The sequence below is a fragment of the Orbicella faveolata genome, unplaced genomic scaffold (genome assembly GCF_042242905.1).
Source record: "Orbicella faveolata isolate gen_17 unplaced genomic scaffold, um_ofav_v1 contig_26, whole genome shotgun sequence".
NCBI lineage: Eukaryota > Metazoa > Cnidaria > Anthozoa > Scleractinia > Merulinidae > Orbicella > Orbicella faveolata.
The window spans coordinates 21,023,863-21,144,144 of NW_028301554.1; the positions used below are offsets into that span (position 1 = coordinate 21,023,863).

The window sequence follows — 120,282 nt, forward strand, 5'->3', positions numbered from 1 at the left end:
CCAGTCGAAGTTGCTACGAGCAATGAAGTAATTTTCTCAGTCATACAATAATATAGAACGATTATACATTTCTTAGTTAAATATATTTGTTGAATTCAGTCACAGCTGATTCCTTCATAATAATATTTCCTTGTTTTATAGGTGATGTAGTATACATTAGAAATCTTGATTGTGCAAAATAAATGACCTCAATTTTAGTGAATGTTATTGAATGCGCTGTACTTCTTTCGTGGCGTAGGGTGATTTGCATGTCAAAGTGGCGAAAGAAGTTATTATCTCCGCAAAGATGACAGTGATAATTGTTTATTATTAGTAGGAAGATTCCGCAAAGTCATTCTGACAAAAAGTTTAAACTATAAAATAAATTTTAATAAATTTTGCGAATCTGTTGTCAAAAAAAGAGAAAAGTTTCAATCTGAAAAATTTATAGCTTTTCGTAATTTTGTAAATTCCGCAGCCCCGCTGGCGATAGGAAGTATAAGCATATCAAAGGGCAAAAATAAATGTCTTATTTTTCACAAAGATAGACACGAGATAAAATCACTAATTCTACAGGTATTATTTGTAATTTCAGCAAGATTGCCGCTAAATGTGTCAACGTTACATCTGCGTTGGGCATTTGGGACGCTTGTGAATATTCGAAATAATTGTTAACGAAATCTGCAGCTGCGAAGAGTTAAACATGGCTTTGTTTGTGAACTGAAGTTGCTTGAATTATATTAGCAACCTGCTAGCTGGTAGTTGACCTCAGCGGTAGAATACGCCCTCAAGACGAACGCGGTGGAACTTGTTTCAATCGTCGCACAGGTAATTTAGAATGAGAGCTTTTTCAGTTGTGCTTTTAACCTTAAGTATTCGAGTCCTCCTGCCATCATATATTGTCTAGGTGTAACAGCAAAATGTAGAACTGGAAAATTTGCCAAAATCGAATGAGAGCTTGTACGCTCTTAACAATGAACATTGTGACTTGGTTGTAAGTCTTAAGATAAAAATGTAATTGTAAGTATATCACGCGACAGAGCTATAGTTAACACTTGACATGCACGGTATATAGGAAAATTGAAGTAGGATGTAACTGATATTTCAGACATTTTCGTTCTTTCAGTCTTTATGTTAGGGCACAACCAAAGGTAAAAATTTTTGGCCCGGGATCATCGCCAAAAAGACAGTGTTATATAAATGTTCCTATGAATTAAGTGGCAGATTGTGCATGCCCTTTTTATTGACATAATTTACATGTGGTATCTTTTAAAAATACTCTTTACAGAGGAACTTAAGTCGAACGACAACAGCGTGTTATGGCGAGGTAAGGCGTTCGAATACGGTTGTCGTTGTAAATCGTCACGCCATCGGAATAACTCTGCTGTTTACTGTATCACATTTAAGAAGAACAACGCAAAAATAGCAGGTTTTTGAATTTTTTTACCATTGGAAAGTTGATGCTCCGAAACATTTTGAAACATTTGGGTCATCAGTTTTAAGGAAGCCTTAAAATAAATAACTTAGCAAGGAAGGAATTGCTCAGCGGAGAGCGGTAATTACTCTTAAAGACGCATGGATGGTTGGAAGTGGCGAGGTTTAAAACTGGTGAAAAGGTCGATGTTGAGTTCTTGGTCTGTTGTGTTTATTGATCATGAAGGTTCAAGATGGTATTTCGTGTCTGAGTGGAAAGAAAAATCACAAAGCCGGCAATAACAAACGCATGGCCTTATAAATTACTGTCATGACATTTTGAGGTTGGTTCAAGAGGAACATGAATCTCACTCCTTATACCAGCTTATACCGCTTATGAAGGCTTACGAGAGATGCAAACGGTTACTTCTATGACACAAGACTTCAATAAGTGCATTTATTTCTAAACAAAACGATGTCTACCAGGATAGCAAAAATGTTACTGTTTTGTAATAATGTTGATATCAAATTTGGCTCCCACACTTAGTTGATACACTAAATTTAAATATATTTCCAATTTCGTTAAACGTTCCAATCTAAAGAAGAAGGATAAGATACGTACGTAATGAGAAAGCTAAAGAGATTTATTTGCTTAGTGAAAAAGGGAAGAGTCCAAGAACAAGCAAAATCACAGCTACTTTGCGGATCACTCAGGTAGAAATTTATTTTGTGACATGCAGCACATCAGATATTAAGTAGAAGAGCGCACATCAGGTGTTCTTGTGTAAATTATAAATTGCGTCCTGTCATTGTTCGGTCGTCACTTTTGTAACTTTAACAAGCACTGATGGAGGTTTTAAGGCCTTCAGTCGCTTGTCAAATCTTAGTGAGGGCATCTTGTGTTTTTTTTCTACAATGCACTTGGCATTGTGAAAATCAAAAACATATCACTGCAACGTAAATTGATGTGAGTTCTAGTAAACTTAACAGGCATTGGACATCAGGAAACATTAAATTGCCATTATCTTGTGCTCTTGTCTTTTTAGATCGTGTATTGTGCAGGAGTAGGATGATGATTCTCCTACAGAAAACACATTTGTTGTTGATTTTAACTTTTAAATTTTTTGGAATAAGAGATGGCTCTTCGCAAGACCTTACTGGTAAGTTTTCCCCTGTAGAATAGATCCGTAAGTTAATTTAAAATTTGGTTTAAAACTAATTTCGTTTTCGTTTTGGCACACGGGAAACGTAGCAATCACAAAACACGTCGAAGTTTGAATTACAAAAGCATCAATTTCGTAATATTGTTCATCATTTATTTTCCTTCAAGACTTGGTTTTCAACGTTTTTTAAAGTTCTATATGAAACATTAACGAGAGAACCAATCATTTCACCCTTTAAAATTTGATGTTCATTTAAATCTAGCTAAAACGTACAAGTTTTGTAAACAGTTTTCGCTTTCACAAATGCAACAAAACAATTACTGTCACTGTGTGTTTAAATTTGTGATCAATTGTGATACACCAATAGAGGTAGAATTTTTAGATTAACAAAAACATCTGGTTTTTCCAACAATTCTTTCTGACTCTTTGCGTTCATTGACTGTTAATTATAACCTTTGTCATCTGAGGCATAAAAAATGGTCTAAATTTACAAGTGCATTTGAGGAGCAGACAACGTTTCTGGTTTTAGTTCGCAGGTGGCAAACAGAAAAAAAAAGATAAATCTCATTTGATGTATACTTTATGCAGTTGCTTTATAGATATTGATAAATGGCTTGTAGGTCACCTTTTTACAATTAACCGATTTGCAAATATTTAAACAGACAGAAACATCCTGTATAGGCAGTTTTTCACAACTATTTGAGTTCGAGACAAAATGCAATGGCTGTTGTATACCATTCGCCCTCACTATAAAGTCACGTAAAAACTGAAGGAACATCAACTTTGAGGCATAGTAGTTGGGTAGTTAGGACAGGCCACCTCGCATTTCTTTCTCACCACCGGGAATGTTTTAAAATTCCCCATCGCCCTGGTGTGTATTGTTTCACCGCGGAAAATGAACATGATATTTTAAACTTAAACCTCAGTTTTCGTAGTAAATACACAAAAAGCAAACAAAGTGTTCACATTTTATAATCAGCTTGAATATAGCCATTCAGTACTATACCTGTTACTGAATCGAAGAATATCAATTTTTATTCATTAAGATTTTTAATCCACCGTTTTTGTCCGCATTTTAGGAAACTGTACTTTTGACCAACAGTCACTCTGCAGTTGGTCTAACGATAAACACTCGGACCACTTTGATTGGCTGCTTTGGCAAGGAAGTACTCCTGGCAATAATACAGGACCGGCCAGCGATCATTCAGGTAATTAATCATAACTTAATGAAGAAATTTGTATTAAACTAGAGCTAATTAATAGATTAGCATATCCAAGTTGATATAATTAGGTGTTTGTTTTTGTGACTTAAACGCCAAACAAACAAGAAGCACTTCCACGCCACCTATCTGCTATGAGGTGGGACTGGTAAGAGAGAAGAAGAATGACAGGAAAGAGGCTTTGAATGATATTTATGGCATTTATCCAGAAAGACGAACGATACGTGGCAAATTAAACGTATAATGCGTGTGGTATTGTTAACGAGCATTGCAGCAATTGAACTGCATTAACCACAGCACCGTCCTGCATAATTAGCCATGAAAGGGCATTTTACTTGGCAGTAAAGAATGTTTTCACATGACTTCACGGCAGCCATATTGGTATCCCAAAACAATAACTCTGCTGCCATGTTTGTACCCTTATCCAATCCTGTGGAAGTTAAACACTTTCTTTTGTTCTAATAAATTTGCATGGCTGCTGGTCACGTGTGTGAAAACGCCTTATAAGATAAGCGATTTGTACCTCAGAATATATCAGAACGAAGAAACAATTTTCTACAGGTAATGGCTCATATATCTACATCGAGACGTCACATCCTCGTAAATATAACGGGGAGGCCAGGCTCAACAGCCCTTGGATGAGAGGCGTGCAGCGGATGACGTTTTTCTACTCCATGTACGGCAGCACTGTTGAGTCCCTGTCTGTGTATCTTAGAATCAATGGCAGCGAAGAAAAGATATGGAGTCGTCATGGCAACCTGTTATCAAAGACCTGGACCGAGGGCTGCGTGTCTATAAACGTTCCTGGGACCTACCAGGTAGAAAAGGATTTCTTGTTGAAAATTAAATTCCTACTGTTTAGATTCCCCATAGTATATTGTGAAGTACATACATACATATACATACACTCTATTTAAACACGGCAAAAACATCAGTTACAAGATTGAGATAGAAAAAACCAACTGATTGTCATATTTGCCGTGTGGGGGTACGAGGAGGATATCATTTTTAAGCCGGAGATTGCGTTAGCAATCTATAGGGTTTTAGTGGTGGTGCAGATTATGCAAATGATATGCGAATGATCTCCTTCCATCATCTGTAAACTTTTTGGAGTAATTCCGCTAAGCAGTAGCTAAAGCTCCTGAAATCACTGTGTAAGTCAATATTGCAGGCACGTATATCGTTTTACATTACTAGGTCTAGCTGCGATTGTTGCACTATAAATGGAAACTTGTTTTGTTTGCTTTCTGGGTATAGTTCAGTTCAGTAAATAAGACCAAATGTTGGCTTTTGTAATACGAATTGGAACGTTTTTGATGACAGAGCTGAAGTTGTAATTGCTGGAAGCCGCTATTGTAAATTTCCGCTCCGAAGTTTGAAGTTTAGTGAAGTTTGACAAGAGACAATCCTCTCTACATATCGATGGTACTACTACTGAAGGTAGAGCTCCTGAAATTAAATTTAGGAAATGAAAACGAACAGTTTCGTTGAGGGCACCGTAGCGTTTGTCGAAAAAGTCCTGAATAAAGAACACCGCGGTCTTGCGAGCCTCTAAAGGGCTCATGATTACGCCAAATTACTGATAAGTTTCAATTGTGAGCGTGGAATCCACCGCGGTAAAATCCTGCTCAGTCTTGAGGACAAACTCACATAAGTCGCATTGGAAGACGAATCCCGCATAGCGGGAGTGAGGAGAACTATCGACGAGTTTACTTATAGAGTATTTTGATTAAAGTATAAAGTAAAAGGTAAAGTAAAGCGTAAATCGTGACATCGGGCTCCCTTTTGTGCTATAAACGCACCTGTGGGTTTCCTGCGGTTAAACGCAGTTAGCCAGAGGGGTTACTAAGAACATAATCCATAAATTGTAGATAGGTTATCAATTGAGTGTTGGAAAATACTGAACGTTGTTTCTGTTTAGTTTTACTAAGCTCCATGATTGGTTAAAATTTAAAAAAGATCTCGCGCTTGGCTTGGTGTATCCCTTTGTGCTTTATTTTGCTCTTTACGTCAGTTTGGTTTGAATTTCATGGCGCGAGATTTAGAACTGTCCTTATCAAAATGTTTCGTCCGTAATAACCCCAGTCGCGCTTCGGTTGAACGAAATTCTGCGAGCAGTCTACTAAGTTGGCTCTTTATGTCCCATTTTACCCTGTATATGGATTTTTATTCCACAGAGTACACTATAAACAAAGTACAATATTTCAATTTATTTACCTCAGGTTATAATGGAGGCTGTGGCAGGCGTGACATATGCATCAAATATCGCCGTTGATGACCTTAATTTCAGCACCAACCTGACCTGTTTTTCTGTTGGCAAACCCACACCACCTGAAGTATTTGAAGGTAATGTTTTCCGAGGTTGAGGTAACTCTTGCAACTTTCTTTAGTATCCAGATAGATATTCATATGACGACGGCGACTTGGGCAGCCGTGGTTCGGTGGATTTAGTGGGAAAACCAAATGTAAAAGAAAGGTGTGGGGTAATATAGGCTTGTGTTCGTTGGGAAATTTTCCTGTAATTAATCAAGCGATCGCTAAATTTGCTCAAAGTATTTTGTTTTGAAATAAATATCACAGAAATCGTGAATGACGCTTATACATATAGGAAATCGTGCGAAGACGAGTTCATTTTGTGATTTATAGTCATGATTGATGTTTTGAAAGCAAAACGAAAGGACAAATAAGATGGAGAAAAGGCCCGGTCAGATCAAGATCTTATGCAAATGCATGCATGGCATTTTCCTCTCGTTCAGTGTGGTCTAAGCCGTAAAAATCACACTGGCTTTACCACTTTATCTGACATCGTTGTAGGGTGATTACTAGCAAAGTTGTCAAATCAGGATTCACTTAGAACTTGTCTGACTTACATGTATCGAATATTAAATCTTTAATTCTTGGTTTTCGTGTTTAATAGTCGCCGCCGTAATGTCGGTCGGTAATAAAAGATTTCCAACCAGCTTCTTTTGAACTACCAATATGACCACCACGCCTTTACATTTTGCCATTCCATTTCTCGGGGCTGGGGCCTGTTTCTCGAAGGTCCCGAAGAATTACAGAGCTGTTTTATTTACATATCCTTGATATGAAGAGAGGTTCACTTGATACAGGAAGTTTCAGGCGTATACAGCTCTGCTTGTAGACACAGATTAACTAAAATTGGCTTTGTGGGCCCGAAAAGTTTCCGGGGCTTTCAAGAAACGGGCCCGCCCTGGTCGCAAACAACTCATCAGAATAACGCCTCTTGTTTCCGTCAAACCCCGGTAATCACACTTTGGAAAAGAATGAAATGGTGTTATGCTTGAATGTATCAGTTTTAAATGAAACTCCTCACAAAGGTACCCAAAAAAAGCGATCAGTGCTTGAGAGTCGAGGACTATAAGTTCATAAGGTCAACGTTTCAGTGGTGGTTATTGACGTCACATTTTGTAATTTTGTATATAATTTTAGTAAACTGTACCTTTGATGAGAACTACTGTGGATGGCGTGACATGTTAACACCGTCGAATGAACAAGTCAGTTGGCACCGAAAGAGATCTGGAAACCACAGCCAAGGAACTGGACCGAGTCAAGATCACACAGGTAAGACGGAGTGATTGAGGGCATGATATGTTGACAGACGTTCAATGAAGGTTGCATGTAGGAAGATTGTTGGGACACTCTGCGTTCAGCGCCCTAGCCACTAAGAATTGTGACTGGGGCAATGCCAATGGTCAGTTTATGGTGTTTTAAATGACTACATTTAAACACAACCTGAGATCACGAAAAACAAAACAAATGACTGAGGCAAGTGCCTTGGTTTGCCTCATACTGGCTGCGGCCCTGGTATTATCTGTTTCCTCGTTCTCCTATCTGTTAACAAAATGACTTCTGACGCTAAACATTGATTTAGATGTACAGGAGAAAGAGACACGTATTCCTGGCTGAGTTGTTGGTTCTGACCTGCAGCAAAGTGTCCTAACTTGTCGTGATGTGAATTTAAGTTTTCTTTCTATATGGATGTAAAGTTCTTGGCTAGTGAAATAGAAAATCGTCACAATACATCCTCATAAACGCTTCTTTATCCTAGGCCTACTCACAAGGTCTTATTTTGTCCTTGCTCAAAAAGGCTTTGGGGGATTTTCGTAGTCTAAGTTAAGTCCAATTTCTGTGTTGTCTACTAAATAAACGTGCGTCGCTTAGCGCGATGTTAGTTTTGGTCTCTATTTTACTTTTTTTTTTGTCATAAAGGAGGTGGATTTTACATTTTCATCGAGAAACAAAAACTTGCCCAGGGGAATCAGTTTGCACAGCTGTTGAGTCCCCTCATCCGGGGCCCGAAATGTCTCCGTTTCTATTACTACATGTATGGAAGCGATACTGGAAATCTTGATGTGTTACTCTGGCCTCGGGAGCAGCAAGACAATTACTTGATGTGGCGAAGGTCCGGTAAACAGGGTAATCAATGGATGAAGGCTAGTGTCGATGTTGGCTACACTGGCGAGTCTCAGGTAGGCAGAGAAAACTATTAAACTATTAAACTAGTGAACTAGTAAAGTAGTTTGCGATAATTCCAGTTTCTCGTATGAGAAATGCCAGATCTGTAGATGATTTACTGTTAGCAAACTGATAGATTAATTATCTGTAATTTTTTTCTCATGGTGGATGTTTAATACATTTGGGTTTTATTGATGGGTCGTTTTCTTTAATTCGTTCGTTGTCTGTTCGTTGTTTCGTTTATTGATTTTCAGTACGATCCATAGACCACTTTCGATATATTAAGATTAAGTTTGGCAGCGAGGCCCAGAGGACGCAAACAAAGGAAATTGAATGACCATGTTTATTCATTTCTTTTGTTTGTGTCCTCTAGGCCTCACTATCAAGCTGAATTTTACTATATCATTAACATTGTATTTCAGACTGATAGTTGAACAGCTTTTTTTCTCATAGTTATTGTTATTTAATCATTATCATCGTTGTTTATAGAATATCTCACAAACGTGAACCGGACTTAATGCGGTTACTATTGTCGATTTTGCTATAATTTAAGGTTCTACTGCAAGCAACAATTGGCAAAAACTATACAGAGGGTATAGCTATAGATGATGTCACATTAACTGATGGACTCTGTGATGAAGAAATTGACCCTCAAAGCAATGTAAAAGGTTTGCCGTTCGCATCTAACTTTAACTACGTGTGATGCTGTATTTTAAATACTCTCCTGGTGTCACGTTCGTCCGCAAACAATGAAAAAGCTGAAGAAAGTTATTGAATTGCTTAATCATAATGCTGCAAGGCACAATAAGTTTTCTAGCATGCGCAGCTTTCTTAGGAAAGAAAGCACCATGAAATACACATTCATCTTAAGCCACCGCCATATTGGATTTCCACTTAGGATCAGTGCCTTTCTACAAACAACAACAAAAGGCTAGATAATTGCTTATTCGCCTAAACATTATTACCAATTTGTAGAAAAGGGGCTACTTTATCCGACTTCAGCATTTAAACGTGGCATGAAACAAAATTTAAGTCAATAAAGCTTGAGGTAAACGAGTTCCGTGAAAACCTACCCCATTTCACGTTCAAAACGCGAGTCGAAAAGCTCAATCGTGACGTCTGATATTGGTCACGTGACCCATGGAGGTTCCCCGTTAGCGGGAAACTTGGATCTAAAAGTCTATTATGTTTATAATTTGAAACTTACGTTAAAAATATTTACTGATTGTCATTATGGTATAGTGAAAGGTACACTTGCAGTGTTCAGTTTTAGCATTCATATATATTTTTTTTCAAGGAAATTGTGACTTTGACAGCTATATGTGCTTTTGGAGGAATAACGCCAGTTTCAATTTCGAATGGACACTTAGAAGATACAGTACTCCTAACTGGCTCACAGGGCCAAACGGGGATCACACCTCAGGTACCGTTCAGAAAAAAAAGGATTAACTATTTCTTGAATAGTTGCTGCCGCAGTGAGCGAGCCTGGGCGTAAACTGCGGTAATGTAATTAAAATTTTCTCAGCAACAAAGACAAAATAATACTTAAAATCGCTTGACATTTTTAAACAAAGATCCACTATTCTGAGAAGAATTGAATGAGAGTTTTCTTGGAAATTCTAACAGAGTTTAAGACTGCAAGTTATCTGGTTCTTTGAAAACACTTCCCGGCTGCAGAGTATATTACGTATCTCGACCCAATGTATTGGACATACGTGAGAACGGCAGTATACAACATCTTTACGTTTCGCTGATAATTTGTGTTGTGCAAACTCGTTTCTTGATCTTGAGATAGTTTCATATAAATTTTTATAAGAATTTTGACAAAACGCGGGGAGATTATTTCCTTAATTGTATACCTAATAAGTAGTGAATGCTACCCTTTTCATTTGTGAGGTGCGTGTAATACGCAATTTAGACAAAAAATGATAACAGTTCTTTCCTCCAGGTGAACAGTTCATGAAAGGCTTTTCTGTCGCATAAGGAAAGAAATTGATTCTACTGACACACTAAGCGGTTGCATGTGCAGTTTGAACATTAGCAAGTACATTGAACTCATGGTGTCGCAGTGACCTAAACGAAATAATTAGTATGGGTAGTCAAATGGTGACGAGTGAAATTATTGCTTCTTCTCGTAGTGATACAGATAGTATCTCTCGCACGTTTTCTGCCCTTGATCGTGCGAGATACTTATATAAGAAGTATCTTTTTTCGAAAATGCGTGCTTCCATGCTTGACTCTGTATTTCTTCCAAATTTAGGTTATGGTATGTACATTTATATCGAGGCTTCTGTTCCACGAATACCGGGAGACACTGCACGACTCGAGAGTCCTTGGATGCGGGGACCGCAATGCATGACGTTCTACTACCACATGCGTGGCTCCACCATGAGCTGTGTTGTTATATACATAAAAAGACTGGTCACAAACAGGTTAAAACCTGTTTGGTTGAGGTCTCAGGATCGCGGAAACCGCTGGATAAGAGGGCAAATAAGCATCAACGAGACTGCAAGTTATCAAGTGAGTTGTGAGATGTCTGAGGAGCTCAGTCACGGTATTTTGAGTTATTTTGGCCACGTACGAAATTACCTTCAAATCAAAGGAAACCAGAAAATAGTTAACTATGATAGAAAACTCCAAAGAGATAATAATAAACCATAAAGGAACAATGATGATTAAAAAGTAAAAGATTAACAAGGATTACAATCGATGAACTTGAAAAATTTTGGGTTAAACTTTTCAAGATGCCCAAACCGTGACAAAGCTCCTTCAAAGCGAGTTGATTAATCATGTCACGTACAGCAAGCGCTCATCGTATGTATCCAGTCAGAAGATATAGTAGTACTTAAGCCGACTCGTTCAGTACACGTGAGCGTTCACGTTTGGTAAAGTCTTTTTTTTTTTTCCTTTACCTAGATAATTATCGATGGTATCAGAGGCAATAGTTATCTCGGAGATGCAGCATTGGACGACTTCTCGTTTCAAAGAGGAACTTGTCAACAAACAGGTACTAGAAAGTGTTTACTTCACGGCAGCGAATCGTCAGTGAACACATGTATCTACATAGGCCGCTCTATTTATACAGGCTGGTCTATTCAGACACTACTAGACTACTATTACGTGTATTAGTTACGTATGGAAACCAGTTTGTCAGCGGTTTGTGTACGTGAGAAATGTCCTTTGATATGGGCGTGTACCATCAAGCGCTCTTGGTTGTCAGTCTAGTTTTCACTAAGATCAGCGACATAAATCATTCGGATGGTGCAGCCATTAAGATTAAGTTTTAAGTCAAAACATAGCTAAATCAGTGCCTGTTTACAGTGAAGTTAAGAAATTAGAACACCCTTCAAATTCGGGATTGAAGACCCTCGCTGCTTTATACATACAAATTAGACATCTACCATCTAATCTCCTTTAGAGTTCCTAGCTTGGGCTGAGAAGGTTTACGGAAGCTGTAATTTTATTTTATAGTCATGTTTGACTCTTGAATACTTTTTTGCAGAAGAAACAACCTACTACGTGTCCTCTTACAAGGGAAAAGACTTCCAAATATCCACTCAACCCGCCGAGCACAGTCTCTACTCCGAAGAGTTCCGATTTACTCTCGAACATCCGCGAGGAAATCCGAAAGAAACACCATACTTTATCTACTCACACGCTACCGACGAACAAAGTTTCATTCAGCCGAAGTTGGATGTTCTGGCGGACTATACAAACTTTCCCTTAGGTGTTGTTGTCCTAAGTAATCAGGGGCTGCAACGAAATTCCAGACGGATTCATCTGATTGAACGAATTCAATATGGGCCAATGATAAGCCTTGATGAGCACGAGATAGCGAATTGTTGCAAGACAAAACTAAATTTCTGTTTTTATGCGTACAATGTTACGGAATCTGGTAAGAGATCAAGAAAAAATTTCCTTAGTTTTGTGAATGCTGTCCCAGTTTTGATAAAAGACGTCAAGCAATTGAACGTGGCAAAGTTTAACTAAACATGCTAATTTGTTCACAGGTAATCGTTCAATTTCTGGATGTGAGCCAGGCTGGTTTAAAACCAGCAACTCGTGTTATTTGTTCCATTTCCAATCAACTCGGATATGGCGCAACGCGCGAAATGCATGCCACAGATTGGGTGCTGATCTTACGGTGATCAACAACGAGGCTACAATGGAATTTCTAGCCAAGCAAAGAAGAGAAATAAAGCTCGATGACCACGATTTGTACATTGGGTTAAGCAGCAAGTTACGGTGGATCTGGTCAGATGGAGAAAACATGTCTGATGGATATAATTTGTGGGGTCCAGGCCAACCGAACGGAGATAGCAGATGTGGGTCGTTATTGAACTACATTTTATGGGATTCAAAATGGCTGGGGTATGGATGGCGTTGGAGTGATATGCGCTGTACCAGGAGAAACTTCGTCTACGGATACATCTGCGAACAGCCTCTAGGTATGCTATGTGACAAATTTCTTTGTTAAAACCGGTTCCATTTTCTATATCACTAATGAAGCCTTGCATTGAACGTGTTTATTATTAGTTTTTCCAGAGGTAAAAACAACAACCACAACAAAGTTATGGGTAGAGGTAAAGACCTCCTTGTGTGGTCGTGTTTCCAACTAAAGACAAATTGATAACAAAAATAATAAATGAATAACTTCTTTTAGTATAGACCACACAAGTGAATAGTGCTTTTCACGCGCTCTGATTGGTTAACTCGGAGGTGATTAGCAAGTACTATTCACCTCCGAGCAGTCGGGGCGAGAGATTTTAAAATTTCCGACCGCTTGTCACACATAAAATAACGTTTTAGTCCGCTAATTATTCAGCTTGTGTGGTGTCGGTGAAAGTGATGGATATTTACCTCCACTTCGGTGAATAATTGTTAACTAATGTAAGTAGATAGTTTGAGCTAAATAACAGAGCTTCGATCTTGGTACCTCTTAAGTAATGTTTTGTATTCTTGTATTTGACCATATCTGGAGTGGAGCCAGAGTTCGTCCACTGATTATTTAACAAACAAAGCCTTTTGAGGTTAAGTTTATATATATCAAAAATTGAACAACTGAGCAAGATGTGCCTTTGCGACAGACTCGTACCCAGTCGCTATTTACGTGTTTTTTTGGGGGAAGAGAAGATTGGATATTAGGGTGGATTAAAGCGCGCGGGGTATCATGGGAAGGGTCGAAGGAAAAATAGCCAATTTTCCTTCGACCCTTCCCATGACACTCTATTATCCAATCAACACGTAAATAGCGACTGGGTACAAGTCTGCCTTTGCGATAAGGTTAGAAAGGGGAATAATATGGTTCAATATAAGAAGCTCAAATCGTTAAGAAATAAGAAAGTGGGAAGTCCATTTACCTCACAAATAACTGGAAACGAATGGAATATAGAGGAAGAAAAAGGAACGGATTTAAACGTTGAACCTGTAAACTTAAAAAAAGGAACAGTTCTGGCTTTTATTAAGGTTTTTATGTTTTTATTTCAAGCTGTTCCTTTGCCGGTGGCTCTCTTTTCACTAAGTGGAACCAATGGAACTGAGGACATGAGTCCAAATAGAGCAACTAAGGCAGTGTCTAAAAACATCAAATTTGCACCAGGTCCTTATGGAAATCCAAATGGCTCCGTCTTCTTCGATGGCGATGAAAGCAGCTATGTGGAACTGAAAAACACCGGAGAACTAGATGCTAGGTTCTCGATCAGTGTTTTTGCATGGGTACACCTTGACAACGGTAATGGCACGATATTCGAGTATGGTTGCTCCGTGTCGGTTTCTCACTTAACCTTAGGAATTGAAGTCCGATATATGGGCAGGAAAACGTCCAAGATTTACCTGCTACATAAGGAGAACATTCTCCTAGCAAACGCTTGGAATTTCATTGGAACCACATACGACTACCACACGGGTATTGCAACCGTGTGGGTCAACAACAACACTGTCATGGTGAGATATATCGGAGAAGAGATGGAACTAGCAACTCAGTCTGATGTTAGAGTTGGAGCTTCCAGCAAACAGGAGAAGCTTTTCCGCGGCAGAATCTCGTGCTTACAATTCTATGATCAGGCACTTTCGGTGGACCAAATTATTGAAGTTAAAGCAAGGTGTAACAATACCAGTAAGTATGTCTGGACAGTAAAGACAAGCAATGGATTGTTCTGATAAACCTATATTCTTAAGCAAGAGTAATACTTCAGCACCTTCTCGTTACTCTTCTGCTTTCGATCTTGCGTTCTTGTCCGTACGTAACTCCATGAATAAACGTACATAGGTCAGTAAAAGACGTTAGATATTTCGAGAAAGAAACCAAGTTTATCGTCACAATAGAATACGTAAGGGCCAGGTGAACAAAGGTTAAGTTAGTTCTCCTTGCTGAATAGCGCAAACATTATTTTCATGATTGATTGGAATGTTACAGTAAAGCCCACACTTTAAGTTCGTGCTAAATAGTCACCTCACTGAGTAGCGCACATGTTCGTTTTGACTATTTAGTACGAAATGCAAGTGTGTAGTGTTCTTTAACTATCAAATCAGTAACAGTGACGTGTGCAGTTTTAAGCAAGGTGACTAAGTTACCACATGACCGGTCACTGGTTGCAAAGTATTGCAATTTTAATGTCGATCACTCTGTTTTTTTTTGCAGCACCTTTGGCCTGCAATTCCAACTTTTTCCCCTTCCATGGTGGCTGTTTCTCAATAAATAAAAAGTACTCAATAACGTGGAAGTATGCTCTTTCACAGTGCAATCGTGTTGGTGGTACCTTGGCCAAGATATCGCGGGAAGGTTTGAGATATGCATTTTCCAAACTGTTAGAACAACAGAAACCAGTACTCTACAACTTGCACATTGGTCTTACCTCTAGGGATGATTGGGTTTGGATAGATGGCAGCCCGTTGAATGCCTCTTTTTGGATGCCAGGATATCCTACCGTTTTTAGTGCGATCCAGGACTGTGCTGTTTTATCGGCCGGCTCATCGACCTTACAAAACATTGATTGTCGGTATGCAATGTACCCTTTGTGTCAGAAGGAATCTGGTAGGTTACAATGAGCTGCTTCCTTTCATAAAAGGGGTGTTTGATTGCGTTTTTGTGAAATGGGATGAAAGTTAAAGAGAAATTGCGTTAATGGCTGCGAGAATATTTCAGGTTGGAGATTTTGGTGTCCATTTATCAACTATAATCTCAAGATTTTATTTTAAATCTACATTAAGTCCTTATTCACCTCAAATCCATCAATCCTCCCTTTCCTCTTCCTCATAGACTCTTTAAAATCATCAAAAAATTCCTAAAATTGCGTGGAACCTTCCACTGTTAACCTATTTAGATTGGCTGAAACTTCAAGGAGAAGGATGTGCAGCAGCTGTCGTAAACTTGTAATTCTATTTGTCGTCATAGTGTAGCAGCTGTTATTGTTTTAGGGCTAGGTGCATTGTTTCTGTTGTTTGTTGTATTGTTCTCTTAATCGAGCCATTCATTTGGGACCGTATAATTATGAGAGTTGCTACCTGACCCCAAAAAGATGATGAGATAACAGTGTCAACTTGGTATGAAAAATGTAGCAATCAACCGTACTCAGTCCAGCCTTAGCCAAATTTTTATAGACCTTAAAAGCGTTTTCTTAGCTGTGAAAAATGACGGAAGTATTCATCAATTGGTTCCCATCATTTCCAAGCTTCTGTGGCTTAAAATGTTCCCAACGCAGCAAAACAGTCTCCAATAAACACTTTTCTAGCTCTTCCCGATCACATTTTTACTTTTTCTACGTAATCAGGTTAACATTAAATAAGTTAGATCAATTTTACCTTGTTTTTCTTTTTGTTAGTTAATTCACTGTCACAAAGGAGTTTGACGCAAAGCTCAAGTGTGCTGCTGGATTATAATCCATCTCTGGCCACTGATAGATCTTACACCACTTGTTTTCGTTCTCAGAAGGTAAGCCGCCACACAGGTGGTTGGAATAGATTCAAGTTGGAGTAGAATCACTGATTTCAGCTTCTATTTATATTTTGTTTGGCTTTATTTCAAATCATGTTCAGTCTTGGTTGAAAGTATATCAATAGAATGATATTACAAGCTATTTGACCCTTATATGTTCCTTCTGTACTCTCCCTTTTCACAGCATCATGTCTACCCAAACAGAACAATCAGAGTCTTTTCTTTGTTCACGTTCTCTTTCATAATCTCCTCTGCTGCTTCTTCTGGCCTCTACTGTATTACAGGTGTATTTGAAAATAGTTCCCTTGTTATCTTCCCCTTTATTTGACTCGTTCACCAAAAAACCGTGACAATTCAAATCGAGCTTTTGTACGGCATGTCAATCACTCATTTATGCCGCTTAGATTTTCACAACTAACCAAGAGGCCTTCGTGTACATGTGATACGTCCAGGGGCGTTACCTTGAAAGACGCATTACAATCCATTTCGAACAGCCATCCATTTGAACAGCCACCAATGAAACTACCCTCAACTCCGGCTTCGAACACAGTCTCGAGATACTACAGGTCGCTATTACTGCAAGTGCTAATAAAAACTGTTGATCACAGTAGGCTTGATTTCTGTTCGGTTTTATTCATTCTTTTCAATGTTCTTTATCCAGGAGTCCAATCCATGGTGGCGAGTAACCCTTGAAAAACCACTGTACGTTGAATCTGTTGAAATCACCGATAAAATCGATTGCTGTCCACGTGACATTGGAATGATCAAAGTTGCTGTCTCCACCAATCAGACCGGTGATCCGTCTTGTACAAAATCGTTGAAATATGGGAATACACAGAAGTACAAAGTACACTGTTCTCCACCTGCGCTCGGACGTTACGTGACAGTAACGCTCACAGGGGATAATGCCACGCTTGTTCTCTGCTATGTTCTTGTGAGAACATTTGGTAAGTTACACTGCACGTACCTCCTGCGTGTAGCCTGCAAGACGAAGTTTTAATAACTTATGTGTTGGCAAGTCGAGATCAAATAATGCTAACAGATTTACCACTGTTTTCCATGCTACGCGACCTTCGAAATCACGACGTCTTTTGTAATAGACTTTCGCTTTTGCAGACCAGTATTCCATATAAGGTACAGCTGTTCGATTGACGGAAAACTATTGGAAAGAACGTTTTGATTTCGGAGGTCGCGTAGCAGTGAAAACAGTGGTAATAAATGTATATTTTTGTTCTTTGAGCAGTACGAGTTTCATTTTCTGTGCCTTGGCATGAGGAATTGTCCCGGGCCCTCTTTCTTCTCTCTTAGTCCCCACTATTCTTTCTTGCATATATTTGGTCTCCTTCGGTGACTTCTCAAGGGAAAGAGTGCCAATTTTGAAGTCCACCTGACGTTTTTCTTTTCAATTGCGTATACCAAGTGTACAAGCAGGGCGAATAAATAATATTTTAAGGACCACATCTACGAGCCTGTCTCTAGAAGTTGATATGCGTTTACAATCAAACCGAAACTAAGAAGATCAGTTAAGATCAGTTAAGATCAGTTAAGATCAGTTGAGATCAGTTAAGATCAGATATCGATGATCTCCTTTGCTTAAACTTCTTGATTTATTAGTGAGCTTGAGAAGGGTATGTGGAGGAAAAAGAACAGAATATCACTAGTTAAGTCGAGTTACATGGTTGTTCATTTTACCATTATTTCTCATGCTATCTTTTCTAGAGTTTGTTAAAGATGCTCATGGTGTTTTACGTGAAGGGTGGTATGGCGTAAATTACAACTCCAAAATGTCGCCAACTATGCATGACAATCCCTCGTTTAAGAATGCAGTAGAAAGCGAGATCGTCCTGAGGGATTTCGACGCACCAGTCAACATGGTAGAGAACTACATTCAACGATTGACAAGTTACTTACAGGTAGACCTTTTATTATCAAGGCATAAATTACCAACCGAGCTGCAGTTCAATGTAAATTGCTAACGTGATGGTGATACACCTCTCTGGTGCGTGTCAGTCTTGCACCTAGATTGCGTTGAGGTTAAGCAAAAGCTTATTGGACAATTCTATAGGAATATTGAATGAAAAGAAGACCGTTTAGAGCTGATCAAGTACGTGCATCAGGAAACCTTGCCAATCATAATCACAATATGTGTTCAACTGGAAGTTTTTGAAACAAGCTCTTGTCGAGATGATAGAAATTACAACAGGTGAAAGTAACTGGTCTCAAGGATTTGCCATTCGGCAAAACGATGGCTTAAGAATTCAAAACACGAATCACAACCGACTCACAACATTTCTGCCGATAAAACGCAATTGTTTCTTTATAGATAATACTGTGGACCCATTCCGCATTGATTTCCTGTGCTGATTTCTACTTACTGGATAGTAAGAATGGAAATCTCTTTGGTTTACTTATCCGAACAATCTGTGTTTCCTTTTCTTTATTATCTCAAACAATTCCTACTGTATATTAATATACTTGTATTTGAATTTTCCGATTGATTCCGTAGAATTCCGCAGTTTTCATGCACTACACGTTGTTTCTTGCACGTAATTACGATGTCACTTTATAGGTTCCCGAAAGCGGCTATTATACATTTTACGTGTCGTGTGATGATTTTTGTGAGTTGTGGAAACATGATGTCAGTGTCTTTGAAGAAGATGACAAGAAAGCTGAGGAGAATCTAAGCAAGCAACTGGTCGTTACCTTGACAAGATCTACTCTGCATCGTCAGTGGAACAAGTAAGCAACTTGAGAGCATAACAAGGAAAGAGTGATTTTGTGATGGAAACTTATTAGTATATCTCTCTTTTGCTTTGATTGCTGATGTTAATCGTTTGTCGTGTATTGCTGTTGAAGGTACCCAGAGCAAATGTCGCAATCAATCTTTCTCGACAAATGTCGACTGTATCGAATGGAGGCCTTTATGAGGGACGAATCGGGCAACGACCACATATCTGTGGGCATGCGCAAACCGAATGGGGAATACGAGCGACCTATTCCAGGGACAAGACTGTTTTGGACTAAACCAGGTAACTTTAACTCAACTAGCAGGCTAGGTAAATTTACTTGGATCTAATGTTGACGATGACAACATCGATTGGGGACGAAAATGGACAACGAAAGGCTTGACTTGCGAGCAAGCTCTTGGACCCCCTACTCTAAGAGAGCTTGCTACTTTACAAAGGAGGCTTTCTCACAGACTAAGAAAGACAATTTTAGTAAGATGAATGTATCTTTTAGGGGACTGAATGAAATTAAATTTTATTTTGTAGGTTTTTTGTATATTACATTTTTTTATATAAATATTACCAATGAGCGTGTGTTGGATACGAGGTTATAAACAACCGAAGAAGCGCCAACTTGGTCATTGGTTACAATCATTTTCCATCTAACAAGAACGAATGAAATAAACTGTTAAATTAAATACTCACTAACCTGACTGAATTTATTTGCTATAAATCGAGTGGATGACGTGAACATCGTGCCTTACTTCCAACAGGAGCACGGAGATTAGAGGTAACACTGCAGGATCACAAAACGTTGTTGTCCGGCTTTGTTGGTTCAGATTTACGTATTTCAGGTTAGTTTTTCCAGTTCTTTCTTTTAATAACATGACTCATAAACAGTAGTCATGATAAAAGATAAGCGACTTCAAATGTAAAAATTTAAAGAGGCCATTAAAAATCGAATCGTGATCAAAGAACCTTCTTTTAGTGGAAAGTATTACAGTTTATTGTTATGCACTCAAAGTTGCATGGTGAGGTATTTTTTCATAGCTGTCAGAAAGAGCAGGCAACTTGCAAATGTCGTTACCTGGATACAAAGAGGTTAACCTTTGCTATTCTTGAATCGAAAAACAGGTTATTACCAGTTTTGCTGTGAAGGTGTATATTGCCCGGATTGCCCGCTGGAACTGAACATGTCAACCCTTGGACAAAACGTAACGGTGAATTCGGTGCTTAACTTCTCCTGTGTAAACACATCATTCACGGCTACTTTTAACACGAACAGGCAACCTGGAAATTCTGCAATCAAGGTCAGTTGAGCACTTGAACTTCTCTTTCCTGTGGTAATAAATTTACCCGGTATGATAATGAGAATTTTTACCTTGATTATTTGGATTAACATCTTGATTTTAGCCAACATATTCCCAGAAAAATTATAGATAATGTGCCACGGCCACACCTTTCTGCAACAGGTCAGTTACATCTTTCTAAGCAGTTCAAATATATGATCTTTCATATATTCACTTGCATTTTTTACCATCTACGGGCATATTACGAGCTCACAATGTGGCCAGCTCCCAGTTGGTAGAGTACAGTAGGTCAGTAGGTCAGTTGGTAGAGCACTGCACTGGTATTGCAGAGGTCATGGGTTCGAATCCCGTTCAAGCCTGAATTTTTTTTAGGCTTTAATTTTAGAGCTGCTTAAAGTTGTGTATGTAACTGCGATGAGCAATCATGTCTTCATATCTTTCTCCGCAATTCAAATTTAAGAACTTTCATATCTTCAATTGCAGGTCAGTTATTCGTTTGTCGAGAACACAGAGCAAATTGTCTACCAGGGAATATTGGGAAATGTTCATCTTCAAGGTAAATCCCTATTTTTTCTGTTTTACTTTTTCCGTCAGACACCACCGAATACAACTTCCTAAAAAGTCAATGGCAACCTCTCTGGTTCCGTCCTCTTCCATTTTCAACTTCCAAATCACGTTTAAACTTTATGGAATGTATATTTTTTCTATAAGTATCGTGTCTTTGTCACTAGTCAGAAAACCAATGACACAAATTAGAAAGTGTTCAAAGTCTCTGGAAGAATTTATTCCATAGCACCATAGCGATTTAGGACCTTATACATATATTGTAGGGAGCAACCTCACTAAAAAAGCAAAATGGTTCATTCTGAAAATGGAGTATCATGTCATTGTTAATTTTTATTGTAGATGTATTTCTCTTATTTTTTATGAACGCTCAGTTTGTTTTCTTGCCAGCTGTGATACTAAATGAATGCAATTTTGAATCTGGATTTTGTGGTTGGACCAGCATTGGCGAAAATGACAAGTGGAAGCTGTCTTCTAATAAAACGTTCACTAAGTATCCAGGTAGGTTTGTGATGAACGTTTCAATTTATTAACTATTTTAATTTTTTTAGAAGAGTGTTACGGAACACAAATTTTCTTCCCTCAGCTCGTTTTGCTTACATCGATGGCCTCTTCAAAGCACAGATAGAAAGTCCCGCGTTACCATGGAAACCATTTCATCAATCCGTTGACTTGTGTTTGCGGTTTAATTACGTCATGCCTGTTAAATCAAGGTCATATTTAAAGGTTTTGCTCAGAGAACCAAAACAAGGAAATCTGTTATTAATATGGCAGTTGGCTGGAGACCACGGTGAACAATGGTCAGCGGCTCAAGTGGCTTTGCCAGGCGTCAAGAATGTTCAGGTAAGAGCGAACTAAAAATGGCCCTTTCTGAGTTGTCTTTTGCCACTTTGTCAAAACGAGTCTTCGTGCGAAACCATTCATATGAAAATGTGTTCCGCCTAAAGGTTCATTTTCAAGCAAATCAAACTCATTTTCATGTGAAAGGTTTTGCACAAGGACTCGGTTTGAAACAGAGGCACAAGGTAAGTCGGAAATGGGCTGTTATTTTGATGTTGTATTATGGTGGTTATTAAAGCTAAGGATGTCAACTTTGTTATACCGTACGATCCGGTACTTCTTCTTTTAACTTGTAGGTAATCTTTGAAGGAGAAGGTTTTCTTGATAGCGAGATGAATGTAGCAGTGGATGACGTCATGGTGTTAACCGAGAACTGCTCCATAAGGCCTTACTATGCTGAGCCAGGTAATTTGGTGATTGCTTGTTTTATGTCGTCAGTATTCTCCCTTGAACTATGACGGGAGAAAGGATTCACCTAGAAAAGAAAATGAGATGATCACACTAAACGAGAGATTTTATAGATTCTCAGGTATCAGTGTAAATAATTCCTTAGGGTCTTTAAAGCAGATTTTTATTGTTGCCATCTTATTTTTATTGTTGTACTTATTTAAATTTACGTTATTGTCTTTGAAAGGTCTCTTAGGGGAAAATCAATAAAGTATGAATGTATACGTATGTATAAGACACTATAGGCCGCACCAAAATTTGTTAAAAAATTAATTTTAATCATGGAAAATGGTTGACACAAACGATTTCTGTGTATAAATGGCTGATTAGTTTTGTGGTGTTTTTAGGTTTCAGCTGCGCCGACACTCAGTTTACATGTAAAAATGGCGAATGTGTTAAGAGGAATTTGCAGTGTGATGGCAACAAGGCGTGCAAAGATGGTTCAGACGAAGACAATTGTGAATGTCCTTCAAACATGTTTCAGTGTCAGGGGGGAGGATGCCATCTTGCAACAACTGTGTGCGACGGAACAAATAACTGTGCCAATGGAGACGACGAAAAAAACTGCCGTAAGTTGACTAATTGTTTGTTAAATTAAATGAAAGAACTAAAAAGCTCTTGAAACTCTTCAAATACTAGCGGTAGCTAGACGTTTCATGCTTAGCCCTAATTCAGTATTTGGTCAAGGGATAGAAAGCATGTGCCATGTTTCTATCGAGTTTTAGTATAAATCTACTATTTTCTCTTTTGAATGCCGTTCTCTGATTAGCTACGCTACTCACTATCTTTTCTGTGATAGATAGTGAGTAGCGTAGCAGTGTATCCTTGTTAACAAAATGACGGCGGCTTCTTGACGTTTTCGAAGTGTCTGTGAAGAGGATTTAGATACAGTTTTGAACGACTAGTAGATTTATACTAAAACAATTAGATTATTCGCTCTCGATTTCTATGCGTGATCGCCCTCGTCAACTATCACGCGATAGAAATCTCGAGCTCATAATCTAATTGTTTAATAGAAACACGCTTTCAAACCAATCACCGCGCGTATTTACAGTCACAGGGCTATTTTCTAAAGTAATATATCACACACGAAAGATCGTGTTTGACCACATTTCCAAACGCCGAGAAGAGTACGTAACGGAGTATTTTTGACGAATTTTGAGATGTTTAAAAATGCGGTCTAACACTGTCTTGAGTGTTTGATATGCCTCGTCAATCGAAGCTAGAACTAAGAAGAAAACGGAGAAATTAGATTGCAAAAAATCTATGCTAATTAAGATCAGATATCCAAACACCGTTACGGTCATGATTTCCTTTGTTTAAACTTGAGGAACTGTTAATGAGTTTGAGAATGTGTTTTTCACACACTGAAGAAGTGTTTTCAAGAGCTTTTTCAGCCTTACACTTTGTTTTTCGTCATAGTGTCACGCATCATATGAGTGTTTAGCTCATTTCTACTAATCGTTTGTTACTCGTATAGTCTTTTGGGGTTTCTAACATTTTTATATACATGCATGAATATATATGCACTGTTGATATCTTCTTTCGTCCATATTACCTTTCAGAAAATCCATGCCCCTCTAGTTACCAATGCCTCGATGGAAGTTGCATTTCTTGGTCAAATACCTGTAGTAAAACACCTTTCTGTGTGGATGGAACCAATACACCTTCTGTGTGTGGTAAGTCAGACTTACAACATTGGACGGATCATCTCCGGCTGATGTCGTACGTTTTGCACTCCATTATGCGTCCCACGCCGGGGAATTCGGAGAGGAATTCCTCCCTTACTTTAGAGTCTTTTCGGTGGCCTTTTCATGTCTTGGTTAGCCTTAAAGGATTGGGTTTGTTAGAGGTCTTGGCGTGGAGTTTATTTAGCCTGATCCAATAAGGTCATATATAGGAGCGTATGTGTTTTTTACTTTGCTTTGCAGAATTTGGGAATTGCCATCTGAACGATTTGGGGTGCACCTCGAAAAATTCCAGTGCACATCACAGATGTAAATCTTTCAGAGGTAATAACCACTATAATCTTGTCTATTTGGTATATTTGCGCATTTATTCATTTCATAATTACCTTTTTCTTCCATTGTAACTGAATTCACATAGTGCATGCAAATCACTTACAATATGTAGTAGCTAGAAAATTGAAATGCGTTTAACACGGTTAAAGTCAATAACAATAAATAGGAAATATTGTTAAAATGACACAATCTCATTTGAACGTCGGGGTGACCAGGACGAAGGGAAATAATTCGTCTTCATTTGCTCGTATGTTGTTCACTCATGCATATATCTTTAACTGTTTCGGAACAGGTCACTGCAGTTTTGAAAACGAAAACTGTGGACTGAAAACTGACAAGAATGCAACGCTCCACTGGACCGTGGGCTCAGCTCAGACGAGGAGAGAAAGTACTGGACCGAGTTACGATCACACGTTTAATAAAGATGGTAAGAAAAGGCGTCACTGAAATGAAATGCTGGCATCTGGACATTAGTAAAGTTAACTGATTTTGATGACTATCCAAGTAGTAAAGTGTTTATATGGCGGCAAAATCGGGATCCCCATTCAGTGGCACTTTTCCAGTAAAAAAGAATGTAGTATGAAAATAATTTTCAGAGTAAGCAGCACCAATAACAGGATTTTTGGGAGATTGAAGAGATTAATTGCCATTTCCTCTACTGTTCGAATTAAGGGAAGATTTGCCTGTTTTCATTACCTACAGCAGATCACAAATTTACCTGCTGTTTTGGCGTCTAGTTCTAAATGGATTAAATCTGGCCTTTGCGATCTTTTCCACTCGCTTTAAAAGCTATTATTCATTTCAAAGGAGTAACGGTAGCATCCTGATTTTCCGAACGACCCAAGGGTTGTTGGACACGTGAAATTAAGATTCAAGTGCACGTGGCTCAAATGGTGCAACTTGTACTGGTCATGGAGTGGAGTCGGTTTATCATTTGTGCGATTGGTTCAAGTGGCGACCTGTTACTTTTCAATGAAATAACATGAAGCAGTACTTGGAAATGCTGCTTCTCAGTTGCATTAGCTGCACTCACTTCAACCTATTTCAGCAAGTAGTTTTAGCATAAACAAATTTGTCACGTAAAACGCGCCTTAGAGGACAAGCGACTAAACGTTGTCACAATTACTGAATTGAACTAATTCTAGAGATACAAACGGTGAAACCTATTTTAATACTCGTGCGAGTTGTACCACTTGAATCACTTGAACAAGTGGTGAATTTTAATAAGTCTTTGATGACGTACTCCGTTCCTATTTTGCAGGATCATATATGTTTGTTGATGCTTCCGACAAAAGCCCCGGACACGAGGCGAGGCTGCTAAGTGGCTGGATGGAAGCGAATGAAACAGTTTGTCTTCAGTTTTGGTATCACATGTACGGCTCAAATATCGGCAACCTTAGTATTTTTATGAAGACTAACCAATCAGAGGCTCCCTGTCCCGTCTGGAAGCTGTCAGGAGATCAAGGAAACCGCTGGAGATTTGGACAGACGGCTCTGAATAGTCCAAATTTTTATAGAGTAAGTTGTAAACCGTCACTTAAGGTCTGTTAAAAGTCAAACTTAAGCCTTAAATTTTTTCCTTAAAGTTATATTCTATTTACCGATCTCGTAAACCGTGTTCCTTTAATATATAAATACGGCTTTGTCATCAACCGATCCAATGGTACGAAGTCCTCCATGCTGTATGGCAAAACATTGCGACAAAGATCTTCCAAAACAAATCCAGATCAGCCAGTTCAGCATAGCTTTGCTTTGCTTCTGGTGTCTTAGGGTTTGACTTCCAGCCTTGCCGGTCTGGCTCGATCAGACCGGCTGGGGGAGTTTGTAAAGGAATATGTGGTTAGTGTTTTTATAAATTTGTATGTCCGTAAGAAAAAAGGTCGTTCGCATTTTGGAAATACTGCAAGACTGAGATTTAATCTTCGTATTCTTTCGTTAGTTTGTAATCGAAGGAACTGTTGATGCTGGAAATGCAGGTGATATTGCTTTGGATGATTTGACGGTTTTCGGTGGAATCTGTGAAACTATTACAAGACAGGGTAAGTGACCCGAAATATAGATAGATAGATAGAAACTTTATTAAGAATGTCATCAACCACCTACTAATACGGGGTCATAACAAAAACGAGTTAAATTAGAAGAAAATACTGGGAAAAAAAAAACCTATAGCTATTTACAATAGTAAAATTTAAATCCAAGTTAAAATATGTTATGAGACTATGTACAGTGGATTTCTATTTCGGGTAAGTGACCCGAAATAGAACCTCGCTTTTTGATAGATAGCCTATATTTTAAAACGATAAGAGTTAAAGCTAAGGAGCTTGTGCGGTTGTTTGTACTTAAACTAAATATTTATAAACTATAACTAGAAAATCTATAATAAAAGTTTAAAAATCTAAAGTCAAGGATATCCAAACTGATGCTCAGTTATTCGCAGAAGGTTAAGTCTGTATACGAGCCAAGTGGCCCATCAGGCCGGAGCTTATCCCGGTTTCTGTAGCATGAAGTGACTAGGAGTATTTCTACTCCCCCCCCCCCCCCCCTGGATGGGATGCTGGTCCATTGCAGGGTTGCCCCCAGCATTAAGTTCGCCGACATCTATTTATACACCTGGGTGGGGAGAGGCACTGTAGGATTAAAGTGTTTTGCCCAAGTACACAACGCAATGTCCCCGACCAGGGCTCGAACCTGGACCGCTCGATCCGGAGACGAGCGCACTAGCCATGAGGCCACCGCTCTTCCCATTTGGAGAAGCCGTATCATTATAAGAAGCTATAAGAAGGCGTACGTGACGTGCGCGATGACGACTTGCAATTTAAAAGCTAGGACTTTGTCGCACGTGGGAAGGTTACGACAAGTGTTTGACACTAATCGTTTTATGTAAATTAAACTTGCAACGTGCTTACTGTTGTCGTGTGCGACACGAAAACTGTCGTACGATCATCCATTCTGAGGAGCATTTGCGTGTGTTGGGTAATCTCTGTACCTCAATAAAGAGCTACTGTTTTTTATGGTCCAAAAAGCAGTCCTTGTTGTTCAAATGCTGCCACGTCAGGTTGTTGACTATCAGTGTTACTTCATGTTGCTGAGAGACATCCCTTCTGTACGTACTCCGCGGTTTTAACAGATTCCGATACAAAAAAATAATATTGGTCTCGTGCTGTCTCTTTTTCCAGCACTGTAGGAATAAGGATTTTGTTTCATTCTTTGTTGTTATCTGCAGCAAGTCCAGACTGTGATTTTGACGAGGGTATGTGTGATTGGAATGCTCAAGGAAAATGGATACTTGACAAACGACTTGTCAATCGGTTTGAGAAGCGAGGTAAGATGATATTCCTGTGTGGTATGTTCCGAAAAATCATTCTATGTAGAACCACATATCACGAGACAAGTTAGTTTAAGTTAGTTAAGTTGTTATGGAATAAAAATACAGTAGAACCCCGTTAATCCGGTCACCAACGGGCCACAAAAAATTTTGGCCGTAGTAACGAGGTGGCCGTATGTATTCACGGGGTGACCGTAAGGCGGGGTTCCAATGTATTTCAATTTCGTTTATTTTGAATTTAAGTAGACAATGTTGGTACAACATGCTTTTCCGTAGAAAAGAAAGCAGAAAAGTTGAATCCCGGTTTTCCAACCTCCAAGAGGAACGAAAATTGGTTTGAAAAATCGGGTTTTCAAGAAATCGGGGTAAAATTACAGTGTTCGACTGAGGGGAGGAAAACAACTTTTGGTTCAAGTTATCGGGAGATTAAACAAATCGAGGGTTCAAGTCGAGAAATCGGGATTCCATTGTAACATGAAAATGGCATTGAGCTTGACGAAAGACCGAGTCACGGGATAATCAATCACTTAGTCATTCTAGTGCTCTCATGTCCTGCTTATCTGTTTTCCTTTTTATTAGTTAATTGGTCACAGCATTTGGTCAATCTGTCGATTGGTCAGTCAACCTGTCACTGAGGCAGACAGGTGGAATTTCATCGCAGAGCTAATGGAGAAACATTGTTAACTGAGATAAATTTTAATTGCTTAATAAGCTCTAGAAACTGTTACATTCTGTTCTCAGGTGGATTCGTTGTTTCTCTTCCCGCTGGAAAATCTGTGTTTCCTTCCTCCCTTTCATCTCCGGTCATCAACAGTCATGCGTACCAATGGAAGTGTTTACGTTTCTGGTATTTTATTGGCAGTGACGTTGTCCATGACTGGTATACGGCCTCGTTAATGGTTAATGTAAGGACAGTAACATCAAACCAAACTATGCTGCTTTTCTTTACGGAGGAAGTGACAGATAAGGCGCAGTATACACAGATACCCTTGCCAAGCAATTACACAAATGCACAGGTATTTACCCTGTTCCTTGTAAGCCTGCAAGGCTTACTCCACGTCACAGACGAATGGCGTCTAGTTATTGTGTTCCCCACTTTCCAATGTCCCATATTTACTGAGACCGGCCAATATCATACTTTGCAATTCCCAATTAATGGGTTTTACGGTTCTTTAAAGGGGCGCAAGGTCTATTTAATCTGTCACCCAACCTTCGAGGAGACCTTCCGCTCGAGAATGACGTAAGACCAAGTGCCTTGCCCCTAATTTCTATCCGTTTCTAAAGATGAAAGCGTAATTTAACTTAATATTCTTTTCAACACTAGCCTGCTATTAAATGCATTTGTCTTCTTTGACATGATGCAGGTTGATTTTGTTGGCTGGAGCAAATTCTCATTTGGACCATCTTTAGCAATTGACGATGTTTCCTTCACCAAAGAACTTTGTCAGCAAATTCCATGGAATCCAGTTGAAGGTGAAATTAGAAATGAGAATTGTAATAAACAGAATTGTAAGAAATACTAAAAGGTAGTGTATGGCATTTCAATCCCACAATATTAATCTTCCTTATTAAATGGTAGACAGTATAATTCTTTTCTTCTCCCTTGTTCCAGTATTGCTTATTCGTCCTGTAATTGTAATTGGCTATGGTGTAACGAAGTTGAAACAAAGTTATAAATAAATCAAGGAATCGTGGAAAGTGGCCAATTTTCTCCATGAGACATGCCTGCAGGGAATCATGGTAGTTGTATTCGTTATCTTGGACTGGTTATTTCTTTCGATGAATACAACTACCATGATTCCCAGCAGACGCGTCTCATAGAAGGAATAGGCCATAAGTATTTCTTAATTATTTCTGTATCTAAAATTTGTTAATCAATTTTATAGAACATAACTGGTGGAATAAGTATATGATGCACGCAATTGACGTTGTATTTGTATAGCATTAAAATGTCAAGAGGCTCTCGGCATGGAGAATGGTGCAATTTCTGATGGGCAAATTAGTGCTTCCTCGCAACTAGATGCCAATCTTGCCGCCAAGCAGGGCAGACTGCACTGTAAAGCAGGATCTTGGTCAGCTGACAAAAACGATCTCCATCAATGGCTGCAAGTTGATCTGGGTAGTCAGTACACGAAAGTGACACGTGTAGCAACACAAGGAAGAAATGATGTCGCTCAGTGGGTAACCAAGTACAAACTGCAGTACAGTAATGATGGAGTGTACTTCCAATACTACAGAGAACAAAGACAAACTGCAGACAAGGTAAACTAGACCTTTATTGAATCACTCAGTTCTGGCTGCGAGTAGTGTACAGTTGGGTGCGACTTTCATTGGACATATTTTTTAAGCGCCACTAGTTTGTTTTTGGAAGCCTCTCCCGATAAAAAGAGAAACAAACTTATCGAGAATTGCGAGTATAAGCCACGGACTTATATTGTTCACATCGTTTTTTTCTTAAAAAAAAAGTAAAAAAGTTAGTATTCTAACTAAATCATGTCAATTCATATGCCATATACGCAAATATGAATTCAACTTCCGAAGCAATTCATTTTAATTTAATTAGCTACCCCTGCCGCTAGTTTGGGCATAATTATCATCAGCCCAAACATGTATTATCAGGAAGACGGTAGTTTTTTGATATACCTATCAGGGAGATTTGAAAAGATATACACCTTGACATTTTGCTGTCTTATGACTTAGGATTACACTGGAAACACAGACCAGGACACTGTTGTTTATCATGAATTAAATCCGCCAATCAGGGCACGTTTTATTCGTTTTCGACCAGAGGCTTGGCAGGGGCACATATCAATGAGAGTGGAGCTGTATGGTTGTCTGGAAGGTGCTGTATGGCGCTTTGTGTTTGTAAAGTCATTCTAGACTTTTTGTCATCTGAATTATATGGTTTTCTCTTATGTATTAATATTTCAAGAAAGGTTTCCATTCTTAAGAAGTAATCGACATTAATTTTAATAAATTGTAATAAATAATAAATACAATAATTTTGATAAATACAACGGGGGGGTTGAAATGTAAGAAAGAAAAATCTGCAGCACATGCATGTTCTTCAATGTAAGGTTCGTTTTGCAAGGTACTGGACACTGAATCGATCTTAGCTGAATTCTGCCAGGGAAATTGACAAAGCTTTGTATGCACAAAACTCCAAAAACTTCGTACTTCACTTTCTTGTTAGCATTTGCCATAATCCACAATGAAGACTGTTGTCCAGGCTGACTGACATCAGCAAACAGTGGTAAATTATAAACTGATTTAGTTCAAGAGCAATTCGTTGGTGCATTTTGATTTTCTTCGACTTTCCGGTTCCGCTTTGTTTTTCCGTTCATATGTAATCCGGAAATGTATTTTTCACCATAGATTATACATACAGAAATCGTTATTTGTCGCAAATAGAGTGTAAACGGTGGCCATTTGTTGGGTCAGAGACTGCGAGAGACTGTAACCTTTCCGATCCCTAGCCTTTAAACTTATATATTGAGAAATAGAAAACATGTACCGTGTTTCTATCGAGTTTTAGTATAAATCTACTAGCGTTCTATCACGAATGCCGTTCTTTGATTGGCTACGCTACTCACTATCTATTCTGTGATAGGTAGTGAGTAGCGTAGCAGTGTGCCCTTGTTAAAAAAATGACGGCCGCTTCATGGCGTTTTCAAAGTGTCTGTGAAGAGGATTTAGATTAAGTTTAGAGCGACTAGTAGATTTATACTAAAACAATTAGATTATTCGCTCTCGATTTCTATCGCGCAATAGTTGACTCGGGCTGCGCCCTCGTCAACTATCACGCGAAAGCAATCTCGAGCACATAATCTAATTGTTTAATAGAAACACGAGAGGAAGTTTGGGAGAACAAGAAATGCTGTGGGAACACGAGCTGCAGGCGAGTGTTTCCACAGCTTGTTTGAATTCTCCCAAACTTTCACGAGTGTTTCTATAACTCGATGGAAACACGGAGAACATGCTTTCCATTTCTTTTAGAAAAAACCGCGACGAAAAAAAGGAAAACAACTTGTTAACGTTGATTATCAAAATGTAAATTCTCTTTGCTCGCGCCATCATTACGTGAACAGCTCGTGCTAGTTCTGTGTTTCTATCGAGTTATAGAAACACGCCTTTTAACCAATCAGCGCGCGTATTTTCTCAGGATTAGTTTCTAATTACAAGTAGGTCAGCCAATCAAATTGTAGTATCTGCATCATTAGACTACATGTTAACATTGGTTTCAATCTATCAAATTTTCAGAATGCCAACAACCTTTGGGCATGGAAAATGGTGCAATTTCAAACGGACAAATAACTGCCTCGTCAGAATGGGATGTCAACCATGCCGCCATTCAGGGCAGACTTAACTTCCAAGGAAATCAAAATAAAAAAGGATCTTGGTCAGCTCGCAGCAATAATAATGATCAATGGCTGCAGGTTGATCTGGGTAGTGAACACACTAAAGTGACTCGTGTAGCAACGCAAGGGAGACATGATTATCCCCAGTGGGTGACCAAGTACAAACTGACCTACAGTAACGATGGAGTGAACTTCCAGTACTACAGGGAACAGAGACAAACTGTAGACAAGGTGAAATGGAAAAAAAAAAAAAAAAGTAATAAAACTCAACTGAAACGTTGATCAACTTTCATTCATTCATTATTTCCTCCTTAAAATGTTCCGAGATTCAATTTCGCTTCTCTAACGTATGGTGAAGATTGAAAACAAATCATACCCCACCTAAAAAGGTTTTCACTTTTAAGCCTTTCTACTTTTGTAGCTTACATAATTCGGCCTGCAATTTCTTAGTATAACGCTTTAGGGTTTGTAAACAAGAAGACTACGAAGATGAGATACGTAACGGGAGTTTCATCAATAATGGTTTGTACATGAAATGATATATATCAATTTTTTTTTTTTTTTTTTTCACTGATTTAGGATTTTGCTGGAAACACAGACCAGGACACTGTTGTTTTTCATGAACTCAAACCGGCAATCAAAGCACGTTACATTCGCTTTCGACCACAGGCTTGGCTTGCACACGTATCGATGAGGGTGGAGCTGTATGGCTGCCACGAAGGTACTAGCAGGAAGTTCCTTTTTAACTGATCTCGACAATCATTTTGTGACTCTCCGCTTCTTAAGTGTATGATAATCTCGTCTCAGGCTTATTAGTAGCTGATTCATCAATCTTAAACGATGGAAATCGTGAGCGTGACCGTGGTTAGGATAAGATATTGCCATTCGTTTTACTATTTCCTTACTTTTAGTGTCGATTGAGAAGATATATCTAGAACTCGACCCAGAGTTTTGTAAAAATTTCCATGCAAACATCTCGCAGCTCGTAAAAATGTTCCTCTAAGCGTCGTGTATTTAACTCTGTTCTCGTGTTTTGGAAATGTACTGAAACCGTTCCTCGGTACAAACAGCCTCAGCCTTGCCTTAAGAAACCGATGGATCCAGTTATTCACGCTATTTATAATGCCCAGTTCCCTCTATGAGATGCGCCTGCGGGGAATTGTGGTGTTTGTATTCATCATCTTGGACTGGATATTTGTTTTGATGAATACAACTACCATGATTCCCTACAAGCCTGTCTCATAGCGGGATTTGGCCAATCAGATCATTTTCCTTTGGGTATACGTTTTCAGTCATTTACTATGGACCATCTCGAAACACTGTATCGTGATCCTGTTTTTGTTTCTCTCCGTTGAAAATTCGAGCGGGACTCAACTGATATCAAGGACAACGGCTCTTTAATTATGAGATGAATATTCCTTATAGATATTCCTAAATGATTTCAGTGCAGTATTACACAGAAGTAGGAAAGATCACGTTTCGTACGAGAGAAATATTAACGTACCTTTTGTTCCTTTCAATTTGTAAAATAATCAGTTTGTCAAGAAGCTATGGGAATGAAAAATGGTGCAATCTCTGACCGGCAAATCACTGCCTCCTCGCAGTACGATCCCAATCATGCTCCATTTCACGGCAGATTAGACTTTACAAAGTGGAAAGCGGGATCTTGGTCAACAAACAGAAATGATCTTCATCAGTGGCTCCAAGTTGATCTGGGTAGTCAGTACACTAAAGTGACACGAGTAGCAACACAAGGAAGACAGGACGCTGCTCAGTGGGTAACCAAGTACAAACTGCTGTACAGTAACGATGGAGTGAACTTCCAGTACTACAGAGAACAAGGACAAACGGTAGACAAGGTGAAATAGACTTAATTTTCAAGGACATTGATTGCTCTTTGTTCCAATCTTGGAATTTTTATGTGGTAGTGACTTTTGTTACTAATTACATTTGTAAGCCTAACTTGAAGATGTTTTCTCCAACTAAGTTTATATTCAACTTATTGCCCATTTTAACACGAGGACAGACAAAACATAACAAATCATCTGGAAGGACAAGTTTTCTCACGATTTGTTCTTCTAATGTGAATTCTAGAGGGACAACTCACAACTCACGCAGGCTTAGTTACCGTGCCCTCCACCCGCTATTTTGATTTTCTCATAAGCCATCACTCCATTTGCTGGTTCCATTCTCCCTAGAGAGTACAGCGACCGAGATGCAACCTCTTGTTCGTCTGTTGTGAATTTAAGTTGGACTTTCGACGACTTATCCGTGAACAATCGTCTTAGATGAACAAATCGATGAATAAATGTAGACGACTTTTACGTCCATAATTCTGTTCGTCCTCGTCTTCGCACTAAGGTGACTTGTCCCTCTGACGCGACTTGTCCTTCCAGACGATTTGTCCGTTTCTAGTGTGAAAGCGACAATTGAATGATAGCATGGATGATATCTTTAGTTTGGAACGTAAAGTAAAATTCGGAAGTTTAAAATTATTATTTCTTAGTTATAAATTGCAAGCAATTTGTCCTCTGTATGATTTAGGACTTTGCTGGAAACAATGACCAAGACGCTGTTGTTTATCATGACCTAAATCCATCAATCCAAGCACGTTACATTCGTTTTAGACCTATTGCTTGGCATGCACACATATCAATGAGGGTGGAGCTGTATGGCTGCCAAGAAGGTACTCTAGGAGGTGAGTTTTTGTTGTTGTTGGTCTCGTTTTGTTTGAGTAAAACAAGAAAAGTGTACCGTGTGGCTAATTTCAATGTGGCTCTCTCTCTTCTCACCTGACATAATTCTCTCTCCATTAGATTGTCAAGAAGCTCTTGGCATGGAAAACGGTACAATTTCTGACAGACAAATAAGTGCCTCTTCGCAGTGGACTGCTGATTATGCAGCCATCCAGGGCAGACTACACTTTAAAGCTATTCCTAAAAATGCGGGTTCTTGGTCAGCTGGCAAAAATGATCTCCATCAATGGCTGCAGGTTGATCTGGGTAGTCAGTACACTAAAGTGACACGTGTAGCAATACAAGGAAGAAATGATCACAATCAGTGGGTAACCAAGTACAAACTGCAGTACAGTAACGATGGAGTGAACTTCCAGTACTACAGAGAACAAAGACAAATTGTAGACAAGGTGAAATAGACTTAAATACCCGCGAAAAGTTGGTTAATCTCTTTCCCTGGTTCCCTCAAATTAAAGAAAGTGAAAAATCGCTCACTTTTCTTGGTCACCTATCCAAATAGTAACATATAACAATAGGGCTTATTCCCGTTCAAGAGACGACAACCGATGTTTCTTTATCGTAGTAATTTGATTCTCTTCTAGGCTTCCCACACAACTACTGGTTTTTGGGGAGTGGGGGTTATTCATTGCGTATCTTATTGGGATCATGTTGGTTACCCTAACAACTGTTTGTTCTTTCTTTTTAGGATTTTATTGGAAACACAGACCGGGTCACTGTTGTTTTCCATGCTTTAAATCCACCAATCAATGCACGGTACATCCGTTTCCGACCAGAGGCTTGGCGTGGCTGGATTTCAATGAGAGTGGAGCTCTATGGTTGTGTAGGTTAGTGGGAAGTCTTCTCTTTGTGAAATCACTTGGAAGTCTTTTGCATCTCTTGATGTTGCCAAAAAAGAAAATTTATTTACCGAACTCTTCGATAAAAAGCTCCTTTCAGCAACTTAATGGTGTTGCTAGTTACATGCACCATATCATTAACTTTTGAAAAATTACAAATGTCGGAAAACGTTGCGAACCAATAAAGTCATGTCATGTCACGTCATGCCATGTCACGACATGTCATGTCATGCCATGTCACGACATGTCATGTCATGTCATTTCATGTCATGTCAAATCAAATTACATTCTTTTAAAGTAGGCAGCCTACTCTAAAAGGAAAGACGATATCAGGTAAACTATAGCGCCAAATCTTGTAGGAAAATTGAAATAAAATGCTTAAAGTATGAGATATAGACATTTTAATACATCAACCTGATCAAACCGTTAGAATGTCAAGAAACTCTAGGCATGGAAAGCGGTGCAATCTCTGACGTACAAATTACTGCGTCTTCGCAAATGGATGCCGATCACCTTGCTATTCGTGGCAGACTGCAATGCGAGACAGCTTCAGGTACAGCAGGATCTTGGTCAGCTGGAAACAGTGATGTGAATCAATGGCTTCAGGTTGATCTGGGTAGTCGGTACACTAAAGTGACACGTGTAGCAACGCAAGGAAAAAAAGATGTCGCTCAGTGGGTAACCAAGTACAAACTGCAGTACAGTTATGATGGAGTGACCTTCCAGTACTACAGAGAAGAAGGCAAAACCGTAGACAAGGTAAAATAGGTCCGACTAATTCCATTTGAAACCATTCATCTTAGCCTTTAAGAACCATTTGTGCAGCCTGGTAGAGAGTATTTTAATCAGTGAACTACGTCCTCCTGATGTTTAATACCATCCCTTTTATTTTCCAATCCGTTTTAGTTTTAAAATTGAAACAATTGTTGCGGACGCTTTCTGAAGTCATTATTTTCTCTATACTGGGGACGAGATCAAGGCTACTTCGGCGAATGTAACGATCGAGAGTTAAAGTACAAAGCTCATGCAAGGTTATTAATTCCCTAACATTTTGATATCTTTCTTAGCAATTTGTTGGAAACACAGACCAGGAAAGTGTTGTCAGTCATCATCTAAATCCAGCAATCAAAGCACGTTATGTCCGTTTTAGACCAGAGGCTTGGCATAACCACATATCAATTAGGGTGGAGCTGTATGGCTGCCAAGGTGCTATGACAGTTTCCATTTCGACTGTCTTTCAAGAAACTCACGGGATGCAAGATTAGTAATTAGTGAAATGTTCCGCTCCTTGACGGTAGTATTACCGAATATTGGACAATTAATGTTTGTCAAATGGCCTATAAACCCACACTTTCTTTGAATTTGGCTTTTCAAGCACGCAGTCCCCTCTCCTCCCTTCCCCTAATCCTTCCCCTTTTACGCCTCCCCCACTACTCTTCCTTTCTTCCACTCCGTCCCCGTTTATGCCTCTCCTACTTCTTAAGAGGCCCTGCGCCTAAGAAACGACCGATGATTTCCGGCTAAAAAATAAAATCGGCCGATTTTTATCTCCCAAGTAGAGGTTACCGAATACTATTTAAAAATGAATTTCTTTTGTTTCAGTTTCGCTTTAAACCAAAAATATCGAGCCGCAAACTTTTTCCGTCTGATAGCAGCAAGATCAGGCCGAAAATAAGCCCCCGCAAAAGACTGTTCAGAAATTACTATCGCAACGCAAAATAATGAGGAAACTACACAGTGTTGAAGAAAAAAGCCTTTCAATGCAATAGCATTCGATAAACATCAAAAAACTGCCGAAGTGATCAAAAAATAAAGTTTCAAATGTTGCATACTAAATTAGATGGAGCGTTGGAGCTGGTTTTAAAATAATTATTTCTCAAAAGTCCAACGCTGTTGAAAGCAATCACAGTGATGAATTAGACATTGGAGGGATACACATCACGTTTCTGGAAAAACATTTTTCGGCCAAAGTATATTGACCTTGTACAAAGCGTTCAAAGTTACCGTGTTTACCGTTATCCTGCTACTTCGGCGAAACTCTTCTCTTTTGCCAATACGGCCGTGGATAGCGTGTTAAACGCCACTTCAGTTAAACCTTTCTAGGCATTCAAAGACCATCCTGAGTAGAAGGATGTAGAATTGAAAGAGAAAGGAAGATGAAAAATACGCAGAAAAAGAAAATAACTCGAAATTACCATCTGCTAACGAAAGTTGAATCTGGAAAATGTCTACCTTACTCCTTCCCCCTTTTCACCTCCCCTACTACTCCTCCTCTCCCCTACTAGCTTCTTCCCTACTCCTCTACTTCCCTACCTCCCCCCGCTCCTCCCGTTCTACGCCTGCAACGCAGACTACCATTATTTAAACAAGTGTGTTCTTAATATCAATTAGATGACAGTCCTTGTGACATATCAGTTGACTGGTGTGGATGGAAAAGCCTGCATGGCTGGAAAAGAATCAAATACCAAGAGCTTGACAAGATGTATCAGGATGATAGTGAAAATAATGATGACAGCGACGATGATAAGGGTTCTGATGGGGATAGTTCTGATAGTGATGACTCTGATGATGAAAGTAAGTTGAAACAATTTTCTGACAAATTGGAATTAAACAGCTACTACGTTATTGAGGGGTAGGGATATTTAGGGGAAAACCTTTACTTACCTCGTCGGAATACCCTGTACGTTTTAATTCTTTTCCTAAACGCAGCTACTGTGGTGGCGTCGCCATCGATTACGCAATCTCCCTATTTGATTTTTATTTGATAATTAACAAATGGTAAACGCCATAGCGTGCACTATTGAGTTATGGATGCACGCGGGACGCTGCTAAGCACGAAAGAAGCGTAAGAGTCGCACGAGGCGATAGCCGAGTGCGACTCTAGCTTCTTGAGTACTTAGCAAACCTCCCAAGTGCATCCATAACTCAATAGTGCACGCTATGGCGTTTACCATTTGTTTTATAACATAACATTCAGACACTGGAACAACAGAAGTCCTTTTATTGAGCCACATCACAAAAAAATGTTCATGTAGTCTTACATGACAAGAGAAAACAAGCGCGCGAAAATTCATTCATGACAACCAACTGTTCACCAGTAACTCGATAAAGTTTCATCTTCAGACAACTGTGAAGACAGTTTCGCATTTCTGGCCGAAGAACGTCAGCCATTACTTTGGAAACAATGTCTGTCAAAAGATTTGCTTTGTAAACATTAGCACACACGTCAGCAGCGTACACCCATGGGCAAATAGTAGACGCTAAATTAACCAATCAGAGCGCGCGCTTTGCTTTAGTTATGGGTATAATCAGAGTTCTGATCAAGTCAAACTAAGACGGTAAAAAGTAGCCTCCAATCAAGCTTACCCTTGGGTCACAGATACCAGCAGCAAAGCGTCGACTAAGAGTCTCCGAGTATGAGCATAACGACATGGCGGAGTTTTGCCACTCATACGAATGGTTTCAGGACTCTGCGATTGTGCAAACAGTAACGTTAGCCTATTTAATTCCATATGTTGTTTCTGGAAACAATCGAAAAGCCAGCTATTGACTTTTGCGAGAAATTTTGCTTTGAAAATTTCGCGGTGAGTTGAGCAAACGCTGCCATAGAGGTAGTGTTTCTCTCAAGGATACCTTTTGCAATAATTTCCTTTTTTATGAACCAGTCGGATGCGAATAAAAAAAACTTGTGCGTATGTACTGAACAAAACCTTTGGCTCGAATAAAAAAAATCAATGTTTAATAATAAATGCGACATTTTTGGTGTATGTAATTCGTGATATCTCCCGCAATATGTGGGATTGCTAAACTGCATGTGGTTCAGTAAGGCTCCGTCCAAACTACGCCGGAGGAATTTGAAAACGCAGCTTTATTTCTACGGTTAGGCCTTCCGTCCACAATAATCCGTCACGAAAACGGAGCCTTTCGAAAACGCTCTTCAAACTGGAGGAATTTGAAAACACCGGCTTTGCGTTTTGGTGTGGACACAAACCATTTTTAAACTGACGAACCTCTTCGTAAAGGATGACGTCACGATTGTCATGACATTTCCCTGCCCGACTCTTAAGCCTGGTTCACACTAGCGACATAAAGACATCGACATAACGACATAAGGAAAAGATCAGTTTTATCTTTATGTCGTTATGTTCATGCTGTTATGTTGCTAATATGTCATTATGTCGACATGTTCACACTGCAAACATAACGTCCGTTTTTTCGTCGAGATAACGTCATTTTTATGTCGTTCGTGACGATGTCGTTATGTCGTTATGTCGCTGGTGTGAACCAGGCTTTACTCAAACACAAATCCATGCAGATAAGGCCTAGATCACACTAGCGACATAACGACACAAGGACATAAACGTAATAACATTAAGAAGGACGTTATGTCGTTGTGTTGGCAGTGTGAACATCCTGACATAACGATATAATAGCAACATAACGACATAATAGCAACATGATGACATAAGAAGGACGTTATGCCGCTATGTTAGCAGTGTGAACATCCTGGCATGACATAACAGCAACATAACGACATGAACATAAGGAAAACCTGACCTTTTCCTTATGTAGTCATGTCTATGTCGTTATGTTGCTATTGTGTCGTTATGTCAGGATGTTCGCATTACCGAGATAAGGTGATTATGTCGATATGTCGAAATGTCGTTATGTCATTTTGTGGTTATGTAGGTTTAATCGGTAATTGTTGCGTATTCCTTCGGCGTAGTGCGGACGGAGAACATTTGACGCATTTTCAGAGTGAAACCTCTATTTTCAAATTCCTTCGGCTTAGTTTGGACGAGGCCTAAGGAGGCGAAAAAGGTTCATTATTGGCGTTTGTTTTGTTGAAGTAGTCTTTGCTTTTTATTTTCAGTCATATTCCCATTAGTTAAACTCCCGGCCGAGCAGTCAAGAATGATTTAGCAATTTTCATGCCACTTCTGGCAAAAGTAGTAATCTGCCAAGTCACTTCACCTCAAAAACCGTCTTTTCAGTAAAGCTGGAATATGTTTTCATGCATTGAACAGGCTGAAGCTATTATTTCTTTGTTTATTATATCGTAGTTCAAAATGTAACTTACAAAAATAATGCAAATAAAATTCAAACAGGTTTTGTCAGTCGAGGACATGCCACCTTGCTATACAATTGAGATATTAAGTCCTTGACAACAAACAAAAGAGTCTATTTTATAAGAATATCAAGGCTGAAATGTGCGAACTTTTAAGAATATTTTAAGAATAAACCCGAGGCTGAGATTTTGACAAGAATATAATTTTGTGTTGAAAATTTGTAAAGCAATACAGTTATATGTTTTAAACTAAACCGTATAATATTCATCCTTTCTCTGAACGGCAAAACAGCCCAAAAACAACAAAGACAGTACTAGACTTATGTTGGATTCTAATAACATTGGTAATGCAAGATGTTATGCGTCACATCAGGCTTTTTTGCCTGCAGTCTAGTTCCAAAATTGCTTCAAGGCCATCAAAGTCAAGTTATAAGAATATTTACGAGAATATTTGCAGCCTGAATCGGCAGGAAAATAAGAACATTCAGCCTGGGTCGGAAAAACAATATTCTTGTGAATAAAAAGGAATGTAATACAAACTGAACAAAACGTTGTACCTTAATGCGCACTTCCCGGTTCCAAATCCACTTGGTTTTGTACGTGTTAAGCTCTCTGCTCATCATTCTTTATTACAATTTTTATCAGTTCTTCGTATTTTTAAACTGCATTCAAGTGGTTCCGGCTACGTGTGCTGAATATTAGATATTACAAAGCACTTTATTAGTAATGTTTTGCTAATGATACAAATGCAAATTTTTAATCATGAAATTGTCATCTTGTGATCAAAGTATTATGCTAGTCAAGAGAACACGAAACTACCTTGATGTAGTCATACAAAAAGCGTCAATGAAATCACGATTGGCAGAGTGCAAAACTTGAGAAAATCTTAACATCACAAGGTCTGGACTGAGAATCCATCAGTTATTAGGCGACTCGAGATGAATCACACCACAAGCAACACCACATTACTTTCTTGTGGTTTCACATTTTTTCCTTTGAATCCCGCAAAGATTTCTCCCGATCTTCATGCTGTATTTATCTTCATAATCGCCGTCAACGCTCTCACCTGTCCTTTCATCATTTTACTGAACATCCTGGTGATTGTAACAGTGAAAGCGAAACGACATCTTCGCAGCAAATCTAATATAGCTCTCGCCTGTTTAGCTACAACTGACCTCGTGGTGGGACTAGTCGTTCAACCTTTGCTTATCGCCAGCGCAAGTTTACTTGTGAAAGGTGAAGCTAACATGTTTTGCACTGCATTCAAGGTATCCCAACGTGTTACTCAAAAATGTTGTGTGGCATCGTTTCATCATTTGCTTTTGATCAATGCAGAACGCTACATCGCGATTAAACATTCCATGCAATACGACAACCTGATTACCGAAATTCGTATCATAATAGCCTCTAGTCTGGTGTGGGTCACAACCATCTTCCTTCCTTTGGAAGACATGTTAACGACAGAGAAACGTTCCGTGGCGAAGCTAACAGTTCTTTTAACGGTGCCACTGGTTATCCTTGTCGCAATGATCTACTTCAATGGAGCTGTTTACCAGGAAGTCCGTCGCAACGAGAAACGAATTGCTGCTAACCAAGTTTCCTTGGAAGCGAAAGCAAAGTTGCTCAAGAACAACAAAGCGTTTTACTTGACAATCATCGTACTTCTCGCAGTTTTTCTGTGCTATATCCCAGCAAATATTTGTTTCGCCATTTTTCGCTCAGCTAAGGACAGTATTCCTGCTAAAATCGGACATGTCGTTGTTCATCTTTTGTCTTTAATGCCGATACTGAATTCGTTAATCAATCCCTTGATTTACGTTGTTAGAATAAGATACTTTCGCGTCGCTTTCATTCAGTTGTTGTCTCGAAAAACCATTGCCCAAGCTGAGGACCTTGAAAGAAAAGTCTTTGGGCCAAGACAAATTGGAGTCATGGCTACTGCTGAACAAAGACAAGAGAGTGCTAGCCGACAAGAAGATCAACAACGAGAAAATGGGACATTTAACAATGAGCCTGATTCTACAGTACGAACGCAGCGACGAGAGGAAAATGAAGAAAGAGCTTTGTAGGAGATTCATTCCCTACCATTTTTTGAACTATGTATAGCCCAGAACGTCTTAAAAGTTTTAGTTTCAGTCCATTGAAAATCGTTTTCGATCACAGGGAAATCGAAAAGCAGTGTTGATTAGAAGTAGAGAAGAAACACCCATTTGTAAAATCCACATATGGCAAAACAGTCTAAGTAACGGTAGTAATTATATCTAATTTGGGTAAACGTGTAAAGGCTTCTTGAATGTAGGATCTGAATGTTGAGGCATTAAATTGTAATTGTGTGAATTTTGCTGACCGTCATTTCTTTTTTCGAGAGAATAATAACAACACAGAATGATAATCAAACTGAACGACGAGACAATTTGCAAGAAGCAAATTATATATTAAAAAAAGAAATGAGGGGGGGGGGGGGGGGGGGGAGAGAAGTATCACCTGGATGCTGTTTTGAGATAAGTAACTCATTCAATCTAAAAATGAACATTTTAAATTCTATGCTGTTTTTTATATTTGTACTGCTTTAAATCGAGTGGCTCTCAAAAAACTTTAAAACAATTTAACTGAAAGCTTTTCACGCTTTTCACAGCTTCACGTTTATTTTCGAGTTCAAAAACCCTACTCGTTTTATTTTTTGATACCGATAAACCCGACGGAAATTTGTGTTAGCTATACTTCCTCTCTGTAGCGAGTGGCCCGGTGCTCTAGTGGTTAGCACGCGGGGGTTCGGATCAAGTGGCCCTTGCCAGGGTCATACTACTGTGTTCTTGCAAGACACTGTACTCTCACAGTACCTCTCTCCACCCACCTGTATGAAAAGGCAACGGGAAATTTGATGCTGGGAGGCAACCCTGTGATGGACTAGCTTCCCATCCAGGGGGTTGGGGGATGGGGTGTAGAAAAACTCTTAGTCGCGTTATACTTCAGAAACTGGGACATGCTCCGGCTCTATGGGCCACTGGCCTGACGCATACTTTTCCTTGACTTATACTTCCCTTCTAAGGATATCTTGAAAATTTTGTTTGCCGAGTATGAGTCACAGTGATGAAACTTAAAAAGGCCTGACAAAAAAACAAAACAACAAAAAACAGTCGCTGGAAAGGATTTGTACACATCTATTTGCATTTTGTGTTTGCCATATAATTTGCTTCTTTGTTTGTTGTAGGAATCTACGAGATTGACCTTCCTGGCGTTGATTTTGGCTTCCTGTCATTCTCTGATATCGGGCATCTTGAAGTGGGTTTCACTCTCTGTTTCTGGTTGAAAACACATCACAGCGGCTTCTTCATTGAATACAAAGTCACCAAAAAACAGAATGAATCATTGGTGCTGGGAGTCTATTGTCTAAAGCACACTATTACAACTCAATTGGCCAACAAAAGAAGGTAGATAGTATTTCCCCGTTTTTTACAATGACTTCAACAATTATCGCAGCTGTTTTTGTGGATAATTTGTCGTTAGGGACGGACCATTATTTTTCGAGTTTGGGTTGGGCAATATGCTATTACTTGACCTTTAAGGTTGTGCATGAAATTTTTAGCTGGCAATAGCTGGTGCAAGATTTTCTTTTTTAAGTCAAACACAGGACCTGGATAGTAAAAAGCACTTGCTCGATTTTTGTCCCCATGGACTCCTTGAAGGATTTTTGCTGTGCAGGATTTTTTTTTGGAAATTGCCCACCCCCCGCCCTCTCGAAATATAATGGTCCATCCCTTACTGCCTCACAGATGACAATGGAGAGGAGAGAAGAGTACAGGGAAAGGCAATGATCTCAAAATAAGCTTTCGACATTAAGCCATGATATATTCTTCATTTGATTCACCCAAATGTGTATGTCATTTTAATTGGAACTGAAATATTAGCATAATAACCGGATAATAATAATAGGATATTAAATGTTGTGTCATGCATGTATAATAATGATTTTTCAACTGCCAACTTCAGAATTCAATAAGCAATGTCTGTCGTTAGTGCTATTGCTGCCATAAACTAAACTCGCTCACACGAACAACATTTGCTTTCATCTGCAGCGAGGTAATATTAGGTGTGGCAGACGACACGTGGCACCACGTGTGCTTATCCTGGTTAGCTGACAGGGGATCGCTGGCGATATTCAAAGATGGTGAAAGAAAGTATCAGTCAGATGGATTCTGGTCAAGTTCAGAATTTTGGGGGATAGAAGGTAACAGCAAGACCAAGTAAAATTAGAACACTTTACTTTACTTTACTTTATAGTAGGGACATTTGATTAATTTAAATAAAGAAACCTAAAATAGTCTACAATGGATTTTTTATTCCAGATGGAGGCTTGCTTTTTATTTTAGGGTCTAAGGGCAAACTCCTTAGCAGTACATAATGCCACGATTACTAGTTCACTGTTTAATAGCCACCTTACTGCGAAGCGAAGTCGTTGTTTTTATGGCGTCACGGAGTCGTGGTGTTTACGAGCAGACGTTGCCTCTGTTCCCACTCTTTTTATGTCTGATTAGTACATTACTAAGAAGTGCGCGGTTTGATTTGGTATTGTAATAGTCACCTTACAGAGTGGCTTACTCTGCCTTTCTGTGTCCTTTTTCTTCGTTAGAGAGTAGTGCATACTTAATAGTCACCTTGCTGAGTATCGCACTCTCTGTTTTTATGTCTAATAGGTGTCTTACAGAGTAGGGCATAATTTGATTCTATGTTTAACAGACACGTTACTGAGTAGTGTCTAACCTTTTTTATTCTCTAATTTGTCTCTTCAGGAGGAGGGACCATGACGATTGGTTTTAAAGGTGGAAACAACAATATCTCAGATGTCCTTGGCAAACTGAGTGGATTCAATGTGTGGAGTTATGCGGTTTCAGCGGAGGAGATACTGCGCATGTCACATGGATGTGGAGATGAAGCAGGTGACGTGAAGGCCTGGAAAACTGTAAGAAGAGGGTTGAAAAAAGAAGTGGCCGTGAAATGGTTTAGAACTTGTAACGATAGAAAAGGTAAAGTTTTAAACCTTACGAACTGATGAGACATGTTGAAGACTTTTAACAGGGGTCTGTTCTTTTAAATAGCGAAAATGTTCTGAATAGTGGAATTAGTTTATAAAGCGATGTTTTACTGCATCTGATGACCAAGGAGACAAATCTGTCTACTCTCTTGCAAGTTGGTAGCCTTACATGCCGAACTGCATGGCATACGAATTGCATTATACACAAAACGATACTTCTAAACTTTCCAACTAAACTGAAGTAAACAGTGTCAGGATCTACTTAATGTGGCCATGGAAGATGTAAATAGACGCAATTAGATGAGAACCGTTTCTAAAAACGTTCTCGTTGGGTGAGTTGGCGGCCAGGCAATGGTGGATTGCAGCACCCGCCTATTTTGTTCCCGGGCCAGCAAAAACAGTGTAAACATAGATTAATATTATATCTGCCCAAAAAAGTCACGCGTACGCTTACCATATTTGTAGAGCATGGTATAATGGCTCATTACCCTTGATGGCTAAGCCAAAGAAAACTCTCGAATTGCATTATCTGGGCAAGTAAGAATGAAAAGGTACTTGCCCAGAAGGAGAATTTACTTGTCCCGGACGACCGGATAGCACTTTTTTCAAGCCATGGTCACTCGATTATTTCTTACTTATGTATTTCTTAATTTGCTTACATGTTCAAGCCGATCGGCTCGTGGTAGACACCAACACTGTCGGTTCTGTCCAATCTGCCGTTCTTCTGAGTCCACCATATGACAGATCACGTGACTGGCACAGTAAATGCTTAAAGTTTCGTTACATGTTGAGGGGGTCTGGAAAGAAAACAATGACAATTTACCAGACAACAAAGAGCTATAGAGAAATACCCATCTGGATTTCAAGAACCAACCACGCTCAAGACTGGAGTTACGGACAAGTTCCATTGAGTGCCGTTTCGGAATTTCAAGTAATCATTTGTTTGTGAATAGTATGTTTACTCCATACCACTTCCCTAATACATGGTCCATCCAGGTACAGAGTACTCTCCCATGGGGATACCTGAAACCTCTTCAACATAGTCTGTCAGTCCACCTTGTTCAGAGATTAAAAGAAACGTTAAAAGTCCTCACGAACTTAAAGCTCTTCGCAATTGAGGTCTTAACATTTTGATACCTCAATAGCAAACGACTTTGCGTAGAAAAGGCATCATGTTACATACAACCGACTCCAAACATTAAGGGGGCTTGTGAAACTTAGTGAAATTGTTACCTTTTTGGAGTGTAATATTAAAGGAGGTTTTGGCTTTCAAACACTGCAAAATTTCTGGGTAGCAAAGAATGCACTAGAGTTAGTCACTGCAGGTGGAATCTTTTATATTGCGATGGTTTCAAAGGCGTTTGATTTCCGCAATAGGTATTGATAAAAGGTGAGACGGAGAAGAAGGAAGATTTAATAGCATTGACTGGATTGTACATTGCCGAAGGGACGCATTGCACTCACCAGCCGCTGTCGGCCAAACAAGGTGATTTTGTAACAATTTTAACAGCCAACCAAAGGCCTTAGACAATGAGAAGGCCACAGAAATCCGTGCTAGTTCTCATCATTTTAAATGATAAAATTAGACTGCTCTTCCTACGTGTCGTCATTTTCATGTGCTGTTCTCTAACTAATTGAAAACAAGATATACCAATGCAAACGTAATCAATATTAACAACTAGATAGAGCGTTCTTCAATTGAGTGAAACCAAATCCAAACCATTTACCTACCAATTAGACTACTCAACCAATCTCAAACCGTAGTAAAATCAAAACCACACCCAAAGTAATTGCCTGATGTCAGCCAGTATCTGGCATACCAGTTACAAGAATTAAAGAATTGATCACAAGGGAGATAGCCACGATGTGTAAACAAACTTCTCCTAGCTATTACTGTAACGAATATATATGGAAACCAATTTGGATGTAAAGGTTTGCTGCGTTAACCATATGCATGACTAAGTTTCTTTGCTTTCATTTCCAGCTTGCAGTGAGAAGTTATTCAACATGTCAGGATATTTCTTCTCTCCATCATTTCCTGGATATTATCCTGATCACATATCCTGCAGGTGGTACATCACCGTCCCATCTGGTTACGTCATTCACCTGGAATTGCAAGAATTCCGACTCAAAGATGATGCCATGTGTGAGAAATGTTTTCTTGAGATTTTTGATGGGCGCGACAAGACAGCACCCATAAAAGGCAGATTCTGTGGCTATATGTATCCTCCTATCTTAGTCTCGTCGTCAAATCATTTCACGATTGTCCTTCTTTGTCGTGAAAATTTCCCTAAAGCGAGATTCAAAGCTTTTTATCATTCTGTCGCAGGTATGTGTTGTTTTTTGTCAAGGTGGTATTAATGCAAACGTTATTGTGTGGTAATCACGATGGCTAAGGAAACAGATTTGGATTGGACACCAAATACTTAGAATTAGCATAATCAGCAGTAATCAGCAATATCTACGGTGTACCCCTCGCACCCCGAACCCCCTCCCCTTCTAGGCCAAAGAATGAAAAACAGAGTATAACAAAGAATCCCAAAGGGTTTTGAGACAGAGGATAGTGATTATACCAGGAATGATGTTCAAAGAGTTGTTCAGAAGTAACACTACAACACTTCAATGTAACACGAAGACGTCCGCAAGGATTCAACTACTTCTTACATTTAATTTAACTCATAATTGGCTTCATCTGAGTTTCCTTTCGACTTTGTTTGAATTTAAGGCGTGGAGCAAAGTGAGATAGATGTAGTTTTAATGAAAAGAAAATATCTAGGGTTTTGTACCAAAGTTCTTTCTTTAAAGTGAAGCAGAGGCAACCTCAACTCTGGAATGGCGAGGGAATGGCATGCTAATGTGACCTAATCTACATGCCGGCCCATCTTTCGATGCCTTTAAATCAAAGGATCTGTATAACTGCTGATCTATAACATGTTTTACCACAATTGCTACTAATCTCGCAATCTGATTGGTTAATTTGCCGTTGTCGATAAGAGTCCAGACAACGCAGCTCGCGTTAATGTGTCACGCAATGCCTTTTTCAGCTTGCGCTCTAAAAGAAAATTTTCTTTGACGTTGATATTGTGATAAAAAACAAATCAAACTGTGGTTTAACGTGGTCTGTACTCTTATTGACAACGATACGCGTCATCAAAGTGGTCAAAATGGTGTGGACTCACTCGGCTGCGCATCGTGAGTCCACAACATGCCACGCTAAACCACGCTAAACCACGCTAAACCGCATTCAGTTTGTTAATTTTATCTTATTTGGTCAGGTGATGACAATACAGAGTCGTCATGTTCACGGCAGGAAGGTAATCAATTTCTACTTGTACTGGCATTTTTTGTCAATATATACTTAAAGGAGCTACATTGCACTTACGTACTTAGCTATTAAAGTGCACCTAACCCCAAATTTTTTTTCGCTAAAACGAATCTACATGTTATTTGAAATACTTCTGCGAAAAAATTTTTCGATTCGGTTAAATCCTCGATTTTCTGTGCCCCGACGAAATCTCGAAAATAGCCCTAAAACACCACCATTTTGTTTCACGACCGAGTTTGAGGAGAATGGGTCCAGCGGCTGTTGTGACGTCTACCCAGGAAGATCGAATATCTCACGTCCTCTCATTTCCTTCAGGATGGTGCAATACACATTCGAAAAGTGCGCAGAAATGCCTATCAGAAGTGCTATCGGCTGTTACAACAATATCCCAGATCTAAAAAAAGATATACTGTACAATTTACTAGCGATGATCGGTCAATAGTACAATAAAGACATAACGATGGTTGATTTTGGCGAACCGAAACAAGCGAACTGAGTCTGTGAGAACCATTGAAGAACTCTCACTGGAATTTGTTCCGCAGACTTTCAAACGCTATTTTCAAAATTTTCTGCTCAAAGCCAACCAGCAATTTGTCGAAATACTACCGACAACCTATATCTTCCAGTCCCGCAATATTTATAACATAGCCGGCAAAGTTGTGTGATCAATCAAGAGGCGTTACGACCAAATATACTGATGTGTAAATAGGTCGCAACTGTACACCGCCAACCAGCACTTATTTCTCTTTCGATTTAGATTAAAGTCGAAGATTAATCTTTTAGAATTACATGATAACAAAATTGTTACACTCACAGAGTTTTTCGAAGGTTTGGAGATCAGTAGTGCGACAAACATTCTATACATCAGTGTTGAAAATGTGACCGTGTAACATTATCTGCGGACCGCTTAGGGAACACATCCTTTTCGCTTATCCGACGAATTTCACTGCAAACTTTGAAAAAAATTTACACTGGTTATTTGGAGTTACGACTTAAAACGTGTGGCAATGTGAAATCAGTAATTGTATGAGATGTTTCCTTCCGCCTTGCTTCTCGTAGCTTCAAAAATACAGGTCCAAACAATTCTATTATTTTCAATCATCGAAGCCAGTGTTTTGGAGATCATCAAGTCTCGAAAACTGTAACACTTACGTCGCTCTTATCAACATGAAGCATTCCAGAAAGTAAAACACAAACTGGATTTAATAGAACCACCATACCTTGACAAAATACATTCTCGCTACGGACAAATGTAAACAGGTTATAAACACGCGTGGGAGTCTTGTGTTTAGGTGACGAAATTACCATCCAAAGCAGTCCTTGAGTTTTCTTTCCTGCTTTTCGCTTGCCTGCTCCTTCGTATCTAGCTTTCCATTCCTAATATACAAGCAGCTCGTCCGCGAAGAAGTCTTCCCCGTCGTCGCTTGAAATATTGCAAATTGTTCTCAAAGCCCTAAGCAGTGAGTTCACAGTTGCCGAACGTGCTCGATCGAAGTTTATTTCGGTGTCTTCCGAATCAAAACCGAACTCTGACTCCAGTGACGAAAAACAAATGATTCTGAAACAAAACTTGGATGTTTTAATCCCAAAATATATTGGAACGATTAGTTTTGTTCCATTTTCTCGAGCAAATACAGAGAATTGACTGAGGCGCCATTGTGTTTGGTTCCCGGGTAGACGTCATCAGCAACCGCCGCCCCAGACTCCCTGAAACTCGGTCGTGCAACACTTCAGGCGCGACTTTGAAAGGGCATAGCAAATCGAGGATTCAACCAAATCCAAAAATTTTTCCGCCCAAATGCTTCAAATAACAAGTGGATTCGTTTTAGCGAAAAAAATTTTTGGGGTTAGGTGCACTTTAATAATGGACACATTATTGCACTGGGTGTTTGGGGTTAGATGAAGGGATCTGTAACGTCTAAGCCTTCCTTGTTAGTCTTAATACTTATTTTGTTCTTTTTTGTCTAAAATGGTCGGCTAAACAACAACAGCAACACCACCTTAATTTCTCAATACAAATATCATTACAGTTTTAGCATATTTATAGTACACTTCGACTGAAATTCTAATAGCGCGTAGTTTCTCTTTTTCAACAATATGTAATGTGGCTAAAAGTATCGGAGCAAATTTACACATGAGTGTGACTTGTTAAACAAGGAAGTTTATCTTCTAGGTTGTCCATCAAGCTGCAAATGTGAGGAGTTCGGTAAAGATTCAAACAAGGAGATTCTGGTGACGGGGGAAGACTTACTAACTGTGCCACGCAAGCTTCCCTTCAACACTGGAGCAGTGTATGTCACGAGAAATTATGTAGAAATAGAGACTAGAAACCTGCTGCTTCTAGCTTTGTTTGTGTTTCTCCCTGCCCGCTCCTAGCGCGATCACAGTTTAATATTTAACGTGAAAAAAAGAAAAAAGAATAATGTATTGGTGTATTCAGTTTAAAACGCACAACCGGTAAAATGACAAAGCTAATCATGGGTTAGTGTGAGCTTTCATACATTTGATCAAGTAATTTAAAAGAGAAATCTCCTTTTCTCTGACGAAAATTGAGTTGGTTGATCGATATGTTCAACGCTAGGGATAACATTTTTAACCTCTCGGTTTTGCGTCTTGAAACTGACATAATCCCTGGGAACCCAAGCGATAAATGATTGTTAGAATGACTGTGCCTATATTTTCAAAATATTTATATACTTTATTTAATTTAAGTAAGGTTGACTTCGTTCCCAGGTTTTTCCAACAAAACCGGATATCTCGGTTACGAGAGAAGGACTTTGCGAATCTCACAAAACTGGAATATATGTGAGTAAGATTTTAGTTTAAAATTCTGTCAGCTTTCTGAACGCAGAATTACAAGGTGAAAACGAGCGCACGTGTAACGTACCTTCAAACTATCAAACGATTTACAGGATTTTTTCAGTTGAAGGATCTGTTCCTTTGCTTGAATTCTATAGTCCAATGTATATGCAACAAGGCTTCGAAAAAAACGTAATCTGATTTTTAGTTTTAGATGTTGTTATCAAGGTTAATTAACTGATTGTATTTTCCTTCCTCCACCTCTCTAGCGACTTGAGTTTCAATATTCTCCTTCATCTTGAGGAAGACTGTTTCCAAAATGTATCGTCTGTCAAGACACTGTAAGTAGTGAAAGTTTATTTATAACATGATTGAACTGTAAAATGTCTTGAAGCATAAATAGCTCTATCAGTTTAGTTTTCTACTCTTTTTTCCAATTCCTCAATTTTCTCTTCTATGAATCTCCAAACGAGAACTTAGCAGGAGAAACAATGTAATGTTTATAGAGGCTAACGAGGAAGAGAAGAACTAAGGTCGACACTAAATAAGTAAGATTAAAACGTTTGAAAACAACAGTAAAAGTAACTGAACTCAAGTATAGAAATGGTGTGAATTCCTGTGAGGACATAGAGAGCCCGACCTAACCAAGTTAGGTCCTTGTTGCATAATCTCTATTGGTCTCGGTGAATAACGTAAAATTGACACTTGATGAAATTTCCCCTTTTTGTTTCAGGAGACTTAATTCAAACTTCTTTCGTTCTCTCCCTGCTGGAGCGTTCGCCGGACTTCCTAATTTACGCGTCCTGTGAGTATCAATGTAATGTAATGCCATGTAGTGCAATGTAATGCAATGCAATGAAATGCAATGCAACACAATGTTATGTATGCCAACAAAGGTTATTTTCGTGTTTTTACTTTTTGTCTTAGTGCTAGGGGTGGGGTGCAGCTGCGAATTCTAATCTCGCTAAATGGAAAACATTTATTACTTTCTTGTCAGTGATTTGGGAAGGAATTTTCTTCATAAAGCATTCAGTGGAATGTTCGATGGACTGGCAAATTTAGAAGTTTTGTAAGTGTTAATTCAATTTTTATTCCAAGTGGTATCGCTATTTAATTACTTATTTTGATGATGTTTACGACTAGAAATAAACTTTAACGTAAGTTTTGTGGTTCGTTTTTAGAAGCATGCGTTCAAACCAATTGAAAGAGTTGGAGTACGGTATTTTTGATAACAAAGGCAACATGACACATTTGTGAGTACAAGGAATACATCCTATTTTTCTCCAACCATTTAATTTAGTTTAGAGCAACGTCAATCTCATTCTACAAAAGAGAAACAATTGCTACGTAAAGTGTGTGATAGCAGCACAGGCATGAAGAGGCATCAAATTAGGTGAAAACTCAAACGAATATATCCTGAAGCTATAGCAATCATACAATGTATTTGACAGTGAATAAGTAGGGAGTAAGTTGCGACAATATATCTTGTATAAATCTATTACAAGTACACGTTTTCTCAGACAATGCTTTCCGCAAATTTTCATCTTCGTTACGGAAAAGTGTCAGTTCCCTCCCACAGATCATATTACCTTATATGCGTTTTCCCCTTTGGGCGTGTCATTACTATGACCTATTTTCACGTCACTTAGGTACCTTCAGGACAACACGCTTTCCACATTACCAGATGGCCTGTTTGGAGATCTTTCAAAACTAAAAGTATTGTGAGTACATGTAGACAAACCTTTACAAAACTGCGCCGTTTGCTCAAAAAACTTTTGAGAAAGAAATTTTGCCATAGTTGGTTACAAAATACTTTCTCTTTTTGTTTTCACTGTTTGCTAGGAATTTAAGCGGCAACGATTTGAGAACAGTTACAAAAGAGACTTTTCAAGGATTGAAATCAATAGAATACATGTAAGTACAAAGGTATATTATTCACTAGTCCAAAACGGTGCGATTTTGTTGTAACGTGATACGCAGATTGATTAACCAACCAGTAAATGTGTCAACTTATGTCTGAGGCTGCTCCATGACTGGGGAAATGAAAATTCATCGAGAAGTTTGCTTATATTATTGTCAAGTTTTCCGCGAAAGACGAACAGATAGGGGTCACGTGACTATTACCAGACGTCACATTGGAGGTTTTCGACTCGCGTTTTGACTGACTTCAATAGGTAGATTTTCGCGTAAGTCGTTTACCTCAAAGTGGACTTAAGAGGCTGTACTTTTTCTCTGTAATTTGGTAGCACGCCGGATGAACGTCAAAGGTAACATTTTGAAGTAAGCTTCCTTGGAAATTAAAGAAAATTTACATTTCGTTGCTTTTCAACGCAGGTACCTGGACAATAATAAACTCTCTGAAGTACCTTCAGATGCATTTAGTGAACTAACCAACCTGCAATATCTGTGAGTGGTTTTCATTTCCATTCCAGTTCATGCTTAGTAATTTTAAGTTCAAGCTTGAGCTTGAAATCTTAATCAAGTGGTACAAGTTTGGTGTGTTCTTGCGATGGAGTGATGGCTCTTACTGCCTGCGATCCCGGATTCAAAGGTCTGCGATGGCTTCCTGGCGGGAGTCTTTGTCTGGTTGTTGTTTTTTGTTGTTGTTTTCAGGACATTTAACTCTTTCAGTTTTATACTAGAATAAAGTTGTAAATTGAATTACTTATCTTCTTTGCTCAGGAAACTTGACCGTTTCATTCTCTGCTGCTATGCCAAGAAATCAATCGAAGGAGTTGACTGTGAGTCACCAGTCGATGAATTCTCAAGCTGCGAGGACCTCATGAAGAACAGCACGGTTCAGATCTGTATTTGGATTCTTGGAATCCTCGCCTTCCTCGGAAACCTCCTTGTCATAATATGGCGGATCATTGATAAGGAAGAGAACAGGGTGAATTCTTTCTTGCTGACAAACCTGGCAGTCGCTGATATGTTAATGGGAGTCTATATGTTAACGATTGCGATCATGGACTTGAGATGGCGAGGGGAATATTTTATGCATGACATCAAATGGAGATCTGGTATTGGTTGTCAAATTGCTGGAGCTCTTTCGATGCTCTCCAGTGAAGTATCCGTGCTGATTCTAACAATCATCACGCTAGACAGACTAATATCCATTGTCTTTCCTTTCAAGTTCAATCGCCTTACTTACAAGACCGCCGTTTTCTCGTGCATTGGGGTATGGGTATTTGGCGTAGTCATATCAGTGATTCCAATCACCGGCTTAAGCTACTTTTATGATGAAAGCGGTCATTTTGGTTTCTACAGCCGCTCTGCCGTTTGCCTTCCGCTTCAGCTGTCTGGAGGAATTCGAAAACCGGCTGGCTGGGAATATTCTGTCGCCTTTTTCATTGGTTTGAACTTTATTTCTTTCACCTTCATCCTCATAGCGTACATATCGATGTTCTGGACGGTAAAGCGAGTTTCTCGCGCCGCGCGATCAACAAATTTAAACAAAGAATCCGCCATGGCCAAGCGACTTGTGTTCATTGTGATGACAGACTTTTGCTGTTGGATGCCAATAATTATAATCAACATTTTATCTCTGACTGGAAATTTTGACGATCCAGACAAAATTGCCTATGTGTGGATAGCAGTGTTTGTTCTTCCACTGAACTCTTCCCTCAATCCAATCTTGTACACGTTTTCCACCGACAGAACTAAACGAAGCTTGGTCCGGAAGCGGAAAAATGTCGTTGGTCTGGTTATGCAGACGCTAAACAGCCGTGGGTTAGGTGGGTAGAACTTGTTCTGTATGTTTTAATACACTTAATCTAAGTGTTATCCCTGGAAAGGACATGAAAAACAGACAAGTTAGATATCAAGTTAAACCGAGAATGAAACATTGCACCTTATATTCAGGAGTAGCGTGTTTTTCTTTTTTTTTTAACGGAACGTAAGCTGCACTTACTGTAGTTCGTTTAAACGTTCAAACACTCAAACAACCCACGTTAACATTTTGGGTGGTCTAAGCATGAAGAACTTTTATGTAATATATCAAACACGAAAGGCCGTGTTTGACCACATTTCCAAACACCGAGAAGAGAGTTGAAAATACGACGCGCAGCGGAGTATTTTTGACGAACATCGAGGTGTTTGGAAATGTGGTCAAACACTGTCTTGAGTGTTTGATATATCTTCTCAATCGAAACTAAAGCTAAGGAGAAAACGGAGAAATAAAATCGTAAAAATCTATGCTAATTAAGATCAGATATCCAAACACCGCCACGGTCATGATTTCCGTTGTTTAAACCTGATGAATTATTAATTAGTTTGAGAAATAGTAAAGAATGTTAGCTCAATTTTTAGAGGGAGGTGCTTTCCTGACTTGCTAAAACGTATTCTATTGAGATGTATGACCTTAGACAGTTTCCTTTTCTTGATCAATTTTTAGTTCCAAACCAGCGACAGCTTAATTGGCAGAAACTACCTGGCGACAACACTTTGCTTTCGAACGTCGTCGGTGATTTTAGTCCGGTTTCATCAATTGCCGAACCTCGCGTTGGAGAGAGAAAACAAAAACATGCAAAACTGAGGCTGATTGAAGACGTTAACATTCTGCAAGACGACGCCACAGGAAAGCATTCAACAGTAAGTGCGTAAATAGAAAACATCTTAGAAATGAGCACATGATTTGTAGAATTTAATTTTGTCGGAAGAAGAGACTTGAAACGGTGGAAATGAATGATAGCGATGGTCTGTTGACGTTGGCGGAATGTCTTAGTAATTTCACGAGCGTACATGTGTATGCGTGAGTGTACGTTATGTTACGTGTGTGCGTGGTTTTGTGTTTTTAGCGCCTATAGCTAATTGCCGGTAGAAGGCGCTGTGGCGTTGCCTGATGTTTAGCACTGACTTTGGATTGAACAGGGACATTGCGTTGTATTCTTTGTCAAGGCACTCTGATACCATCACATCCGGTTGGGAGTAATCGCTTTATGCTGCGGCAACATGGACCACTTAGATTCTCAAAATTCAAAGCCACGGATGCCATGTCATTTGTGTGACTGAAAACTCCAATTAAGCAGTAAGGTTATTACTGTTACCCTTGTTTCCAGTTCACGTATAGGAAAGTTATCTACTAGGCTATCAGCCGCCTGAATGCTTATCATAACGTCTGTGCTCACTGATGTTTCAGGGTTATGTTACAGCTTGGTGGGAGGAAGGAAATATTCTAAGCATGGTGTTACTGAAATACTTTGGAAAAGGACTGAAAGAAGACTGGATCAGAGAGGTGGAAATAGTAAAGGGCCTTTCCCGTGGGGAAGAACCACATACCTGTTTACTTCCTTATCGCTGGCACTCCAAAGGTGTGGAGACGCTCATTTAATTTCTGTATACAGTGGAACCCCGTTAATACGGACACCAAAGGGACATGTGTGGACATTACAAGTGTCCGCATTATCTGGGTGTCCGTATTAAGCGGGCTAATTTAAGAGAAAATATACGAGCTTTTTAGTTTTCAGGACAGAAAAAACTGTCCGTATTAAGCGGGTGTCCGTAGAGCGGGGTTTCACTGTATTACCCTATGCTGTCACTGCGTGATTTTGGCGCGAAATACTTGCGCTAGTTTGTGATTTCACACGACTTTCCAATCTCAACAAAATAACTATCAATGTACTTTCACGGAAGATAAATGTGTGAACATCAACTAGTGAGACGTTACCTGTGCTTAGCGCGGAAAACGTGCTTCGTCAAATTGTGATTGGTTTAGGTTTGTCGTCTGATTGGTTGAATAGATGAAGCGATTTTTTTTAACAAATCACAGAAAGTACCAAAGGAAGACAAAATCAATTCTTGATTACGTTAGACACTCACTTGCCTTTTGGCGATTTTCTAGTTAATTTTTCCGTCGAACAATATGCTTTTCGCCGCAAAATGTCTTTGTGTTCTCCAGAAGACCGTGAAAACTGGCTACCGATAGTACAACTATTCTCAGTAGTACACGGTATCATCCAACTATTTTTCACTAAGTCTGTATGTATAATTAGTCTTTGTGTGTGTGTGCTTTGTGTGCTCTTGCATGTCTTTTTCTTATTTTCTCTTCTTATTTGACCCAAATAAATAATTGCTTTAAATCAGTAAGGATGGCTGCCCAGTCTTATTAGCCCATTAAGGTTATTTCGGGCAGCCATGTTTTTTTTATTTATTTTAAACTTAATTTCTAGCTGAGTGAATGAGCACAAACAAGAAGATCTGTTAGATCTTATAACCGCGCTTTTAAAATTTAACTGTTTTCTTAGTACTACAGTCGCAACGCAGTGCATATTCCAAAGCAATCTTTGATGATTCATTGATTACTGTAGACATCACAGCACTTAATCAACACAAACTCTATTATCGCACCATCAGTCGTAGCCGTTGTGACATCTCCGATGACGTAATAGTCTTAATCTGGAACTTTCTTCGGGATATGTATGGGCATGAAGATACGAACACTATTACAAACCGCTTTCTTTCTTTAAAGTCACGATTAAATTTAATTGTTTTTTTCCCTTGAGTTAAGGGTTAGCAAAGAAGTCACACGAGTCACATAATTCAAGAATTGCGTTATCTACGGCTATCTTTACTACGGTGGTTATTTCCCTATCAATGACGTAATCTTTGCACGTTCTGACACGTTCTTTGCTTGGCTTGCAAATATTCAATTTTCTTTCCGATCTATGAACTCGCGGCGATGTAACAGTCAAAGGATTTACTTCATTTGCCTAAAACCACAAGAAATACTCGCAAAATTACAAATAAATTAATGACCGTCGCTTCTGCCGAAATAAACTTGTAAAGTAAACACGATCTTATTTGTCACGTAGCAAAAGTGAAAGCTGCAACGTCAGCGCATTCCATGGCTGACGTAATACCTTTTTTCAGCGTATTTATTATTCCCTTTAAATCCAACGCTTTGATAAAACGAAAAGAAAATATATTTTACCCACAAAAAGAAAACAATATCCGTAAAATTGTCCGTGTATTTATGTTTTAACAGCTTCTGGCGGAAAAACATCACACGTTGCGTGACTCAAAGTTTGGCCGAGCGGAGGTCTGCGTCTGGTCACCGACAAAAAAAAAAAAAATAATAAACCACGGGTAAACCTAGAACCGCGCTCGGCCCATGGCCGCGCGGTTAATGAAGTTGTTGTTGTCTCGAATGTGAAGGGTGGGGTTATGCAATGCATAACCTTGTAAACTTACTTGCAGCTATGTTTTGCTAAATCTGCTGTGGTGTATTCATACATTCATTGCTATTTTTGGTTTTATTTTACAGCTCGGGACCAAAGCATTGAACATGGAAACGTGAGGATTCATGGGTTTTACTCAAACAGTTTGTAAGTCGGCCCATTATCAACGTTCCTATGGTAACAAACGTAGCAACTTAAAATATCCTCTTCAGTCAATGTGGGAGAACAATCTTTTTTCGTGATTTTGAAGTGAATTCTTTACCATCTAATCAGTTGATCTTTTTTTTTCCCTAATTTCAAAAAACTGGTCACCACACACTTCTTCATCCTCTGGTGTCCTTTTTTTTTAATATTAGTTCTGGGCCCAACAGTAAAATTACGTATTAATTATTGTTTTTCTCCTCAAGACTGATTTGCTATGATTTTGTGTCGAGTTCAACATTGGAAGATTTCCTTTCCAATAAAGCAACAGTTCTTAACTTCAATGGAGTGTGTGCCATAGCCTGTGACGTCATCAGTGCTATAGAACGACTACAGGATCTTGGGATACTCCATAACAAAATTACAACTAGAAACATTCTGATCGAAGAAATCCCAAGGGTAAGTTAAACACGACTTACCACCGATTAATTTGTAATGATATATTTGTGTGCCTTTTGTTTACGGAGGGCGAAAAAGTATTCTTAGCTTTCTATAGAGAAGCCCTTAAAATTAAGAGTAAATTTAAACAATTTTTTTTGTTTATAATTTATTTTTTTTAGCCAACGCCCCATAAACGCAGTTTCTGGAACGTGTTTTTATTCTCCTGTGAAACAGGCATTTTTAAGAAACGTAATTAATATCCAGAATGATCTCTCGATCATTTGTAAAACAAACAATACAATTTCACTTAATTGTTTTAATCTCAATTCCTGGCTATAGTTTCCCCCTATAAGAGCTGTCTTGGGTGGATTTTCTCAAGCGTCCAAGTTGAATGAGGCTGGTGCATTTACAAACTTGGTAGCTGATGAACAGAGTGACAATGGGAAAGATATTCAGCAGTTTGGACAATTGCTTGCTACCTTATTAGGATATTGTCATGGCTCTAGTGAATATACCAAGGTAGATGTAGATGTATGGTTGTATGTATCATTTAGAAAAGTACAAAGGATTGCATGTCAGTGCATTTGACCAGACATGGAGTTTACATCATAACAATATTTATTGTATTTCACTTCGGAGTACTATTTCAAAGACGCCGATTTCATTTGATTGATTGGCTGATAACCTGAACACTGTTTGCCACTATAACAATCCTCGAAACATTACTGACTTGGTTCCATTCAGCTAAAAACAAAGAACATCACTATTTAACGCTTATTTTGCTCGTGGAAGAGCATTATTTTGAAAACCTCTAACCCAGAGAGACTGACCACTTGTTAAAGACTAATGAAAATTCATAACCAGCCCTGTTCCTTCGATTATCTGAATATAGGTGTACTGATATAGCATGGACTTGTTTAATCATATGCGAGAATTCAAGTCTACCAGACGAATAGCTGTACCGGTCTTGAAAACAGGAACACCTTTAACCAAGTTGCGAATGGCATTTATGTTTCTCCCCTTCGTCCCATCTACACACAAATCAGTGCTACATATCCTGAGGCTTGTTTGCTGGGCCCCAACGCAATATCAGAACAAACCATTGTTGGAATTAAATGGCTTTGAACAAAGGCCCATAGCCGCTCTAATAAAATCATGTTTTGAGATCATGATCAATTTACAAGGAACAAAATCAAATATTTTTCTGGCCCAGTCAAGGTGAGGGCACTCAAAAACGAAACTGCAAAACAACAACCCAGAGCTCTGCTGAGAGGACAAAATAGGGCCGGGTTGAGAGGGGAAAAACACTCCTTCCCCAGCGAGTCAAAGAATTGAATGACGCGACAGCAATTGACTGTGCAATAGTAACGCATGCCCCTAGAAGGAACATCCTTTGATTTAGCCCCATGACCTCTCGACACATGCCCGCATGTTGTCAGGCACCCCGGAACGCAACGAGATAATTTAACATTAGATTGTCATGGAAAACATAAAAATCCGATTCGCAAGCAAATATTTCAAATCTTATAGTATTAAACGGACACAAAGAGGAGTTTCATCCCTTTTAAGAGTTACTCATTTTAAATTGGTTTTTTCTTTAGTTGCATGAAATTATGAACCTGTGTTTCGAGGAGCTTGAAGAGAAGAGATACAAAGCGTCTTACATCCGGGAACTACTAGAAGGAGCCTGGTCTGCCGAGGGAGTCTGGGATACATATCTTTGAATGAAACCTGTAGAAACTACCAGCCAATCTTTGAATTAGAAGATGCTAGTGTTACTTGAAGAGGTTTATTTATTTCGCGTATCAAGAGGGATCCGCCCTCTTTTGTGTGTGCAATGCCGACAAACAATGTTAACAGACCTTTATATTGTGTTATGGCAGCATGCTATTCATTTCCTTCAGTGTGTTAAAATTCAGACTTAATTATTTAAGAAGTCATTTTTGCATTTCTATTGGCCCTTTCTTACTTATGATATAATGGAGGACAGAGACATATCTGGGCAGGCGTCAACAACAATGACAATCCATTTATTAAACACGATTTTGTTTAAAGCGACAGGTTTGCTTGTAGGGTCGTGTATCGAGCGAAAAGTTCAAGAAAAACTGAATATGTACAGTAATAATTATGATTATATACGTGTTCATTCAAATTAAAAAAAAAAACTTAAAATCCGTCACTTTCCTGTTTTGCGTTTGAATCGAGGTAGCATGCATTGAAGTCTAGCATACCTTTTTGTTTCTTTATTATATAAATCATAGATTCCATGTTGCCTTGCGTCTGTTGAGTAATAGATCACAGAAGACGTCAGAATGTGGTAAGAACAACACACTCGATTATCGCCTCGTGCGCGTCTTCTTTGTTCTTATCACATTTTGACGTCATCTGTGATCTATTCCTGAATAAATTAAATAAATACTTAATAAGGCGCAGTGTTAGCTTCAAAGTAAGCGAACTGGAAGTCGATACACGCTTGCAGATGTTGTAAAACTTCCCATCCTTTGCCAAGGGAGATATAACATGAGAGTAAGTTAAATTCTCGTAGAGAATTATATCATCTTTTTCGTTTTCTTTTGTTCTTGCGCTTTATTTGTCTTTTCTTCATGAAATCGGACACTTTTTTGATGTTTTGTCTCGAAAAATTGTTATTCATACATGTACACCAAACGGTAAATGGGTAAAGCACCCTGCTATTACGGACAGAAGTTATATCCCCAGCCGAAACTACAAAGAAGTGTACGGTGGCCACTCCTGCAATAACGGACCTCAGTTACTATGTAATTGCTTCCATTTCAAGTGGTCCCAAACTGATATTTTTTATTGTTCTTCTCTCGCTACAACAGACAACTTGAGGGTATTCAATGACCTAATTATTCTGCAGTATTTGTATACTCTTCTGATCAATTTCATATGACTCATACGACTGTGTCAAAGTAAATGCGTACTACAAATTAAGAGAAACTGGCAATCTTAAAACATTTATAGAGGGTATTACACGGTGGCAAGAAGATATGATATTTAACAATTATTCCACGAGCGCTCGTTGGATATGAAATGGCAGATAGCGAACGAGGCGCGTAGCGCCGAGTTGGCTACAATCATCTCATATCCGTGGAATAACTGTTTTATTAAAAACACCTCCAAAATGTAGAAAACTAGAGTAAAATAAAAAATAAAAATGCCCCAAAAAATCACGCGTACGCTTAACATATTTGTAGAGCATGGTGTAATGGCTCATAACCCACGATGGCTATTAAGCCAATGAGAACTCTCGAATTGCATTATTCAATGTTCCAGTTTTTGACAAGTTTTAATATTAGCTAATATTATGTTCGAGTGGCAAGAACAATATCTCACGAGTGAGCACAGCGGCCCGATAGCCCCAGGGGGTTATCGCTATGAGTGAAGCGAAGGTGAGCGCGATGAGCGCGTGAGATTTTGGTTTTGCTACCAGAACATAAAATTCATATCTGAGCCAATGTGTAATGTTCTTTTTGCACGTTATATGTGACACTCCGCAAGCAGAAGTTGGACACATTCATAACACCCAGCTATTTTAGCGGAGCTCCTCCGCGCCGAAGGCGCGTGAGCGGAGCCCCATACCTTAGAAAATTTGTTAACTCATCGATCTCAAATATTTTGGTTGTCACGTGACTGTCCATATGTCAAGCCCCATTCCTTGAAAAATAAGAGAGTAGCACCATTACCATAGGTACAGATTTGATATTGGACATCCATGTTATGATTTATTGACCGCTGCCAAAACAAGGTATCGGCTGACCAGTATCACGTGACCATATAGTGAGCTGAGGTCAACAGCTTATCGAGGTCGCGTGTTTTTCGCTGACTAGGTACTGGGTTTTCGATAGGGATCGCGGGCTCAGGCCATGTCATTAATCTGGGGGAGAGGGACAGTACATGCAAAGGCAAAAGTTTGGCGCAAATTAAACCCTGACGCGTTGTTGAATCATTTTTTCTCCGTTTAAACAAAAGTTAGGAGTGAAATGACCTTTTAAGAAAGGACATCACCCTGCCTGACCGTAAAATACCCATCCAGCCATGCATGCCTTTATTATTCACTGAGCTCTTTTATCAGCTTGTATCCGATAGGCAAAGACTTTTAAAAGTACGGATCTCAGAGAATTGAACGTTTTTTCTCTTTTGTTTTGAAAAGATTAAATAATGGACTTAAAAAAAAATCTATAACTGATGCAAGGTCTGGCATTTTTTTCATAGCACATTTCTCAAAGCAAGATTAGCCTGTCAATAAAAACTACATTTCATGTGCATATAGGTAGCGTTAAATTTGCTCATCAATTCAAGGAGTCCCCTTGTAGTCCATTGGTTACAATTTCGAGCTTCGGTTCGGAAGGGCATGGCGTTCAGCCCCCGCAGGGGGACTGAGAAATTTTTTTTTCGTTTTTTTTTTTTTTTTTTCTTGAACGTTATTTTTGTTTTGTTTTGAAAAGATTAAATAATAGACTTAAAAAAACTATGTAATTTATGCAAGGTCTGTCATTTGTTTCATAGCACGTTTCCCAAAGCAAGATTAGCCTGTTAATAAAAACTACATTTCATGTATATCAGTAGGTATCGTTGAATTTGCTACCCAATTTAAGGAGTCTCACTGCAGCCTTGTGGTTACATTTCCGAGCTTCGGTTTGGAAGGGCATGGCGTTCAGCCCCCGCAGGTGGTCTCCTTTCTTCGGGGTACTATGAGGCAAGGAGCAGGTGATTCCACATCCAAGGGGAAGGTCTGCACGGTCTGGATTCTAGTCCGCGGTAGTAGATTCTATTGAATGCCGTTTCAAACTGTTTTGAAATTATTTTTTGGGAACATTTCGTTAGAGCGGATTTATCGGTGAGGGTATACCTGTAGATTTGAGGCCAGCTTGGTCTGAATTTGAACATTTTGGTCCGAAAAATGTTTGCATATTCCGCTCAGCATAAGACTATATTTGTACTCTCGGTATTGGACTGGAACTAGCTTGCAACCGAGGGAAGTCTTTTGAAATGCAAATGACATTAATCTCTTTTTAATGATATTCCGCCGCATGAACGTCCATTGTAAGCTAGTTCCAGTCCAATACCGGGAATACGAGAGTGTGGAACTTATTTCTAGCTTTAGCTAACTTTTTTATTTTTTCTAGTTCACGTGTCTCTAATCTGAACCGAGGCACTTGTTGGGTAAGGCCTTGTCTGAATATAGTGTACATCGATTTACATGTAAGGATCAGGTTTGAAAAAGAGTAGGGAAAATAGCGTTGTTTGGTTTTAAAGTGTCGACAAGCCGCACAACCCCCACCCAGGTTCGTGGAACACCCACTTCCGGAAGATAGTAATAATAATAATAATAATAATAATAATAATAATAATAATAATAATCACTTTATTTAAGTGTCCATGTATTTAGCACTAAATAAATGTGCTAATTGGGGACACTTTAAATAAATAAACAAATATTTCAAATATAACATAAACTATTAAGAATCCCAACTGGTGGGTGGCTGACCAGTTGGCTATTTACACAACGCGGCCGAGGAGTTGAACTCGGGGCTAGTCGACTTTGTTAGCGTGAGATGGCAAACGCCATTACAACGAGGTTGGAGAGATTTAGCAGTGCGATAGAATTCTTCGTTCTTGTAGCTTTCTTCAATTCAGGGTAAGCCACGAGAGGAATTATCGCGCGTTTTGCCCTCGCGTGCTAACAAATTCAAGTTGTTATTATTTGTAAAAATGCCTAATGGCTGACTATCTAAAGATCATCTAACTACCTATAAATTTGCTGCCAAGAGGTACGAAGAGGGAGGTTCGGTCTGGTCACGACAGACTTCAACTAAAATATCAATCGTGAAGGCATGAATGAAAGTAGATGAAAACAACCCTGGGGAGAGGTTCTCCCTCAAGCCTACCTGGGACAACGTTACGGAATATGTGAGCATCTATCGTCGAATCATAATCTGTCTCAGGCATTGACCGCCGGCTTGCCTGCGAAGTTGAGCTGAGTTCAACTTCGTACGCAAGCCGGTGATTGTCGGCGATGAAAATATTTTATGTGAACATCATTTGCGGACGCAAAGACGATTCCATCCATATTTAAGGGTGGAATGGTTGAGGATTGCGCCCATTCGATCTGCATTTCGCGCAAATTTCAGTGACTTGTCGGCGACCCATCGCAGATGCGCAGGGGACCCACTGGAACAGATCGCCGAACATTTTCAGTTGCAGCCGGCGACTACGTCGCAGGTAGATCTGCGGGATATATATGAGAACCAGGCTTTATATGGGTTATATGGGTATATGCGTCCGCAAAAGGTATATGGTTTTTCAGCCGTTTTGGTCATAAATAGGGTATCAAATATGGATTACGGGCGAATATTGTCGCGACACCAACTCGCGCGGGTAACGCGCGAGATGAGTGAACGCTCCCAGCATGCTTTGCAACAACAGTTCGGCCATGTTGTTGAACCGCGAAAGTTGAACGAGGCGGAAAAAAGGCGGACTAACAGGTTAATTTGTTCTTATTCGCTGTGTATTTAGTACCTTTACTTGTAGTGCTTTCATGCTTGTTCGTATTGAGGACTTTCTCCTTATCAGTGAACCTGTTGTATATTCAGGGAAGAACTTCGCTTGGAGCTGGATAGCTTTGTTGGCGAGCGATTGAACTCGGATCGCAGGTACACTGTAAGCTTTTTGGACAAACAACATATATTTGATTTATTTACATTGTTAACTGTAGTAATATGTATTTCTTCCCCTTTTGATCGGGTTCCAGCTTGCTTCTAAGTCTTCCCTCAGCTTGAAACATCATCATGTATGTCCCCCCGCCGTATATGTATTTTCGTGAGTGTTGCCTCCCTCCCCCCCCAACCGGCGGTATCTTTAGTATTCTCGCGAGTGTTGCCCCCCCCCCCCCCACACAGAAGACAAGATCAGCAAAATAGAATATCTACATATCTGCCTTAGAAGGTGAATAATTTTATCTCAGATGAATTATTTGTCTTTGTTTAACCATAACGAGGTTTTTTAGAGTAATAATTTATTATTTATCTGGAGTGAGACAACACCTGGCAATTAAGCTTATGTGTAAACTGCTATATGTTTTGGAAATTAATTTAATTGAAATGCTTTTACTTGTAATGTACATATTTGTATCAGTCAATTTGAAACCACTTCATCCCCTCCCTATGCCCACAGGGGTGGGGATACTCCCAGAAAAATTGGGTGGGGGCACTTCTGAAAGGTAAAGCTTGCAAGCAATATTACCATTTCAGCCAATTTTTTATCAAGATAGAATAAATTTTGCCAACTACCATATGTATTCTACTTGTTTTCTCTAGGATTTTTCTTGATGCTGATTTATTATCTGATATTTTTTGCGTGAGTTGTCTGTAGTTGCCAACTGCCAAATGAATGATTTCTTATCCAAAATTAACATCTGCTTAAGAGCAAATTCCCACGAAAATCAAACAAAATCAAACTTCTTCGGCAAGGCTAGAAAACTCAAATTCGCTCGTCTTTTGCATATAGCTAGCCCCTAACAAGAGTGCAAACAGGCTGTAGTTTTTTTCCTTGAAATACAGTAGTTTTGTCTCTCAGAGAAAAGCAACGTTTACGATTTAACTTTCAGACTCAATTTCATGCAATTTAGCGAGTCCCAACTGGGCTGAAAATCGACCATTTTCATTCAATTCGCATTTCGCAACTATTGAGCGCAGAAAAGTTGTAATACAACCAGCTTATTGCAGAACTATTCCTTGTCTAAAAAAGGATGATTTCAAGAATAATGGATTAATCTAATTATTTAACGGTAAACAAAACCAGAGTGTTCTCCAATATTGAGTTAGTCAGTCAGTGAAAAGAATTGTCATTTTGACCATGTACCATGTATTGGAATTCCAAAAGATTTTAGATTCTAACTGTACTAGGATAGGTGTTTCAATATATGTAAAGTTCAGTTTGGGCAAATGATTAGGCACTCGTCAAAAAATTATTCAAAATCGTTCACAAAAGACACAAAATCACGCCAGCAGCTTCCGAGTGCGTGACCAAAAGTATTAACATCGTATCAGCATTTTACTTTAGCTCGAAATGTCAGCATTACCAAGCAGTATAAATGACATACACATAATAATAGCATGTTGAGCTACCTCGGTTTGTAATATCCTGAATCTTGCAAACTGATTCTTTCCCTGCATATAATTTTCAGTGGCGTTCTTGTCAGTACTCATATGATATCCGACTTTGAAGAAAAACAAGTTCCATGTACAGTATGTATCATCTATTTGTGTTTATTTTTCCAAGCAAAGACAATCTTCATAGTTCCCAACAACCTAAAGAGTTGGACACTTTTGCAAGTTTATCTGCATAGTTTGCCTCCAAAGCTTCTTCCGGGTTTGTAGAAAACCAGACATCTAGTGCTTTTCCTTTGTCTTTAATCCACTTTAAGTTTTTTTCAGGGCGTAGTTTGTCACCTCTATCTTTATAGGCCCTGATCCAAAGAACTTCTGTTTTTCTGTTGTTTAATCTTAGGCCTGAAACCTTACTAAAATTCTCCAGAACTTGTAAAGCAGATATCCGAGATTCCTTTGAGCTGTCGAGAATAAGGGTTTTATCATCGGCATATTGGCTAGCTTTAATTTAATTTTTGGATACCATTATTCCTTTTATGGTTTCATTTTTCCGAATTTTTTAGGAAGAACTTTGACCCCAAGAATGAAGAGGTAGGCGAAAGGGGGCAGCCCTGCCTAACTCCTCTTTCAAGTTTAAAAAAAACAATCAGTGGACCACCCATTGTTTAGAACGCAGCTCTTTATGTTGTTATAACAGATAATTATTAATCCATTTGATCATTGAGGGACCAAAGTTAAACTGTGGAAAGGTTTTTTTAATTAAGGCCCACTCCACATTATCAAAGGCTTTCTCAAAGTCTAAAAAAAGTAATGATTCAGGAATGTTTTTAGCCTCCGCAAAATTGATGACTCCATCAATTAGTCTAATGTTATCTCCAATAAAGTGGCCTTTCATAAATCCAGTTTGGTCGCTATTTACCAGCTATGGTAGTACTTTCTTGAGGTGGTTAGCAAGAGCTTTGGCCACAATCTTATGGTCGCAATTAAGTAAGGTAATTGGGCACCAGTTTTTAATAAGAAATGGTTCTGCATCTTTTTTTGGAATGAGTTTAAATTATTCCTTGTCTTTGAGTCACTGAGAACTGCCCCTTTTGGTACACGTAGTTGATTGAGGTTACCAAGTAGTCAGAGATGTCGTTCCAAAAGATTTTTTTTTTTTACAGGAATAACCTCTGAACCTGGTGTTTTTTCTGGTTCCATACTTTTCAATGCTTGTAGACACTCTGATTTGCTTAGCAAGCCTTCACAACTTTCTTTTTCATCTGCGTTTAGGATATCTGTGTCCTCAAAAAAATTAAAATTATTTTGTCTGCTTGTCTGCCTTCAGCTGTAAATGTTAATGTAACCCTTGATAACAAAATGTGTTCATTCATTTGGTAATTTTTTTATTAACACTTAAAAATTTTCCCTTGTGATAGGGTAAATTGCAACACATTTCACAAATCAGTGACCTGACAGAGAAATAAATGACAGAGAAATAAATGTAACCAAAGAGATGAAGGAGTAAATTGCTGGCACCTCACTCTGAATAATTAGTGATCTTATTAATTGCAGTGGTGGATCTAGGGGAGGGGCCTGGGGGGCCTAGGCCTCCCATATTTTGGGCAAAAAAAGAAGAAATCACAGGAGGAAGAAAAGCCAGCAGGGTAAGCAAAACAAACCTCCTCCCCCCTTAGCTCAAGGTCTGGATCCGCCACTGAATTGTCACCGTATATTTATTTTCCATCAGTGATCACATGTGATACATGTAGCCGACTACAGTGGGTGGCCCAACTGTGAAAACTTGCATCGACTTGCATGCAAATTTGATCTTGACCAAAGTGAGCACAAGTCATTGCAGGTCAGCGCAAATGCACTCAAGGCCTGGCCAAACAAATTCGCAAGTAGACCCAAGTTTTGAGCTTGCCTCTACTTGTGGGTCTGTTTGGCCAGGGCTTTGCTTTTAGAATGTACTTTCATAGGGGTATCATTACCTCATATGCACAAAATGTTATAATAAGCTTAATATTTGGCCAATTCATTTTAAATTTGGACTTCAAAAGGATCTTTGAGAGATCTTCACAATGGAAGCATAACATCATACCCCCCTCCTGAATCAGACTTGATTAACCACCCCTCAAGTTTTTGAAACTTGTTTGCTTTACAAGTTTACGGTCAAGTGAATATCTGATAAAAATCTGCACACCCAGAGCGGCAAATTAAGCTATTGTTTAAGGGTATACCCAATATATACAAGGAATACAGTATTTTTGCATGATTTGCAGACTCCTCAATTCAATTTGTGACATCTTGTATGTCTGTTTTGGTGATTTAGGACATATCCCAAATAATACCTTTCAACTGCTTTCATTTTAGAAAAATAAGATTTTTCTCCAGGGCTTAAAAAGGGTTGAGGGTTAAGTTAATCATTTTGTATAGGTTATAGTGACTACATATATGTACATGTTAAATAAATCTTGCACATAACTCAAATTATTCTTAATCCCGTGGTTATTGCCATTTCGTCATGTTAGTCTAGTACAGTGGAACACTACCTTACGGTCACCTTGTTATTATGCCACATTTTTTTTGTCCTGGTAAAACGCCCATACATTTTTCTCAGAGAAAAACCCTGTAAATGCGTCCAGCGCTTTAATACGGCCAACTGCCACATTTTGAAATCCCAGCCTGTACATGTATAATCCTTTACAATCTTGCCCTGTTTAAATGGCCACTCGGCCAGTTATGTAGTAATGGTTTAAACCTAAGAGCATCAGTAGTTTGTATAGTGTGATTGTCTGAGTGAGGGTTATGTTCATCTTTCCAATCTAAATATTGTATGAACTGATTGAAGTTTCAATTTTTTTAAAAATTTTATCTGCATTCCAGATGTTTATAAAAGAACAGTGGTTTAGAAGTACAATTGTGATCTTAATATCTGTTACTTCTGTTAAAATGCCACTCAATTTAGACCAGTCATGAAATTTGACCCTACCCCATTAATTTAGTCAACCTGTTAATACGGCCAAATTTTCATGGCCCACTGGTGACCATATTAATGGGGTTCCATTATAGGTTCCTGGTATCCATTTATAATCCTTGGTGAAGTAAGTTACTGTTTGAGTGAAGTGCTGTGTTCAAGATCATAACTCAAAGACTTTGGGAAGGCTTCTTAATCTGGGGACCATTTCACCTGGTGTTATGCCACTAAACCATAAACATTTGTACAGTATCTAAATTTTACTATTTCTTCTTTTGGACAGCTGAAGACAAATACCTGAGGACATGACAGGAGGAGGATATTATTCACAAGCTTATTCTAGAATAGTGATTTTTGTTTTTTTGCAATCCAGGACCAGGTAAACACATGTGTTCTCATGCAATGATCAAATCAAAGCTTAACCTGGTTCCTTCAGGGGAATCCCGCAAGGGCATCCTTACAGGGTACCCAAGTCATCACATTCTACAGCAGAAAAAGAATTGAAATGCCCCACTTTTTTTTTCCTTTTTTAATTAATGCACTATTATTATAGGAATCAAAACAGTCAGGGAAATTTTCGTCTTTCAGAATCAGGGAAAGTTTAGGGAATAAATGGAGAAAATGGGAAGGTTCCCTTTTGTACTGTACCTTTGAAACAAAAATAACTAAACCAAACTACTGAACTAACTCCATTCAAATTAAAACCTATAGCACAACACACTTACAATAAGTGACCACCAAACTAACGAAGAACAGACACTACTCAAATTATACCAACAACTACAGTACTTGCCCCTACAGTAGTCACTACGGTATTTCTTGGCCTCAACAGAACTCATACGATGTTCTTCAACCAGCCTCAACACAACTTTACCATAACTGATCAGTCACTGATTACTACCTTTTCATAATGGCTTGACAGGTTCTCAAAGTATCAGTGCTTTCACACTAGACAAACTACTTAATGATACTTGTCCGCTTTTTTTCTTTGTGGTTGGCAACTTGACAGCTGTTCCTTTGGGCACCTCAGAATGGGACATACTGTAGTGTATTCCTCAACCCCCCACCCCCACTCTCCAACCTCTTCATGATTCACTATTATTTCCCAGGGTTTCCCAGGTTAAGGATTAGTTTTGAGTTGATCATTGCATTCCTTGATGTAAACCAAGTTCTGCTTTAATTTTGAAATACCACAGACATGTAAGTAATTTAAAATGCTTTCACTGACTCAGTAAGTAGATTAGTTTTAAAGTGGATAACATTTCATTTGGTTATATTTTATGTTTTTACTGTATTTCCTCTTTGAAACCCTGTTGGACTTCATGATTTTTTGCCCATACATGTATGTAAGAAGGGGAAGCTGTTTGGAGGAAGGGCTTAAAAGTAACATTAAATATTAAAACTGCAATTTGCAGGTTGAAAAGGAGATTTGGAAAGACTTCCTTATTAGAATGGAGACTCGATATAATCAATACTTCCAATTCAAAGTTCCTGGATTGTACAAAACAATTATTAGATGATCTGTATAAATTTGTCGTTGACACCACCAGGAAATTCTGTCCTTTTTGACCTCAACTGGAAGGGCTCAGAAATTTATGGCTGAAAGAGTGCTGAGCTGTTGTTTCACTGCTACACTGTAATATGATCACCCACCATATGGATCAAAACAGAAAAAAGAAAGAGATTGGGGCTAATTATAAGTGATACTGGATAGAAAGAGTTGAAAGGAAATTCGGACTAAAATTCATCATTTAACACCCCCCTCACCCTTCCTTCTCCCCTTCCAAAAATTTCAAGCAAACTGCAATTTTCATCGTTTCTGAAGATTTGAAAGGAAAATTGTACTGGGCCAGGGGTTGGGTTGGTGTCCTTATACAGATGGGCCTAAGGATCAGTAGAAGAAATTGTCCTGTGATGATGTTCTGAGAAATACGTGTACATGTACCCCTGATTGGTTTCACATTCTAGACAACACCCTGCTATTTAGATCATTATAATCAAAAATAGATTGGCATGGGTTTAATAAGGGGGAGGGAAGAGTCTTGCCAGTTCATAGGTGCATGTAACAAAGTCCATCTGGGGTTATGTACATTGTATGCTTTCTTGCAGGCCTTCAGAAAAAAACTACAAAACTCCTATTTCTTATAGTTGAAGGGTTGCGGATAAACTTTAAGGCAGGTTGTCAAGAAGGAATTCCGTGGATGGGTCAATAAATCTTTGACAGAGCTGGAGAGAATATTTTTTTATTTTGGCGGGAGGGGGGGAGAGGGAGGGGGAGGTGGGGCTGGAGGGTATAATTCTGCTTCTATCCCTGATAGGGGTACTGAACAACAAGTAAAAATAAATGGGCACGTTGGACTCTTTACAGAGGGAAGGGGCCAATTGAGGAAATACAGTAATTTTTCAGGAGAGAGAGAACACTTCTGAATGTAGATGACCTATCATTTCATTCATTCTTGTTCTACACGTGCATGTATATTTTAAAATATTTCTGCAGTCCAGTTGTAACTAGTGAAAAATGAAACTAGGCATCAGAAGTGAAGAGATGTTTTGCAACTTAAAAAACGTCACTCCAAAAAGCTTACTTTTTTTGTCTTCGCCTATAGCAGGTAAACATTCAGGTTTTTTCTTTCACTGAAGTTTCAGCCTCTGAAGTGCCTGCTATCCTGAAGAAATTTGTCTCGAAAGAAGCGACTTCAGAGGCCGCCATTTTGAAACTGTACTTGGCAGCCAGGCCGTGTTTATGTAACGTCATTCCGTCCGACTTGAAGTTGGCGGGAAGGAGAAAATCTGCAACTGACTTGCATCAAAATGTTTTTTTCCAAGCGATTATCCACTTCACTATCTTCAATGCTGTCATTTCCGAGTCTGGAGCATGTTTGGCTCAAAATAACAGGGAGTTTACGAAACCACGACGGCAACGGCAATGGGAACGTCACTGAACAAAAGAATTAATGACCAGAACAATGGCTGTGCTCGTGCGTTATAATTCTTGGTACATTTCTTTGCCGTCCTTTGCAAGACAACAACGTGAAAGGACCAAATTTTGCGTTGTCTGGAAAACTTGAACCACGACGGCTAATATTTTAAATTTATATTTCCAGTTTATCGCTGTGTTCCGGATTTAGTTTTGCGATAGTTTTGACAGTGATAAACAAAGTAAATAACTTTAGAGTATCGCGAGAGTCGTAGGTAAAATATAAATCCATTTTTTAATCGACGTTGTCCTCGGCGTCGCCGTCGTGGTTTCGCAAACTCCCCAGTATGGCTCAAGAGCAGCCATAACCTAGAGTGGTAGTTTAAAGGCTTGTCGGAAGCCATTTGGACAAAATCTCTTGGACGGAATGATGCAACGGAAATGCAGCTTGGCTGCTGAGTACTGTTCAAATTGGGGTAACCGTGTCAAATTTTGGGCTTCTTTGCAGACGATTTTCATAAGGGAAACCTGCACTTCAGAGGCTGAAACTTCGGTGAGTGGCTAAACTTAGTGCGAGGTTTTTATTAGCATTGACAAAAAATATACGTGACCGCCTCCTTTAACCATTTCAAAACAACAAGAGACTTCATTTTGTAGTCCAATGAATTTTTTTGGACATGCTGAACAAAAACTCTGCTGTTGTGGCCACAGTGTCTTGATAAATTAATCGCTAAGTAACTGCTAAATTAATTGCTAAGTAACTGCTGAATGGAAGACTCCTTATCAAAACATGTGAAGGACTGATTGATTTTAGCAGTGGTTGTTACAGTCTGTAATCTTTTTTGAAGAATTCTTTGTTTATGTTTATTCACATTATTATTCACATTCTTCTCTGAGGTATTATCCACTTTCAACAAATTTATTTAGAATGCATGTTATTGTTTGGGAAGTCTGTTAGTTTTCATTTGACCTCTGTTTGGCTATGCATGTCTGTGGTATTTGTAGTTACTGTACAGTGGCCCATTGATAAAAATATGACTCCACCATTCAGTTTATTTATTAACACTTATCCCTTCAGCATGAGTTTGAAAACAATACATTTTACAAGTTACCCAAATGTGCAAAATACTTGGAAAATATGACGACTGGCAATGAAAAAGTTTGAAATATTTTGCTTTGTTCAATCTGTTAATCACCAGTTAAGTGCAATGTGCAAGTGTTAAAATGAGTTGTTGATGAATTAAAAAAAATAGTAGTGACTGCACTTTGGTATTCAAAAGTTATACAGGGCAGGGGGACGAGTGTTTTCAAGTTCCAAGATGTTAATTGTGTATCACCTCAATAAAAGAGACTTCGTTTCGATTTCTACTGAGTCCAATTACTTTGACAATAAGGCTTTATCAAAACGACTTATTGATCAGTAGAAAATGGTGATTCCACTTTGCTATTCAGTGGTTTTATCCTTGGTTTTTTATGGAGTTCAAAAACGTCTTGCGAGTTTTAAAAAAGATTTAATTTTCATTTCTTCCCAACTCTCATTACTTTGACTATGCAGATTTATTACAATGCATTATTGATGAATTTAAAAATCAAAATTGGGATTTCACTGTGTGATTCAGATATTTTATTTCTTTTTGAAACTAAACCCTCTTAACTTTGTTTGAACTTTTGCTGAAGTGATAACTACAAAATAAATGTCAATTACCTGTTCTATTTATTAATCCCTTTGAAATTAGGTTATGAAGTCTTGGTTGTTTTATGGTCCAGAACTCGCGGAAAATCTATGAAAATAATTACACCCCATTAGAGAGTGAAGTCTCTTGACAAAACAATATGGGCCATTGTAAAGTTTGTGATATGAGGGTACAAGGAAATCGCTGCTGAAATGCAATGTATGTTAGAAAGCTCTCACAACCACAAAGACGCACTACTTGAGGATATAGCTGTCTACGTTTTGATACAATATAATCGCGAAGTCATATTTACAGATTCTCTTGAAATATTGCAAAATTCTATACTATAAATTTACACTTACCGAGAAAAAAATTAAAAGGCACTTAATTTTTTGAGGATTTAGCCGTCTCTAAACTTGGATACAGTTTAATTTGTAATTCATGTTAAGGATTTTCTTGAAATAGTTGAAACTTCTTAAAATTATTTGAAAATTTACAATTACTAAGAAAGTTAAAAACATGCATTTAATTTTCTTGAGGATGTAGCCGTCTCCAAAGCTTGATACTATTTTAATCTTTAATTCATATTTTACAAAATTAATTGTCTTGAATCATTGCAAAATTCTTAAAATTATTTGGAAATTTACTATCACAATTTGAAGCTGCATTAAATTATCCAGTCGTTGTTTTTGTAATCCCGTTTATAGTGCGTCTTTGTGTTTAATACCTCATTTCATTGTTCTATTTGTGAGGAACAAAATGTGCTTAGTTGCTCAGTTGGGAAAATGGCTTTTCCGGATTATTGTATTTTTCGGGACCAACGCTTTTGACATCAACATCGGGCAAAAAAGTCATTGTCGCGTTCCGCGCGTTTTTAAAGAATTTTCTTTTACATGCTGAAATTTTATCGCAGGGTTTGTTGTTATTTTCAAGGAGCTACAGTGAATTACAGGTTCATCTCACTTAAATTCGAGGGGATTTTCAATCACGCTTGCTTCTATTAAATTAGGACAGCCTAATTGGAGTTTTTGATGTTAGCCATTTTTACGCCTGAGAATTGTCCAGATTTCTGTCACCAAATTATAGCGTGACATGCGTCACGCTTACGTTAAGACGTTCTTTGACAGTTACGCAAAGTGTGAATAGGGAAGGGCCAACTTATGTCAAAGTCGACTTCTTGAGCAACTAAGTACAGTTTGCAACTCGCAAATACTACAGCGAAAACACGATAGAAGCACAATGAGAGTTTTATGGCAGCATTGTTTTAAGTAGTGGTTTTCTTAAAAGCAGAACTTGGTTTGTGGTCCTCTTATTCAGTGTAATCTCTTACGCAAGTAATCTCTTAATGTTTTCGATGGCGGCGTGACAAGTGCGTTGTAGGAAACATTGGGTCATTTATCATACCGTGCAACGGATAGTATTTATGCGAAACAGTTGCTACAGCGATTGGAGAAAGTTGGAACTTAGTTCTACTTTCTGGAACCATTGAAGCGACTTGTTCTGCAAACGTTTTGTCCGTTGCGCGTTGTGTTACACGGCTCGATGTTTCATTAACTTGTCGCGCCGTTTTCGAGAAGATTGCGGGACGAGTTGCGTGACAGATTACGCTGTGTATCGGGACTAGTCATGGACGCAAGTGTTTACCTGGTTAGTTAAGATGGACTGCTGGTAAAAACGACAACACACAATACTGTCTCTTTGTTTCTTTATTTGCGTTTTTATTGTGTTAAAAAAAAAAAATTAAAAAATCTAGCCGATCTTGTCCCTGCTTGTCGGGTTGCTTTCACTCTACCCTGAGTTTCAGTGTTTCTTCTGTTCCTCATTAATATTCCAACTTTAAAATCCTGGTTTGTTTATCTGCTCCGCCATCTTTGATTGCGACACTTGACCACTTTAATGATATGGCCGTTTGCTCTCAAGTGGAGATGGCATAATGAGAGAAGTGAGAGTTTGCTCCCCATGCCTCCTCGGTTTCACTCAACTACGTCATAATACCACACCATTTGAATTAGCATTTTTATTAGTTTTGAGAGCCGTAAGTAAATTAAGGCCGAAATAGTAAAATTTAAGGTGTGTGTTCCAAGCACTGTATCTAGAAATTTCCGTTGGAGGGTCAAGGAAAACTGGAGCGCTAAAGTACAAGTCATCTTTAGTAATTTCCATGGATGCCAAGAAAAGAATCCAACGTAAAAAATCATTGATCTGACTTGCCGACCAAACCTCCTGCCGACTGTCCTCTCACAAACTTTACCAAAAGAACACAAGTCACTTGAAACTCTACGTCCAAGCTGATACAAGTTTAGGAATTTTCGCCTATGTTTAAATAAGATCAAAGTTAAAGCGATGAAAGATTAGTAATTTGTTTTCAGGTTTAAGCGTATTTTGCTAAAGGAAATAAATACTAATGCGAAAGCAAACGGGCGATTTTCGTCCGTTCATATCACCTAGAATTGCGTTAACTTTGTTTTGATATTTAATTTCAGTTATTTAAAGTCGATCGAGTCTAATTTGTACAAAAAATCCAAACATTTTTCGAAAGAATCGTAGTTTAAATATTCATAGTAAATCTTATTAATTAAATATTCACAGTTAAAATCGTCTTAAAAAAGGCAAACACGGTTGAATTTTGAAATTTATTTGTGCTTTTGTCGTTGTTAATCTTGGCTTTGAATAACATTAAACAACGAAGTATCCTCGGACAGGGCAGTTAGTCGGATGAGTCGACGTAAACCGAGCGGCAAAAACGACCCGACGAAAGGTTTTACCGCTCGGTTTACTTCGTCTCGTCACGATTAACTGCCGCTGCATTCCCGAGGATAACAACGAAGTTGAGCAAGTATTAGAAATTAACAAAAACGACGAGAAACGTTTTCTAGGTTTAGTTTGTTTAAAACGTACAGATGAACAATTGGCCTACGAAATTAACAAAAAAACACACGAAATATATGCTTGGTTTTATAAGTTGAATTTATAGTTTTGGAATGCAATATTCATAATTAGCTTACAGTTTTGTACTTAGTCAAAAAATAAAGTTTCCGCGGTAAATCTCAGGTTTTGGAAATTAAAATGAGCAATTGGCTTAAGTTTAGTGGAAATAAATTAAATACCAATTTCAAGATTAAGTAAATTAAAGAGGACAAGATAAACAGCCGTACAAAATTCATATCGAACTATGGATATGTTTGGTTACAAAAAAAGTTTACGAGGTTAGTTAAACGTTTTGGAAGTAAAAATGAACAATTGGCCTACACTTTGAACTTTGATCACGGAAATGTAACTATATGTTTAGTAGCTAAGGGTGCGTTCCTTTGGGGTGATCTGGATCAGAATCAGTGAGCCAAGATCACTCGGATCATGGTGCATCAAAGGAACCGATGAATCCGTAACAAGAGTGGATTCATGGCTCCTCTGATGCACCATGATCCACGTGATCTTGGATCACTGATCCTAATCCAGATCACCCCAAAGAAACGCACCCTAAGATTAAAATTTTCCAAAAAGAAGCCTCCTTCATAGGCGTTATTTGTATCGTCACGCAACACTCCTAGAAGATGTGTTGCGTGACCACTCAAGTAACGCCAGCGCGGGACACTGCTTTTGAGTTCTTTTAGGTTAACTAATTCCTGGAGTTAGAAGAAAAAGCCAAAGTTGTAATTCCAGATAACTTTAATTTATATTTTAAGTGGTTAATGTTCTTAATTTTTCTTTGAACTGTGGACTGATAGTGTTAATAAATTCTGTTCTTAAGATAATTGTGACTAATTTATCTTTATTCGATACCTAATTTGTTTTTATCTTCAGAATTTAGACGAAAAGAAAATTATTTTTTTTAATTAAGAAAAGCCCTAAACGAGAATCAGCTCTTTCAGACGAATCCCAGATGACTATCAGCTCAATCTAGTGTCGCTTGTGAAATTCCAGTCAAGCCAGATCAGTGACCTTCATTGTTCAAAACTAACCCCAACATCCTGGAAATGTACTACCCATGACCTGCACTAAAGCACTACTGTTTTACGTCCTCAAGAACAGAAAAATTTTAGAAACACTGATTGAAAACAAACATCTTTCAAGCCAATTGGAATAAAGGTGTGGTTTTCTGACGTAGTCAAGTAAAGCCAAAAAGACATGAAAAGCAAACCCTCACCGTCCCCCATGATGCCTTCTCCACTTGAGAGCAAACGACCACACCATCAAAGTGTCCAAGTGCCTCCATCAAAAATGAGCAGAACAAATAAACTCATCAGGATTTCTCAGTTGGAATATTGCAGAGGAACGTCAAAAACACCGTCCTCAGAGCAAGAGTTTCCACAACCCTGCAGGGACATCGATCGGCTAGATTTAAATCTGACCATTTGAGTTGTGTGCGGGTGTATGGGCCATCTCAATTCCTGAAAATAATCTGAAATATACTAAGTTCAGTGGAAAATATCAAATCCACAAAGAAAAAACTAACAAGCTCATTAGCACAGTAAAAAAAAAAACTATTCACTTGAGTTAAAAAAAAAATTATACCCTAACTAACTAGTTCTGCTATTGAATTGTACTTAAGTAGTAATAATACTTAGACATACTCAATCTGCCTTAGTTAACACTTTTTGGAGAAAAGTAAGATTAAAATGCCCGATTCCCTAAGTGGTTTTGAACTAGTGAAAACTACTGCATCGAAACCCTAACGAGAATCACCATAAGGGTTAATATTCTCTCTGTTATACATGTACCGTGTGTACTATGATACCAATATTATGACTGGCTTGGAACGCCCACTAGATCTGAAGGGTCTGTTCTACACCCCTGTTCTTCTGACTATACCCACGTTTGGCCTATCTTTATCACGTTAGTGACAATGCTAATGTAAAGACCTTATGACACCAAAATTTGTAGTGTTTTCTTAGCTGAGTTAATTAGTAATTGTTTACTTCTGTGCTAATGAGCTTGCTGTGGCACCTTTAAACAAAGGAGGCAAAGAAATTATCTTAGAAAAAAAATTGTTTTCTAAAAACTGATCGAGTAAGAAATAAACACTTTGTATGACAATAAATGCATGTTAGTTATATAAATTTGTGAAATCCTACAGATTGATGTAGCATTGATTTCATAATTTCTTAATCCTACAATTGAATATACTTTAAATGCATTATTTTGGAAAACGTAGCTCAGAATTTTTTGTAATACTGATCGAGTAATAAATAATAATATTGTGTAACTATTAACGCTTCAGTAAATTGAATAAATTTGTGAAAACCAGAAGATTGGTATAACATTCAATTAATAATTTCTTGATCAGCCAATCAAATTTACTTGCATTACCACAAAAGGGTAGTTTTAGGAAGCTTCCTTTGTTCAAAGGTGATAAAAAAACAATGCCATAGTTTCAAGCAACATCATGCCATTGATCTGAGCAAAACAAAAAAAAAAGTCAGTGACAAAAATGAAAATGTTGCTCACCCAAAGAAAATAATTGTGATCAATGAGAACTGAATAAGCCAATCGTTTTAGAGCACGATGCATGTTAAAACTACAAAAAAAAAAAACACAAGTACAATATTTTCTTGAATACAAGTTTCCTATTGAGCAGCTACTTTCCCAAAACAAGTTTATTTGGATTAGAAAAATTATTTATTTTATTTTTGAAAGTAAATACAGGAAAAAATTTTCTCAAGAAAGCAAATAGCTCAGCATTTTGGCAACGGTATTTTAAGTACAACATACATATATATTTTTTTCAAAATCAGACAAAAATGAAGAGAACCTTAAAAGGCTTCTTATGTTGATGTTGGCAAAAGATATTGTTTTTCAACTCCAAACTCAATTTACCATTTCCGAAGAAAACCAATGGAAGTGAACAGATTCCACCATAAAGCTGCTCAATAGGAATCTTGTGAGAAGGAGAAACTAAGTTTTCATGAGCAAATAAGTGGCCTCTGTAAAATCAAATACTGTAATGGTTATATCCTGCTGTCTGACTTCTTTAGTGGTACACCAAAATGCCTGTACCTATTTTAAAAAAGTATAACACCTTACTTCAATTTCTTTTTAGGAGCTGAAATAAATTGTCATTAGAACTCGATAGGAATATTTTTAGCTTTGCATTTAAGAGCATCCTAGAATTTAAAAATGAAAATTTTTGATAAGCACTCAATATGTCTGTACACGAGTAAAAAATAAATAAAATGGTAAATAAGTTTTGACTGTATTTTCTAGTACTGGAGAATTTGGACAAACAATTAAGAATAAAAATTGGCGATAATAATTTTGAATGACCTTTTGATGGCTGATTTATCATTTTCAAATTCGTAAAACTAAAAGTCAGATTCTTGTGAGTTCTTTATATACTAAGAATGCATGTGAAAGTCTTGTTGCATCTGATTAAAAACACTACAATGTGGAATGTAGAGAGTATTAATTAAGAACGAAATAGTTTTGCTTTGATTGAGACGGATTGAGTGTTCAGTTTAGGTTTCTTTTCTTGGATAAAGAGCATTTCATATATTATTTCTAATTGAAATATATTTTGGTCTATTTTCTGCATGGGTTTTTGAAATTTCATTGTCCGTTTCTGAATTTGACAATAATAATTGCGAAAATTTACTTTTTAAGGCAATTTTGAACAAAATGTCGGCTCTTTTTGCTTTATGTCTGTACGCATGAAAATACATTAATGAATACTGAATACTGAATAATGAATTGTATGGAAAATGTGACAAGCAAGCCACTTATTTGCAAATGAACAACACCCACACAACACACTGGTCAGTTCAATACTCTGTTTACATGCCTGCTAGTTACATGTGCATCAAAGAGGTATTGGAATACAATGTTAAAGATCTTCAAATTGTAACTAGATAAATTTAAAGGTTGGTAATTTCTATTTTAGTTAGCTGCATATCCTGGGCTTTTAAACTTAACTATTAATAGAGTTATTGAGTAATTTTTTGATTGATTAAATGATTTGATTGATTGATTGATTGATTGAGTCAGGAATTTCCCTTTACCGACATTGTGTGATTAAAAAAAGAGATATTTGAAAAAGACAGAAAATAAATAAAGCTTCTCCTCAATTTGCTCATAGACTAAAATAACACCTGCAAAGGAGACTGCGAAACCACGTGTGCACATGTAACTAGGAAATTAACAGAGAGTAATAAATTGGTATTACATTGCAAACAAATTAATGTTTACCTCAAGTAATCAAACAATTTTTCATCTCAATTGGCCCACAGCAATGTGTCGCAAATTTGTTAAATTGAAATTTGGAAATATTGGTTTTTCAGGAGTGAGGGAAACCGGAGTACCTGGAGAAAAACCCTCAGGGCAAGGTGCACCGTGCCATCTCTGCTACTGGTAATTTGGAAATATTGGTTTATCAGGAGTGAGGGAAACCGGAGTACCTGGAGAAAAAGCCTCGGGGCAAGGTGCACTGTGCCATCTCTGCTGCCGGTAACCCCAGATACCTTAATTTTCAGCTTATGAAAGTTTGTCATTCAAGGTTTGCTGTCATCCACTGTCCTTGATCTACAGTTGTCAGTCCTTAGTCCTATCCTTGCTCCTTGGTCCTCTGTTCTGAGTCCTCGGTCCTCTGTCCTCTGTTCTGGGTTGTTCTGGGTCCACAGTCCTTGATCCTGTGATCTATGCCTCTAACAACTTGCCTGCAAATCCAATATGTAACTAGTAAGTATTTTGTTTATGAATTTTGCTAAACTTGCATAAAAACAATGTGCAAATAATTCTTTCCTCTTAAAATTTTGCTTCAGAGTCTTAAGAATTTCACAACCTCCTAAAGGATTACCCAAACATTTCTACCCCACCAATACAAACTAATTCTTAAGCAATCAATCAATGTTTTTGCAGCAGAATGTTAGCCTTGAGAAAACAAAATCTCACCGCAAAGTTACAAAACTCAAATCAAAATTCTCGCTTAACCTGGTTTAGCTAAATCAGGCTTTGAACAACCCGGCCCAGAGTTTCGCTTTTTAGTTCTGGGTGTAAAAATAGCTGACATAATACGATGCTCCTGTAACGGCTATAACAGGGTCAATGCAAAATAACCAGTTCGATATTTGCTAACATTTCGCCTTCGATATCACGTCAGGGATGTAATGCTGGCAGCATCCCTTAAAAAAAAAAAACACTGCAACTCTTATTTAAGTACAACCCAAGTTAATAAGGATTGAGTCTATGTCTATTCTTGCAGTCTATGTTTATTCTGTGGAGGCATACAGTTGCCAAAATAATGATCAAGAAGTAAAAATTTCACAATTCGCAGATGATACTGCCATAATAACTAGCAACGAGAACTCTCTTAAATCACATCTCCAAGTCATTGATTGGTTCAGAACTTAACTTAAAATTAAACAAAAAGAAAACTAAGGCAATGTTGTTATAGGCACAATGAAACACAGCCATTCTAAGATACTGGAATTCAAAAGTACGAAGATCCAATTAAAGCATTTGGTACCTTTCTGTCGTATAACCAAAATAAGAATGTTGAACAGAACTTCATGAACAGGATTAGAGCAATGAAAACTATTGATCTACACAGTGTCCATGCTATCTGTCCTGACTTCAGTAATAAAAAATTTCCAAGCAGAGCTCTTTAATTTCTTGTGGGAAAACAAGAACTACAAAATAAAAAGATTGGCTATATGTATCAACCCCTTGCGGAAGGAGGTCTTGCCTTTGTTAACTTTCCTGCAGTACTCAAATCTTTACACTTAGCTTGGATAAGTAGATTTCCGAGTAATTCTTGAGACTCATGGAAAGCTATTTTGGAAATCCTGATTTAATAAGAAAATCTTTTTTATTCAAGATATCCTAAATGCTGATGGGAATTTCGTGACTTTTGAAGAATTTCAGAACAAGTTAAGTATGAAAACAAATTATCTTCATTACTTTCAACTCATGGCTGCCATCCCTTCTCATTTGAAAAAGAAAGCCAGGTCAGCTGAAGTACCTTCACATGAACAGCTACTAAATTCAACTACAGTATCCTTGATAAGTTAATGAAGATGGTGAATTTTTAAGCTCGGTAATGAAATGTGAAGGTGAATTAATCAACATGACACGAGCGTGGGACAAAGAAAAATTCTAAGTTCCCGACAGGAATCGAACCCATGACCTCCCGTCCGGTGTTCAGGGCTGCAAACATTGTTATAAAACGCTTAACAAGAACTCCACAGTGGAGCCAACCGGCATCAAAACCTGGAAAATCAACTTTGCGGTGAATATACAGAATGGAAAAACAAATTTTCATTTATATATCATTCAACAAGAGATAACAAACTAAAGGCAGTTCTCATTCAAGCTGTTAGAGTACATAGAATTCTACATGTAGTAACCAATAAAAGTGTCTGTGAGCCACTGAACTTGGAAAATAAACTATGAAAGGGTGTTATGAGGCATTACTCATTAAGGAACTACTTGTAATGTGAGGGCAGTCTAGCTTTCGAACAAGCCCATAAAGCCTTTTTCCATTCAGGGGTGTGTTGTGATAATTGCAAAATGAAAAAGTTCAATGTTAAGAAACCGTTTGTTACTCAGCTTCCCATAAAGAAGCGGGTAAATTGCACTGACTAATTTATTCTCAGTCAAAATAAATATGATAAGCCTTTTTGCTGCTCAAATTTCTTGCATGCTCATTGTTCATTTATCATAATATTGCTGTATTTAAAACAAAGTTTCATGTCAACATCATTACTCTTTCAGTTATTTTGTTACCGTAGCCTCTACATGGGCGAAGCAGAAACAATTGAAATCACAAAAAATAAACATTTGGAGTAATATCTATGCTTTGTAGAGACACCACAATCATAAAAACCTTTTAATTTAGCTAATCTGGACATTTTGAGGCTTTGTTGGCACCTTCAGGATCCTTTATCCTTCAACCCATCCTTCTCCCACCAGCACCAAGAATGTAATTAAATAAACTACATGTTATAGTGAGGAAATTATTTGTTTGACAGTCAATTCATGCATGTCTTACAAAAAACACTTTTTAATTGTGAAACACCACAAAAACTGAACAAACCTGTTTCAGCTTGGATGACAACTCTGATTCAGTCTTATTCACCTCCTCACACTCAGCAACCTGAGAAACAAATATCAATCAACTTTTTAGTGCCAAGCTGGAAATGAATTCTCCTTACTAATAATACTTACATGTACATTTATTATAACTTGAAGCACAAATTGCTTCCAATACATGTACTGTTTCAGAGAATTTAGTCAACAAAGAGAAAATATTTCATGAACATGTTTGCATTTCTGGTTAAGGTTATTCCAAACCTTCAAGGGGCTACTTTTGCAAAATTTTCTCTTTTTTTTTTCAACCAAATGAAAGTTCATTACTTAAGGTAACATTTTCCAAAAAATGAAAATAAAATATTAAAATGCACACAAGTTACTGGGAAAAAGAGATTTTGAAATAAAAGTTAATACACCATCAAGAACACCATTCCGTTTAAAAATGGAAACATTCATTTAAAAATAGAATCTGAAAATATGATCTAAATTTGCGAGATACTGCACATGTGAACCAATCAGATTAAGTAACGTTATTTTCAGTTTAACTTGCGGGATTATCCTGAATAAAGGCCAATCAGAAGGTTACAATTAATGAGATATTTTCAAAGTTCGGTATATCCCGCATACTGGCCAATCAATGAGAAGCTATTTTCACACTTGTCACTTCTCACCAATAACCCCACTTCCAATCCTTTGACAACAGCAAACCCACTGCAATGCCAAAGGCGCATTCACTTCAACCAGCTGAGTTAGCAGGAAGTTGTTTATATGGGCGGAAAATAAAGGTATTTCACAAAACGACATATAGAAAACTACCAACACTGTTATCTTGCAAAGAAGACTGTTCATATAGCAGGTCGACAAGAAAACGGAAAGAAAATATTGAAGTGAATACAAATAACTTCCTTGTGCGAAGCTGTAACCAGTCAAGCATAAATTCAAATCACATGATGTTTTGTTGACATTTCATTCCTAATTTGGTCATGAATTTAGTGCTTGACGAAATGGATGTTTACCAGTGGTCGACATAAACTAAGGTGAAATTAGATGGCAAAGAGCGGTAACATTATTTTTCCCACATTACCAAAACATTACCATGGCTCTGGAGGTTTTCTTTTTACTACTGATGTGAAAATTTTAAGGGATTTGCCGAGATAAGTGTATGAATCGTGGAGTCATGGCCTAATACCTGATGCCTGGGAGAGGCTACCTTACTGTACATGCGGAAGTACTTTTGGGCATGGCAAATTCATTCTCATGAAGAATAGACATGCTGTTTGCTTTGAACATTATGCATGATGTTGATGTTGCATTTTTGACGCTGCTACCCAAGGAGCAGTTTCAATTGTGGTACTAAAGCGAAAGTTGCATTACACTCAAGTGCCTCCAGTTTGTGTAGCCTTGTCAATTGTTTGGATATTCACATGGATACAATGCGGGGAAGGATGAAAATTGCTACGCTCAAGAAAAACTAATTTTGGTAGTAAAATCTACATAACCGAAGATTCTTAAAAGTGCTGACAAAAAAAAACATGACATCATGCGTGTAGAATAGATTTTAATGATTGACTTGATAATAAACAAAAAGTTTGTGAAGGTGGACATTTCATCGAATGGTTGGTAAGTTAAATATTCGAACAGTGTAATGGACTGTGCATTTCGATACGGCATGCCATTTCACTCGCTTACAAGCGTGCCATCTCACTCGCTTAGCATGTCATTTTACTTGCTGCTTTGTTTCTGAAATTTTGGCACGCTTCTTTGTTAGAATGAACATGCTCGTTTGTTTTTATCATGCGATACAAAGCAAAAGAAAATTTTAATGAGCTGTACATTGTGACAAACTGCTAGTGTGTTAAAGGAATTTTCTTTTGTCTAGCATGTTAAAATAGCATGCCCGTGTCGTAACCTTTTTACCTGTTTTCCTGTGGAGGATCACATTTTGTAGTGACTGATTGGGGTGGCATGTGATAATACCGATTCACTTTTCTCCCCGGGTGCCATTTCATGCTTTGTTTTATCCTAGCACTAATCGGACTCTGCTCTAACAAGAACGTATTGGTCATCTGGGGACACACAGCCGGTAGAAACTCACGTTTACAACCGTAACTCTTCCTTATATTTCCCCAAATTGTTCCCTTTTCAAGCCTTTTCTTTTTCTTTGTCTGCCATTTTCAATTCTCAGGCCGGTTACCACTGTACACTTGTTCCCAGACTCCCATCCCCGGTTCCCAGTTCCCGGTTCCTGGTTTTCCGTTTCCCGTTCCCCGTTCCCCGTTCCCCGTTCCCCGTTCCCCGTTCCCCGTTCCCCGTTCCCCGTTCCCCGTTCCCCGTTCCCCGTTCCCCGTTCCCCGTTCCCCGTTCCCCGTTCCCCGTTCCCCGTTCCCCGTTCCCCGTTCCCCGTTCCCCGTTCCCCGTTCCCCGTTCCCCGTTCCCCGTTCCCCGTTCCCCGTTCCCCGTTCCCCGTTCCCCGTTCCCCGTTCCCCGTTCCCCGTTCCCCGTTCCCCGTTCCCCGTTCCCCGTTCCCCGTTCCCCGTTCCCCGTTCCCCGTTCCCCGTTCCCCGTTCCCCGTTCCCCGTTCCCCGTTCCCCGTTCCCCGTTCCCCGTTCCCCGTTCCCCGTTCCCCGTTCCCCGTTCCCCGTTCCCCGTTCCCCGTTCCCCGTTCCCCGTTCCCCGTTCCCCGTTCCCCGTTCCCCGTTCCCCGTTCCCCGTTCCCCGTTCCCCGTTCCCCGTTCCCCGTTCCCCGTTCCCCGTTCCCCGTTCCCCGTTCCCCGTTCCCCGTTCCCCGTTCCCCGTTCCCCGTTCCCCGTTCCCCGTTCCCCGTTCCCCGTTCCCCGTTCCCCGTTCCCCGTTCCCCGTTCCCCGTTCCCCGTTCCCCGTTCCCCGTTCCCCGTTCCCCGTTTTAGTAACATCCCTTGAAAAATCATAAAAGCGCAACACTTGATTACCCTTGGACTAAACAATTCTACCAAATCAAATGCCAACTTGGGCACTAAAAAATGCCAGCCACTAGTAAAATTTTTCGTAAACAACAGCTTCTGTGCTGAAGCTTACCTTTTAGTAGGAGCGATCGTAAAACGAAGCCTGGCCTCGTAAATTAACGTGGTCTTCACTCCAGTGTTCTGCAGCCACTACAACCATTTTCCTTTCACCCAAATGCAACCAAACGAGGATAAGATGTTTCTAAAGGCAACTGATGCCATAGATGACGTATTCGTTGTAGCTTTGCCACCAAAATAAGTTCTTAATCCCCTCGACTCAAAACTGCGAGCTTCCACCATGTTGGATTCTCCTTGGTTCCCAGTTTTTTTCGCGACATGTCACACGTCACGAAAAGTTTTAGCGGGAAAACCAGTTCACCCGGGAGCTCACGCGGGATCACGTTTTCCATGTACCGGTATACAGATCGTACCAGCATATCGGGTGCGTTAAGGGAGAAAGCAAATCCTTAACACTTATATTTCTCGGCCATTTTAACTTCAGTAGGATTAAAATGCACACTGCGGAAACAAAAATGACAAAACAGCGTATGTCGTAAAAACTTGATTTTCAAAACCTGGGATTTTAAACCTTTAAGGACGTTCAGAAGAAAATTTTCCAACATTGATTTTCTTCTGAGACTTTTACCACTGTAAGATGATGAGTTAGTTATGTCAGAAATGTAAAAAACATGTGGGGTCACCGACTTCGTTTTGGAGAGAACATGCCCGGAAGAACACCCTAAATCTGAAAAATCGGGCTTCGTTAGCAAATATGGCCACAGTGTCTGTAAGTCTAAAAATATTGCAATTAGATCTTTGAAGTAAATTTTCTCTGCCAAATATTGTTTAAGTGGACCTATTAAGTGAATTTAGTCAACTGGTGAGATTCCTTAAAGAACAAGTTCGCAATTAGCGACCATACAGGTAGTTTCACGCGCCTTGCAGCGGCAAGATGGCAGGATTTGACGTCCCGTGGACAGAAATCTTTAATTATGTCTCCTGGCAGACCATATACAACGGTGTGTACAACATCAAAGGGTATACATGTATTATTTGGTTAGCACTGCAAGGTGAACTTTCCAATTCGGTCGTTCTGAATTAAAATAGCCAAGTTCGCCAACTTGTCTTCAAATGATTTTTTGCCATTAAAACAACTCCATAAATTTGGGAAGGTACTGGCACTTCACAATAGTATTTTCTTCTTCTTTTGTACGGGTGCTAACCCCTAACGACGAAAGATTCAATACAAAAGTATCGTAGCTACATAAACCCTGTCGATGACCTTATTTTGGCCTTCATAAGTGACAAAAACATTCGTCGCTTGACCCGTAAAACTGCAGACTCTCCCCTTGGAAGTGGAATCACCTGCTCCTTGCCTCAAAGTACTCCGGCAAAAGGAGTCCACCTGCGCGAACTCAACGCCATGCCCTTCCGAACCGAAGCTCGGAAATATAACCACTGGGCTACAGGGGGACTCCTTGAATTGAGTAACAAATTTAACGCTACCTATATGCACATGAAATGTAGTTTTTATTGACGAGCTAATCTTGAATTTAGCAATGACATGCTATGAAAAAATGAGACCCTGCATCAGTTATATAGTTTTTTTAAGTTCATTATTTAATCTGTTCAAACGAAAAAATAATAACATGCAGGAAAAAAAAACCAAAAAGCAAAAAAAAATTTTGGAGTCCCTCTGCGGGGGACTGAACGCCATGCCCTTCCGAACCGAGGCTCGGAAATGTAACCACTGGGCTACAGGGGGACTCCTTGAATTGGGTAGCAAATTTAACGCTACCTATATGCACATGAAATGAAGTTTTTATTGACAGGCTAATCTTGCATTGGGAAATGTGCTATGAAAAAATTACAGACCTTGCATCAGTTATAGAGTTTTTATTAAGTTCATTATTTAATCGTTTCAAAACAAAACAAAAAGAAAGTAACAAAAAAAAAACAACAACAACAACAAAAACGAAAACAGCCAAAAAAATTTGGAGTCCCTCTGCAGGGGTCTGAACGCCATGCCCTTCCGAACTGAAGCTCGGAACTGATGTAACCACTGGGCTACAGGGGGACTCCTTGAATTGGGTAGCAAATTTAACGCTAGCTATATGCACATGAAATGTAGCTTTTATTGACAGGTTAATCTTGCATTGGTAAATGTGCTATGAAAAAATAACAGACCTTTCATCAGTTATAGAGTTTTTTTTTAAGTCCATTCTTTAATCTTTTCAAAACAAAACAAAAATAACATGAAACAAAAAAAACAAACAGCAAAAAAAATTTGGAGTCCCTCCACGGGGGGCTGAACGCCATGCCCTTCTGAACCGAAGCTCGGAAATGTAAACCACTGGGCTACAGGGGGACTCCTTGAATTGGGTAGCAAATTTAACGCTACCAATATGCACATGAAATGTAGTTTTTATTGAAAGGCTAATCTTGCATTGGGAATTCTGCTATAAAAAAACGACAGACTTTGCATCGGTTATAGAGTTTTCTTAAGACCATTAGTTAATATCTTCAAACCAAAACAAAAAAACGTGTAGGAAAAAATAATAATAAAAAAAAAAAACAGGAAAAAAATTTGGAGTCCCTCTGCGGGGGACTGAACGCCATGCCCTTCCGAACCGAAACTCGGAAATATAACCACTGGGCTACAGGGGGACTCCTTGAATTGGGTAGGAAATTTAACGCTACCTATATGCACATAAAATGTAGTTTTTATCGACAGGCTAATCTTGCATTGGGAAATGTGCTATGAAAAAATAACAGACCTTGCATCAGTTATAGGGTTTTTTTAAGTCCATTATTTAAAAAAAAGAAAAACAGCCAAAAACATTTGGAGTCCCTCTGCGCGGGGCTGAACGCCATGCCCTTCCGAACTGAAGCTCGGAAATGTAACCACTGGGCTACAGGGGGCTCCTTGAAATTAATGGGTAGAAAGTTTAACGCCACCTATATGCACATGAAATGTAGTTTTTATTGACAGGCTAATCTTGCATTGGGAAATGTGCTACGAAAATATTAAAGACCTTGCATCAGTTAAAAAGTTTTCTTAAGTCCGTTATTTGATCTTTTCGAAACAAAACAAAAACAAAAATAACGTTCAAGAAAAAAAAAACACAGGAAAAAAAATTCGGAGTCCCTCTGCGGGGGGCTGAACGCCATGCCCTTCCGAACAGAAGCTCGGAAATCTAACCACTGGGCTGCAGGGGGACTCCTTGAGTTGGGTAGCAAATTTAACGCTACCTATATGCACATGAAATGCAGTTTTTATATACAGGCTAATCTTGCATTGGGAAATGTGCTATGAAAAAATGACAGACTTTACAACAGTTATAGTGTTTTTTTAAGTTTATTACTTAATTTTTTCAAAACAAAACTAAAATAACATTCAACGTGTTGGATTACAGCCAACTGTCCAATTACACCGTCCGATTACAACTTTGCAGATTAATTAAAGCAAAATGCAGCAGTTTATGTAACAGTCACATTGGAGGAATTTGTAAATGCTATGATTAAGACATGTATTATACCACACGCTCATACGAAACTTAAGCTTTTCCAGTCAAACGCGCGGGAAGCAAGCGGTCTTGTGCAATACCTCCTATGCAATTTTCCATCAGGCACTCGCAGTGCGTGTAAATAAACATCTTTTTATATTCTCGGACAGTAAATACCATAAGCTTTATGGTTTTCCTGTTAAGTTTCTCTGTTCTGCAGTTTTTTTGCCATGCAACAAACACATTATCAAACTGTGTGTAGGAGGGGGGGGGGGGGGGGGGGCAGAGACAATACACCACCATATACTCCTACGAATGAATATTTCTGCAGATCAAATTCGAGTCTCTTCAGGTACCACAGGAAACTGATGCAAGTCCTGCTTCCATCCTTGATTTCCACATCCAAACAAACGGTCTTGGGGGAATTACCAGCCGAATATCAGTGATGGACATAGTCTCCACTGTTCCCATGATTACATACTGTTTTCGAAGTTCCAATTTCGGACACTGGCAAACATCATTTACCACGAAAATGTTCTCCCGTACTTGGAGGTCCACAATGCTTTTGAACACTTTAATGATCCTCACCCAGTATTTTCTTTCTCGATGATTATCATTGAACGATGCTCGCAATATTCTTGCTCGTATAACTGGAGAGTAAAATAAAGATACATGTATGGTTAAAAGAGATGCTAGGATGTGACTTTTTGAGGAAACAGCTTGAAAAATGAGTTTCTGTGGTTCTTTGAAAAGGCAGCATGGTACGAGTTTCAGTTGTTGTTAAGTCTGGCCTTTAATCTAAAGAAGAGCCTGTATAATGCTCGAATAACTATACTTCTTGTTTTTTTTTAACATGGTTATGCATTTGCTTGGGATCCATTCGAAAGAAAATATATATAAAGAAATTTTCACTTGCTCAAGTTAAGGTAGGCTTATTTACCAAAATCACTTTCGCAGTAGCTCTTGTTTCGTTTCTTTGTTATTCGGCAGGGTCGGCGGCACTTTACTGTAGGAAAAGAGAAGAATGTATGTAAGTAAAGCACAGGAATCGTCAATTACAGGTAAAATAACAAATGAACTAAGTAACAGCGCTAGCAAAGTACTCTGCGGTGAAGTATCTAGAGAAAGACTAGGGCTTAAAAGCCATTAACAGCCAGATCTGAAATCTAATGCCCTTGCCACTTGACTACTTTGCATCAACCATGGACATGCATGGAGGGGGAGAGAAACAAATTTGCTGCCTTTGCGTGTTCTGTTCAAAGAGATATGGTCATATCGGAAAATATAATAAATAGTACTAAAATGCCACCTGAAAGATCGCAACTGATGTAGAGCCCTTCCGTAACTTCTGTAGCACATGAAAGTGATACCTCTTTGTTTTCGCAATGTCGTTTATAATTCTCTTTCCGTGAGCCTTGGGGGCTTGGAAACATGTCATTTTAGATTTACATAAAGCCTTTATACAGCTATGTTTGACTTTCAGAATTGTCAGAAAGCTCGTTTGTATTTGAAGAACTTTTTGTTAACACAATGTTGGCTTTTGTTCTAGCGCGGTTACCACAGAGTAAATTAAGATTCTACAGAGTGATGAACTTACACCTTCTCCCTATAACATCAAGACATTGTCGAGTATACAGGTGTTGAGAATAAAGAACATCATAAGCTAGGAAAAGTCTTGATGAACCGCCAAATTCTCAGAACTAACACGAAGTGAAATATATATCAATAAGTTGTGAGAATTATAATGTAGCTTAGCACTCGGCTCTTACGTTTACCTGGTGGTGTTGATGCTGGTTGTGTGGTGGTGGGAAATTGACTTGAAATCTTCTCTGTTGATGTTCGTGGTCCCGTTGTTGATGGAACAGCGGCTACATTAGTCGGATCCACCAAGCGAAAGGAAAGAAAAAAAAAATAAAGATAAATGAGCGATGATTTATCTGGCTACACATGAATTCTTTAAACAAACTTAAAACAACCACTCTTTGCACGAGGGATTGAGTAATTGTTATAAGAATTTTCATTGTAAAGAAGAAATCTGAGGTTGATTACAATTTTAGGTTTGGTTTATTTTTCGTTATTATACGCTGAGATATTTCAAACTAAAAGAAAATACTGCTCAATAAAATTTGCCGGGTTTTGTTATTTGAATTCTACCCACAGACCTGTAAAACATCAATCGGATTTCTGTCAAAAACAAATCTTAAAACGATGGCAACTGAACAGTTTAGACCAAGGGACCTTGCAAGGATATCAGATATAATCAGATTAAACACGAAAGATTCTGAAACTAGATCAAAGGAAACATATGAAATGTATAATATACCCGTTGTTAACCCGGTGGTCTGTCTTGCAAGCGAGGAAGATTGTGTTGTCTTCAAGGGACATCTTTTCATTAAGGCTGGCAGGCGACGAATTATTGATGCTTTCCATACTTCGACGTAACTTTGTCGATTTATCTCTGCTATCGGCTCGGATGAGCCCGCGCGCGTTCCCAGCCGACCCATCAAGAGGTACTGTTTTCCAGGGAGAAGTAGAGGACAGTGACATTGATTACCTAGAATCCAGACACTTCTTACTGTTGTTACTCCGCTTGTCAACTTGAAGGTGTGAATTAAGCGGACGCGATAGTTTGCGTCGTGATTAAATTCGTTCATAGCCTCCGACAAGATCTCGACATGAATCACTGCAATAGAATAAGAGAAAACAACAACAACAACAACAAAATGCATTAGAAGTGGATCTACATTATTTTTTTTTCTTATAGAATCCTATCTCGTCCTCAGGCGTCCCTCGGTTGTGCGCGGTGCGCGTAGAGTTATGGGCCAGTCGTTCTTAAAAAAAAAAAACTGTTTCCCGCCTTTTATTGACGAAATTCAACAACGCGTCTAAAGAAGACGCCGATTATAATGACATATCTTTCCCCTTGTACTGAGATCCTTTAATTGCTGAGTTGCCACTAGCAATGGTTAAATTGAGATATAATAATACTGAATTGACTCACCAAAATTACTGGTGCAGTAAGCTCTGGTTCGTTTAATAGCAATCTCGCAAGGCCCACATTTTTCTGTGAAAATGAACAAGAATCATTTTTATGTTTGGGTTTAGACAAAATTTTCGATCATATAAAAGTACATTCTTAACACAAATTAGTAAATATTATATATCCATGGTAGGTAATAAACATTTATAGCCACAATTGGCTCCTTTATCGTCACAGTAACGTTTAGAGCACAGAATCAACAAGAAGCAGCGCACTACCAACTAGCGCGAGTAGGCATTTATAAATGAGGCAACGGATAAAATCCCGAAGGCTCTATGGAGAATGCGAAATTCACAATCTACTTGGCAATGCGGAGACACCATCTAGCTAGCAACAAGCCGCATAATCGTTCGAACTCAATAAACGAGCGCAGTCACATATCGTTTAGACGACTTTTTATTTGCCCTGAACGGGACTTTGGGTTTTCTTAATGCTAACCCTTCAAACTTTCCCTCAAACGCGGGTAAGTTTGAAAGAACCACATTCTAGTTAGGCTAAAACAAATGGGCTTCTCGCTCTTGCATGGCTCTACAGATGCCTTTGCTGTCATAAACTGTAACCTCTAAAATTCTCAAGCTCTCAAACGTTTTGTGTTACCGGTAACTAGTTGGCAAGAGGGGAATCCGTCTGAGGACAGAAATACACTAACCTTCAACCGCACTGGTTGTTGCTGAAGGCTCTGTTGTACTAGCTTCTGTCCAATCACGTGAAGAAGGCGTTTCGACTTGAATGTTACTGCGAGTCGACAGCAACGCTGTAAAGTCAATCAAACGACATTCTGTTACTATTTTAATTTGTGCCGAGGATCAATCACCACTAATTATCATCATTCTCAGTGTCACCTTAACATGGAGAACTGATGCCTGTGCTCGCCGTCGGTCACTTAGCGCTGCCGAGGATTTCAAACCCATCTTTTTCGTTCCACGTTGAACTGTTCTTAGTGATACATGAAATTTGGACAACTGACACATTTTCCTTTAACATTTATGTTCTATTCGTTTTTTCTATGACCTTGGAAAAGGGTATCTCATCAAACAACTTTTCTTAATTGGGAGGTTCGATCGAGCGTATGACCTAACATATTTTACCTTCATCTATGTTCGGCGCTCAACAGTTTTTTAAACATTAATTTTTTTCGCGTTGACAGAGCCCAAGGATTAAATCAGAAGTTGCTAAGCAACATGTCTCCATGGCAACAGCTAGATTAAAAGAATGTCAGAGTGCTTGCTGGATGTTAGGAAACGGAAATGTAATTACTATTTGTTGAATAGATATCAGAAATTTGTTTTCTATCCATGGCCATGTGTTCCGGTGGATGTGAATTTAAACCAGAGATGCTTACTGTCCTTTATATTGTTTGATGATAACATTCTGCTTTCTGGATTGAATAAGATAACCTACCTGTGGTAGTTGCTTTCTTCACGGAATGCATAGATGCACCAGAGCTAAAAGTAATAGTCGATGACATGCGTGGAGTAGGAATCATAGAATTCAGTGAGCAATATCCTTCCAACTGGTCTATTTCCTTCTCTAACGTACCATCCCATTCGGTCACAAAGCTGTCTCTATTAACCTCTAAGAATCCTATCGTCCCGTTCCAGGGAACGTGTTTACCAAACACAAGATAATCTTTTTTCATCGAGAGGTCCGTTCTGCAGTTACATCCTCCGTGGTTTAATCGTATCTCCGGCTTCTTCTTCATCGGTTTATTTGTTTTGTAGACTTTCCTGACTTTGGTAGCATAGGAGGTTTGATTTTCGACTGCGAGTGCTTCAGATCTGATTCTCACAAGTACAGCTGTAAATAAGAAAAACAGTTACAGTTTTACTTGAATTTTTACTGAAGCTGTTTGACAAGACAAATTCATGAATGGCTCCGAATCCCCTAAGCTTCTTTATGTCTTTTAATCTATAGACCAGAAATCAATCTTCTTGGCTGTTTTCATTTTATATCATTAAATCATTTATTGATGAGAAATTTTGGCCTAAGAGGACTGGGCTGGAAAATTTCACCTTAGAGCGGTTTTCTATTGGGTGTCGTAAAACCAAACTCAGACGAACTACTTACCAATTATACTACTCAGCCAATCACAAACCGCAGTAAAACCAAAATCAAAACCACAGTAATTCCTGATTACTCTCGACCATCAATTGAAAACCGCTCTAAGTTGGCAATCAGAGACCATTCAAACAAAGAACTCCCTTCCTGATCAGTGTCAAATTCTGGTGAACTGTTTCAGGTTTTATTTTACACTGACTTAATGAGGAGAAATTAGATGCTGGTCACTTTTGCCAAAGAGGCTACCTTAAAAATTTAAAACAATTAAGAGAATTATGTTTCAAACATTACAAAATTTCAAATATGAAACAAGACAATTTTTGAGCAATGGTCTAAACTCGAGATTATTTAAAATAATTAAACGTGTAAAAAATCAATTTAAATAGAGTAGAAAACCCCCGAACATACCATAATCACTATAACAGTACTTCTCTTTCGGTCGCTGCGACAAATCACATGGAGGACACTCAGTTGCTGTAGAGGAACACAGACATTTATTTATTAGTATGAATTTGCCCTATCTCACTGTTAGCAGGGTAACGGTTTTCGCCCCCTCTTCCTTTCCTAGTACTTTTAATTAAACATCTTTCAAAGTTTCCCTCCCTATTATTTCATACTCAAGAAAGAGTAATTATTGGTAAAAGTTAAATGACACAAACGTTTCTCTCCTTTACAATTAAAGGTGCGAGTCATAACGTATTGCCATCCAGTAGATGTACGAATGGCTTTGGCTGTCCCAGACACTATTACTATTTAACGTTTACGATAGGTGATATGTAAAGGCCATAATATGCATCATGTTATCTGAGTTAGAGATCTGTTATTGTAAGATACGGGCAAAAATATTTTCCGTCGACGGAAAACCTTTCCTCTGAGCTGACCATTAAGCTAGAGTTGTTTCTCGGTAGACCCTAGTTAATTCCACTCCTCCGTCATGTTTGAAAATAGCCAACTGGTCTGCCTCCGTCAGTTAGGATTTTTAGGCCTATTATGCTTATTTGAAATATTTCTTCCTTTCAGTGTACATGTAAGTGGCATGCCTGAGAACTAGCTAGTTGCAGCTAAGCGATCGACCACTATAAACATTCAACATTTAACATTTTAACTTTTTAACATTCTGAGAATGACTTACATTTTTCTTCCTGAACAGCTGTCGGAGTTGGAGCAGCAGCCACTTTCACTGACGCTGGTTCCGAACTTGATGGAACCATTATCGATACTTGCGTTTTTAAGGCTGACGAAGGAATGCTTGGTGCGTCCATTATTGCAGTAACTGTTTGGTGCCTTTCCTCTCTGGAAACCAAGGTTAAAGAGTAGTCGCCCTCTTTTAAGGAATTGGTGAAATGTCTTTCATAACTAACCGATTGATCGGCTGTTGATCTTTCTTGCAACACGCTAGTATATAAAGAACTAGATGAGATTAAAAATCTTTGTGACGATTCCATTGTCGGTGTAGAACTTAACAGGGAAGATGTTGGAGTAGTGAAAAACGTATAATCCTCTTTATTAAAGATTGACGACGTGAAGATACTTGGAATAGGCAATGAGTTGACTTTGCTAGCCGAGGGTTTCGTTGGCAGTTTTGAGGTCTGCACTGTTGATACTGACAATACAATGTATTGTTCTGTCAACGAACTCGTGAAAGAACCCACAAGGCTTGGGGAGAGCTTGTCTTTCTTATCTGACCTTGACAACAAACCTGTTGACAAAGATTCCATGTGACTTGTCGTGGCGTCAACTTTCAATACTGAACTAAATTGTGGAGCTGTGGATGATAGTATGGGTTGCCTTGACGATAAACGTCTCAGTGAGTCTTTAAGCCCTGAGGTGTATTCTGCCTCTATTGAGGGGTTCAACTGCGAAGAACGCGATGATAGTATTTTCTTCCTCGAAGAATCCATGTTTGCTGTGGCGGCGTCTGTTATCAGTGGTGGACTTAGCTGCGGAGACGACGCAAGTATATGTTGCCTCGACAAGGAACTTGTTAGTGATTCAACTGAGGTTGTCATGGCTTCAACTTTCAGCGTTGAGCTTAACCTTGGTGACATTGAGAGTACGATGTAATGCCCTGACGGTGAACTTGTAACGGAATGCATAAGGGTTGTCGAGGCTTCTTCTTTAACTGCCGAACTTGGCTGTGGAGATATTTGCCTCGGTGACGAACTTATTAAAGAATCCAAAACGTTTATTGAAGATCCTACTTTCAGTGCAAACGTTGATGATAACGAGCGTTGCCTCGGAGACAGAGCTCTTGAAGAATTCAAAAGACGATTTGGGGCTTCTACTTTCACTAAAGAGCTTAAATGTGGAGAAAATGAAGATATCACGTGTTGTCTTGACGACGAACTTGTTGAGATAACCTTTAAACTTTTCGTGGATGCCACTTCCAACATTTGGTGATGATGTAATGATGCACTTGTTAAAGGATCCTCCTGAATCCTGGTCGTGACTTCTGAGTTTAACTGTAAAGTTGATGATGATGGAGTTTCATGCTTTAACGAGGAAGTTGGAAATAGATCCAAAACACTCGTCTTTAATTCCACTTTTGGTGTTGAACTTGGCAGTAGAGAGGGCGATGATTTTGACAAGGAAGTTCTAAATGATTCCATGAGACTTGTCGTGATTTCTACTTTCGGCAACGATTTAGCTTGTGGAGACGCTAAAGATGGCATTTCTTGCTTTGACAATGAGACAGTTAATGAACCAATAATCGCTGTCGTGAATTCTGTTGTAGGTAATGGGTGATGATGCGATGACGAGCTTGTTATAGAATCCTCCAGAATCATTGTCGTGGCGCCTGAGCTTAACTGTTGTGGTGGTAGCGATGGCGTTCTATGCTTAAACGAGGAAATGGAAAACAAATCCATAACACTTGTCTTTATTTCTACTTTCGGTGCTGAACTTGACAGTGGAGAGGGCGATGACTTTGACAAGGAAGTCCTGAATGATTCCAAGAGGCTTGTTATGAATTCAGCTTTCGGTGCTGATGTAGCCTGTGGAGACGACAAAGATGGTATTTTTTCCATGGAAGATAAGGTTGTTAATGTAGCCATAATGGTGGTCGAGAGTTCTACATGTACTGTAGGTACCGAGTTAAGCAGTGGAGACGGCAATAATGGCATTTCATGCTTTGACGAAGCTATTATTGAATCCAAAAGGCTTGTTGTGACTTCGAGTTTAGGTGTGGAGCTTGCCTTTAGAGACAGCAGTGATTGCATTTCATGCTTTAATAAAGAAGGTCTCATTGAATCTGTTAGGCTTGTTGTGACTTCGAGTTTAAGTGTTGCGCTTGCCTTTGGAGGCAGCAGTGGTTGCTTTTCGTGCTTTGATATAGAGGTCCTCATTGAATCCGTAAGGGTTCTTGTGACTTCGAGTTTAGATGTTGAGCTCAAGTGTGAAGACCCCAACGATTGCATTTCCTGCTTTGACGAGGAAGTTCTTGATGAATTCATAAAGCCTATCGTGTCTACTACCTTAGATGTGGAGTTTGCCTTTGGAGGCTGCAATGATTGCATTTCATGCTTTGATAAAGAAGTTTTCACTGAATCCCTAAGGCTTTTCGTAATTTCGTAGTTAGGTGTTGAGCTAAACTGCGAAGAAGGCGAAGATGATATTTCTAACTTTGACAAGGATGTTGCAAATGAACTCATAACACCTGTCTTTGGCTCTTCCTTTGGTGTTAAGCTAGCTTGTGGAGCCGACAAAGATGGCATGTCATGCTTTGAGGAAGTGGTTGTTGCTGGACCCATAATGCTTCCCGTGATTTGTATCTTGGATGCAGCACTAAACTCTGTAGCAGACAAAGATGCCATTTCTTGCTTTGACGGAGAAGGTCGTAATGAATCCATAAAACTTCTAGTGATTTCATTTTTAGGTGCCGAGATAACCTGTAGAGAGGGCAACGATGGAATTTGATGCTTTGAAGATGAAGATCTTGAAAAATTGACAACGCCTGTCGTTGATTCTACATTCAATGCAGAGGTAGCGCTCGAATTTACTGGTGATAAAATTTGTTGTCTTGACAGCAAACTGGCTGAAGATTCCAAATAGCCCGTAGTGGATTGTTCTTTTAGTGCTGAACTAGGCCGTGTGGAAGGCGACAACAAGATATACTGACTTGACGACGAACTTTGTAAAGAATCCAAGGGGCTTATCACAGTCGATACTTCCATTAGGTGTTGTCTTGACGGCAAACTGGCCCAAGAACTGATGGGGCTTGTCGTGACTTTTTCTTCCAGTGGAGAGCTTAATTGCGGGAATACTGCATTTCCTGTATGTTGCCCTGAAGACAAACGTCTCAAAGAAACTGGCAGGCTTGTTATGGCCCCCATTTTTTGCGAGGGACTGAACTTTAACAATGTAGAACTTGTTGAAGCATCCAAAAAACTTTTTGTGGCTTCTACGTTTAGTGTTGAGCTAAACAGTGGAAACATGGATGATGAGATACATTTCGTTAATGGTGAACTTCGCCCAGAACCTACGAGAATTTCTGTGCCTTCCCTTTTTAGTGCTGAGGTAAACCGCCAAGAGAGTAATGATTGCAAACGTTGTAATGACATGGAACTCGTAAGAGAATACGGATGGCTTTGCGTGGGTTGTATTTCCTGTGCTGAGGTAGATTGTGAAAATACTGACACTAGCATGTTTTGCATAAGTGATAAACTTGACAAAGAATTCATAGGGCTTATCGTTGGTTCCACTCTCCTTGTTAAGCTGACATGAAGAGGGGGTGGTGACAGCTCTTCAAGCTTCGACGACGAAATTGTTTTAGCCAGAAGGCTTGGTGTGGCTTCTACTTGTAGTGGTGAGCTGGGCTGTGGAGACGGTGATAACAGTACTTGCCTTGACGACGTTACTAAATCGTCCACAAAGGCCTGAGTTTCCGTGTTTTCTGTTGTAAACGTTGATATTAAACTCAGAGGCGGCGAAGTTTCGAGGAGGCGACGATCACCTTGAAATTCACTGGAAGATTTCAAAATACTAGACGTTGGGACATTAATATAGAGGGCTTGAGCTACAACAGAAGACTTTACAGAACTAGACAAAGACAGTGATGAGTTTATCTCACCGAAAATAGAAGTAAAAGGCAGTTTCAACGTCCTAGATGTAGACATTGATGATGGCATAATTGGCCTTGGCGTCAAACTTGTTAACGAATGCAAAGGCCTGGTAATTAACTCCTCTTCAACTATTGACGCTACTGACCGAGATGTTTCTGAAGGCAAAAAAAGACGACCACCCTCAGTGTCAATAGCAGGCTTCGAGATATTGGACTCAGACAACAGTTGTTTGAAATCGGTGGCTAAATGTGTTATTGACAGATTTGAAGTTTGGGCTATCAGTGTAAATGATTGTGTGCGTTGACTCGATGATGCACGCGTCAAGCCCTCTCTTTTTAGAGGCGAGCTTATAAGTAGATACGATGATGTTGTGAAATAAACATAATCGTGTTTAGAGACGAACGAAGACAGTGATGAGGTTATCTGAGTGGCCTGGGTTCTCAGCAGTAACTTTGACGTCTTTGTAGTTGATTGTGATGATCGCACATGTGGTCTTGATGTTAATTTTTCAATAGAGTATACAGAGTTGGTAATAGTTTCTCCTTTTAATTCCAACCTTGGCAATTGAGACGTTGATGTCGTGAAATGAGAATATCCTCCTTCAGTGGCGCTAGAAGATTTAATGACACTGGAAGAAGGCAGCGATGCTTTTCTTTGAGCGACGAAAGGCGTGGATGGTAGTTTTGACCTTTGCAATATTGATACGGACGACGGCACTTTTAGCCTCGAGGGCGAACGTTTTAAAGGCATATCAGTGCTCAAGGTACTTGAAACTAAACTTCTTAGGTCGTTAGTTTTTTCACTTAGTCCTATTGTTCTTGACCTAGTGCTGGAAATGACTTCTGGGGTCTTGAAATAGTCAATTGCCGATGATACCAACGACAACGGGCTGAACGCTTCAGTCGCATTTTCGAAAAAAGAGGTTCCCGTGATTAGTTCTGAAAAGGACCTGGGTCCAAACGAAGAAGTTACTATCGGATCAAGTGATTTATCAATTGTTTGTTTCCAAAGCAAAAAGGTGGAATTTTTCTTCAGTGGCATCGTGGAATCAAGTTTGCGTCCTACTGTCGATTCGTAGAAGGATGTTGGACTTCCCTGTACACTCCGTTGTTGTGAAGTTTTCATAAGTGAATTTATCTTTGCGCCTAATGCTAGGTTTGGCGTTAAAGGGTCATTTCTACTAAAAGTCCCTATTTCCTCTGTTTTGTAATCACGTAAACTTCTGCTGGGAAAAACCGTAGGGTTGTCCAAACTAATCAAGGGAGTTGAAGACCGGATCTTTGTGCTTCGTAAAATCGACGTTTGGTCAACAGCGGAAGGTGAGGAACTATTCACAACAGTTGATTTCTTGTATGTGCCCATTGCCAGCTCCATAGAATGTGACGTAAAAGAAGAAGAGCCATCAAAAGCTTCATCCTTGCTTGATGACGCCTGAACAGGGTTCTTGTCGCTAAAAGTTTCCTCGGATCCATAAATAGAAACAGTACCAACACCAACTACATCTGAGGGAATCGCCAAACCAGATACCAGTGAGGAGACAGATTCTATTGAATGTGTTGGTGATTTAAAGTTCCTTGTTGTGGTAAACCAATCCTCGGTTGATACCGGGGACGGCCTAATGATTGGAAAAATCGCAACAGTAGTTCTCGTGATATTAGCAGCACTTGACACAAAACCCAGTAATTTTGACGAGGTGCTGAGTAGTTTAGCTGATGTAACTGTACTTTGCGTCACACGCGAAACAGACAGGCTAAACTTCTGTTTCACCGAGGACTCGGATAGCTTCTGTTGGTGAACGTCTACACCCCGCGATCTACTGGGAAGGGTAGATATCTCTTTTTGCGTTGTTGTTGCGTTTTTTGCTTGTTTAGTCGAGGACTCAAGTAGCGCAAATTCTGTAAAACCTATCACGTTCAAAGTAGATGGCGAAGAATAACGCTCTTGTACTCTCGAAATTGTCTTCTGTCTTACATCCTCTGAACTACTCTCCGCGAATACATCAGGATTTTGAAATGAATATGACTGAGAAGACAAGTGAGAAGCGAAAGGTATTTTTGGAGTTTTAGTACGAGTAGAAACTGTTCGTGGCATTTTGGACGATTCCGAAAAGGTCTCCCACACAGAAGTCACTGCACTCGAAGCGGTGACAGGTGTTGAACCAATAAATCTTGTCACAGTCTGCTGTGTTTGAAGTGCTTGAGATGAGGGTACTGTTGAGCGGCCGTCTATTTCTGGTGAACTTGGTCTTGTTCCTGTTCCAAGAAATAAGTGAAAGATATCGATGAGCCGACAAAAGGGGTTAACATTTACTTGGCTAAAGAGAAACATTTACTAAATAGAAGCATTTGAAAGTAATGGACGCTTACTTGTTTGCGCCCATAAACCAACTTCATTTCAATCGTTTACAGCTCTAAATTCGCAGCACACATGTACGTTAGGTTTATCAGCTAATAATATCGAGGTAAAAAGCCTCAATTTACTTTTCCTGAAATAGAACAATAAGCCTCTATTGTGACTTAGCGAATATTGACACCTAATTACTCCTTTTTAGATTCTATGTACCTCATTCTGTCAGAAAACAATTCTAATGTTAACTGCGTAGCATAATGTCATTAAAATCTTTGTCTATCTCGGTTGGGAGCCTCAACCCACCTTCTTCAGGGCATGTCTCTACATTACACAGTTCCACTTCATATCGTTTACCAGGACAGCCAGACCTGGCAGAAGCGCCGTGTTTCTTGCAATACCGAAACCTAATCCTGGCCCCTCCGCCACATGTTACGCTGCAGTCATCCCATAGCCCCCACTCTGACCAAGCAGCATCCATTTTATCGCAAGGTTCAACATTGCATTTCTTGACTTCCGTGTCCTTTTCTCGGAACGACTTTATGGAGGGATACCGAGCTCGGACCTTGATACCCCCGCCACAGGAAGCGGAACAAGCGGTCCAGCTTCCCCAGCCCATTTGCAATGGCGAGTGATTGACTCGGAGGGTATCCCCGGCTTCCGTTGCATCTAGCATGTGTTTGAGAGAGGACAATATTTGGAAGCAGGAAGTTAGCCAGAGAGTCAATACAATAAGGTTAGGGATTATAGGAGAAGCTGAACTCCCACATGGAGTTCACGAAATTTGGTTTCACCGTAAAGCCATCCTGAGGCTTTTTAATATAAAGCCAAATGTGCTCAACTAACTGTAAAACATGGAAAAGAGCCAAACAAAAATATTCATCTGATAGGAGACAACAACAGCGACAACTAGAAAAGACGTTATAACAACAACAGCAATAGTATTCCGTTGCGTGATTTCGCTTTCACAACACTATTAAAAGTTTGAAAATAAACCTAACCGTGCCTTGTTATCAAACTAAAACTCTCTACCTTAGTGAAGGCAATTCTGAATTCTAAATTTTTAGAAGACACTGAAAAGTATTAACAATTTCACACAACTATCTTTTTCTTTACTAAACAGAAGAATCAAACGTACGGACCTCCTTCATTTTTTCCTACTCTAACTGGTTTCCAGTATTCAAAGGTTGTGTTCAGCTTCCCTGTGATTAACAGTGACTATGGATTTCAAGTAGACATAAAGCAAAGTCAAAAAAACCTCTCTCAATAACGAGCTGGAAAACCATGTCTTTGGATAATATCTCTCACATTGATTAACATAAGAGATAAATCATAACAGATCCTTCAAAGTTAACCATCCCAAAACTGCTGGAAAGTAAGCTTCGGTAAAGAACTAAGACAAATTATTTCTGTACTTTTGACGGAAATTGCACGTTACGTCAGGATGCAAGATGGCGTCAGTTATACAGTGGAACCTCGATTTAACGAAGTCGCTGGGGACTGGCCAAATTTGTTCGTTAAATTGAGGGTTCGTTAAATCGAAAACCTCGATATAACGAATTTGAGGGGAAACGACCAAAATGTTCGTTATATCGAGGTCATAGTTAACGATTGATTTGTAACACAGGTGACTTCTGTCACGCAATTCAATGCAATTTTTGTCACCCAGAAGTGCCGCATTTTGAGATGCAATTCATTAAACATGGTGGGTTTCAGTATCAATTATTTTCACTTTTGAGCAGACGCGCAGTTTTTGTTTACAAAAGAACGACACTTTAAGAGTAGCGATTTAAAAATGTTGCAACATAGAGGTTATAAAGAAAATTGCCTATGTAAACGAGGAAACGACCTTTAGTGTTGTTATGTCGCACTACCCAACATTTCCGGATTTCAAAGAGAATAGAGCAGAAGTTAATTGATGTCGAAATACTACAGTGCCAATGTCTATGACAGATAATAAGCCGTTGACTGAAAGATTGCTGTCTCTTTACCATAAGGATTACAAGGACTTGTTGACTGTTGATCTGTTCAGCGTTTGTCTTCTGTCGCGTGTTGACATCGTAATTCGTTATATCGAGGTAGATTTTACGTTTGGGCTTCCGGATTATGTTCGTTATATCGAAGAATTCGTTATATCGAAGAATTCGTTATATCGAGGTTCGTTATGTCGAGGTTTTATTCCATACATTTTACTGTAACTTTGGCCGGGACAGAATGTCCTTCGTTATATCGAGGACTTCGTTAAATAGAGGTTCGTTAAATCGAGGTGCCACTGTAAAGATAATTAGGAATTGAGATACATGCAACGCCTCGATGGAACCCTCTAAATTGACCAGAGATGTTAAATGAATGAGTAAGCGGCTTCTACATTGTGAAGGATCTTCCAAATGCATAAAATCAAACTTCCGAGGACCAGTGACTTTAAAATTCTCCGTGGTGGGGGAGGGGGGCGGCATGGCCTCAAATAAACTTTGCGCTTTCAGCGTTAGTGTGCGTGTTTTTTTATTTTTTTTTTATTTGAAGCACCAAGTAATACGCGAAGATGGCAGCAATTATTCTTTTGCTAAGGTTTATAAGAATTTGCGAGGCTTACCGTTACAAATAGATTTTCACTTGTGGGTCCAAATATTTGAATAGTCTCCCCGATGTTATTTGATAGTCTTTTGTACTGTATATCCAAGTCGCCCGCTTTGAAGATACCAGACCAGTTGACGATGCGATTACCATTGACAATATACGCACCGTTTTGTCTCCTTAGAGCTAAAATTTATTAAAAGATATGATGTATTTACCTTGGGTAAAAATGTACATTGTTATAACACAAAATAAAAGTCACTCGATCAGTCGGTCGGTCAGTCGGTCAGTCAGTCGGTCAGCCGGTCAGCCGTTCGGTCAGCCGGTCGGTCGGTCAGTCAGTCAAGTCAGTCAGGCCAGTCAGACCAGCTAGTCAAGTCAGTCAGTCTGTTGGTTAGTCAGTCAATTAGTCAGTCAGTTTTTTAGCTCGTCATATTCATTTGGTTAGTTAGTCATCATCTCTGTTAACTTAAGGTTACAGTATACCTTCAGGGGTGTCTCGCGCGCAAGCGATGTAGCGCGTGCAGTTTAAGCTGTAGATACCTAAACCTCTATATCAAATTAAAGCTTATGGAGCTGGCTATCAAACCATACCAAGAAGTTTGAAAGAAAATGAATTTTCGAATTTTTCACGACCACTAAATGCGAGCGCCCGAATCACCTTTAGAAAGCTACAAGTCAAAGCGAATTACGTTTTTCGCCAATTTAAGTTTTTCCTCGGTTTCAGGGCCCAAAGCGTTTAAAAAACGTGTCTGCGTTTTGGCATATTCAATTGCAGTAAAAAGTTACAGAACATTTTCGAAATAGGATTAAAAAAATGTGGAGTGATCGTACAAAAATCGCTCTCGAAGAAAAAGTATTTCGTAATTAACAATTCCCAGACACGCTTTTGTAGTTTATATGTTAAACTAGCCACTGTCCAAATTTAAGAGCAATTGAACAAATTCCCTTTGAGTTACAACTCTTTAAAGTGTCTGCTTCCAGTGAAAAAATTTATTCGAGAAAACAGCGCTAAGAAAAATTTTCTGTTTCGCAAACAAACTCCGCCCTCAAACGCCTTCAACTGGGTTCTCAGATAACTAAAGCCAATCAGTGCAGGGAAAGTTTACTACCGTTAACCTCCTGGTGAAATTTACGCGCGAATCTCTAAAAAACTCTTGTGTTTCGCAATGCGCTCAAGGAACCGAAGGCAGAGAGATAATTTTTCTGTAGCTCGGTTTTTCTTGAAGCTGGTCTGGCAAAATGGGGAAGACTAAAAAGGATACGAACGTTAGAGTGGCTGAGCGAAGGAAACAAACAAAAGAAAGCGCCGAGAGCAACTGTGTGTGGGCAACTGTGCATGGATAATATTTCAAATGGTCTCAATGAGTCCGACGATTCGTCGATATCGGACTCATCAGAAGAGTCTCTGTCAGCATCCCTGTTATTGCTGTCAAGTTCCGAAATTTTTACAGAACCTTTCTTTTCTCTTACCACGAATATTTGCCCGCCTTATACGATAACTATAGCTTCACCCGCGTGGCGAACTTTCGCTTCTTTACTCATTGATGTATTTTCATTCGTTCTTCGCTGTTTTCGCTCTTTCGAACCGGTCCATGGTTTAAACGTGGTCTATGTTTACTTATAACTTAATAGAGACACGCCTAATACCAAAAATGCTGGGTAGTCAGAACAACAATGCTGATCAACTGAGTAGTCAATTCGTGACATCCATATAGGTAATTCCCGCGAAAATCGTCTCGGTTGATTGCATACGCGCCATAGGGCTGTCAATCAAGAGGTAAACTTTTACTTCCGGTGAAAACGTAAAACCGCCATTTCTCCGCCAATATTTAGCCTTTTTCAAAAATTTTTTTCAGAAATTAGAGATTATTCTTCGACCACTATTTTGATCCAAAAATCCAAATTTGAAGAAAATTGTCGACCCGAAGGTATACTGTAACCTTAAAGACAGAGTTAATGCTTCAGCGGTGGCTATATAACCAAGACTTCTCAGAAAACAAAAATATAACTTTGCTTCTATTTACCTAAATAGTTCCAAGTCTTGTCTGTCAGAAAGACACTCGTCGACCCTTTTGGTATAACCATCAGTTCTGCATATCCTGTTTAGATTAAATGCGAAAAGTTGTGAACTTTAATTTATGAAATATAATATAAATTAAAAATAATAATAATAATAATAATAATAATAATAATGAAAAAAAAACAGTTAACACATTAGTACACTTTATTATTACCAGTAAGCCGTTCAAACTGAGTCGGTGACCGTTCAACTCTTCCTCTGATTGGTTGACATGTAGTCGAGTTCCCGCCACAGACACGACACTTGTCCATGTGTACTCCTGACTCCAGTTTGTCGTCGCATCCGACAGGCTAAACCGGGTGAAAAGAGTAATAAATTATACGACGTGAAAAGAGAGGGCCTAATATAATATAATATAATCGTGAAAATATTCAAAGCTTGAAGTTCAATCATACCATGCTTGATACCATGCTTGATACTCAAAGAAAACAATGTCTTTTTTGCATCACATCTTAAAAAACACTTAAAATACGCCATATCCCACGTTTCCTCAGTATTAACGTTTTCCATTCACAATCTGCTGCCTATTTTAAGACTACATAAAAAAAAAAAAAAAAATATATATATATATATATATATATATATATATATGTAGGTTGAGTCACTTCTCTCCAATAAAGTTATGTGATGGACATCTGGGACATCATAAGACTGATGTTTAAAGGAGATACTTCAAGGTTTGTTTATCTTGAAAAGTTAAGCCTAAGTTTTTCAACTTCGTCGTTTGTAATCAATCGTCTCCATCCTCAATCATCCTTGTGCCTTTATGGTTTATTATTGTTTCTTTGGTGTTTGTCTATCTTATAAAACTATTGTTTTCAGGTTTCTTTCAATTTAAAAGTCATTTTGTTCGAGGACAAAATAACCGTGACTGCGCTCCTTTTAACGTCGTAAACCAACCAAGCCGTTAAGATTGTGTTATAATTCACGGTAAATAACTTCATTACGTACATAACTTCTGTTTCCGTTTCGGTTTATAGTTTTCAAATCATTACCTTGCATCTTCCGAAAACACAAACGCCGTAAGGTTCTTTGGAGCACTGGGTCCCATCCCTCGCTCTTCCAAAGTAATAAAATAAATCTTCTCCGTACGGATAGCAGAACAACAGGCACTGATTGTCACCTGGTGGTGTTCAATAAACCCGGAGTTAGAGTATTTTCTTGATTAAACGCTGGGTCCCAAATAAACGCCGGGTCCACAGAGAGAAGTATAAAATAAACGTCTCCGGCGTTAATTCGAGTTACCGGTGTTTTTTTTGTTTTTTTTTATTGAGCCTACCCTTATGTAACTGACTGACATTGATCAATGGTGTAGTAATCATTCCACGGTCTCTCAGATGGTTTGGACAGACTAATCAAGATGGCTACTAAAAATAAAGCAGGCATGGTGCACTTTTTCCTCCACTTGCTGGTTTACCATGGTAATGTCCTGGTTTAGTTATACCGTTAATTCAGAGAACTTTAGGCATTAATGGCAACAAAATGAGGTTTTCTAAAATGATAAAAGATGTGCCTCTTAGTCTTCGCTAGCGAACAATTTTAGTACAGAGCTGCGTTTGTTAGATAACCATTATATGCCCAATAAAGCTTTTTAAAATTTTTGCCGACAGTGGCTTTTATACCTCTCACAAATGATCTCCACGTTGCTCTTTCGCCATTGATAAAGATATCTCTGCCATTATACTGTCCACACTGTACATCACGGAAATTCTTGCTCCTTTGAGGACAAGCCTGTAGAAAATAAGGAAATCTGTTTAGCTTCTTGTTTCCTTCGACTTGGATGATTGTGAATATAGTCAAATGAGATGTCCCCTTAATAGGCTCGACTACCAGCCGCTGTTCGGGAATGGAGCCCGCGCTGGGAGGAACGCAGACAGAACTTGAGAGGGCGGTGGAAATCGAACTTATCCTCTTATTTGGAGCACAGGACATCCATAGACGGTTTTATGCAGACTATTAACTATAAACTACGCGTGGGTTCTCACCTGTGTATTACAAGTTTGATATATCCGGGATTTCTTTTCGCACAGTGCCTTGTTTTCTCTGTTCATTGAAACGTACAGATTAATGTTACAGCTTATTAAAGGGTTGGGGGTTCCCAGGGTTATTAAATGCTTCAATAATGGAGGACATCAATAATCTTCTTACCTGAGGCATAGTTGCCCTTTGAATTTTATTCCAATGCCACACGTTCTAGAGCAGGGACTCCAGACCGACCATTCGTAATATTGTTCGTAAAACTCTTCGCCGTCTGTGGAATTCTGTCGAAGTTCGTGGCTCTCATTTTCGCTGCGCTCGACTTCCGCCTGCTCAAAAAAGATTCAGAATTTCTAAGAATGCTATATGTTTAAAACAAACGTACCAGGAGATCACACCAAAAAATGTTACTTATCGAGTGGTCTACCCAACCACCCACCCCCTCTCCAAAAAAAAAAAAAAAAAAAAAAAAAAAACGGTGACTAATTCAACGAAAATCTGCTCGGTAGGAACTGAGGAAAACTGCTTTGAAAACTAGTTTTGTGCAAACGTTACATTACATTCAATTTCAGACCAGAGATGAGTGCAAACGATACACAACTTCAGATCAAAGTGAATGAAAAAGCATACTCGTTGGGGCCGCACACAGTACTACCGAACTTTTGATAGGCATTATCCTGCCCTGGGGGTATAAGGTAGGAGATGAAATTCAGGTGGTAAATTTCCATAAAATGTTTAAGCAAGCAACCGGAACGATGATCCTGCTGGTAAATTTCCACACTCCTCAAAATGTCTTATCGATCGTCGGTCATTTTCACGTACCACGTATGCGAAAAATGGAAGGAGGCCATTTGTCAGCTCTAATTGCTCTATAGTTTGTTTTCTCAGTGGATAAATGAAGCAGAAATAACAGTTAGTGGGTTAGATGTGGATTAAGATGTAAACCAGATTACCAAGTGCTACTATTCCCCCGTCACGCTAAGCATCCGTGGTACGCGACTGCAATCAAACTTAATTGGATTAGTCTCTTAACACCCTGCTAGCAAATTAAATCAAGAATGAAGCAACGATCAAGACACAAAAGTAGACAAGGATTGATTGCAAAATAGAACAGACTTTTCGTCTGTTAATTCGTTCCTGTCCTTGTATTAAAATATATTTGCGACAGATGCAGTACCATTCCTGGTGGCTGAGGTCACAGTTTTATAAGAGACGTGTGCGTACTCTGAAATATGGTATCGATTATTGGCTCAGGTTAGGAGCATGGTATTGATTTTTTGGTCAGTTCTGAAATAAGGTATGGAAAGCCATATACTTTGGATTTGGGCGAGTGTTTTGAGAAACGCGCCGCACAGCCCCCTTCCCCCACCCCCCACCCCCTCCAAAAACTTCGCAGCCTATCTCCTTCTCCCCCGGAATACATTTCAGTCTCGTTAGATGAAACTATGAAACATTTCTTTTAACAAATTCCCAGCGTCAGTCAAATGTCAGCACGTTCTCTACTGGGAGTCTGCCTCGCAGACATTCTTAGAGTCTGAGAGTTGTGTTACAAATATTTCATCTAGCCTTGTTCGGAGATCTTTACGACAGCTTTCGTCAAGAAACTTATACTATAATTGATGAAAAGGTTAATATCAGCCACATGATAGTTAACTTTTCTACAAAGCTGGCTTGTTAAGAAACAGCAAAAAATGAGCTGATAGTAAAACCCCACAATTTATTTGATGGCTAGTTGATTATTTATTTCTGAAGAAAAATCCTGGCCTTTTGTAGATACGAATGGACTCATACCGGTAAAACTAAAACCAGACCGCGAAAATTGACCCGAGATTAGGTCACAGTATGTAGTTACTTTTTGTTGTATACTCTGGGTTTTAGTTTTCAATGCCACCGGCCGAAATCTCACTACTGACGATAATTCTCGGTGGGTTGTGAATAAACAAGACTCTTTTTTTGCTGACAAGGAGCCTTCGACGGACATGCTTTTCCTTTCTGAAGCAAATTTAATGGCTTCATTTTGGAGCGCTAACTTAAGGTGAAATAACTAAATTTCCTCACTTATTTTAAATATATCATTGAACGCGGTCGAAATAGAAATGCTGCGAGAATAAAAGGAATGTGTGGTATTTTCGCATCAATCTTGCGATTATTCTATAATCCCCTAGCAAGCTAATTTACCTTATATTTAAGGATTCTTAAGCTTTCTAAGTCAACATACCTAAAATGCATTGCGTCTGGGTTTTAAATCTGTTTGGATTGAAACGATAGCACCACATAATTCGATTTGAATTTTTTTTCTGATAAATACTTTATATCAAGAAAAAAAAATGCTGTGCTATTAATTCACGTACACCGGAAGAATAAAAAAGGAGTTTTACTTACCGTGATTATTATGTTTGGCCATAACACGAGCACAAAGGCAATAAGGAAAAACCTAAAGAAACAAATCATTTGAGAGGATAATAACAATCGTATGTGTTATGATATGAACTTAAAGCATAGAACTCGGCAGGACAAACTTGCTGTATTCCCTTACCTTACAGTCTGTATGTCTTTCATGTTTGGCGAACACGACCGTGCGTGCAGGAGATATCACTACATATCAAACGGGTCTTTGAGCTATTCCAGTCTTACAGGATCTAATGCTGATATCTACAATTGCCTTCATAAAAACCGCGACGAAATCAATTGGAGAGCTCGTGAACTTTGCAATTTGATAAGGCTGACGATTGACACCACATGATAAAACTATTAAATTCTGATCGTGGAGATAGTGGGAGGGGAGGATTACCATAATAAACGCCCCCAGCGACAAAATCCCCTGAGTAGTCTGACATTATGTTTCATTAGGACTAGACTAGAAAACACTCTCTTTGACGGGCGAATGTTGCTCCCCCCACCCTCTCCTCATATTTTTTTCTAAGGGGAACACCGCATTTGGCACAACATACTCGCGCGGTTAAATTTGATAGGGCGCACATTTTTTCTAAATTCAAAAGATTTGTTTTAGTCCCAAAATTAAGGGCATTTTGGTGAGTGGTGTGCCAATGTAGCTATTTGGGTTCCTAATTGGCTGTCTAGATAAGGGCCCAAAGAGTTTTCAAATTTCGCGGGCTTACGTAGACCCACGAGCTTAAATGAATTCCAGATTGGGCCGAAGTAGTTCTTGAATATGGTGGTTTGGGGGCCCAAATTGTGTTCGACTGGGCTAAATTGGCCGTTTGGGGCTGATAGAAATTTTTTAAATCTATTTTGTATTATCAGAAAGATATTTAGTCATACAGTACGCTATGCGGCTTACTTTCGGCTAGTCTCCTTCGCAGCCGTTATTAGGGTCGTCACGCAACGCTTCTGACGTCCCTAATAACGGCTCTGAAGGAGACTAACTTTCGGCATTTACGTTAGGCAAAATACGAAGAAGGCCTTTTGTAGCAACTACATGTATATTCTGATGAACTGGCACTCACAAATTCGGCGGCTTGAATAAAAGGATACGCTTGTAATAAAAGTGACATCCATTTTTTTAAGCCTTTAAAGTTCCTGGCCGATATGAATTCCTTCAGTTCCAGAGTCAAAGCGACTTATTCTCCTGCCTGTTTGCAACGTATTTTGTCGAATATTAGCTGGAAACATTTAGCTGAAGGTTTCACAGTTGTTACTTGTGTGCAAATCTTCGGATATTGCCCAAATAAATTTTCTGTTAATTATTCTTGAGTAGATATGGCGTCATTCAGGATCATCTAAATCTAGCCTGCGAGCAGGCTTACGTTGGAGCACACGTTGGAGCACAAAGCGCGCGGCGTAGCCGCGAGCGCGAAATCGAGTAACGAAGCCGCGAGACGAGAACGTTTCACTTTCTTGGCACCTCTTCACCAGACTCCTTCCTGCCAGATCGCTTTGCTCTTCACGCTCGCGTGACTCAAAGGGGAGCCTGCTTACAGGCTGGTCTTAATCAGTTAACATTGTCCTGGCAACGCCTCATGTCTTGAAAAATTAAAAAAAAAAAAAAATGGCCAAAGTTTTTCTACCCCTTCATACAGTATAAGGCGAATAGCGTAATAATATGAATTCGTGTACTAATTGTGAACTGTTATCGATTTACCAATTTGACTTGCACAGTGGAAAGATTAGCACAACGATACAAGCAATACTTAGCAGAAGGCGTTATTATGATTGCGCGGGGCTAAAATAAAACAACTCGATTATCATTTAACGCGGTTTTTATTCTGCTTTAGCAACCATTTTAAACTTGACTCAGTCCTGACTCGATCTAGCTGCACTTGCAGTGGGACGCAGGACAATATCCAGCAGCACCGTTGGCTACACACCATGCACCCATGGCTGGGTTTGTGTCATAAGGTGGCAGTAGTTCGCATCCAGAGGGTGGCGCAGTTGGTCCGTTCGTGGGTGGCACCGGACGCGCTTTCGTAACTGGACCTGGTCGGTCAGTAGGCGGTTGAGGGCCATCGGTTGTTGGCTGGGGTCCTTGAGTTAGCGGCTTTGGTGGTGTGTAGTCACCCAAATACTTCTTAACTGCGTTAATCAGGGGATATTTACCTTGGCCACATTGACTATCACAGAAATCATCCAAGTCGAGAGCCCAGAACATCGCTCCCACGAGACCTTTACTCTTAATTACCTCTTTCACCATGTATTCCAAACTGAGTTTATCATCATAGCCAACCCAGATGGTACCCTGGTGGCCGTAAGGAGCCTTTGCGGCATTTTTCGTGACAACAGTTAAGCCAAGTTTGCAGATCACGTAGTAAGCCAAGAATCCAGCCTCTCTGGTATATTGACCTTTGTGGGGTTGCTGCCAAGGCTGCTTGGAAGCACCAAGGCCGCTGTTGCTTGGGTCTTTCAAGCTGAATGCTCGTCCATATGTAGCAAGACCCAAAGCGATCTTGTTGGCTGGAAATCCCTTGTCAATCCAGTATTGGACTGCGAATGGCACTGTCAGCTTGTCATCGCCTACCATGGCTGTGTGATGTCCCGTCACGTCGTCCCAGTTGCCGTGAAGGTCATAGGTCATCAGGTTGAGTATGTTGGTTGGAAATCCCTTGTCAATCCAGTACTGGGCTGCAAATGGCGCTGTCATCCTGTCATTGCCTGCCATGGCTGTGTGATGTCCGGTCACCGGATCCCAGTTGCTGCGAAGGTCATAGGTCATCAGGTTGAGTATGTTCAGTAATGGACCAAGTTTGCGTACCTCATAGGCTTTATCGATAGTTGCATAGCCAGCTGCCACAGCAGCAGTCAGTAAGAGGCGAGGCTTTCTAGTTTGGGCTGCTTCGGTCTTGAAGGCGTTCAACAGCTCTTGACAGAGAATGGTGAACTTCTGTTTATCTCCGGGTGGTGAGCCTCCACGAACTCCAGGATACTCCCAATCCAGATCGAGACCGTCAAAGCCCTATTTTCGCAGCATCATTATTGCCGAGTCAATAAAATACCTGCCGTGGACGGAATAGTGTTAAAAACGTCTAACGAGAACACATAAGAAAATGAAAACGTTTGCACACAGATGCCAATGAAAAAATATGGACTTTTGAGTTTCAGATTAAAAAAACACACTTCGTCAGTGTAAAAAATATCAATTAAAGGAGGCCAATAGTCAAAGCCCGAGATGGCATTAGCATAATTTACCGAGTAGCTTGGCATATCATTCATGGCAATTCTGTACCATATGCTCTCGTTCTGAAGTTTGAGCAACCGTGAAACTTTTCGTATTTGTTTTTACTATTTACGCCAGTTTATCCAACCGTATAACTACGAAATTTAATGTCAATGTACGTTTGATCTGGTTACACAATGCAGAAAAAGCTGGGTAAAGACCATAAAAAAAAATACTCATTGTTTTAGGGCTGGACAACGACAAAAAAAAAACAAAACAAAACAAAACAAAACAAAACAAAACAAAAGCAAAAGCTAACTACGCTGATACTTGAATTGTCCTACCACAGCAACTGAAAAGGCCAGTTAACAAAACAGAAAACCAGTCCAACAGTTTTTTTGGAATATCAGAATTATACGTATGACAGAATTTGACAGATGTTTGGCTTCGTATATGATACGTGTAAAAATGTTACTCGGCAATCAAGCCATACTAAAAAAAGTAAGAAATGTGAGTGCGTGGAACTATTGCAGTACCTTTCTAGAAGCCGCGATTTGACCATCTTGGAAAATAGGCTATCATGATTTTCGTGGCTCCATCCTCCTACAGCCAACAGTGTTTTGAAGTCAGGGTTTTCCCGTTTTAAGGCGTTAAACCTTGGGTGCAACTTTTCGTCATTCCACTCGTACATGGCCAGTTTGTTGCTCCTGTCGATCTTTGCAAATGAGTACATTAAATGGGTACAAAGGTGAGGATCGATATTTTCAGGAAAAAACTTGCCGGCACCCGGACAATATTGAGACCAGTTTGTGTGGTAACACACTCGTACGTAGCTCTTGAAGCTGATGTAGGAGGCGAAAGCCACCAGCAGGAGAAGGACGTAAGCTCGCATGGCTCTTGAAACAAAAGTCGTGGCGATATAGTTAGGAATGATTTTGAATGGCTCCTTATAGGCACGCTCACTTTGCATTTGTGGGCATCTGTGCAAACGAAGTGCTCTTGTTTTCTGCTCTTAGCCAATCGGAAATTAACACGAGGCGTTGAAATTGTTTGCTCAGCCGGAAAGCACCTGAGCTTTTGCAGCAGCGTAAATCCTAGGGACAGTTGTTCTATGTGTCGGTTTAAAGACGGCCGTAGCTCAGCACTTCTTTTCCGGCACTGTCTTTTTCGGTGTAGTAAACCTGTTTTATTTGATCACCAGGCAGTTTTTTTTTTTTTCACCAGTAAGTTTTACAATACCTGTGATATCATTACCTAAGTCATGTGTAAACAGTACAGTATCTTTATATTTCCAGTGCTGTTAGTACATGTATGATATGAGATCAAGGTTTCGAAGTTAAAAGTTGAACTTCAGCCGGACGGTGAATTTGTGCTTTGACGAGTTTTTCAATATATCAATACGAATTATTTAGCTAGGTATAACCAAAAAACCAAGTGCTCTCGAAATGTAATAAGAAGAGATGTGCCTTTTTAACAAATCTGAAGCTTTTTCACGAGCACGTTCTTTTTGTTCTACGAATTTAATCAAATGCCACTGAACAGAATACATAAAAATTACTGCAAACTATCTTTTAGATTTTATAGTATCACGTTGAATAAATGGTCGTTTAATGTATGGCATCCATAACACAGACGTTTAAACAGGTTTCTATCAAAACTATTTCCTAGTCAGACTTTAAAACCTCAAATGTCTCAACTAAGTCATGGTCAATGATGCCAAGCATGTGTAAACAGCTGCTGCAGGTCAATCCGTGCGTGAATTTTGCCACAGCGTTAAGCTGCGTACTTAATATGTAGAGAAATAATTGGATAATCTCTTGTTGGAAATCGTTATTTGAAAACAATGTAGATAGAACTCCACTAAAACGATTGGATCAATCGCTCGCGATTGCTATTTAAAATGATAGTGTTTCTGTCGAAGAACTAACGGCTGATAGTTTGCCCTGCGAAAATTCCATGTTCTTAAAACAAATATTTGCCCTCGAAGCTTCGCTTCTCGGGTAAATATGCTAGTTTTAAGAACATCAAATTTCCGCGGGGCAGCTATCAGACCGATAGTTCCGAGTCGTAAAAACACGATATTATCTTAATTGTTCGCCACTAAATTTTCTTTCGCGAACCAGTTCAAAAATGATAATGAATTATTTTTAACTTTTTTAGATGAAAGGCGTAAAGCCAAATTTAAAATTTGAAAAAGGCAAAAGACAGCACCCACTAAAATTAATGTAGATCAATCAATCTTTAATTTTCTTTTCCTTCAAGCCCGCTTGTTTACGGAAAAAATTTCTCGGACGATTATTTCCCTCGAATGGGCACTTTGGACATCTAGTATCCACCGATGAACACTATCGCGTCACGTGATCAATTTAAACCAATAAGAATCGGAGAAAATTTAGTGGTGAACTGTAAAGCGTGAAAGATGACGAGAGCGCAGCCGGAGCCAACTATCGCACGATGAAATTGTGAGCCAATAATCTATTTGTCTTAGTATAAATCTACAAACAACTTTCTCTCGTACCATCAATCTGGTTTTCGGTCTTTGCATTCCACGCTCACGGAACTTATCGAAGCTACTGGGCCACGGACATAGACCGTGGTCTTGTTAATGCCGTCGTCTTTTTAGATCTCAAAAAGGCATTTGATACGGTAGATCACAATATTTTGTTACGAAAATTCCAATACTACGGGATTCGTTGGTCCAGCCATCAATGGTTTACTTCTTATTTAGATAATCGAACTCAGATTGTCATATTAATTCTTGTAAGTCAACTCCGAAATGTCTAAAATGTGGTATTCCCCAGGGAACAATTTTAGGACCTCTTCTGTTCTTGATATATATTAAGGACTTACCACATTGTCTGACATATTCAGAACCCAGAATGCACGCGGATGATACCAGCCTGACGCTTGCCAGCAATGAATTATCGCCTTAATCACGACCTGAGTAATGTGTACGAACGGCTGTCTGCTAACAAGCTTACCCTAAATATGACAAAAACTGAGTTTATGCTTATTGCACCAAGGCAGAAGCTATCACAATTTATGGAAAGTCCCTCTCTTACTATAAACGAGAACGCAGTAAAACAAGTAACCTCCGCTAAATCCCTTGAAGTTTATGTCGATCAAAATATAAACTGGGAGTGTCATATTGAAAATATCTCTAAGAAGATAGCTTGTGCCATTGGTGCAATTAAACGAATTCGGCATCTTACTCCATTTAATGTTTTAATTAAAGCTTATAATAGCCTTGTTCAACCACATTTTGATCATTGCAATGTAGTGTGGGGAAGCGGTAACAAGGTCCTTTCTGAAAAACTACAAAAGGCTTCAAAATCGCGCAGCTCGCATGCCAATGTCTGCGAGCTATGATAGTAATTTGGATGATTTGTTCCGGGCACTAGGGTGGCGAAGATTCTACTATCAAAGATTGGAACGGAAGTCTATCCTAACGTATAAAATATTAAATGGCATGACACCTGATTATCTGAGATCAAGATTCGTATATCGTGACAACGTAAATGCTTATCGTTTAAGGAATACCGAAAACAAATTAGTTCTTCCACAACCTCGAACTGATTATCTTAAGAGAAGTTTTTCGTACAGCGGAGCTCAGTTGTGGAACAACTTACCTATAGAACTAAGACAAGCATCTTCACTGACCGATTTCAAATCTAAATTAAGTCGCCACGGTTTAAAGTAATATCTTAATTGTAAGTAAATTTTTAGACACGGCCTCCACGAAAAGCAGTTTTTTTAACTTTTATTGTAGTTAGGCAGATAAGTAGATAATCCAGTAATTTTGTTGACTGATGGAAAAACCGTGTATATTAAATAAAGCTATCTTATCCTATCTTCTTATCTTATCTTATCTTATCTACTAGTCCACTACTAGACACTTCGAGGACGCAAAGAAGCGGCTACCATTTTGTTAACAACCGCACTCTGCTAGGCTACAGTACTTACTATTTACAACAGAATAGGCGGTGAAGAGTGCAGC

The 120,282-nt window shown here is 39.0% G+C and overlaps 9 protein-coding genes, 2 long non-coding RNA genes and 1 pseudogene across 11 annotated transcripts; 7 read left to right on the forward strand and 5 right to left on the reverse strand.

The window, feature by feature from the left end:
- The first annotated feature begins 1,633 nt into the window (after positions 1-1,633).
- On the forward strand, positions 1,634-8,954 carry LOC110069578 (thyroid hormone-induced protein B-like). The gene is made up of 8 exons (XM_020777100.2): positions 1,634-1,649; positions 2,439-2,552; positions 3,635-3,763; positions 4,337-4,593; positions 5,998-6,121; positions 7,226-7,357; positions 8,006-8,265; positions 8,805-8,954. The coding sequence occupies exons 1-8, from the start codon at positions 1,634-1,636 to the stop codon at positions 8,952-8,954; spliced, it is 1,182 nt and encodes a 393-aa protein (XP_020632759.2).
- Positions 8,955-10,468: 1,514 nt separating this feature from the next.
- Positions 10,469-61,521, forward strand: LOC110069568 (uncharacterized). Its single transcript, XM_089295285.1, has 52 exons — positions 10,469-10,771; positions 11,168-11,258; positions 11,754-12,146; positions 12,262-12,699; positions 13,740-14,366; positions 14,892-15,284; positions 16,072-16,181; positions 16,846-17,131; positions 17,904-18,097; positions 18,754-18,923; positions 19,041-19,213; positions 19,684-19,764; positions 20,045-20,220; positions 20,704-20,776; positions 21,175-21,285; positions 21,371-21,627; positions 21,921-22,029; positions 22,419-22,640; positions 23,637-23,750; positions 24,003-24,083; positions 24,385-24,519; positions 25,354-25,610; positions 26,032-26,131; positions 27,316-27,414; positions 28,159-28,433; positions 28,782-28,890; positions 34,592-34,920; positions 36,435-36,573; positions 37,759-37,941; positions 43,647-43,866; positions 44,512-44,663; positions 45,226-45,459; positions 46,136-46,398; positions 46,845-46,953; positions 47,452-47,796; positions 48,743-48,781; positions 50,966-51,083; positions 51,526-51,597; positions 51,861-51,932; positions 52,325-52,396; positions 52,589-52,660; positions 52,773-52,844; positions 53,241-53,312; positions 53,434-53,505; positions 53,926-53,997; positions 54,274-55,325; positions 55,985-56,181; positions 56,729-56,900; positions 58,853-58,913; positions 59,174-59,366; positions 59,688-59,867; positions 60,950-61,521. The coding sequence occupies exons 1-52, from the start codon at positions 10,469-10,471 to the stop codon at positions 61,070-61,072; spliced, it is 10,062 nt and encodes a 3,353-aa protein (XP_089151411.1). The 3' UTR covers positions 61,073-61,521.
- On the forward strand, positions 29,364-32,080 carry LOC110069591 (EGF-like repeat and discoidin I-like domain-containing protein 3). The gene is made up of 3 exons (XM_020777115.2): positions 29,364-29,679; positions 30,118-30,259; positions 31,678-32,080. Exons 1-3 carry the CDS (start codon positions 29,386-29,388, stop codon positions 32,055-32,057), a joined length of 816 nt encoding a protein of 271 aa, XP_020632774.2. The 5' UTR covers positions 29,364-29,385; the 3' UTR covers positions 32,058-32,080.
- On the forward strand, positions 33,315-33,655 carry LOC149108494 (lactadherin-like). The gene has a single exon (XM_089295089.1). It carries the CDS (start codon positions 33,326-33,328, stop codon positions 33,641-33,643), a length of 318 nt encoding a protein of 105 aa, XP_089151215.1. The 5' UTR covers positions 33,315-33,325; the 3' UTR covers positions 33,644-33,655.
- On the forward strand, positions 35,631-36,197 carry LOC149108495 (EGF-like repeat and discoidin I-like domain-containing protein 3). Its single transcript, XM_089295090.1, has one exon. It carries the CDS (start codon positions 35,818-35,820, stop codon positions 36,133-36,135), a length of 318 nt encoding a protein of 105 aa, XP_089151216.1. The 5' UTR covers positions 35,631-35,817; the 3' UTR covers positions 36,136-36,197.
- LOC110069590 (histamine H2 receptor-like) lies at positions 41,374-42,748 on the forward strand. The gene has a single exon (XM_020777114.2). It carries the CDS (start codon positions 41,374-41,376, stop codon positions 42,502-42,504), a length of 1,131 nt encoding a protein of 376 aa, XP_020632773.2. The 3' UTR covers positions 42,505-42,748.
- Positions 61,522-65,648: 4,127 nt separating the features above from the next.
- Positions 65,649-74,581, forward strand: LOC149108496 (uncharacterized). The gene is made up of 7 exons (XM_089295088.1): positions 65,649-65,857; positions 65,966-66,025; positions 67,558-67,618; positions 69,035-69,126; positions 69,210-69,320; positions 70,723-70,818; positions 73,865-74,581. The coding sequence occupies exons 1-4, from the start codon at positions 65,649-65,651 to the stop codon at positions 69,044-69,046; spliced, it is 342 nt and encodes a 113-aa protein (XP_089151214.1). The 3' UTR covers positions 69,047-69,126; positions 69,210-69,320; positions 70,723-70,818; positions 73,865-74,581.
- Positions 74,582-81,066: 6,485 nt separating this feature from the next.
- Positions 81,067-88,370, reverse strand: LOC149108497 (uncharacterized). Its single transcript, XR_016208881.1, has 3 exons — positions 88,104-88,370; positions 85,054-85,113; positions 81,067-82,675 (listed from the first exon to the last, which is right to left on the reverse strand). It is a non-coding gene; the product is annotated as an uncharacterized LOC149108497 (long non-coding RNA).
- A 2,999-nt stretch (positions 88,371-91,369) lies between these two features.
- On the reverse strand, positions 91,370-105,252 carry LOC110053743 (uncharacterized). Its single transcript, XM_089295075.1, has 11 exons — positions 105,183-105,252; positions 104,347-104,709; positions 97,767-103,946; positions 97,043-97,108; positions 95,978-96,373; positions 95,226-95,330; positions 94,538-94,600; positions 93,860-94,219; positions 93,312-93,404; positions 92,477-92,542; positions 91,370-92,186 (listed from the first exon to the last, which is right to left on the reverse strand). Exons 2-11 carry the CDS (start codon positions 104,657-104,659, stop codon positions 91,885-91,887), a joined length of 7,944 nt encoding a protein of 2,647 aa, XP_089151201.1. The 5' UTR covers positions 104,660-104,709; positions 105,183-105,252; the 3' UTR covers positions 91,370-91,884.
- Positions 105,253-108,831: 3,579 nt separating this feature from the next.
- On the reverse strand, positions 108,832-110,802 carry LOC110053739 (ADAMTS-like protein 5). Its single transcript, XM_020760006.2, has 4 exons — positions 110,683-110,802; positions 110,320-110,428; positions 109,693-109,820; positions 108,832-108,987 (listed from the first exon to the last, which is right to left on the reverse strand). Exons 1-4 carry the CDS (start codon positions 110,746-110,748, stop codon positions 108,832-108,834), a joined length of 459 nt encoding a protein of 152 aa, XP_020615665.2. The 5' UTR covers positions 110,749-110,802.
- Positions 110,803-112,749: 1,947 nt separating this feature from the next.
- Positions 112,750-113,374, reverse strand: LOC149108498 (uncharacterized). The gene is made up of 2 exons (XR_016208882.1): positions 113,211-113,374; positions 112,750-113,108 (listed from the first exon to the last, which is right to left on the reverse strand). It is a non-coding gene; the product is annotated as an uncharacterized LOC149108498 (long non-coding RNA).
- A 1,570-nt stretch (positions 113,375-114,944) lies between these two features.
- On the reverse strand, positions 114,945-117,177 carry LOC149108499 (chitinase-3-like protein 1 pseudogene; annotated as a pseudogene).
- Positions 117,178-120,282: the final 3,105 nt, after the last annotated feature.

Coding starts and splice junctions, on each gene's coding strand:
- LOC110069578 (XM_020777100.2), top strand. Junction 3,764..4,336: donor ACCGGCCAGCGATCATTCAG/GTAATTAATCAT, acceptor AATTTTCTACAG/GTAATGGCTCATATATCTAC. Junction 8,266..8,804: donor GCTACACTGGCGAGTCTCAG/GTAGGCAGAGAA, acceptor CTATAATTTAAG/GTTCTACTGCAAGCAACAAT.
- LOC110069568 (XM_089295285.1), top strand. CDS start 10,469: ATGCGTGCTTCCATGCTTGACTCTGTATTTCTTCCAAATTTAGGTTAT. Junction 12,147..12,261: donor GTACAATGTTACGGAATCTG/GTAAGAGATCAA, acceptor ATTTGTTCACAG/GTAATCGTTCAATTTCTGGA. Junction 20,777..21,174: donor GGGAAATGTTCATCTTCAAG/GTAAATCCCTAT, acceptor TTTTCTTGCCAG/CTGTGATACTAAATGAATGC.
- LOC110069591 (XM_020777115.2), top strand. CDS start 29,386: ATGGAGAATGGTGCAATTTCTGATGGGCAAATTAGTGCTTCCTCGCAA. Junction 29,680..30,117: donor AAAGACAAACTGCAGACAAG/GTAAACTAGACC, acceptor CTTATGACTTAG/GATTACACTGGAAACACAGA. Junction 30,260..31,677: donor GCTGTATGGTTGTCTGGAAG/GTGCTGTATGGC, acceptor TCAAATTTTCAG/AATGCCAACAACCTTTGGGC.
- LOC149108494 (XM_089295089.1), top strand. CDS start 33,326: ATGGGAATGAAAAATGGTGCAATCTCTGACCGGCAAATCACTGCCTCC.
- LOC149108495 (XM_089295090.1), top strand. CDS start 35,818: ATGGAAAGCGGTGCAATCTCTGACGTACAAATTACTGCGTCTTCGCAA.
- LOC110069590 (XM_020777114.2), top strand. CDS start 41,374: ATGAATCACACCACAAGCAACACCACATTACTTTCTTGTGGTTTCACA.
- LOC149108496 (XM_089295088.1), top strand. CDS start 65,649: ATGCGTCCGCAAAAGGTATATGGTTTTTCAGCCGTTTTGGTCATAAAT. Junction 65,858..65,965: donor GAAAAAAGGCGGACTAACAG/GTTAATTTGTTC, acceptor TTGTATATTCAG/GGAAGAACTTCGCTTGGAGC. Junction 66,026..67,557: donor CGATTGAACTCGGATCGCAG/GTACACTGTAAG, acceptor TATAATTTTCAG/TGGCGTTCTTGTCAGTACTC.
- LOC110053743 (XM_089295075.1), bottom strand. CDS start 104,659: ATGGGCTGGGGAAGCTGGACCGCTTGTTCCGCTTCCTGTGGCGGGGGT. Junction 97,109..97,766: donor AGCTGTTCAGGAAGAAAAAT/GTAAGTCATTCT, acceptor GTTCCTCTACAG/CAACTGAGTGTCCTCCATGT. Junction 96,374..97,042: donor GTACTGTTATAGTGATTATG/GTATGTTCGGGG, acceptor TCTTATTTACAG/CTGTACTTGTGAGAATCAGA.
- LOC110053739 (XM_020760006.2), bottom strand. CDS start 110,748: ATGAACAGAGAAAACAAGGCACTGTGCGAAAAGAAATCCCGGATATAT. Junction 110,429..110,682: donor ATCAAACTTGTAATACACAG/GTGAGAACCCAC, acceptor TATTTTCTACAG/GCTTGTCCTCAAAGGAGCAA. Junction 109,821..110,319: donor GTGGAGATCATTTGTGAGAG/GTATAAAAGCCA, acceptor GAACACCACCAG/GTGACAATCAGTGCCTGTTG.